The 144,179-nt window shown below is 34.0% G+C and overlaps 13 protein-coding genes and 3 long non-coding RNA genes across 16 annotated transcripts; 7 read left to right on the forward strand and 9 right to left on the reverse strand.

Moving 5' to 3' along the window:
- The first annotated feature begins 388 nt into the window (after positions 1-388).
- Positions 389-3,270, forward strand: LOC142539332 (deoxyhypusine hydroxylase-B). The gene is made up of 7 exons (XM_075644734.1): positions 389-649; positions 1,158-1,291; positions 1,385-1,599; positions 1,682-1,820; positions 2,121-2,247; positions 2,694-2,812; positions 2,903-3,270. Exons 1-7 carry the CDS (start codon positions 481-483, stop codon positions 2,945-2,947), a joined length of 948 nt encoding a protein of 315 aa, XP_075500849.1. The 5' UTR covers positions 389-480; the 3' UTR covers positions 2,948-3,270.
- LOC142539331 (poly [ADP-ribose] polymerase 1) lies at positions 2,121-16,815 on the forward strand. The gene is made up of 21 exons (XM_075644733.1): positions 2,121-2,247; positions 4,288-4,528; positions 4,969-5,018; positions 5,117-5,300; positions 5,920-6,103; positions 6,193-6,538; positions 6,843-7,038; positions 7,169-7,333; positions 7,442-7,502; positions 7,592-7,655; positions 7,753-8,004; positions 8,514-8,751; positions 8,866-8,975; positions 9,052-9,128; positions 9,237-9,397; positions 10,087-10,278; positions 10,427-10,535; positions 10,631-10,713; positions 10,806-10,943; positions 11,115-11,297; positions 16,417-16,815. The coding sequence occupies exons 2-21, from the start codon at positions 4,385-4,387 to the stop codon at positions 16,462-16,464; spliced, it is 2,985 nt and encodes a 994-aa protein (XP_075500848.1). The 5' UTR covers positions 2,121-2,247; positions 4,288-4,384; the 3' UTR covers positions 16,465-16,815.
- A 2,038-nt stretch (positions 16,816-18,853) lies between these two features.
- Positions 18,854-19,651, reverse strand: LOC142538293 (RING-H2 finger protein ATL16-like). Its single transcript, XM_075643644.1, has one exon. The coding sequence runs from the start codon at positions 19,649-19,651 to the stop codon at positions 18,854-18,856; it is 798 nt and encodes a 265-aa protein (XP_075499759.1).
- Positions 19,652-27,991: 8,340 nt separating this feature from the next.
- On the reverse strand, positions 27,992-32,259 carry LOC142539334 (geranylgeranyl transferase type-2 subunit alpha 1-like). Its single transcript, XM_075644735.1, has 8 exons — positions 32,082-32,259; positions 31,814-31,985; positions 31,460-31,620; positions 31,276-31,380; positions 29,655-30,449; positions 29,376-29,565; positions 28,923-29,109; positions 27,992-28,475 (listed from the first exon to the last, which is right to left on the reverse strand). The coding sequence occupies exons 1-8, from the start codon at positions 32,195-32,197 to the stop codon at positions 28,105-28,107; spliced, it is 2,097 nt and encodes a 698-aa protein (XP_075500850.1). The 5' UTR covers positions 32,198-32,259; the 3' UTR covers positions 27,992-28,104.
- Positions 32,260-34,016: 1,757 nt separating this feature from the next.
- LOC142538821 (uncharacterized) lies at positions 34,017-38,688 on the reverse strand. The gene is made up of 3 exons (XR_012818743.1): positions 38,558-38,688; positions 34,367-36,581; positions 34,017-34,291 (listed from the first exon to the last, which is right to left on the reverse strand). It is a non-coding gene; the product is annotated as an uncharacterized LOC142538821 (long non-coding RNA).
- An 889-nt stretch (positions 38,689-39,577) lies between these two features.
- Positions 39,578-42,139, forward strand: LOC142539335 (inorganic phosphate transporter 1-4). Its single transcript, XM_075644736.1, has 2 exons — positions 39,578-39,764; positions 40,335-42,139. Exon 2 carries the CDS (start codon positions 40,399-40,401, stop codon positions 41,986-41,988), a length of 1,590 nt encoding a protein of 529 aa, XP_075500851.1. The 5' UTR covers positions 39,578-39,764; positions 40,335-40,398; the 3' UTR covers positions 41,989-42,139.
- A 3,055-nt stretch (positions 42,140-45,194) lies between these two features.
- LOC142539336 (uncharacterized) lies at positions 45,195-47,836 on the forward strand. Its single transcript, XM_075644737.1, has 5 exons — positions 45,195-45,315; positions 45,788-45,919; positions 46,190-46,268; positions 46,359-46,442; positions 47,274-47,836. Exons 1-5 carry the CDS (start codon positions 45,280-45,282, stop codon positions 47,600-47,602), a joined length of 660 nt encoding a protein of 219 aa, XP_075500852.1. The 5' UTR covers positions 45,195-45,279; the 3' UTR covers positions 47,603-47,836.
- Positions 47,041-47,578, reverse strand: LOC142539337 (uncharacterized). The gene is made up of 2 exons (XR_012818874.1): positions 47,419-47,578; positions 47,041-47,388 (listed from the first exon to the last, which is right to left on the reverse strand). It is a non-coding gene; the product is annotated as an uncharacterized LOC142539337 (long non-coding RNA).
- A 2,338-nt stretch (positions 47,837-50,174) lies between the features above and the next one.
- Positions 50,175-52,182, reverse strand: LOC142538822 (protein CUP-SHAPED COTYLEDON 2-like). The gene is made up of 3 exons (XM_075644116.1): positions 51,913-52,182; positions 51,335-51,600; positions 50,175-50,733 (listed from the first exon to the last, which is right to left on the reverse strand). Exons 1-3 carry the CDS (start codon positions 52,091-52,093, stop codon positions 50,398-50,400), a joined length of 783 nt encoding a protein of 260 aa, XP_075500231.1. The 5' UTR covers positions 52,094-52,182; the 3' UTR covers positions 50,175-50,397.
- A 14,272-nt stretch (positions 52,183-66,454) lies between these two features.
- On the forward strand, positions 66,455-68,705 carry LOC142538823 (uncharacterized). The gene is made up of 3 exons (XR_012818744.1): positions 66,455-66,508; positions 67,501-67,628; positions 68,522-68,705. It is a non-coding gene; the product is annotated as an uncharacterized LOC142538823 (long non-coding RNA).
- A 9,164-nt stretch (positions 68,706-77,869) lies between these two features.
- On the forward strand, positions 77,870-78,822 carry LOC142539338 (auxin-induced protein 22B-like). Its single transcript, XM_075644739.1, has 2 exons — positions 77,870-78,142; positions 78,224-78,822. The coding sequence occupies exons 1-2, from the start codon at positions 77,955-77,957 to the stop codon at positions 78,594-78,596; spliced, it is 561 nt and encodes a 186-aa protein (XP_075500854.1). The 5' UTR covers positions 77,870-77,954; the 3' UTR covers positions 78,597-78,822.
- Positions 78,823-79,871: 1,049 nt separating this feature from the next.
- On the reverse strand, positions 79,872-82,731 carry LOC142539339 (protein OSB1, mitochondrial-like). The gene is made up of 5 exons (XM_075644740.1): positions 82,227-82,731; positions 80,801-80,939; positions 80,625-80,709; positions 80,416-80,522; positions 79,872-80,216 (listed from the first exon to the last, which is right to left on the reverse strand). Exons 1-5 carry the CDS (start codon positions 82,565-82,567, stop codon positions 80,028-80,030), a joined length of 861 nt encoding a protein of 286 aa, XP_075500855.1. The 5' UTR covers positions 82,568-82,731; the 3' UTR covers positions 79,872-80,027.
- Positions 82,732-84,235: 1,504 nt separating this feature from the next.
- LOC142539340 (transcription factor UNE12) lies at positions 84,236-87,187 on the reverse strand. Its single transcript, XM_075644741.1, has 6 exons — positions 86,551-87,187; positions 86,267-86,386; positions 85,838-85,903; positions 85,321-85,386; positions 85,036-85,113; positions 84,236-84,958 (listed from the first exon to the last, which is right to left on the reverse strand). Exons 1-6 carry the CDS (start codon positions 86,923-86,925, stop codon positions 84,728-84,730), a joined length of 936 nt encoding a protein of 311 aa, XP_075500856.1. The 5' UTR covers positions 86,926-87,187; the 3' UTR covers positions 84,236-84,727.
- A 9,560-nt stretch (positions 87,188-96,747) lies between these two features.
- On the reverse strand, positions 96,748-116,094 carry LOC142539341 (heme A synthase COX15). Its single transcript, XM_075644742.1, has 8 exons — positions 115,912-116,094; positions 115,773-115,835; positions 105,553-105,833; positions 99,324-99,549; positions 98,987-99,232; positions 98,782-98,892; positions 97,595-97,726; positions 96,748-97,163 (listed from the first exon to the last, which is right to left on the reverse strand). The coding sequence occupies exons 1-8, from the start codon at positions 116,020-116,022 to the stop codon at positions 96,984-96,986; spliced, it is 1,350 nt and encodes a 449-aa protein (XP_075500857.1). The 5' UTR covers positions 116,023-116,094; the 3' UTR covers positions 96,748-96,983.
- A 5,752-nt stretch (positions 116,095-121,846) lies between these two features.
- LOC142539342 (protein transport protein SEC24 A-like) lies at positions 121,847-131,032 on the forward strand. The gene is made up of 13 exons (XM_075644743.1): positions 121,847-122,006; positions 122,813-123,930; positions 124,066-124,204; positions 124,863-125,053; positions 126,747-126,854; positions 126,939-127,142; positions 127,306-127,537; positions 128,155-128,304; positions 128,422-128,578; positions 128,963-129,090; positions 129,232-129,554; positions 129,649-129,834; positions 130,430-131,032. The coding sequence occupies exons 2-13, from the start codon at positions 122,824-122,826 to the stop codon at positions 130,661-130,663; spliced, it is 3,159 nt and encodes a 1,052-aa protein (XP_075500858.1). The 5' UTR covers positions 121,847-122,006; positions 122,813-122,823; the 3' UTR covers positions 130,664-131,032.
- Positions 131,033-138,685: 7,653 nt separating this feature from the next.
- LOC142539343 (ETO1-like protein 1) lies at positions 138,686-144,137 on the reverse strand. Its single transcript, XM_075644744.1, has 5 exons — positions 143,326-144,137; positions 141,522-143,225; positions 140,843-141,134; positions 140,028-140,337; positions 138,686-139,147 (listed from the first exon to the last, which is right to left on the reverse strand). Exons 1-5 carry the CDS (start codon positions 143,448-143,450, stop codon positions 138,927-138,929), a joined length of 2,652 nt encoding a protein of 883 aa, XP_075500859.1. The 5' UTR covers positions 143,451-144,137; the 3' UTR covers positions 138,686-138,926.
- Between the last annotated feature and the right edge of the window lie 42 nt (positions 144,138-144,179).

Consider the following 144,179-nt stretch of genomic DNA (forward strand, 5'->3'; position numbering starts at 1 on the left):
ACATTAAAAAAAGGGAGGAGACTAGAGAGTATAACATCTTCAAAAAAAAAATAGAAGCATAGAGATTTTATCAGAGTGATTGAAGTTAGGTACATGAGAAAAAATAAGGAAGAAATACCCTAATTTGACGGGCTTAGGCATATGAGAAAAAATAAAGAAGAAATAGGAATTTTTATATAAAACTTAAAAATATAAAATTCTATCCTAATTTAGCGGTCCAGCCCGCAACCCAAACGGGCTCACCCGTTTGGGCCGCAATCTAAACGAGCTCAACCCATTTGATCCGTCTCCAAACGGACTTTTATTTTATCAACTCAACCCGTTCAATTTTTATGACGTGGTGGACCGATCCGACGGGCCTGACCCAATTTGACAAGCCTACTTAAGAATCGGCCTCTCTAAACCCTAGATTCCCGGAAGTTTGGCGGAGGTCGGAACTGCGATATAAGAGGCCTTCTTCGACTGCATACATTGTTTCCGATGGAAGCGTGTCCCGATTCCGATCGTTCATTCCGAGTTTCTGCCGAAACCGAGAGTTTTTTGTGCAAGCAATTATTGGACCAGAACCAGCCAATATCCGAGAGATTTAGAGCTCTATTTTCTCTCCGAAACCTCCGTGGCTCTGACGCTCGCAATGCCCTAATACAAGGTATGTTATAGGTAATGAGCTGTAAAAGAATTTCAATTCCATTTAATTCGGGTTGGACATTGTAATTGTAGTCAATTGGCTTGGGTGTTCAATGCTATTGGCTGCCGTCTATGTTTACAATTTGTGTACGGGGCTCTGTTCGGTTAAATTATTCGTTTTTTTAAATGTTTCACCTTTCTTTTGCGGTTGAACTTCCATGTTACCTATCTATCCATTTTTAGATTAGTTTGAATTATGCCAAAAAGCTGTAAATGCAAAATATAGAAATTGGAAAGCTTCATCAAGAATGATAATAAACTCTTTACATGCTTGATTGAAACCCAAACAAGAAAGATGCTGCAGAAATTTTAATTACTCTTTTTAAGTAGTCCTCTTAAGTTTGAAAGTAGGAATGAATTCTGATTGTTGTATTGTTGAAAAGACTTTCACTTTTTGTTGTGAAATTGTGTTTATTATTGTTATTATCCTATAAATTAGGGTACTAAAGTTGTGGCCTTTTCTACTTCAGCAACTAGGGATGCTTCAAATCTGCTTGCCCATGAGGCTGCATTTGCTTTGGGTCAGATGCAAGATATTCATTCCATTCCTGCTTTAGAAGTTGTTCTAAATGATCTTTCATTGCATCCCATTGTTCGCCATGAGGTAACTTGCTTTTGAATATTTTCTTCACTTAGTTCAGTCATTTGAAAATGTTCCCTTGGTTTTAGATAATCTCGTGAACTTATGCATCCACAGGCTGCGGAAGCTCTTGGTGCTATCGGTTCGGAGAGTGTTATTCCCCTTTTGAAGAATAGTTTGACTTTAGATCCTGCTCAGGAAGTTCGAGAAACATGTGAACTAGCACTGAGTCGAATAGAGGAGATGACGAATTCTGTGGCTGGAGAATCATCTCCTTTCTTGTCGGTTGATCCGGCTGCCCCTGCTTCATGTTCTTCTGTAAAAGAACTTAGGTAGCCATTCTAGATATAGGTAGATGACTATATGTATCCTGATTCTACCAGTTGCTTTTACTTTTCCCTTTCTACTTCTCAGAGAAATTCTATTGAATGAAAACAAGTGCATGTACGAGCGATATGCTGCTCTTTTTGCCCTCCGGAATCTTGGTGATAATGATGCTATATCTGCCATTATAGAATCCCTTGGTGCAAAAAGTGCTCTTCTACGACATGAGGTCTGTTGTTGTCTTCTTGCTTAATATATCCAATAGGATTGTAGTTGTCAGTTATTATCTTTATCCATTCAACACTGTTCACCTATTTGTATGACAATTACTTAGCAATAATGTTAAATTTATAGTTTGTATATGTAACTTTGTTGTGCAACCATATAAACCGGGCTTTTTCCCTAAATTGGTGGCTTTCCTCTAAATTGGTATGAGCCAACACTATTTCACCCTTAACCTATTAACCTTAACAATATAGCCTGTTCATTGTTTCTATTCGTTGACCTCCTTGTTTTTATTATTCCTCAGGTTGCCTATGTATTAGGGCAGCTGCAGAACAAAAAAGCTTCAGATGCACTATCCCAAGTCCTCAGAGACGTACATGAGCATCCGATGGTCAGACATGAAGCAGCTGAAGCTCTTGGTTCTATTGCAGGTTTGACCCTGCCATATATTTCTGTTCCTGGATGGGAATCACTTTTGAATTGCTTATATTTAATGAGCTTGTGAGGTGATTTTTTAAATAGAGTAAGAATTACACAAGCGTGACTAAAAAAATTAACGATGTGCGTGACATAACAAAGACCCAGTAGCCTGTTCTGCGGAGAAGAACATCCTGATCGAAATATGCGAAATAAAATTGTTTGAGTATTGTCTTGCATAGATGTCAAGGCTATATGAAAGAACCCAACGTCATCCATCCTTTATATTTTCTCGTGATTAGAGCTTATATAATATGCATGGTCTCATTATGCCTGCTGTTTTTCCAGATACTTTCGATTACAAACAGCCTTTTTCACCTTTACCTGTTTTACCTGATATGTGATATAAATTTCATGTTTATATATTTGTCATTTGACCCTTGTATGCTACAATAAAAAGATGAAGAATGCATAACCTTGCTCGAGGAATTCGCCAAGGACATTGAGCCTATTGTCTCACAGAGCTGTGAAGTAGCTCTCAGCATGCTCGACTTTGAGAGATCAGGAAAATCCTTTGAGGTAACTGAAGAACAACCAAATATGAGATTTTTATCGGTAAATATTTAATCGAGCGTCAGTTGCTAAGATCCGTTCTTGATTCTTGTGCAGTACCTCTTCATGCATGCGCCACAAGTCGAGCAAATCTCAGTCTAGGTTGGTTAGTTTTAGAATGATATATGTCTAAAATCATGTCACCGCTACGCCATTAACGTGCCGCTGGAAATTGGGTATCCAGTGATGCTGATTAAATCTAATCCTTCTCGTGGTTGAAGATCTGACCCAGGATGATTTATCAAACAGACAGCATAATTTACATTATTTTAATAAAAAAAGAGAGCTTTCTTGATGTTTCCATCTTCAGTTCGAAACATGTTTGCAAGTTTTTTTCCCTTCACAATTTTTGCGAGAAATAGATGAAAAAGAAGGATCGGACGATACTATTTTAAATTATATTTGATGCCCATGTATTTCTATTTCTTCTGTTTCTTAGTGCGAATTTGAATTCAAAGACGTTTTAGTGTAGCTATGATTTTAGGGTAGATAAAGGCATATTAGTGACAACTGAACAATTGTTTGTACCAAGCAGATCATTGCGGGAACATGTATCATGGAAAATTCAGGTTTATGTACGCATAGAATTGAGAAAAAGGAAAAAACTCATCATTGCGAAATCAAATTGAAGAACTCTTTCTGGCGAAGAAAACCATCTCTTTCCCTCTATGGAAAGCAAACACAAAAACTAAATAAACGGCTCCCTCATGCGCCACGGGAGTCATGCCATTTTAAGTTGTGCGAAAGTCTTTATCGTTTTCTTCCGTGTAGTTGATATCGACTTCATAGGACTCTCAGATAAAACTGCCGCCACCGAACTTTTTCAAATATGATCATATATATTGTTATATATTTTCAAAAAAAAATAAATTCAAAGATAAATAAATATTACTCATTTTGTATATAAAATAAAATGGTGGCCAAGATATGCTTTTGTTGGTTACTGTTTTAAAATAAAAACTTGGGTGAGATGATTTCACGAGTTATATTTTATGAGACGAATATCTTATTTGGGTCATTAATGAAAAAATATTATTTGTTATTCTAAGGATATTACTTTTTATTGTGGATATCGATAGGGTTGTTAGAGATAAAAATTCGTGAAATCATTTCACAAGAGACATACTCCAGTTTTAATTTGCAAGAGAGGAATGAAATTTGGAATCCGATCAATTGTATAATGAATATAATAATTAGATATGGAAAAAACATTAAAAAAAAATCATTAATTTTTCCATTTAATGTGTACAGAACCAAGTTAATTTTTTTTTTTTTTTTTTTTTTTTTTGCAATTTATAAGGCCAGATCCGATGGTATCAATATGTTTCACAGTTTTTGGATTTCGATTGTTGGTACAATGTATGTTAGTGGGCCTAAGGTCAAAGTGACTCCCTAGATCCCACTGCGGTAACAAGTTTTCTATTTTATCATTTCTTTCACAGTCGGTGTGCAGAATCTTGTAGTCACGTTATTTCTGTATCTACACCGAGCGCAAAAGGAAGGCAGAAAAGGGGGAAAAAAGATAGGAAAGTGGGGGAAATGGCGAACCCTCCAAAGCCGTGGAAAGTAGAGTATGCAAAGTCGTCAAGATCGTCGTGCAAGACTTGCAAGAATCACATTGAGAAAGAGAATCTCAGGCTCGGAAAGATGGTTCAAGCTTCCCAATTTGATGGTTTCATGCCTGTATTTTTCCCTTTCTTCCTTCGCTCATTCATATCTTCTTGTTGTTTCTTTTCATCATAAATTTTTAAAAATGAACTCAGTTTTAGTATTTTTTGTCCGTATATCTAAAAATGATTTTTTTTGGCTTTCTAAGTACAGTAATGTCATTTTTTTGTTTCCTGGTTCGTTTCTCCTTTAGTACCTGACATTTGTGCCATCGAGTCATTTCTGGGGTGCATTCTTGTCATTTGCATTATTTAAACAATTGTTTGCCCTTTGGTTTCTAGGTTCTTTGTGTTTCCTGTGTGGAAATTGTGTAACACGAGATATTTTTGATATCTTGGGTTTTTGGAACCAACCATTACGTTTTAGAACTCTCCTTCGCTTGATATTCAAATGGCTCTTAATTAAGCAACTAGCTTGTTTGATGCCACCTCACTTGTGTTTGTTTCTGGAGCCAGATGTGGAACCATGCTCATTGCATCATGAAGAAAAAAAAACAGATAAAATCGTAAGTGCTATCAGATGCAGAATTTTATTCGACCTTTGATGGACTAATGGTAAATATTCAGTTTCCTAATTCTTTTACATTTCTTATATTCTCATCAGGGTTGATGATGTTGAAGGCTTAGAATTGCTTCGGTGGGAAGATCAACAGACAATTAGGAAATACGTAGATGGTGTCGGTCAGACAGATTCAGTTGCTTCTCCTGCCCTCCAATGTGGCATAGAAGTTTCACCGACATCCCGAGCTACTTGTCGATACTGCAATCAAAAGATTACAAAGGGAGAGGTTAAGTATTTTGCGACTTTCCCTGTTAAACAATAACGAGATTGATGTTTTATTCAGCCATATGTGCATGTCCTCATCTTCCTTTTTACTTGCCTTCTTCCTAATTATAAGGTAAGATAGTTTTAAAACCTGTTACTCCGGCTGGACCATATGATGGTGCACAATTTCTTAATGAAACAGACGAGTTGGGGATGTCGAGTGGCCTTTCAGTTAGTTACATCTGTAGCACAAACTTGTTTAAAGGTTATTGTCAAAATCAATTGTCAAGAACCTAATCATGGCATCTCTGTTCATCACTATTCACTACACTATTTACAGATATATAGCTATTCGGAAATAATTCATTATTTTCATGTCTAATCATGTGTTGTTTTGTAAGCAATTATGACAATCATGGTTTTGCATGCTCTGATGTCTCACTGTAAAGTCCTTACCTGATGCTATTCTGATTTCCCCAATTTCCAATTGAACTGAAGAGGGGTTCTTCTCGAACTGTCGTTACCATTGTTTCTTTTCGCAAATTTAGATTTTGTAAATTTGCTTCATGACCATGTATACAGATGCCATCAGGTCTGTGGAAGCCTTGTTAAAGATCTGTTTTCCCCCCCTCTTTACTTAGGTTCGTATATCAACTAAACCTGAAGGTGAAAGTTCTAGAGCCTTGGCATGGCACCATGCAAAGTGTCACATGGAAATGTCACCGACTTCCCAGGTAGAAAAATTTTCTGGATGGGAAAGTCTTTCGGCCACTGATCGTGCGACAGTTATTTCTCTTGTTACAAATAATGCCTCTGCTTTAGAAGGTCCAACTTTCAAATTTTCAGGATAAATAATTAGATTTCTTGGGGATTTCTTTGGATACTGTCATGATGACCCATGATTTTTGTTTCAGGCACAAAAGTAGACGTTAAAGAGGAGAAAAATCTGTTGCAGGTTTCAACATCCAAAAGTGGTAACAAGAGGAAAAGAGCATTTGAAAGCGATCAGAAACCGAAAAATTCTAAAGATGGAGGTAACAGTTCTTCAATCAAGTTGCCTTCTGAAAATAATGTGAAAAATGTTGAAGGTGAACCCTCAAAAGAATCTGTCCTGGAAAGCCAACGTGAGGATCAGACTAAGGCTCTGTGGGCGCTTAAAGATGATCTCAAAAAGCATGTGACTTCTTCAGAGTTGAGAGAGATGCTTGAAGTCAATGATCAGGATTTGAAGGGATCAGAATTTGATTTGCGAGAACGTTGGTAAATTTTATTCTCTTTTGATCAATTTGACTGCAAAAATTTTGACCTAGTGAAATAATTTGAAATGCTTACTTTAGAAAATCCTAAAAAATCCCTTCCCACCCACCTCGGCCCCCAAATGTTATATATCTGGATTGATTTATTACTATTTTTTATCTCGCTGATTTTCGTTTCGTACATGTCCTGATTGGTTCTAATTTCATCTATTAACCTGATAATTATTGTGCCATTCAGTTTTTATCGTGTCAATGGTTTCTCTAATGTTGGACCCCTTTTATTGTTTCTCCTTTTTTGGTCCTTTTAGTGCTGATGGAATGCTTTTTGGAGCACTTTCAAAATGCCCTCTTTGCTCGGGATGGCTTCGTTATTCCTCAGGTATGTACAGATGCTGTGGATATTTATCAGAGTGGAGTAAGTGTTCGTATTCCACTGCTAAGCCTCAGCGTGTCAAAGGAAAGTGGAAAATCCCTGAAGAAACAAGTAACGACTTTCTCTTGAAGGTATGTTAGTTGATTAGTACCATGTAGTTTTTCTTATATTTTCTTTTGTTCTTTTATGACACCATAATGTGTTTCATACTTTGAATCGTTGACCTAAAAGTTAACATCACTACTCAATTGACATCCTCAGTGGTTTAAGTCACAAAAAGCAAAAAAAACAGAACGAGTTATCCTTCAATCTTCTCCTTGTGGATCATCAGGCAGTCAAGCTGTCAATTGGTTAAGCCCATCATCAAAGGTTGAAAAGATTGGAGATTTGAAAGTTGCTCTTGCTGGAATCCCGCATGAATCAATGGTATTTTTAAGACATCTTTTTCCCCTCCCCCATTATCTTGCTGATATGTTCTTTGAGCTATATAAAGGATTTGAAGGAGACTTTTTGTCTGACAAAGTACTTTCTCAGGAAGAGTGGAAGAGCAAAATAGAAGAAGCAGGTGGACAGGTTCATACCAAGATAAGAAAAGGTTTATAGCCACTCTTCTTCAATTGAAATTTTGGGTTTTTTGTCTCTCAGTTCTTGTAAATCAAAATTGATGTTCTTCTAATATCACAGAAACCAATTGCTTAGTTGTAAGTGGTGCGTTGGATGAAATTGGTGCAGAAATAAGAAAGGCGAGGTAATCCTGGGAAACTGCAAAGAATATCATACCACCCGTTGGTCCCTACCTCTCTTACCTCTTTTCTGTCCTTTACTCAATGATTTCTTCCTAACAGGAGAATGAAACTACCAGTGGTAAGGGAAGATTATTTGATTGATTGCATTAAAAGACAGAAAAAACTCCCTTTTGATTTGTACAAAGTAGAATCTGTTGAAAAGACACATAGTATGGCTACAGTCAAGGTGAAAGGGCAAAGTGCTGTACACGAGTCTTCTGGTTTACAAGATTCTGGGCACATTCTGGAGGTTGGGAAAAGTATCTATAATACAACTTTGAACATGTCCGACTTGTCAACTGGTGTTAATAGGTAAATGCTCTCATTCTTTCTGAAGTAATTTAATTAATGGTCATCTTAATAAGGCTTTCTTTCCGAATTTCTAACTTCTCGAATTTTATTTATACGTTATATTTTGAAAAATTGATTTTTTATGCGAATGTGGTGCCAACTTGACAGCATATCAAGTGCTTATACTGTTCTGAATTTTAATCGTGGCATATCAAGTGCTTCAACTGTTCTGAATTTTATTGTGGGTTCATATTTTTGGAGTAGGATGGAAAATTAAAATGTTGTGGGTGAATTATGCAGAGAATTATATTTTGTGATACGTTTCTTTGTATTCCTAAGGTCAGATACCACCAAACATAACATTTGAGTGCATATGTGTGTGTGATCTTGATGATCTGCCTTGAACATCTCAATGCTTTTTTTTTTTGGTAATATAAACTTCAAATTTCAATATGTTTGCTGTGATATGTGAGATACTTTATTTTCTAGTGATATTTCCTGAAATTGTATTTTTTGTCTGCCATGTGAAGCTACTATATTCTTCAAATCATTCAAGATGATAGCGGCACTGATTGTCATGTTTTCCGAAAATGGGGTCGAGTTGGAAATGAAAAAATAGGGGGAAACAAGTTAGAGCAGATGCCTAAATCTGACGCAATTCAAGAATTCAAGCGTTTATTTCTTGAGAAGACTGGGTACCCTTGGGAGGCATGGGAACAAAAGAAAGATTTCCGCAAACAACCTGGAAGATTCTATCCGTTGGACATTGTATCGCCAATATCTTTCTCCTCTGATTTTGAATTTTTCCTATTGGAGAATGAAAGCATGTTCTTAAAATCGTGAAATGTTATCGGTTTGATTGTTCTAGTTTCTGCTTTGCAGGATTATGGGGTTAAAAATTCACCTAGGAAGCAGCTTGACTTTGCAAACAGCCAACTTGCACCTCAGTTGGTGGAATTGATGAAAATACTTTTTAATGTGGAGACATACAGGTTACTGATTTGTACTACTTCTTGATGAAACATTATGCTTTTCGAACCACAGATAGGGAGGTTCAAATTTTTGCAGGGCTGCGATGATGGAATTTGAGATCAACCTATCTGAAATGCCGCTTGGAAAACTAAGCAAAAGTAACATTCAAAGAGGTATATCTATCGAGATAAGTTATTGTTAGAAAATTATATTTTATAATCTAGTTAATCAAATAACCGAGCATTGATCAATGTACATCTAATGTTTTGTCCTAATTGCAGGCTTCGAGGCATTGACACAGATACAGAATTTATTAAATGATACTGCTTATGCTCCTTCTGTTAGAGAGAGTTTGATTGTTGACGCAAGCAACAGATTTTTCACCGTTATCCCTTCCAGTCATCCACATGTGATTTGTGATGAGGATGACTTTAAGATGAAGGTACAGGGGCGGCGTTGCTACTACCAGTTTTTATCTATAAAAATGATGATGTCTCTTTGCATTTGTTGACTACTGGGTCTTCTTGTCACTCATGCATATGTATTTTTTTTCCTGAATTGGATTTGGAGGGGTGAAGGTATTGGGCTGTGAAACATTCTAATTGGCAAGATAGGTAGTATAATATTTTAACCTTTTTGTTTTTTTGTGAAATATTTTTTGTTGTATGGAGTGTGTTCGTCGTGAGTACTGCTGTACCGTGATTTATTAATGTTTTCATTAGATCTATGTAAAGTTTTATGTGACATATTTGGTTCGGTAATCAACATTTTGCAAGCTTGTTAGAACTTCTATATTTGATCTTGCGTTTTTTCTGAGGGTCTGTTTATATCGCCAAGTCATTGAAACAAGAATCTGTAGGAGATAACTAACAGTTTCTTGAGCCATTCTCTCTGTTCTCCGTGAATTTTTTTTTTTTTTTTTTGCAACAAGTAGATTTTGGCTTAGAAATATTCTTACCAGCTGAGGTCGGTGACTATGATGTGGTTGAAGAAGGCAATGGATATTAAAAGACATCAGCATATGCTCTCTCTCTCCCTTTTTTGAAATCATAGTTCTCACTGTAATCCATTATTCTTATGTGACTGACCTGTCTGCTGTGTGATGAATGATCTAATTATATTGTTCTTTAGGTGAAAATGCTGGAAGCTCTCCAGGATATTGAAATAGCATCCAGAGTCGTTGGTTTCGATACTGATAGCAATGATTCTGTTGATGATAAGTACAGGAAGTTGCACTGTAATATTTCCCCTCTTCCTCAGGATAGTGAAGATTTTCGACTGATTGAGAAGTATCTCCATACTACACATGCTCCCACTCATACAGTAATTTCCTTTCCACATGCCCTTCATTTTTATGCTTGAGTTCACTTTTCCTTGTTGCATTCAGCATGATGGCTTGGGCTAAAGAAATGTTCTTAGTGTGCAAGTGTTTGTGCCCAAATTTTGATTATGTACATTGCGATGTTCTCAGGAATGGGCTCTCAAATTGGAGGAAGTGTTTTCTCTGGAAAGGGAAGGGGAATTGGACAAATACGCTCCTTTTAGAGCAAAACTCAAGAACAAGATGCTTCTCTGGCACGGTGATACTCCTGCCATTTGCTTGGATAACAGAATTGCACACTCGAATTAAATCTCTGAGATGTAGCTTTTGGGTAAATAACTCTGTTACTTACAGGTTCGAGGTTGACCAACTTTGTTGGTATCCTTCGAGAAGGATTAAGAATTGCTCCTCCTGAAGCCCCGGCTACTGGATACATGGTATTGTTTTTTGCTCATCAGTCATAACTTCATTTAGGTGTTCATTGCTTCTTTGTGAAGAATCAAACTTATCATTAATTTTTTCGATACAGTTTGGGAAGGGAATTTACTTTGCTGATCTGGTTAGTAAAAGTGCTCAATATTGTTATACTGACCGGAAGAATCCAGTGGGATTGATGCTTCTCAGTGAAGTTGCCTTGGGTGATGTTTATGAGCTAACGAAGTCCCAGGTGACGTGAAACCTATGTTTTACCTCTTATCTTTGGTTATTCTTGAATTTTTTTTTTTATTTTGAGATCTAGACTGGCTCGATTGTAGTTCTTGACATCCTTCACATTTAGGTATGTGCATGTCTTTCACTTTCTGTGTAACAAATTAGTTTGTTTGGAACTTTAATTTAGTACATGGATAAGCCGCCTAAAGGGAAGCACTCCACAAAAGGCCTCGGCAAAAATGTGCCTCTACAATCTGAATATGTGGAGTGGAGGAATAATGTAGTTGTACCATGTGGAAAACCAACAGCATCAAATGTCAGGGCATCGGAGCTAATGTACAATGAGTATATTGTCTATAACACAGCTCAAGTAAGTAATTTTTTGAGTTAATCATATCTCATACAAGCGGCATATTGCATATACATTCATGAACATGGCTTACCGTTGCTGTGGAGTGTAATTTTCTATTGAAATTTCCTATGATTGAGTAAGACAAAGCGTACGAGTTATTAAAGACCTGATTCTTTCTTTGGACTAATTCAGCAAATAGTTGCTATTAGCATACTGATATATGCTATCTGTTTCACAGTCATCAATAATTGTTGTGCATGCAACACATTTCTTGGTATGAATCTTAATTATGGTTATTTGCTTTGTTAATTTTTACTCCGTGAAGAAGTTGCACGTACCTTAGTTTATGAGAACATTAGGACACAATCTTACTAGTAATGAGATTGGAATGCACCTAAACAGAAAATTAGATAATTATCTTGTCATGCCATCAGCTTTTAATACAATTTCAAACGCAATCATTTGATATGATGGGAATCTGATTTGTCATTGTTCTTGTACTTGGAAAACTGGAACTAGAATTTTCTTCCCAAAAAAACAAGCCAGACTTGAATTTATTATTGTCATTTAGTGCATGAAGCAAAACTTAGTTGGCCTATATAATGCTATATGTTGAAGATCCGATAAGATCAACTCCGATAAGCTGTTTTCATATTTAAACTTTTATACTTTATTTTGTAATTTTAATATTCAAATAGATTAGGTTGTTGACTTTCATTTGTTTAGTATATATGTAAGGCTGTATTTATTGAGTATTCATGGAATAAGGTTATCTTCTCGTTCCACGTATATATATTTCCCTCATAAAACTATATGGAATCAGAAGGGGCCGATCAATGACAAAATACGGCATGGCCTCCGCTTCCGACTCCATTTCTCAGGCGCCCACACCACAGTTTTTGGGCGACACATCTCCTATTTCAATCACATGCCATAAACTTAATGGCAAAAACTTTCTGCCTTGGTCACAGTTCGTGTTAATGTACATCTGCTGTCGAGGGAAGGAGGATTTTCCTACGGGTTCCGCGACATGCCCCGATTCCACCGATAAAAAATTCAAGACGTGGAAGACCGAAAACAACCAGTTCATGTCGTAGTTGATTAATTCAATGATCCCTACCTTCTTTATATTTCTGCCTTAGAAATTTGGGACGCTGCTCGTGAATCCTATTGCTGCAGTGACAATACGGTTGAGCTCTTTGCAACTGAATCGGCCATACACGATCTTCGACAAGATGATTCCAACGGGACTGGGTATTTCTCAGCCCTCACTTGCAACTGGCAAAAAATTGATTTGATTGAGATGCATGATTGGAAGTGCTCCAAAGACGAGAAGTTGTACAGATCCATTATCGAAAACAAATGGGTCTTGAAGTTCCTCATGGGCCTACATATTAATTTTGATGATGTCTGGGGCAGAGTTCTTAGCACGAAGTCTTTGCCTAGCCTTTGCGCGGCTTTCTCGGAGGTACGTAAGGAGGAAAGTCGAGGCAAGGTGATGCATGGCTCGTCCCAAGAATCATCTGATAGCTCTCGTCCTTCAAAAAACAAATTACTTCATCTCCTATTGATGGTCCTGCCCCTCGTGGAATGCGCTACAGACAATCTTCAAACAATAATAAAGGAAAAATGATTTCGGGACGTCTTTGGTGCGATTTTTGCAGAAACCCACTCATAATATCGATAGTTGCTGGAAGATACATGGTAACCAGTGAATTGAAAACTAGCAAGAGAACGCCGTACACACTGTTGTCTCTTATCAGTCTTCTTATGCATCAGTGCTTTTTACTCTGCAGTATTTTCAACAGATTTGTGTGTTTTTCAGGACCTAACATTGGGCGTCAAAGTCCTTATCTTCCAATGTCTCTGGTCATCATATTTATGCATTCTGGTTCTCTAGGGTAGTGATATCTTATTATGGCACTATCTCCCAGGGCATCCAAATTTTTTGCATCTCAAGAAAATATTTCCATTTTTGTTGAATAATAAAACTCTTTCATTTCCTTCATTGTGATGTCTGTCAATTGTCAAGGCATGCTCGTACATCGTTCAAACCACAAACATACACACCATCCAAGCCTTTTTCAATAATACATAACGATTTTTGGAGACCTCGTGTCAAAAACATAACGGGTACTCGATGGTTCTTATTATTTGTTCATGATCATACTCGTCCGTATTGAGTTTTTATCATGAAAGACAAGAGTGAGACGCCTACAATTTTTAAACCGTTCTCGGCTATGATACACACAATTCTCAACTGATATCCAAATTCCACGTACTGATCGGGCTCGGGATTTCATTAACATAGTCCTTGGGGATTACTTAACTACTCGGGGAATAATTCATCAAAGCTCCTGCGTTGACACACCTCAACAAGATGGTGTCGCAAAATGAAAAAATCGTCATCTCCTCGAGGTGGCTCGTTTTTATTGTTCATACATAATGTCTCATCATTTCTAGGGTGAGGCTGTCCTCAACCACTTGCCTCATAAATAAATCGAATGCCTTCTAGAGTCCTTAAGTTCCAAACACCTATCCAATCTCTCCTCAGCATCTACCCTAAATCACACTTACCACACGACATTCCTTTGCGTATTTTTGGTTGCTCATCGTTTGTGCATATTCATTCCCAACATAGAGGCAAGCATGATCCGCGTTCACTCAAATGTATTTTTCTTGGGTATCAGAATGGGTACAATTGTTATTCCTCGACCACAAAGAAATTCTACAATTCAATGGATGTCACTTTCAATGAGTCTGGACCTTTCTTTCAGTTCAGGGGAACATATGATCAATGAACCTCAGAATCCGGAACCTCTCCACATACCAAGTGACCAACCCAATCCCATCAGATAACTCCATTTTGACCATATAAATATTCATGTAGGAAGCCTCCTCAGGACCAAACACATAATTAGCAAACCAAGAGCACTCTTTCAACACCAGGTCCTCTGGAAAACAATCGAGGTTTGCCAAGCTCTAACTTACTTGATATTGATGATAGACCAATTGCATTGAGAAAAAAGATCAGATCATGCACCCTACACCCTATAAGTAATTTTTTCTATCTTGATCTATTATCTCCTGCATATTGAGCTTTTGTTGTGAATGTAGACTAGGTACAGGTCCCATCAAGCATCACCGAAGCTCTTCAACACCCACAGTGGAGGGCAGCGGCCTTTGATGAAATACATGCTCTTGAAAAGAACAACACTTGGCAGATCACTAAACTTTTGTTGGTTGCTAGTGGATTTTCACAATCAACATAAAGCCGATGAGAGCGTTGAACGATATAAATCACGATTAGTAGCAAAAAAGTTTATTCAGACATATGAGATTGATTATCAAGAAACCATTGCCCCTGTAGCCATGCTAAACACGGTTCGTGTGCTCCTATTTATTGCTGCAAATCTAGATTGACCTCTATATCAATTGATGTTAAGAATACATTCTTAGATGGAGATTTGGAAGAAGAGATCTACATGAATATTCCACATGGATTTGAATCCGAAACTACTACCAATAAACTCTGTAGATTAAAGAAATCACTTTATGGCTTGAATTAATTCCCAGAGATTGGTTCCACAAGTTCACCGAAGTCTTGAAAGAAAGTAGATACACAAAGTGCCAATCAGATCGCACAATGTTTGTCAAGCATTCCAACCAAGACAAGATTTCTGTTATCATTGTATATGTTGATGACATTATTATTACTGGAACCATGAAGAAGATATCACTCAGATTAGGTAACTACTCTCAAAAGAATTCGAGATGAAGGACCTAGGGCACATGAAATATTTCTTGGGAATGGAAGGGACTAGTGCAAAACATGATTATTTCTCAAGAAAATTTGTCGTAGACCTTTTGAAAGAGACATGGATGTTGGGATGCGAGCCTGTTGATATTCCTATGGATCCAAATATAAAATTTGGAAAGAATGAGGAAAGTCTAACAGTGGACAAAGGAAGATATCAGAGGTTAGTGGGCAAACTATCAATATCCATCTCTCACAAGACCTGACATTGGATTTGTTGCAAGTGTTGTAACATAAGAACATATGAATGTTTTTCGTGCGTTGAAGTACCTCAAAAGATCCCCTTGGAAGGGACCATGCTTCCACAAGACTGCCCTAAGAAACATACAGTTATACAGTGATGCTGACCACTGACAGACGATCCACATTTGGGTATTGCTCATTTGTATGGTGTAACCTTGTAACATAGCGAATCAAGAAACAATATGTGGTGGCAAGAAGCAGTGCAGAAGCTGAGTTTCGGTCCTTGGCCAATGGAACTTGCAAAGGTATATGAATACAAATGTTGTTGTCAGAACTGAAATTAGAGGGGCATCATGTAGTGGAACTAAAGTGTGACAATCAAGCTACGATAAGTATTGCCAAGAACCCAGTTCATCATGATCGAATTAAGCATGTTGAAGTTGTCGTCATTTCGTAAGTGAAAAACTCGAGAAAGGAACTTTGAAACTCTGTTACGTACTAGACACGCACAAGTTGCAGACATCCTAACTAAAGCCCTATTCTGAACGACGTTTAAAATTGGTATCCATGTTAAACATGATCAACATATACAACCCAACTTGAGGGGGACTGTTGACGATCCAATAAGATCAACTCGGATAAGCTGTTTTTCATATTTAAACTTTTATCCTTTATTTTGTGATTATCTTCGAATAGATTAGGTTGTTAGCTTTCATTTGTGTAGTATATATGTAGGGTTGTATTCATTGAGTATTCATGGAACAAGATTATCTTTTCTACGTACGCATATTTCCCTCATAAAACTACACTATACCTTTGTAGTAGCCTAGTAGTTTTGTCTCATTTAATGAAAGGTGTGTTACCTAATCGTGTGGAGGGTTGAGTTAGAAGGTTATAATATAAAGTTTCTCAAACCTCGCTAAAATAAATTTCTTGGCTTTATATTTTAAGAAATCATGTACTGAAACTGGCCACCAGTTCTTTCGTTTTTGTGTAGAATTCTGCTAAATAATGCCTATATCTACTGATTCATCTATAAGGAATTTAGTTTGGTGAATGTTTCAGCGCAGTCAATCTTTAGCACTCATGCATAAGTGCATTTGCACAAGGTTTGGTGACTTGAACATTATGATGTAGGTCAAGTTGCAGTTCTTGGTGAAGGTGCGGTTCCATCATAAGAGATGAAATATGAATGTGAAGTAAGACGTTAGTGGTGCACGGTGGTGTCAATTATCGTTTTTTTGGCTACTACTTGCTTGTGTAGTTTCTGGCTACTACTTGTTCATGTCGTTTTGGCAAATGGGATTCTCATATTTTGGCTAGATCTCATTTTGTGGTTTGTTGGAGATCTTTTCATCCAAGGTTGTAAATGGCATTCACAAGATCACGAACACCGTGAGACTTGTAACTGCCCCTGCCCTTGTGCTGAACTTTTCAATATCCAGGTATCCCTAGTTGTTATGAGCTGCTACTGCCTAGAATATAATGATTATAACACTAAGTCCATTCTAGTATGATAATGCAATACTGCTGACTGATCTTTTTTTTTTTAAATCATGAAAATGGGGGTGAAATGTTTTTGTTTTAACATGATTCGGACTCCCGTCTCTCCCCTATCGTGGTAAGTTTATGCCACAACAACACAAGGGTGTTGGCAATACTACTAACTACTATTCTCGTGTTATGCTACTGTGTTATTGCTATATAATGATACTCTTATCACCACCGCAGTATCATGTCTGTGCTTAGACTTCAATGCTACAATAATTCAACTATCCCTTAATTATTATGATACTAGTACTGTGTATACTAACATAAAAACACCATCATAAAAGTAATATAACTTTAATAATACCTTGAGTAGGTTTTTTGGATGTTTGTGAAATGGGTCAATCAGTTTACGTCTACATTGAAAAATAATACTCTTTGACATAAAAAATAAGGCCAGATTAGAGATCCAATATTCTTCTGTGATACGATCGGGTCGTGTCTGATTTGGACAAAATTGTAGGCTAATTTGATTGTAAATTGGCCAACTAACGAGACTCGTGACTCTGACATGAGCTTGAGAGATTTTAGACGAATTTTTTATTTAAGATCCTATAATTTGCGATTTTTCGCTTTTGGTAAGCTTTCGTTTCCTCGAGAAATCGGTTTAGGAAGGTTGAAATTCGATTTTGGTTTCATTTTATCGTATCTCAGGTATATTAACGGTTTTACCTTCGCAAAGAGTTTTTATTTAATATCATGTGTTATTTATTGTTAAAATCTTATGTAGCACTGTGGTAACCATATAAAACATATCTTGAGGCGAGTGATTTCTTGGAGTCAAACAAGAAGATACAGAATCTATCACTACTGACAGATACTTAACTTCTAACTGGCATCTTAATTAACAGTTTTTAGAAAATAAATGTCACTTTTATTGATGACGTACGTGGTCAAATTTATTAATTTTTAATGGATACAGTCTATTAGTTATTTGAAAATATTTACTATAAGGTTATGCTTTTAAATGTTATTATATATTATATTATATGATGTATATGATTTAATATTATTAAATAATTTTAACGTACATTAATTCAATTGTTTGAAATCAAATTTTAAAATTAGTCAACTTCAGAGGTCCGTAGTCCAAACGGAGATTCCGAGCCACGAGGGATATGTTGTGAAAGACTGACCAAATATTTTATAAATATATTTGTGATCGTTTTCTTGCTATGTGTATGTTTATGTTACGAGTAGGTCTCTTGTGAGATGGTCTTATGAATCTTTATCTGTGAGACGTGTCAATCCTACCGATATTCATAATAAAAAGTAATATTTTTAGTATAAAAAGTAATATTTTTTCATGGATGACCCAAATAAGAGATCCGTCTTACAAAATACTTGTGTGAGATCGTTTCACACAAGTTTTTGCCTTATGTTACATGTTAAGATTAAACTAGGATCTCATGTTTTGCTCATTTGTGAAAAATACAATTATTCTGGACTTCCCTCAAATGTTGGGTTTAAGTTATCACTTTTTTATGTTTTATATTCTCATAAAATCGTTCTTTTTTTTTAAAATGCAATTTTTTTTCTTGTTTTTGAGGGGCAAAAAGCCTGAAAAGGGAAATCTATGAGAGGGGGTTTTTATTTATTTATTTTTTTTCCAGCCCAAAAGGGGCGGGCAGTATCTCCAAACGAGCCGAATTTCAAAGTGTATTATGGTGAAAGGACATTTACGGGGAAATAAATTTGTACGCTGTGACAAAGGATGGTTAACATAATGATATTGTTTAGTAATGTAGTATGGATAACAGTAAATCATGGTCCGTGTTTTCACAATTTATGTCTATATCGCGTTTGGATCGATGAATTTGTTTTGGATAGATTTATTTGTTTGAAAGAAAGATTTGAAGCATAAATTCAAGGTGTATTTGAAATACATCGCAATAACTTGATCTTCTTCCCTGTCCGAAGGAAAATAACAGTCTACTACTATCACTACTGCTATTCAGTCTACTATCACTACTGCTACTAATTTCTTCGTTGCTTCGAACTTCACTGATGCGCTCTCTATGCGATGTTACCTCTCGAATTGTGAGTGAACACGGGCACCCGCGAGAGAATCCATGGATAAAGATCGTCTGATGGGCGGAACCGAAAATTCTCCATATTTCTTTCTTACATCTATGCCTTCATCTCCCGTCTCGTGATAGGTTCTTGATTTCTTGAATTTCTCCATCTGCTGTTCCAAGTTTCTTGAAGAATGGCTACTAGTTGAATCACTTATTTCTTGATCCCTGTCTGTTCCATCTGCTCCACTGGCTTCAATCACTACAAAATCTTCTTGACTTGAATAATTTGGAGCCAAAATTTTCTGGAACCTATATCCGTTCATGCAAGAAATGGTTGATCTGCATAAAGGGCAGTTGGAATTACTCTGTAACCATACATCGATGCAATCCAAATGAAATGCATGGCTGCATTTTGGAAGAATCCTTAGCATTTCATTATCTTGAAATTCATTCAAGCACACCGCACATTTCAAGAAACTGCTGCTTTCTTGGTCATTCTTGATGTACAGAAAAGCGGGAAGTTCTTGAGTCAGAAACTCATCGATCCCTCTCAAGTAGACCGGGACTTGATCTTCGTGTCCCCGTGCTCGATTGCCGGAGACATGGCTCGAAGGGTTGTGCCGCCGTTGACATCTAAGGTAGCATTTGGTGGCAAAAAAGTAGTAGGTGAGTGTCAAGAAAGCTGTGGCTGAGATGGCTAATACTGCAATAGCAAAAATTGCAAATCCATTGTCCGGATTACTTGAAGGAGATTGATGGGATAAAGGTCTTTGAGGATTGTAAGTAAAATTTTCAAATGTGGCCATAGGGAGGAAAGAACTTGGGTGAGGATTTTCGGAGTTATTTGATTTTAAGGAAATTAAAGAAAACAATACGTGGCGAATTATCGAGGAAATTCAAAGTCAAATCTTATTTAAAATTGACTTACATTAAAATTAAAGTTAAAAATAAAATTTAAATCAATTGGGGTGATTCTCGGTTGAGGAAGGCTTGTAAGTTGCACGATGTGGGTCTATGGAGAAAACTTTTCTTTTTCTTTCGTGTTTTAACAAAAGTAAAAACTTGTGTGAGACGGTCTCACAAGTTATATTTTGTGAGACGGATCTCTTATTTGGGTCATCCATGAAAAATTATTACTTTTTATGCTAAGAGTATTACTTTTGTTGTAAATATTGGTAGGGTTGATCCGTCTCACAGATAAAGATTCGTGAGACCGTCTCACAAGAGACCTACTCAAGGTTGGCAAAAACTTGTGTGAGACGGTATCACGGATCGTATTTTGTGAGACAAATATCTTATTTGTGTCATCAATGAAAAAATATTACTTTTTATGCTTAGAGTATAACATTTTATTAGGGTTGACCAGTCTAACAGCTAAAGATTCGTGAGACCATCTCACAATAGACCTACTTTAAAAAGTTCTACTGCTTATTTGTACATTGTTTTTTAAAAACAACAAAAAAAAAGTTAAAAGTCAAGAGTTTTATAAATTTACCCTTTCACCTTTGAAGACAAATTCTTATATATTTAACAAGTTTATTTTATTTATGTACCATAATAAACTCGTAATAGAGTAAAATTGATTAGGTCAAATCAAATTATCAATTTTTATATAGTATTATTTTTACTGAAATTTATCTCAACAAAATTAATAATAAGAATTGGGTGTGCGTGTCCATTGATGTTACCCTTATTGGAACAAAGAAAAATACCGACCAACTAAAGCTTAAATATAATAATAATAAGATAAAAACTTGTGTGAGACGGTCTCACGGATCGTATTTTGTGAGACGGATCTCTTACTTGGGTCATCCATGAAAAAATATTACTTTTTATGCTAAGAGTATTACTTTTTATTATAAATATAGATATGGTTGACTCGTCTCACAGATAAAGATTCGTGAGACCGTCTCACAAGAGACCTATTTTAATAATAATATCGTTCATCTAACGTTAAATGAAACTTGACTTCTTGTGGCTTATGTAGAGTTTGAAAGGTCGTAACCACAAAATTCAATTTTTTTTTAAAAAAATATTAACCAAGAGCCATTTTTTTTCTTCTTTCTTCCTATTCGTCTTCGTCTTCTTTCTTTCTTTTTTTATTATTATTAATTTTGAATAAAAAATTGAATTTTTTTAATATAAAAAATTTAGATAAGTCTAGTATAGTTTCCCTGCTTATATTCTCTTACGGATAGGTGTTTCGTATTATATATAATTAAGGTACTCTTCTCAAATACTTTAAAGAATCGGTCGCTCGATTAAATGACTTCTTTATTTCATTTAGTTATCATATAATCTTTTGAATATTCATTCATTAGTTAAAATAAGATATAAATTATATTATAATATTATATATTATATGATAATATTGTAAATATAAATGCGTGACTCATGACTCATTTGGTATACTGATCGAGGTCATTAGAATAACTATTTTGGTATGATCAATCACATAAAAAATCTTTTTAATTATATAGAGATGTTACTTTGCGATCGAACTCTCGAAAGGGTCGGAAACCTGCATTTTCCGGGATTGTTTTGCTCAATCACTTTCATTGATTTGTGCATTGGTTGTTTTTCTCAATCATGGATCTATATGAGATAGCTCGGTTGGCCGAGGAGATAAAGCATTCTACACCAAGACCAAACGAAACCCTAACCCTAGATGTGACAGATACACGAATTGGTAAATGCCCCGTATTTTCCAAGCAACTTGGAGGTTAACATTAAGACCATGGGTGTCGATATATTCAGAAGGGGACTGTTACGGATGGTCCCTGGAATTTCTTCCGTAATTTAGTGATCTTTAAGGAACGACATGGTTGGCAAAACCCTAGTTCCATGTATTCGAGGAGATTAATACCTAGGTCCAGTGTCACAATCTACAATTGGCTCTCATGCAAGAGGACCTTTTAACCAAAGTGGGACGATAGATAGGCTGTGTAGAGGAATTGGACGCGGGTGATAATGGTGCTTTCTTGGGACGATCTGCTAGAATCCTGGTATGCATAAGTGTTGCTCGATCTTTGACGAATTTATAATTTGAATCAATACCGTGGGTGATGAGGGAGATATTATTGTAATGCTTTTTTATGAGCTCTTACCGGATTTTTGCTATGCTTGAGGGAGTGGGCATACTATCCGAGACTGTGTTGATGAAAAGACCGATAAGGTTAAACTTGCATTTGGGGTTTGGCTACGGGCTTTAACACATCTCAGAGGCGGAAGGGAAAGCCACTCTAGCGAGCCAAAATCTGAGCCTCCTCAGAATGATGGACCTTCGACAGAAGGTGGTGAGAATCATGAAAATCCAGGCGTGGAAAATCTGAATTCTGCGAGCCAAGCGGCAATCGTTGATGATTATGTATAGCCCCACTTTAATTGGGTGGTCTGGATGCACAAAAACAAAGGCGCAGTCCAGTTTCTTCTCAGACACTCGCATGGATTGCCAGGTCTCACACATATTAGTTTTACTAAGTTACTCCAAGCCTAATCCATCAATGATTGTGGTTTCATCATAATCTCGATCGACAATCAGATATCACAGATATAACGATTTACGAAGCTTGTTCAAATTATGCAAAATAAAACTTTTTGAAAAACCACTTATTCGAAGTCTAGAGTCTAAAATCCAACTTTTCACTGACTCAATTTTGGGCGCATTCCAATTTTGAAACTCCAACACAATTCAAGCATCTGCACTCTACTCAAAAATTTAGCAGTCATGCTAACTCTTACAACTTCTAAATGTGGAATCCAAGAGATATAAATCAAGAGTTATAACCAAGAGAAAAGACCATCTAGACTAGCTCAAAATCCAGCAGCTCAAAGTCAAGCCACTCAAATCCAACCGAATGGCTCCGAAATTCCAGCCACTCGCAGCTCCGAAAGTCCCTCTGCTAGTCCCATATAAAAAAGAGGCCAAAAAGTCAAATATTATTATTTCAATGTCAGAAACAGTACATAACTTTTCCAAACGGTCATATTCTTGTATTTAACTTCTATATCATTTCTTGTGGCCATGACTATAATACTTTGAAGATCAAACAACAAACTTTGATGAGGATTCAAAGTATGGATGGCCTATATAAAAGAAAAACAAGTTAGAATGAGAACAAGCTTAAGAAAGAAAGTCTAAATAGATATATTATCTTAATGTGAGTTTTTTCCTTGTGTGTGAGGATGAATTTGAGAGAAATTATAATGAATTAATTGTTAGATAAATTGTTAAAAACAGTAGCGTAGAAACCAACTTGTAGAGATAAAGCAATAACCAAAAGAAGTGTGATGTTTACAGTATGACTATTATGTAAAAGAAAGCAAAACCAAAACAAAGCCTATAGTGTGTACAGTTTCCTTAAAACAGATTCGCCCCCTCCGGTATGTGTTTCGAGGTTTCAGCGGACGTCTGTTTCCTAGGATACAACGGAACAACCAGCAGTGACTTAGCACGAGACACTACTACGGCGAACTGAAAACGTACCTTTACTTTATCACCGAGATTTAACGGATGCCAAATGGAAAGACAACAATATGTAATGCAAAAGAGTGCTTGAAAGAGAGAAAATTTTCATGTGTATGAAATGAGGAAATGAACGCACTATTTATAAGCCCCAAAAAGCACACCAAGAATCATGCAAGATTAATTAACTCAATTAATCTTCCCATTAACTCAAGAACATGAAGAGCCAAAACTCTTCAATTAACTCAAGAATGTGGAGAGCCAAAAGACACTCCCACATTCATGAGACATATAATTTTTTATTCAACCTCTAAATTTTTTTAAAATTTCCAACATTAATTTCTTCACGCAAACAATCATTCACACAAAAGAGAGTTGAGCTTCAAGAATAGTTGAGTGATAGTTTTCACACAAAGACATTAAAGATTGTGTTTATAGTCTTGACAAAAGATAAGTCAACTTTCATATTTTTAAATGCTTTATGAAATGATTAATTGGGTTTTAGATAGATTATTTTGAGTTTCTTCCGCTTGATTTGAAAATCAAACTCGATTTAAGTTCTCGATGCTTGGTTCATTTTTTAACATTTAAAGAACAAATTATTGTAGCTCTTTTAATCGCAAAATATTTTAAAGTGTTTATTCACTCTCTCTAAACATATCTCCGATCCTAACAACATTACTATTAATCGAAGTTTTTTTTTCTATTATTATATTATTTAGTATTGTATTGAGAATAAAAAAATATATCATATACATATATATCTATTACTTTTACAAGTTTAGAGAATGAAAACTCATTTTATTAAATTTCTTTTAATCGTCTATTTTAATTGACAAAATTACTTCTTTAATTTTGATATTCGGGGAAAGATTTCGATTGAAAATATAAGATGATGCAAAATGAGTGTTTTGATTTCATTTGATGGTGGAAAATCCCAAAAACATAATTGAACGATGGAGTATGTCAAATTGACTATATTAAAAGGCGAAAGTTGAATATAGAAGAAATAATATTTCGAATTTGTGAAATCAAGATTGCTCTCGCTTGCCAATCAGAAAGCTACACATGTTTTTTTTATTCCCTAAATGGATTCTAAAATTATGATTATTAATTATATGGTTCTAATGTCATTATCATTACCAAAAAATATATGATTAATTTACTGAGTAGGTCTCTTGTGAGACAGTCTCACGAATCTTTATCCGTGAGACGGGTCAACCTTACCGATATTCAAAATAAAAAGTAATACTCTTAGCATAAAAATTAATATTTTTCATAGATGACCCAAATAAGATATATGTCTCACAAAATACGACCCGTGAGACCATCCTACACAAATTTTTACCTTACTTATAATTGAATTGTAAATTAGAATAAGGAAATTGTTGCTTTATAAACTATATTAAGTGTCAATTTTGATAAACTAGTCAAAAAAATACAATTGATTATAAATGTTAGTTATTAGTTATGGTAATTTTGGTAAAAATACTCAAAAATTTAATCACGTTAGATTAACTTACTAAGTAAAAAAGTTAACATATTTTAAATGATATCACCACCATTATACTATCGGCTTATTTAAAAGAGGAATCCCACCTGCTTTGGTTGAATATTATCGAAAGAAGAAACCTCGAAATTCAAAGAGAAATTAAAAATGAAACTGAAGACTGGGAATCAAAATAAAGTATTCGAAATAGAGAATTTCGAGGAAATTCCTGAAGTAAATAAAGAGAATTTTCTAGAATTTAATTACTCTCATCAAATATGAGAAACTATTTAAGTAATATTTAATTCAGATATATTATGAAAATATTACTAGTTCATGCAACCAACAATTTAAGTAAATTTTTATTTTTAGAATTTCGAAACTTTTTCTCGAGCCCATCAAAAAATGAAATCTACATCCAAATAAAACATTAAATACTTCATAAGATATATAGAAGACAAACTTAAATATCGTGACACATTAGTGATCTTTAAGTGTTATAGCAGACGAACTTCCAGAAGAAATATTGAAAAGTTTTGAGCCAAAAATAATCAGACCAGAGGAGTCTAAGATAGTGATTCTCACTTGGAATTTAAGGTCCGATTTCAGTAAGTGAGACTAGTCTATACGCAGATTTCGAGTTTACCCTGAGCCTGAAATCACGAAGAAGATCGTTAGAAGGGAGCCGGGAGAGTGTCCCGACGTAGCTCTTCCGACGCTCAAGTCAGAGACTGAGGATATAAGTGGAGAGCAGCTAAGGATGCTGCTGAAAAATAATATATTGAATATGAATGTTGGACACTCAAAACTGGTATTTATAGGATAATACATGGGCCTGTCATAAGCTTCTACCTTTGTTGGGGATGGGCCAGCCGGCCAGAGGTCCAAAATCTGATTTGGGTCTGATAGGCCTATCTATAAGGTATCATATAACATAGTTTTTTTTAAGGGGTATTAGATAGCATAGTTTTTTGACCAATTTTTTTTTTTTTAAAAAAATCTAGGAATTCATGGATAATTTACATGGATTAATTATTGGAGGATACAAGAAAAGATGGATTTGATTTTGTGGGTCAGGCACATTTGAAATGTGAATTAATTTAAGACTGGTGTTAAAATGTTGACTGGTTAGAGTTTATCCTTAAGATCAAATAAAGTTTTACATATTGATAAGAGTGAATATTTATTGATACAAGTGAAACTTTATTGCTAAAAATTAACACTTAAATGCAGTCTTGAGACAATTATACAAGTTCATCTCAGTAACCATAGTCATATGGTTGTTTATAGTTTTTATTTTGAGATAAATATTTTATTTGGAATAGTATTTGAGAAATGTAATTAAAATGATACTCATGTGAATCTATGACTTACTTTTGAAATGACTTAAAAGGGTGTACTTGGATAGATGAATTTGAAATAAGTGCATTTAAGTTATAGTTTTATCGTAAATAATGAAATGATATATCAAATATTAAATATATTTTTTATTTATTTACATAAAATATAATGTATTTCAAATGACATCATTATTAGATGAATTTGATCATGATTAACATGAAACACTATGTGTAATAATGGATTTGAAGTTCTAAGTATTGCTTCTATAAGATAACAAAAATATCTTTGAGATCGCGTTTGGATTGATGGATTTGAAATCTTCGATAATGACAAATAAATCATGGTAAAACCGCGGTCTCATAAGTCGTATTTTGTGAGATAGATCTCTTATTTCGATCATCCATGAAAAATATTACTTTTTATGCTAAGAATATTACTTTTTATTGTGAATATCGGTAAAGTTGACCTGTCTCACAGATAAAGATTCGTGAGACCGTCTCACAAAAATCTACTCGTTAATCATACAGCAAGATTGATGATTTTGGGCCGCCTCAGCGTCTTCCTTGGTGTGCGGAACGTTCTTTTGAGTTTTCCTTTACTTAATTTTGATTTATTTAGTCTAAAATTTCAACAATGATTATGAATAATGAGATAATAATAAATTTAAAAATAATGATATCATAACTAATTTATAAATTTAATTAATGATGCAGTGATATTAATTGAACTTGACTACTTATTGTAAAACTTGATTGTATCACTAATTTCATACGAGCATCTCAAAAAATAATTTTAGCAATTATTTTTTTTATAATTATATTATACGTTTTGATAATGTTAAAACTTATTGTTCATATTTATTTTATTACGGTGTATGTACTATTTTCGATATTTGTGAATATTATAATTATTTTTTAAATATGATATTATACTTTAACTTTGTTATTATTTTAAAACCACAATTTTGGTTATTGTCCTTATAATAAATATATTATTTAGTATTGTTAGTATCATTATTATTAAGTTTACTATATAATCATTCGTTTCCAATCCATATCATTGCTATTATCCTAAGGAAAAAATAACTTGGTCATTCAATTTTTTTAAAATTATTAATTTTAAATTTTAAATCATCTTGTATAATATATTTTAAAAATATATGTATTATATTGTTTCCATATTTCTAGATATAGAATCTATATATTTACGTTCATTTTTATTTCTAATATAATATAATATTACAAAATTTACATATTTTACGTTCATATAATTGAAGATATTACAAATATTAGCTATAAAAAAATAAAATAGAGTGTGAATGAATTTTTTAAATACAAATAACAATTCTCTTGTATTAATAATAACTTAAATAATAATATATTAGTTTAAACAATTCAAACAAAATTATTTGGTTCATATGTATTTAAAATAAAAAAAATAACATATATCCTTGCTTTACATGCATTTTGATTTTAAAAATAAATCTTAGCGTAAGAAATAAATTCTCCCAAAAATATACCCCATCACCATAACAACCCATAGTCCCCAATGTTTTTAAAAATAAAAATAAAAAAAAGTATTAGAAACACAAAAACTACTCGCACAAATTAAATTAAAAAAACATAATATATTTATTATAAGTACATATAATACGCAATTCCGAATCAATTTACAATTACAAAGTATTTCTAAATTTTTGTCAGAAAGGGAACCCAAATCCAATTTTCGATAGACGTCCATTCCTGCTCCTCAAAGGTTTTATCTTAAACAATAAAGTGCAACAAATGGATTTGAATCAAAATTCCCAAACACCATATTATAAATCAAAACAAACAACAGTTAGGATCAAAGTACAAACTTAATTTGCATTATCATCCAATTCAGCTCTAATAAATTATAATTGAAATGTGGAAGACATAAATATTCTACTTTATACTTGGATCGTATATGTATAATACATGAACCTAATTGCAATTCTCACCATTAAGCCACTTCAGTGACGGCATTAACTTAACTAAAAATGCCTTCAACTGATCATTAACCACTGCATTTCCCATAATCTCCAATTGTATCAAACTCAAGCCCTTGAAAATAAAGAACGCATCCCAGTGCTCGAAAGATTCAATGTCACCGGACCAGTCGCTTCCCAATGCATGATTTAGAGGCGAAGAAAACAGATACCTTCTCGTGTCAATGGAATGAGCACCAATCTCGTTGTATGAAATATTTAATACTTTCAACGACTTTAGCAATCGCAAGGTTTCTAGAGCTGTAAAACTGCAAATTTTGTTGTGACTCAGGTTCAAGCAGGAAAGCAGCTGCAGAGCTTCCAACCCTGTTCAAGAAATGGAGTACATGTCATGCAACAATCACAACATTCATCTTTCCTTGTCTATGATAATTAAATCTGCTTCGTTAATTAAACCGAGAGTGAAATGTATATCTTGGAATTTGATTCATTATGCAGCCACATCATCGCTCCCTTATCCTAGATGATGATCCATCTGAATACGTCAAGCTTATGATTGCATTGCCAAACTCATTTTGATCACTCCCAAGTATCTAAATAGACGAGATTTTTTCACCACCAGATGAATCGCAGAGTAAGGCTAAGCTGTAGTTCTTTTTTTGCTTCAATAAATGTTACCTCCATTGCACCATAAGTCCACTAAACATACACATCAACTTGAAAAAAATACAAAATCTCACTAAAGCTTGTCAAAACAATAAATCTATCTAAAATATATGCTCCAAAGATGTAAAATGGATACAAGGGAATTACCTTCAGTTGACTGAATTTTATTGTGACTGAGATCTAACATTTGAACCCACAATAATTGCTCCATACTCCCAATTCGTGATAATGAGAGACCATTCAGTCTTAAACAGGCATACAAAATGAGACTCGATGGTGTTGACTCCTGGTATCGGTGTATGTTTTTTAACAAAGACCCCATACTCGAGGTCATCTGCAGAACAATTACTAGATTATCTTAAGTTCCAAGAAGCAATACTTCATGTTGAGGCCAAATATTCGATACAAAATCATGGAGAACGCATAATGTAACGATTTGGAATCAACTATAAGATATCAAAGCACATCAGAGACAAAGAATCTTCCTCAATTGGAAAAAAGTAAATGATTCTAATCCAACTTCACAAGGTTGTCCGGTGTCTAAATTTTTGTTTTGGGGTCCAGATTGATGATGATTCTCATTGAAAAGGAGAGACTAACCTGTTTCAACAACACTAAACTACGTTCATTCTCATAGTAACAAATATGTGAAGGGTCAATCTTCATCAGGTCATCATAAAGTGAAAGAATTTCTTCATAATGAACATCAGTTCTATCATGTGAGTAACTGACTGACATCAATGAATTATTTGCCATCAGCAGTCTCGCAAGGCTAAGCTTCCCAATTTTACTACAAGGAAACAGAAGAAATAAGCAAAAAGTAAAACTACATATTTGTTAAAGAAATAATTGATTGACTCGTGCTTGGATACAGCTTACCACTCTGTTAATGACAACAATTCCCGGAAACGATCTATTTCATCCGCTATGACCTTCATACTCCATCCAAAATCATTAGGTTTCTGCCTAATCAGTTCTACTTTACAAAGTGAGTGAAGCAAGTCTGCGTCATGAGATTCTGCAGCATACACACAAAAATTCTTTTCTATCCATGAAATTCTGTCAGTTGTTTGCTCTTCAGCTTGATTTTGATCATGAGAAGGTATATGCACTGAAAAAAATAAATGAGAAGACTGACTACAGGAAGTACCACTCATGTTAATGATACCCTGAAAGTGTGCAACAGTAACCTTTACAGGACAAGCTTCTAAAGTATGCGCTGCATCAGAAAATTTTAGATAAGTCGACCAGGCTTGGGCAAAACCAGATCCATCGGCTGAAAGCGGAGTCCATGTAAGTTCACTACTAGTAAGGTAATCACATTCGATACCGACTGTAGAAGAGCTTACACCATCCACCGGCTCACTGAAACATAGTATGAAAGGGAACTCTCTAGTTTTTGAAAAAAAATGCGAGATTGGAGATGATCTCTGATCACTCGAGTAATCATTAGCTGATATGTATAGTTTAGAGCCATGTGAAGGCCAAGAAGAAAGCAGTAACGGCTCCAATATTGCTGTTTGTTCCAGAAGCCATAGATGATAAAACCATCCACTTTGGTCATCAGGGTCTGTAAAGAGAGCCTGAACTACGAACTCGTATTCCTCTCTTAATACACTCCCTTTCTCAGAATATCCGTTTCCTCCTTTTTCCAGTAGATTAGACAAAAGCAAGCTGAAAAAAGATGGATTATGAAACAAACACAAGATTAAATCATGCAACATAAAATAACTATCAGAATATAAAGAAATGAATTCTTGCTATACATTTGTGGTTAAATGAAGTTATTTTACACCAAAAATTTCTGGAGCAATATAAAGTTACCTTTTATGCGGAATCAGCATAACATAGCAATATTAACATCATCTTTAGAGCATTATAAGTTTGACAGAACGCCAAATATTTTAACCAAATTACCAAATGGCAATGTCTCAAAGAATCACTCTACACCCACTTTCTCTAGGCTGATTAGAACTTGTTACCGCTGCTTTGCACTTAGATGTAATACTCTAAAGTGGATAAAACGTCAAAAACAAATAAAAATTTTGCTTTCTCCTCAATTATCTCTCCTACAAGAAATGTTGTAAATTGCAGGAAAATTATAACCAGACATGATAGAGAAGGGCCAGTGACGGATGAATATGATGACTATATTTCCTTTTTGGGAAAGAACAAAGAAGCATACTCGAGGTTTAAAAAGAACCAGACTGCTGGTGAAATAATGCTAAAATATCGTTGAATTGGGAACTAAAAAAGTTTAGATACAGCATACACATTTGTTTTTGGTTGGCAGAATCTTCGAACAGAGAAAACTCAACAATGGTTACAAGTAAAATTCATTGAAGAGGTCTGCAAATTTTACTGTACCATTCAACAAATAAAACACCTGCTTGGCTCTGGAACGCACAGGAAAGATAACCAAAAGAATAAACTAGCTCCTAGATAAATAAATGGCTGAAGGATAGTGGACCCTGTGAATTAAAGAGGCAAGGTTGCACACCTCCGGTTATGCCATGCCGAATAGTTGCTAAAATTGTCGTTAATCATATTTGTTGTATACCGCAACTCCTCTTCAACCGGTATCTTCTTTAATGCTGTCACAAACCTACAAGATTATGCCCACAAGATCCGAAATCAATAAATGCAACAAATCATGATCCTGTGCAGACACCTGAGTACTTCACCTCCTGTAGTTCCATGCGTGAAAATTTCGGGAGTCAAGCTTCTGGAATTTTCCCAGAAGAAGCAATTCCCTATCCACTGATGAATGTCCCTTGCTTAGGACCCACTTCCTGTGATGCCACGCCCCGTACGATTTAAAGTTCGTCCTCAGCGCGGTCTCTACCTAAATCATAATTCACGCTCTAAGAAGAAGTTCCTCCATCAAAAGTATTCAATTCTACGACCCATAATATATGAACAAAACTTCACTGAAAACCAAATTGAGATTCAAACTAATATCGGATCGCATTGAAAAACTATATATCATGGTGTCTTACAACAAAACTACATCAATTTTAGTATAACACGCAACTTACGACTCTCAATTCTTCATCTAAAATCGACTGAACCGATTCAAATTCGGCAGCATTCTCCGATTGCTTATCGATGAAATGCTGTACAGCGAGCTTCCGATAATTCCAAGAAGTGTAGTGCTCAGGATTCACTTCTAGTAGCTTGGCACTGATTTCCAAACCTTCTTTAGTATATCTGAAACCCAAATCAAGCAAATTGAAACTTTTTAAAAAATAAATCCATCTAACACAACGAATCCTCGCAAACCATAAACAGCATAATATTACACACATCTTATTACGGTGAAAGTGAAGATTCTGAGATTGGAGATGACGAAGTTTATCGGATTTGAGAGCTGAAGCGTCTTGCTCCTCTTGAGTTGGGGGTTTTCGCGGTCTTCCGTGCATTTTCGTCTCCTCTGCCGCTCCGGGGCTCACTCTTCGGCAGGAATTGAGATGTTATTGGGCTCGCATCCATCATATTTGGCTACCTTTGGGCTTTCAATCAGATCCATTACTTTATATTTATTTAATTGTTTTATTTAGTGAAAATTCATTTCTTTTAAAACTATAAAAATATATACATCTTCTAAGTTAGGAGAAAATATATGCACATAATTTGATATTAAATTTGGTATATTAGTGGTATATTACAAGAACCACGAGATTTATTGGATCCAATTTGTATAGCGTGTGAGAAAGTTCAGCCAGGAAAACAAAATTGAACAGCCGACCGCAATCTAAAAATATGCATGTGAAACATAACTTTAAATTTTTGAGATACATATTTATTTTTTGACATTCGAATTCTCATATTTACTCAATGATAGTTTGATAATGTTTTTAAGCGTTTGAAGTTCTTAAACACAACTCTCATTGGATGCTCAGGAGGCTTCAAAGTTCAAAATAACATAGAAACAAAAGAATAATAAATCATTTCAATGGTCAGATAGATATAATATTCGATCTTCTTTCGTATATTTATTTATCATATTCATTTGATTTTAGACACATGATTTGAAAATCTAAAAATTTGTTATTTATTTACTATATATTAAATTAATGTATTAGAAGGGTCCAAACTCCAAATAGGTAAAATTTCACATGTATCGTGCCTAGTTTGGAGATTATATTAAAATTTAAAATCATATTATTTAATTTTTATATGCTTTCGTTTTTTGATAATAATTTTTAGATGAGGAGTGAAAGGATCGTTTGAACTTCAATAAGATTTAAAAAAGATTCACATAGTTCTGTGTATGTGACGGCGAATTTACGATAATAGAGTCTTTTTTTAAAATGTTAAATGGCAAATAACATAAATTATATATTGACATTAACTAAAAAGACACCAAAGTTAATTAATAACATCACTTAGATTTAATGGGCCCCGATGCTCTGCTGTGCATAGTACAACAACACTGTATACTGTGTTACGTTGTGTTATTATGTTTTTTTTTTGTCTTTTATAAATTTTTTAAGTTTTTTTTTCTTAGCGTGCAAACACAACCCAAATTATATCACTTTTAAAATTAAAAATTATAGGATATAATGTATATAATTTATTTCTCTTAAGTTAAATTAATTATTTTAAAATTAGATATTATTATATTAGTAATAATATTTTTACTTGTTTACAAATTTTCCATACTACGAAAAAAATTCCACTACGACCTTAAAAAAAATGTTTATTTGTTAAAAAAAATGTTTACTTGTTAACTTAAAATTTTACACACCCAAAAAATTCTAAATATCAAATTCAAGTAATAAATGTGTGATATTAGGAGTCGTTCTACTAATATTTTTAATAAGGAGCTGCATTTGGAAAAATACACTTTCACGAACCTCGTGAGATTATTTTAATAAGTATCAGGAAAATATTTTTATACAGTAGCATATAAAATTCTTAACCATAAATAACGACGTCATTTATTTTTTAAATGCATAAAACATATAAAAAGTACGAGGATCAACTGTTATTTTCTTAATAAGATCCCACTTAAGCAAAAAAAAATATTTAAGCTAGTTACACAATAATAGAAATAACGACAAAAACGGTGAAGCAAAGCAACTAGAGATTGACAAATGAAATAGTATTATGAATTTATGATAAAACAACTTTAGTTTATAGACAAAAAAATTATTTTATTCATGCATTTTGAGCATTAAATTCAAATAATGGTATTATACCTTCAAAAATAAAGACAACAATTCAAGAATATGTGTTAGATATATCTCCATTGAAATCCATGGCTTCAAGAGAATATTGGGGATGGTCAAGTGGTGCCTACATTAAACAATAATACATATCATGATAAATATTTTTCACCTTATAAGAATGAAATTTTTTTGCTTAAAATTTTGACACACCAAAAAATTTATATATATCATTCAAGTTCACACCGTCAATAATTTGGTGAAATTGAATTGTCTCCCAACTGCTTGAACATATGCACGAGGTACGGACGGTACTGAATAAGATATAGGCAATTCATCATGGTCCTACAATGATTGTAAAAAAAATAATTTAGGTAATTTTGGTTTCCATAAATGGTCAATAATAATAAATATATTTACCTTGATTTTCGGATTTGTTTTTCTTCGTTTTGATTGAAGTTCTACCCAACTCTTCAATCGTTTCGACTTTTTCGCACAAATTCTTTTTTTGAATCCTTTTGCTTGTACCATGGAAGGTTCTATTGATGATGTCCTGGCACAATCATTGTTGCCTTGGCTCACTTCTGTCTGACACATTTCCATATGCACCAGAGAAAAAGTTGACGAGTGGACGGATGCCTCGGTCGCCAGCCTTACGAGCATCATACAAAGTTTTCTATATCGTTCCGGTCTTTCTAGTTTAGGATCTTCTTTGACTTCGTTGCCCATATAATCGTGTACCACTCCAATCCTAGCTTTTCTCGTCCACCTATTCAAGATATAATGCTCTGGAAGTATTTTGACATCCATGACATCATATACTTTCACAGCGTTATAACACAATAATCCAGTCATCATAAATTTTCGGCAACTACATGAAATCATCTTGGTGTTAGGATTAAATGTCACTCTCCATTCTCCATCCATATCGATTAGCCCAACAACATATTCAAATAATGGTTGGGTTTCATTTTTATATTTTATGTATGCAGCTGCGAACAAAACAAACTCCATTTGAAATAGATTAAAGACCGTGGGGGTATAAATCTCATAAAGTTGATGCAACATAGGAGAACTCTCTAGCTTTAATCTCGGTAATTTTTGGCGTGCTCAAATTCACTCCTTAGCTCATTGTATCGTTTGTTCTTTAAGACCTGTTCGAATTGCTTAAAAAATTGCATTATGTCTAAGTCGGGCTTCATACAAATCTTGATATCAGAATTGATGCTTTCACTAAGTTGTGTGCTCCTCATACAAGCGTAAAAGCCTTTTTCGTGTAACAAGATGCACATTTATCCTTTTACTATAAGTGGATTGTAGCCATGTGTTTTCATGAATATTATATTGTGCTAGTAGGACAATCCATGCCTCCTCAAACTGGGTCTCATCATATATACCATACATGCACCTTTTAAAATCAGTTGAGAAATGAGAACCATCCTTCATCAAGTTTCCCAAGTGCTTGATGTCATTTTGCATTAAGTGCCATGTGCACAATCCATGGAATATCTCAGGCATCACCTCATTCAAAGCCTTTGCCATAGCTTGATCTTGGTCTGTGAAGATAGTAAGAGGTCTTTTTTGATGACTGAAACTTGAGAAGATAGCAAGTGGTCGGTGTGCACGGTTCGTACAATACGTGGTATCGAGTGGCACAACATCACCAAAGTACTCATAGTCAATTAGCATTCTTGCATCGGCCCAAAAAAACATTAGTTATCTGTTCTTCCACATCCATCTGGTTAGCATGATAAAATGATGGTTTTTTTAGATAATTGTTGTTGAAAATATCACATCAGACAACCTACTTCTCCATATACCATATTTTTTTGTCTTTTGGATCGAATATAGTTTTTAGCATCCAACATGGTATAACCAAGACCATCTCTTCATCCTGCATGTCCACTCATCAATTGAAAAGTTGAATCTGTTTAAGCCCAACATCGACTGCCAAATCAATCTCATAGGCCCGAACTTCTGTAACATTACATTGGGAATCCAACATGTGAACTACCTCTTGAAGATGAAGCGGGTGATTATGCTCTTTGATAAATTCAGTAACTTTATACTTATCATCGTCAAATGACACTCCCAATCTTACTTTACAATTTGTTCGAATCTCAACCCGAGGATTGAGTGTCAAAGAATCTAGTGTTCTTGTTCTAGTTAAATAATGCTTCCCAACTCCAAATCCAGTTTTTCCACCATATTCAACCCAATACTTCCAAGTCTCATCTAAGCTGTCAAATTTCATACCAATCTTAGTCTTGAATCAATATCTGAACCACAATCCATCAAAAAACTCTGCTGATCAATTAGATTTTTGTCTTTATACATGAACATATTACAAAACAAATCTTGGTTGAGTTGAGCGCTTCCACATATATGAACAAATCCAATTAACATATGCATGAAAATGGTGCGAAATAATTTTTAACATCTTATGCAAAACTGAGAAATTGAAAAATATAAAATTGATTTTGTTGCAAGTTAAATATTTGAACTTGAATCCACAACGTGAGCGTATAAGAACTATGCAAAAATGTAGTGTCATGTATTTATAATTTTTTAGCATAATGATTAAAATGCATAAAACCGCCAGGCTGCCACCTCACAGCAAGACACAAATCTCTACCTGCTCAAACATAAATAAAGTGAATTTAAAGATCATTCCACGTTTTTCAGTATTTATAAAAGGTTGCAAAATCAGTTTCAATTTACTAAGATAATATGTCTTTGAAGGTTCTATGCCCTTCACAGCTACTACTAAATAAATCTGAACACACACAAAATTTCATTTCTTGCTTTCAGATAAAGGTACATACTCGAAATAAACAAAATATTTTCTGATTTGAAGTTTAACACTACAACAAAAACGCTATACGACAACGGATTACAAGTGTTGTAATTGACAGTGTTGTTGAAAGTGCGTTCTACGACAACGGTTTTAAACCGTTGTTGTAGCTTCAATTAGCGATGGAAACCGTCTAAAATATTAGTGATGGATTATGAATAACCGTCGCTAATTGAATAAACCATTGCTATAATTACCGATGGTTTAAGTAATACCGTCGCTAAAATTAGCGACGGTTTATTACAAACAGTCGCTAATTAGCGACGGCTTTCACAAAAACGTCGACAATTAGCGTAGGTTTTAAACTAAATCGTCGGTAATTAGCGACGGTTTAGAATAATAATGTCACTAATTAGCGACAGTTTAGTCATAATCCGTCGCTAATATTTTAAGTAAAATAAATTTTTCTTACGCATATTTATGAACATCCACAGCCTTCAACAAATGAGGATTCTCTTTAACATGTTCAATAGCAATTTCTAGCAAATTGTCGTCGTTGTACCAAAAATTCATAATCTTAAATAAAAATTAAAAATTTACTAAGAATTGAAACGAAAAAACTTGCCTTAAATCGAAACTAAAATCGTACCAAAGATGGAAAATGTATTGTAGATGTGGGAGGAAATGGACCGAAAATGCGAGTATTTATAGACTATTTTGCGACGGCTTTTGGTATAATTGTCGCTATTAGCGACGATTTTTGGTATTAACGTCGCTATTAGCGACGGTTTTTATTTATTCGTCGCGAATAGCGACAGTTTTTTAACCGTCGCTAATTTGAAATCGGCGACGGTTTGGGAAAACTGTCGCAATTTTAATTTAGCGACGATTTATATTTAAAACCGTCGCTATTTTAACAACGGTTGACTAAAACCGTTGTGGTTTCTCCAAAAAAATTCGCTAATCCACAACGGTTCACTAAAACCGTTGTTGTTTCTAAAAACCGTTGTGGAATCCTAGAAAAAACACGCTCATAGACAACAGTTTTAAAAACCGTTGTTGTAGCAAAAAAAAAAACACACTCATAGACAACGTTTTTTTAAAAGCAGTTGTCGTATCCCAAAAAAAACACACTAATAGACAACGGTTTTTAAAAACCGTTGTTGTAGCCCAAAAAACACACTCATAGACAACGGTTTTTTTCGTAGACATATCTAAGACAATGATTTTTAAGAAATTGTTGTCTATGAGCGGGTTTTTTGAGCCTACAAGAAACCGTTGTTAAAAGACAAAGCACAAAATATCTGTAAATTTGAGATAAAAAGGGAAGAGGACAAAGAACCTCAAATTATTTCTTGGGCACCATAATAAAACCATAACTACACGAGAATAGCACCAATCAAAAGATTAACCAAGTCACGAGCGAACTAGAACACAACAACAAATTCTTCTTCTAAACTCTAGAGCTGTTAATTAGAAGAAATTTAGTACGGGTCAACCCATACTGCTTGCTTCCACTTTCTGTGGTTTTCTTTTCAAATGTTACATTACATTCGTGTAACTTTGACAAAGATTAAGCGCAACACAAATTTTCCCATTAACATAACATCCAAGATTATCCAAGTTTCAGGCACAATAATTCATTTCCTCAGTAAACTGATCCATAAAAAAGAACTACCAAAACAAATGCAACTGATGCAACACAAAATTAAAACTTAAAAAATTTAAAACCTATATTATCTACTTTGACCTAAAAAGCTGAGACAACATCCGGACAAAATTGAAAATTCAAACAAAAATAAAATTTGGAAACTAACCTTTGACGCAACCAGAACTTGCACTGGAAGCAAAAGAACCCTTAATTCTTACATTTTGAAGCTTGTCATTAGTGTCAAGTGAGAAATCTTACAAGATGTATCGAGAGAGTTGATGGCTATTTGTGGAGGGGACAAACGAAACAATGTGAAATGGATGGAAATGAAGTGAAATGGAGAGAAAAAGAGGGAAATATGGGCCCATATTTTTCCAAGCCCAATTGAAAAAAAAAATAGAATACTACGTCGTTTGATGACACCGTGTGCAGTGCTGTTGTCATAAATGCACCAATTAAGATAAATTAATGATTATTAAAAAGGAAAAGCTTTTATTTTTGGTCATGTATGTTTGACTTATTGCGGTTTTGATATTCTATGTTGTTAAATATAAATTTCAATATGTTATTCTTTTGTTTTTTTATAGTAATTTTATTTTTTTTTGCGATGTGATGCTGATATGACATCAATGTAGCACTGACTATATAATGTTACATCAATACTTTCGTTGAAAAATACTAAAATTACTAAAAATCAAAATATACCAAACTGAAACTGAATTTTGATAAAATTGATGATCAAAATTGCAAATAATCAAATGTACATGACCAAAAATGCAATTTTCACAAAAAACATAATAAATTAGAAATTCAAATATTAAATTTAAATAAAAATTAGTCTAATCCTAATATATATCATATAAAATTTTACTATATATAAATATAAACTCGATTTTAGATTTTAAAAAAAATTAATTTACATGATGTATGCGAATATCTAATAGTATGGTACGTAGAACGTATTAATTAAGTAAAAATAATCATGAAAATTTAGTCTCATATATACATACATATATATATAATAAGCAAATAAAAAATTATATATTATATATAATAAAAAACCAACTATGGAAATTGAATTTCGACTATATATTTATTCTTACAAGTATAATTTAGCATGGCAATAATAGAGGGGGTGAAGAGGAGCGAAAGAAGGGCCGGGCTGTTCGTGTTTCCGCATTTGACTGGTGCGGGAGGATGAATCGGGAAGCAGAAGGAATATGCCGGCGAAGATTCCAGTCTGTTGCGGTGTCCTGGCCACCTTATTTCTATATATATACGGATTCACTCACAGAAACCCTAAAATATCTCCAATACCACTCTCTGATCTGTCTATCTCTCCCTTCTCTCTTTCTAGCTTCCGAAAGAAGCAGGTCAGTTTTTCATAAAACAATCTTTTGATTTTTGATTGAATTGTATATATGGTTTGCGTAACATGTGATTTGGGACATTGTGATAGGCGATTAGGGCAGTGATGGATTAAAAAAAAGTTTCATAAATTTTTCAGGAAAGATCGTGTTTCATCATCGCATGATGTTTGTATTGGTTCGGGAATGTATTATTATGAACCCTAAGATATATAGACGTGCATCCATTTTCCGTATATATGCATGCATATATGGTGTGCGATGAGGCGGATCGAGTGAGTCACTCGATAAATTTCACGGTCCTTCCTGATCTGTTTTGTTTGTCTTGATTTTGGTTGTTTTTTATGTCTTCGAGGTTCATTTCTTGTTTGTCACATTCAAATTATTGAATCAGAATCTAGCAAAATGTTATCTTGTTTGGCATGAAATATGTCGATCGTCAAAATCAAGATTTCTGAAATCTTGAATCTGGAAAAATAAAGAAAATGTGATGATAGAACCACTATAAATTTAGAGTAGAATCTGATTTTAAGAAGTCGTAAGTCGGCTTAAGATGTTCTTCAACAATTGTTGCAGATAGAGACGACAGGCAGTGGAGAAAGAAATAATCTAAAAAGAGAGTATACATCCAAAGAGAAAAATGGCTGGAGATAATTTAAAAGTGTTAAACGCACTCGATGTGGCCAAAACGCAATGGTACCATTTCACAGCAATCATCATAGCGGGAATGGGATTTTTCACGGATGCCTACGACCTCTTCTGCATATCCCTTGTCACGAAAATGCTTGGCCGCATATACTACCATGTCGAGGGATCACCCAAGCCGGGAAGCCTGCCACCCAATGTCTCTGCGGCCGTAAACGGCGTTGCATTGTGCGGAACTCTGGCAGGGCAGCTCTTCTTCGGCTGGCTTGGTGACAAACTGGGCCGGAAGAAAGTGTATGGTGTCACCCTCATGCTCATGTGTCTTTGCTCCATTGCTTCGGGCCTTTCGTTCGGGAAGGAACCAAAGACGGTTATGGCCACCTTATGCTTCTTCCGGTTCTGGCTCGGTTTTGGTATTGGTGGAGACTACCCTCTGTCGGCCACCATCATGTCCGAGTATGCTAACAAGAAGACTCGCGGAGCGTTTATCGCTGCGGTGTTTGCTATGCAGGGGTTTGGAATTCTCGCCGGTGGAATTTTTGCTATGATTATATCTTCTGCTTTTGAAGCCAGGTTCAAGGCTCCGGCTTACGAGGTTGATCCGATCGGATCCACGATTCCACAGGCAGATTATGTTTGGAGGATTGTGTTGATGGTTGGTGCGATCCCAGCTATGCTGACCTTCTACTCTAGGATGAAGATGCCGGAAACGGCCCGTTACACTGCGCTAGTGGCCAAGAACGCGGAACAGGCGGCAGCAGACATGACCAAGGTCTTGCAAATGGATATTGAGGCTGAGCAGCACAAATTGGAAGCTATTCAACAGAACAAGAAGGCTTCCTACGGTTTGTTCTCGAAGGAATTCCTCAAACGACACGGATTACACTTGCTTGGAACCACAAGCACATGGTTCTTGCTAGACATCGCATTTTACAGCCAAAATCTGTTCCAAAAGGACATATTCAGCGCCATTGGATGGATCCCTCCCGCGAAAACCATGAATGCTATTCAAGAAGTTTTCACAATCGCAAGAGCACAGACTTTGATCGCCCTCTGCAGCACGGTCCCTGGATACTGGTTCACAGTGGCGCTAATCGATGTTATAGGCAGATTTGCCATCCAGATCATCGGGTTCTTCTTCATGACAGTGTTCATGTTTGCTTTAGCCTTCCCTTACCACCACTGGACTCATCCCGATAATCGTATTGGATTTGTTGCTATGTATTCGCTAACGTTCTTTTTCGCCAACTTTGGGCCAAATGCCACCACATTTGTCGTGCCTGCCGAGATTTTCCCCGCCAGGCTACGCTCAACTTGCCATGGGATATCGGCTGCATCAGGTAAGATGGGCGCCATAATTGGTGCATTTGGGTTCCTATACTTGGCACAGAACCAGGACCCGAAAAAGGCTGATCCAGGCTACCCGGCTGGGATCGGGGTCAAAAATTCGCTTATCGTGCTCGGTGTGGTCAATTTTTTGGGCTTGTTGTGCACTTTCTTGGTGCCTGAATCAAAGGGGAAATCTCTGGAGGAAATGTCGGGTGAAAATGAGGATATGAATGAAGTAGAAACTGGTAGAAGTTGAACACTTGCTTTGATTATTTTACTTGAGCTATTCTTTTTCTTTGTAAATTGTTAGAGTTTGAGGTACCGAATCTGCAGCTTGAAGGGTTAGATAGATTGTTTATTGCGACCAATTGGTATTAAATGGATTGTTCAGTTTAGTTATTTACTATCATGCATCAAGATTTGTTTAGAATGAAGGATAACAGAATTCACTACAGGAGAAAATGGCTGTTCACTCCAATCGCAAACTAAAAGATGAAAACACTTTTCTGCATAACTGTAACTATTCATCCTATTTATGTACACAAGAAAACGTATTGCTAAACACGCTTCTTATAATTTATAGATGTATCACATGGGTTATAAAATACATGAGTTGCATTATTGATGGACTTGGACCGTCCTATCCATTTGAGCTAATTTTTGGGATTGAGTTAGGTCCAAGTCTCAATCTTAATATTACATCAGATCTCAGTTTCTAATGTTATATGTTAAATTGTTTATAGTTGGGTCACACGTCTTGTAAATTTTATGTTCTAGATGTGCATTCCTGGGCACGAGGGAGGTGTGTTTGTTGTCACACATCGGTTGGATAAAATCTTCGGGAATTGCATAAATAGACTTGAACAATCATCCTCTCTTGAGTAGACTTGTCAAAAAAATGGGCTGGCGGGGCGAGCCAGCCCGCCGTTAGACGGGGCGGGCCTCTAAATGACCAACCCAGCCCAATCCACCTTGGGCCGCGGATTAGGCGAGCCGACCCGCTTATTTTTTTAAGAAAAAAATGGTACATAGTATCACAGTAAACATAGAAGAAAAATATATTTCAATCAAATAATTTCATAAAATACTTAAAAACATTGAAATAAGAAATTAAAAAAGCATACAACATAATCTATAAAAGGTAAAGTGCTTAAATCAAAGATGAAGAAATTAAACAAATACTATAAAGTCAATTCTCATTAAATTCCATTTAATCTTGATCTTCTACATTGGCACATAGATTCAGATTTTACCTGAGTGAGTGATGGAGACGAGGCGCGGGAGAAAAATAAGGAAGAAATAAGATAAGAGAGTGATGGAGGGGCGCATGAGATTTATTCCAATTTTTATATAAAACTTAAAAATATAAAATTCTACCCTAATTGCCCGCCTCGTTTAGGCTCGTCCCGTCTTGGCCCGCAACCCAAACGGGCTCAACCTGTTTGACCCGCCTCCAAACGGTTTGCTATTTTATCAACCCAACCCGCTCAATTTTTATAGCGGGGTGAGCCGGCCCGATGAACCTGACCCAATTTGACAAGTCTACTCTTGAGTTAACTTTTGTAATTGAGTTAGGTTCCAATCGAAGATTTTTTCACTGCCCTTATTGTGCAAGTAAATTGCACTGTATTTACAGTTAGCTATGTATCATTATCAAGAACTAGCAACCAAGAAATGTCGAATATCTCTTTTCTTTCAGCAATTTATAGGGCACAAAAAAACTCTTAGACATCGTCTTACGAATTAATTTTGAAAGATAGATTTTCGATCCGACATAAAAATGTATTATGTTTAATGATTTGATAAATATAATTTATACAAGTAATTAAGTATTAGTTTAAGTAAAAATAGAGAAAATTTGGTGGTTTTAAGCTTTAAAAACCCGAAATCTGGTATTATGCACTAATTTGGATTATATTTTTTAGATAAATTTTTTTAACAACTTAAAAATAGAATAAAAGAATCTGTAAATTGGCCAAGAACTTCATTTTGTAAGACTTCGATAATTTTAAAATTTTATAAACAAAAAAGAAAGTTTGGAAAATTTTAAAAATATATACGCATTTTGTCTATAAAATCGAAAAAAATTATATATTAAGTAAATGGATTTTGAACGTTTTAAAATTTTAAATATAATATTTTATTTACTATAAAAATTGTAACTTCCGTATATTATTTTAGGAAATTAAAAAAAAAACCTATATTCAATAAATACATGAGAGTTGCATTATTGATCGATTTGGACCATCATATCCATTTGAGCTATCTTTCGGGATTGAGTTAGGTTCAAGTCTCAATCTTAATATGATATCAGATCTCAGTTTCTGCTGTTATATGTTAAATTGTGTATAGTTGGGTCACACGTCTTGTAAATTTTACGCTCTAGATGTTCGTTCTTGGGCACGAGGGAGGTGTATTTGTTGTCATACATCGGTTTGATAAAATCTTCGGGAATTGCATATATAGATTTGAACAATCATCCCCTATTGAGTAGACATGTCAAAACGGGCTGGCGGGGCGGGCCAGCCCACCACCCGCCGCAACCCGCCATTAGACGGGGCGGGCTTTTAAATAGCCAACCCAGTCCAACCCACCTGGGGCCGCGGGTTAGGCGGGCCGACCCGCTTATTTTTTAAGAAAAACATGCTACACAATATCACAGTAAACATAGAAGAAAAATGTATTTCAATCAAATAGTTTCATAAAATACTAAAAAAACATTGAAATAAAAAATTAAGAAAGCATACAACATAATTCATAAAAGGTAAATTGTTTAAACCAAACATGAAGAAATTAAACAAATACTATAAAGTCAATTTTTATTAAATTTCATTCAGTTTGATCTTCTACACTAACACATTGATTCAGATTTTACCGGAAGAAATTAAACAAATACTATAAAGTCAATTCTCATTAAATTTGATTCAGTCTTGATCTTCTACATTGATACATTGATTCAGATTTTACCAGAGTGAGTGATGGAGGCGAGGCGCAGGAGAAAAATAAGGAAGAATTAATATAAGAGAGTGATGGAAGCACATGAGACTTATTTCAATTTTTATATAAAACTTAAAAATATAAAATTCTATCCTAATTTGGCAGGCCAGCTCGTCCCGTTTAGGCTCGTCCCGTCTTGGCCCGCAACCCAAAAGGGCTCAACCAGTTGGGCCCGCCTCCAAACGGTCTGCTATTTTATCAACCCAACCCGCTCAATTTTTATAGCGGGACAAGCCGGTCCGACGGGCCTGACCCAATTTGACAATTCTACTCTTGAGTTAACTTTTAGAGTTGAGCTATCTTCAGTTCAGCAAGTAAATTGCACCGTATTTACAGTAAGCTATGTATCATTATCAAGAACTAGCAACCAAGAAATGTCGAATATCCCTTTTCTTTCAACAATTTACAGGGCAAAAAAAACTCTTAAAGATCGTCTCAGGAATTAATGTATTTATTTATTATAAATAAAATACGAAACCGTTTAACCAATAATCCCTCTCGCTCGTTTATTTCAAAACCTACCTTCGCTGCTCAAGACAGCGGCGGTCGCATGTTCATAGCTGCACTCCGACAGTCCGATCCTCGAGTAATGCGATTTTTCCTTCTGTTCTTTTGTTATAATCTTTACTATTAAAAGGCTTAAACTTTCTGAATGCAAAAATACTATTCCTATCTGCAATTCTTCTGAGAACACAAGTCAGATACACTGTTTGTAAATTGCTTATAATCGTATGCTTGTCGTGTGTTGCTCTGTTTATTTGTGTTTTAAGTTAGAAAGATTTCATTTTTTCTTATATTGTGGCTATTCTTTTTCAATTGGGGATAAAGAGTTTCCTGTTTTGGTTGTATCCCTAGAAAATGGTTTTTTTTTTTAAGTGTCGGGTGCTTTACGTGTTGATATGAAGTTTATATTTGTGATCATGAACGCCTGTGTGCTGTTTTCCTATCAGCAATTTGTTGATATTTGGTGATGTTTTGAAGTGTTTTCTTTTATATTTTCTTGATTCTATTTGACAAACGTTCTATTTACAACCTCTGTTTTGCATTAATTTTTAGAGGCAATGGATGTGTCCGCTGAGAATGATTACCAGCCCCCGAAAGAGTTTGTGGAGGATAAGAAGGATCTGCTTGTTGATCTCAAAATAACGGACTCGACTGAACTCTGGCTTATTCAGTGGCCTATTAATCAAGTATGATTTCATGTATTCATGCATCCATATTTGAAATGGAGGGTATAGATTTGAAGCTTAGCAGGATTAAATTTTTTTCCTTCGTGTCTTGTCTTCTACTTTGCATCAAACACGAGAAAAGCTTTCCTTAATAATCTTCTTTGTTTGTGTCTTGGATTAAGAATCCAAATGAACTACAGGCTGAAGCTTTTTTGCAAAAATCTTGATTATCGATTGCTTCCATAGTGGTGTGACTCATATGTAATTTGATTAAATTTTTATTGATTTCAGTCTCCTGATTTTGATGGGAAAGAAGTGTCTTTGAAACTCAATGACGATGGTCATCTCGGGAGTTCCAAGTGCTCATCTGGTAATCTTGTTACAACTCTATTGTCCTTGGTTGTGTTCATTCTGTTGGATATGTCTATTAACTGCTTTACACATGGATTTATCGTGTCAGGAAAATTGTATGACGTAGTTAGTCTGAAATCCCAAGGTCCAGAACCTATAGTTTTCTTATCTTCAACAGAGGAGGCAAAAATAGGCAAGCATTTATATTTTTACTGTCATTGCAGTTGGTTTTATTTCTGCTGCTCAGTTGCTAATATTCATTAAGGCTTGGTTCTTATTATTGGACGTGAATTGCTAGTTCTGGTTTTGCCTTTCTCTGTACATGTAGAACATAGTGATAGTAGTTAAGTATTTGTTCAGGGACCGGAGCTCATCAAACTTTGAGCTAAAGGAAGGAATTGTGGCGAACTCTAATCTAAGAATATCTGATCTTTTCTCTGCAAAATTACACGATCCCATAATTTTATAGCATTTAAAGAGTAATCCAACACAAGTGTATAGCTTTTAGGTTAGTTTAACCGCCAAAGCACCTCTTAAGCATTGTTTCTTGAAAATGAAAGCGAAAGTAATTTATATTTGGGTCAACAGTGAAAATGTTTTTCTGGCCTTTGGCTTCTCCGTTGTCTAGTGTTTTGTTATTTTTCTCCTGAAGGATTTAATGATATACGTCATGTTTTTGAACTGATCTGCTTGTTTCAACTCTATTGAGCAACATCTCGTGGTAATGAGTCTAATGTCATGGTTAAGCATAATCATTGATCATGCTTTCCTCTAGTTGAAATTAGTCTCAGTTTGTATTTTAAGTTTTCAGAGAAATTTTGTCCGCATGGAACTATATACGGGCTCGGAGATATTCATGCAATGATATATCAAATTGTGTCATCTCGTGTACTTGCAATGCCATCTCGTGTACTTGTAATATTATTCTCAATTATATATTGTAATTTGTAAAGTGAGATCATAGTGAAATGTATATTGTTCCTTAGACAATTACTCCATGTGAATTGCTGCTTGTATGCAACAGCCGGGAAGGTTTCCAGATGGGTTTCTCTGATCCATTACCCAGAGCTTGGTGAGTTGAAAACACGAAATTCTCTCAAATCGAGCCAGTCTCAAAGGTCTTCCACGGCTACGTCAACCTTGTCGGGTCGCCCCTTGGCTACTCCAACTCGTAGTATTAAACCGAAAAATCCTCATACGATGAGTAGTCAAATTACCACCACTCCGAGCAGTAGAACCAAGAGTACTATCACTCAAGATTCAGTTAAGGGAAACAGGGTTGTTACATCGACAGGTTCCATAGAGCATTCGGAAGAAAGAAAATCAAAGAAGAAAAGGAAAACTGAAAGCTGAACCACGTATACCTTGTACACCATCACCGTCTGCAAATTTTGAATTTATGATTGATTTTGTTGAACATGGTGGATTTTAGTGAAGATCGATTTGAAAATTCACAATTTTCGTTTCTTGTATAGAAATGACCTCTACGAGTCGCTTGCTTCACACAAAAAAAAGGTGAAAACGAGAGGATACCAACATTTGATTAATTTCTAGAATAAAAAGTATGTGTTAGGCCACCTTTTTAATTTCATTGTTTGTTCGTTGAAAATTATTTAGGAAATCTAGTGAAGTTCCACCTATTGTACGCAGGTGTAGTGTTTAAAGAGTAATCTTAATCTAACAACAGTACATCAGAAAATGATATTGTATCCAATTTATTCATAACTGGACATATGTTAGAACGATTTTTCATAAAAAAAAATTAAAACATAATAGTTGGATCAGTTCGACCGGATAATCAGATCGAAAAACTAAGTTCAACCGGATAGTTGGATCAGTTCGACCGGATAATCAGATCGAAAAACTATGCAGCACACAGCGTGGTGCAACTGCATCAGCTGTGTACACTCACAATTATTTTGTTTTGTTTTGTTTTTGTTTTTCTTAATAAATAATTATGTTTTAATTTGTAGATGAAATTATGGTATTTCTAAACGGTTAAAATTTTGACAATTTGGAAATGGTTAATTTAGTCATTGTATAATTTTTAAAAAATAATAATTTACATAAATATCTTATTTTATATCACCTACAATTCACACTTCTCAATCTTCTACTCCAACCTTTATACCAAAAAAATCATTAGGGATTATTTTACCGATTTGTAGCCGTTACAAAGTAGCCGCTACAAACTAGACGTAAATTTTATTTTTGAATAAAAATATAAATGATTTTATTTAACAAAAAAAATAAGATATTATTGAAGTGAAACTCATAAATATTTGGTTCATGAGATATTTGACTGTGAAATATAAGATATTTAAACAACGAAATATTTAATTGATAATCCGAACCACCAGATCCACAAATATTTAAGAAAATCATCCCGATCATCGATGATATTCTAAAAGGGGGCCCAAAATTTTTATTTTAAATATTTGGTATGATAATTTCGTTCAAGTATAACTTTTGACAAATACAATATGAGCACAATAATTTCTTAAAACATTATATTACGGTCTGGTTATACAAATAAAGTTTATTATTTATTGTTTTCTTCAATTTAATCTCACTGTAATCAATAATTTAGTAATCGAATTCAGTATTACATTTTACTTCTAATTATTAATATTTGATATCGGGAATACCAGAGGAAATTTTTTTTGTTTGCAAATTTCATTATGTACGTATAATAGTTAAAATTATGCCCTAACAAAACTATTTTTTTTTTACATTTTCTTCTTACCTTTTGTTTTTTATTTTAAGAACTGTAAAACATTTTTTTAGTAAGTCTCTTGTGAGAAGGTATCACGAATATTTATCTGTGAGACGGGTCAACCCTACCGATATTCATAATAAAAAGTTATACTCTTAGCATAAAAAATAAGAGTAGGTCTCTGGTGAGACGGTTTCACGAATCTTTATTTGTGAGACGGGTCAACCCTACTGATATTCACAATAAAAAGTAATACTTTTAGTATAAAAAGTAATATTTTTTCATGGATGATCCAATTAAGAGATTTGTCTCACAAAATATGACATGTGAGACCGTCTCAAACAAGTTTTTTCCAAAAAATAATTATTTTTCATGGATAACTCAAATTGGATATCCGTCTCACAAAATACGACCCGTGTGACCGTCTCACACAAGTTTTTGTCTTTTTTTGGGTCGAAAACACGATTCACGAATTGGTTACTTCTTATCTTAGAGATTACTAGATTATTTGGTTGGCCACCAATTAATGTTGAGGGATTGCCTTGATAAACCTCGTGAGTTAAAAGCGTAATATATAAATAATCTTCTAATTCAGAAAGAGTAAAAGGATAAAGCAATAAATTACAAGAGTAATATAATTCCTTTGATAAAACAATGAGTCAATATCTTAATCAATCTCATGCCAAATAAAATGAAAAGTAAGTGAAAGCCGTGGAATCAAAGTTTGCTAAAATTTTGGCTTGAAGTGATATATTTTCTAAATTGAAAAAGATTGATTGCTTTTCATTTTGGATGAGCTTATAGCTAAAATTTAAAGGATGTGAAATTCGCAATTATATATTCTTTATACATAAAAACTTCTATGAGACTATCTTAAAAGTAAATATTGTGATATTGATTCTTACCCGACACGATGTATGAAAAAATATTATTTTTTATGTCAAAAATAATAATTTTTATTCTATGTATGGATCAGATAAATCTGTTTACGATTATAGATCCATGAGATCATCTCATAGAAGACTTATTGATCTATATTTTATTATTTAACCTAATTCGAAAAGTATAAAACATGTGTAGGGTGTACGTCAGTATGTGTCTATGTACAAAACGAGCTACGTGTGCTACATATATATGTGTATACATACGGGTGCATACACACACATATATAAAGATGGTAGATAAAAATAACAATATACATTTCCAAAGAGAACCATATATTATCGATAACCCTAACACCAAATTAAACCAACATTTATTAGGGTTTGTATCTCATTATTGAGACATTACATGAAACAATTGCTCACGCCTATTTATTACCTTACAATAATCACATACAACAGCATTCTGTCGTATATATTTTCACAATTTCAAACGTATTACATCAATAATTTTTTTAAAAATTTCAAAAAATAATAATAATTACAATATTTCACCCACTGAATATATAGTAGTCAAGATCCATGTCAAACAAGAATCCATAATCCTCATCACCAATTTTAGCTTCAAGAATTTTACCAGCACTGGTATATGGTACTTGATCTTCATTGATATTCATAGATAGCTTAAGGGGACCGGGTGATCCGAGCAGAGACGACGATTCGGGGAAAGTGGTTGGATTCTGGCCTGATGGTCTCTCGGATGAGCTTCTTGCGTTGATAACTTCATGCTTTTGTTCTTCGATGTTATAATTGAAAGCCGTACCATGAAAGATGTGGGAATTTTCACCTTTGGATTTGTGAAACACTCTGCATAACACCCAGTCTTCCTGCCAATAATATTCAGAAAGTATATATTAATCACCACTATTATTAGAAAAATTAGAGAGAAATTTGAAATTAATTAAACGCAAGTTGATATATCCATTATTGGCCTTTTAAGTTTGATTTCATAAACTAGTAAACTTATATATCCTTTTTTCATATGTATGTACACTTGCACATGGGCTTAAATAAGCAATTGAATACTTGTATAAGAGAAGGATACATAAGATCATTATGGATTAAATTAATCATTTTATTATAAGTACGTATATTAATCATCATCAACACTCCGATAAAAATGACTAAATCGTAAATTGACTTACATGCACGGCATACATGACAAAAAATGAAAAACTTGCAAGTTACAAGACTAGAAAAATAATTCTCCCTTCCCTAAAATACGATAACCAAAACATATATCAATATATCTGAATACGTGTAGAATAAAACTATATATATTATATATAAAAAAAGAGAGAGACCGCATTTAATATTTTTTTTTATCATGATCGCAAGTAATAAATTGAAATGGCATAAAATGGGAAAAATTTAGAGCTTACATAAAATAATATTTTAAAATTTTTATCTAGATTATGAGAGGCTTACCTTAGGAGGTAATTCAGGGTTTTCGAGACGAAATTCGTGCATGATCCATCCAGTTTTGATTCCGTTAGGAGCTCTATTCTTGTAAAAAACTAAAGTCTTCCTCATCCCTACCACGGCCAGAGTTTTGGGGTCGAATACCGGCCGATCTTTTCCGGTGGCTTTCCAGTAGCCTGAGGTGGTCGCCCGGTTGGCCCGAAAACCGGTGGCGTATTTGCAATCACGGAAGCTGAAGAAGTACCATTCTTTCCTGTTTAACTTTGCCTCATCTATATATGAAAACCAATAAGTTAATTAACATGCATACACCACAACTGTTAGCTAGCTAGGTCTTCTCAATACTTGGATTAAATATGTGTATGCATGTGATTATATATCTCTGTATGTAAATTAGATCTCATGTATTATAATGAGAAAATTAAAATTCCATAACAAAATTTTAGCCTTTTATGCTGTGGAGGAGGCAAAGGGACGAAATCTCGTGATCGAAATTATCGAAAAATATTTGAATAATTTTTAATATTGCTGATCTGATAGACTAAAAAATTATTCATGTCCTAAGAAGCTACGTACGTACATACCAGGAAGCTGCCATGGCTCACATGTATGGAGATTGACTTCAAGCAAAGTTGTATCTTCGGCATCTTCCCCTTCTTCACATTTACCAATCTTTTTGTAAAGATAATGGCAAACTAAGTCTTCGTCACTCGGATAAAACCTAAATCCTGGTGGAAGTGTGGCCTCAATGTCTCTTAAACCCATTTTTTTCGAAATTTAAATTCCGAGTCGAATATTGAATGATTCTTTATCTCATATCGAATTTTCTTGGGGGGAATAATGAGTTTTAGATGAGAGATGGGAAAATATGGGTTTTATTTATAGGGAGTCATGATCCATATTATGAGGATCGAGATAGCTATAGGTAGCTAGGTTGACAAGTGAATTAACCAACCTAATTTGGAGTTTCTACATTCAAGTTACAAAGTTTTTTCTCCCATCTAATAACAATCTTGGTCTCTTGGTGAGTTTTTATTAGAGTCTTCCTAAAATACCCATATATAAATAACCAATTTCAATAATATTTATATCACATATATATTATTATGAGAAAAAAACATAAGAAAAATTTTGATAAAGAAAAAATTATACCAACACAAAATACTTTATATAAAAATAAAATTATACTAATTTAGATTGAATTTATAAACCTGTACGCCTCTTGTGCAAGAATAGCAAGTTACAATTTTTTTTTGACAAAAACTTGTGTGAGATGGTCTCACGGGTCGTATTTTGTGAGACATATCTCTTATTTGGGTCATCCATGAAAAAATATTATTTACTTTTATAAATATCATAAGATCTCTTCTTACCTAGGGCTAGATTAAATGTAGAGTTTCTAACTTATTTAAAAAATTACATCGGGCTCTTTAATTGTTGTTTTAGAGTAGCCAAGATTAATGAGTTTTAAGATTTGAATCAATATTCTTAACAGCCACATTTTTTATTTCTAAATTTTCCTTTATAATTAGTTATTTATCTCATATTTACTATTTTTTATATAAAAAAAAACATGAAGTTGTGACCGTAATATTCAATTCGATGACTGCATTAATTAAACTGTCGGTGTACACCAAAACATATATGATAAAAGGAAGAAAGTAAAAAAAAAATTTGGAGATGAAGGAAGAATTGATTTAGATAATCATAAATTGTTGGGGAAAATAGGGATAATATTCAAAATAATGATTATGGATAAACTGGTGTTATAATTGTATATTGCGATATAAGTAATAATAAAATAAATTAGACTACATATAATATTTGAATTAATGCACATCAAGTCTGCATATATAAAGTTAAAAGAAAACGAAATCAAATCGAGACATGTAATATGTTACACTTTCCTTAAAAAATATATGTCCCCTCCTATTCCAAGGTTTACTATGGACGATTGTTTGACATGATACACCGGTGATACATGCAACAAAATAGCACAAAGTTTTACACAAACGAACTGAACAGTACATAAACTTTATCATGATTGGGAGAAATAGCAGTGACATAAGTCGAGAGAAGAAGAGAATTCAGAAAGAAAGTTTTTTCAAGTTATGCATTTGAAAATGAGGATGATATGTATATATATAGAAAAAATCTTGAAAATTCAGAATGTAGAAGGTTATTTCTATATTTGTCATTTCAGAAAAATTTTTATTTAATCTTTAAAAAAGTTACTTGACCTTTCATAAAACCAAAAGTTATTTAATTTTTAAAAAAATAAAAGTTATTTGACCTTTCAGAATACATTTCAGAAAAATTTTTATTTAACCTTCAAAAAAGTTACTTGATCTTTCAGAAAAACAAAAGTTATTTAATTTTTTAAAAAATAAAAGTTATCTGACCTTTCAGAATACCAAAGGTCATTTGACATTTCATAAAGTCAAATGTCATTGGAAATAAATTTTATATCTATATATAAAATTCAACATTTGAATCTTGCATATGATAGATAGATGTGACCTTGTGAACATTTCCTTGTGAAAGTACTTTTATTTACTAGATGATTGTAGAAGATATGTCCTTGAACTGTTTTGCCTTTTGTGTAAATTAAAAAATACTGCACAGAAGATGTTCTCTGATATAGCTCAGTTCTCATGATTATGTTTTTTATGATCATGAATACATGCATGATTCTGCGAGAGGGTCTAGGATTTAGCCTTGAAATTCTTTTGAAGTGGCCTCACTTCTCTCTCACATAGGCGATTCTAAATAAAGAACAATCATTATTGTTCATCTCAATTACTGATGCATAAGAATCATTAAAATATGTATGCTTATCTTTCAAATTCACTGTTTCTCCTTAGTAATGGACAAAAGATAAATCCCTCACAGTGATTTACCAAATCAGCGTAGTTACTTTGTCTCATTAAACCTAGTTATTGGGATCTCCAGTCAGCATAGGTTAGGTTTTCCTTCGTAGTAAATTATTCTATAAGCTTCAATCTCATTCCCCTAAAAGATTTCACAACCAACTCGATGTCTAGTCTTTTACAACTCATTAAGTACATTAGACTTCTAATTATCCGAGAGTATTCTAATTGAGTCACACTTTCACTTCGATTCTTTGATAGATGTTGACTCGTGTATATCGGAATTCTAGTCAATGCAGAATTATCCTTGTTGAATTTCTGAAGATTTTTGTCAAATATAATTATTATGTCTTAGAAGAAGCCTTATGAGGTTATGTGGATTTTAATTCCGATAATCACATCAACTAATTACATATATTTCATATCAAATCTTGAGTTCTACAACTCTTTTGTGGATTTAATCATCTTATCATTACTCTCAATGATAAGCATGTCATCTACGTAAAAAATGTAAAATAACAGTCGTTTTAAGTTCTTTAACCTATACACATTTGTCACACTATTGTCCTTAAATTCATTGTCTATAATGACTTTATCAAATTTTTCGTGACATTTTTTGTGTTTGTTTTAAGCCATACAAAGACTTCACAAGTTTACAAACCTTGTTTTCAGCACAGATACAGAAAATCTTTAAGGTTGTTTCATGTAAATTTTCTCTTCTAAATATACATTTAGAAAAACTGTTTTTATATTCATTTGGTGTACTTCAAGATTCCTCAATGCGACAATTGCAAGTATCACTCGAATTGATGTATTTCTCGTTACGAGAGAATAAGCGTAAAAATAGTCAAGCCCTTCGTGTTGACGGTAACCATTGATTATCAATCTGGCTTCATACTTATATATCGTTCCATCTGATTTCATTTTCTGTTTAAAAATCTATTTGTAACCTAGTGGTTGGCTTCCTGGAGGAATATCCACTAACTCTCATGTATGTTTTTGCAAAATGGATTCAATTTCATAATTAATTGTCTCTTTCTATTGAGGTTTCTCATATGAATTTACTGCCTCTTTGAAGTTTTAAGGTTCACTTTCCAACATGAAAGTAACAAAATCCGGACCAAAGGATTTTTCTACCCTAGCTCTCTTGTTATGTTTGGGTTCAACCTCATCATGAATCTCTTGTTTTTTTCCATTGTCTTATATGATTTTTTAGAAGAACTTGATTTTTCATTTGCTTTTATGGAAACGCATGTTCAAAAGTGAGGCATTTCTTGATTCCATTATCGTATTCTTGTGAATATCAGGTATTTGAGATTCATACAAAAGGAAACGATAAGAACTATTGTTTTGTGCATATCCATTGAAAATGCAATCAACAGCTTTTGGTTCTTTTTTTTACCTTCTTTTGAGCAGGTACTGCCACTTTGGCAAAACACCCCACCTTCACAAGTGTTGGTAAGAAGTTGTTCTTTTTTTTCATAACTCATATGAAATTTTATCTCGTTTCTTTCGAGACATCTTATTTAAAAAGAAATTAGCTATTAAAATAGTTTCGCCCCACATTTTTTTAGTAAACTAGAACTCAACAACAATGAAATCATCATTTATTTCAAAGAATTTTTTTTTTTTTTTTTTTGCAATACCATTTTGCTAAGGATAATGAGGTGCAGTTCTTTCGTGTATGATTTTATGTTGAACACAAAACTCAGCAAATTGTTATTTATATTCACCTCCGCGATCACTTCTTAGCATCTTAATTTGTTAGTTAATTTGATTTTCAACTTTACTTTTGTAAGATACAAACTTTTCTAGGACTTCATATTTACTTTTAAGAAGATACACATAACCAAATTTTGTGTTATATTCAATAGAAATAATAAAATATTTATTTTCACTACGTGTTTACACTCTTTTTAAATCATAAATCACTTAGTGAATTAAATCAAGGGGTTTTCCATTTCTTTCAATAGTTTGGAAAGACGATTTTGTTAATTTTATTTCAACGCAAGTTTTGCATTTGTGTTTTTTTTTATCAATATGAAATGTGAGTATGTTTTTCAAGTTAATTAATCAAGGAACTGTGTCAAAACTAACATGCCCTAGTTTATCATGCCACAAATTGGAAGACTCAAGCAAATAAGCAGAAGCAGTTACTTTATTTCATTTTTGACTTTATTTCATTTTGACTTAATTGTCAGCTTAAAAAAGTCATCAATAAAGTTTGACCAAAAAATCATCAATAAACTTTATTCCACATTTTGACCAAAAAATTCTGACTAAAAAAATACGAAACCTCATGCTTATTCAAAAGCAAACCGGACACCATATTGTTTTGAATTTATGTCACATACAACACATTTTTTAAAGTCAGTTCTTTTCCAAAAAATCATTTCAAGATCACTTTTCCTTGACCCTTGATATCAGATGTAGTAAAGTTTCCCATGTACACAATCCACCACTCTTGTGGGTTTGAACCCACAAATTCAATTCATAAATAATAGCACATAGATTCATATTAGAGAACTTCTGAGACATGGCCTCCACCATATTTATATCTTTATTTTTCTTTGGTTTATTGCATTCAAAAGTCCTGGGACCCGGACCACCACAGTTGAAGCATTTTCTTGGAAAGTTTTCTTGAAATCAATTTTATTGGGCCCCAACTTTACCCTGATACCATATGACCCGGTCAATTTCTTGACTTTCGAGTTATTTCCATGCTCAAGATGTTGGTTATATCCATAGAAGGATTGAAAAACCTCATATCAGATACCTTGTTTTTTCTTCAATGCGAAGCCTACAACCAGTTTTTCCACATTCATCTCTTTTTGTTTATGTTAAGATAATTCTTAAACTCTTTCCAATCCGGATGCAGTTTTTCAATAATGGCTGCCACTTGAAAAGTTCAACTTAACATCATGTCCTGAACATGAATATCATGCAAGATTACTTGGAGTTCTTGAACCTGACTGATAACAGTTTTGGACTCCAATAATTGGCCAATGATAAATTTCTTTACCCCAGCATCTTCAGTTTTTTTTCGATCCAGAGATTCCTACAAATATCGAGTCATTTTCTTTTCGCGAAACACATTGTATACTTAATCAACAATACCATTTTACATAATTTCTACACAAGAAATTTGAATGGTGCCATGCATCATCAGCAATCACATTTTGCATATCTCTTTTGCTCTCAGCAGGGTTTGGAGCATCATCAATCAGAAAACCTTGCCAGGTTCAAGGTAGTAAGATAGCATAACATCTTCTGATGTCAACTCTTGAAATTCGACCCATCGAATTTCACTGATTCACTACAAGAAAAATGATTTTTCGCAGCACGTCATCAACAGTGTGCATTAAAAGCACGCTGCAGATACTACTTTTCATGGCGTGCACCCATATGTGCGCCGTTAATAATGTTGCACTTGATACTATTAACGGCGTGCATTAAAAAAACGCTGCGGATATTACTATTGACGGCGTGCATTAAAAGCACGCTGCGGATAGTAACTTGATACTATTAACGGCGTGCATTATAAGCACGCTGCGGATATTACTATTGACGACGTGCATTATAAGCACACTGCGGATAGTAATATCTGCAGATTATCCCCAGCGCACAATAAATGCACGATGTTAATAATACTATTAACGGCGTGCATGTTTATGTGTGCTATTAAAAGTAAATAATTTTTTTTAAAAAAAAATTATGTTCAGACATTAACGGCGTACATTAATAGCACGCCGTCAATGGTATTATTCACGGCATGCATATTATTAGCACGCTGCGGAAAATGAGTTAGAATGTTTAAATTATCGACGGTTTCGTAAAACCGTCGCTAATATATGTACATCGGCGACGGTTTAATAAACAACCGTCGCTAAAAATCGCAAATTCTCTATTTATATCCAATTTTCGTTTCATTTTATTTCACAGCACTTAAAATTTTTCTCTACTTATACGCTTTTATTTTCGATTTAAATACGTATTTTTTTTTTCAATTTATAGTTAATTTTTTAATTGTTAATTAAGAGAATGAGTTTTAATATTATAGTTGTATTGTTAGTTTTTATAAAAATTTATTAAATTATAAAAGTAAATTTTTTTTATTTTTACGCAAAATTTAGCGACGGTTTTGGAACTGTCGCGAAATTTTAAAACTGTCGCTAAATTTAAAGACCGTCGCTGAATTAGCGACGGGTTTGAGGTTTTTTTCCGTCGCCGATTTGCGACAGTTTTGCAAAAACCGTCGCAAATATTTTATTTTTATTTAACTATTAACGGCGTACATTGCACGCTGCGGAAAGGTGTATTAACAGCGTCAATATGCACGCCGTTGATAATAGCATTAACAGCGTGCACATCCACGCCGCAGATAATCTTGAGCTTTTAACCGCTTGCAACTTTGTAGCGTGCAATGCACGCTGCGGAAAGCCTATATGCGCGCTGCGAAAAGCCATTTTTGTTGTAGTGATTTATCAGCATGGTTCACTGGCATCGCAGCAGTAGAAGCAGCGACCTTAGAATTAAAGGGAATGACCTTTGGCCCATTCAAGTCATTCGAACCGCTAACCATATCTGAACACAAATCACGTTATGAATATTGTGAAAATCAAATATGTTAAGATTGTTGGGGGAAATGGGGATAATATTCAAAAAATTGATTATGGATGAACTTGTATTGCCATTATAAATTGCAATACAATTAATAAAACTTCGTATAATATTTGAATTAATGCATATCGATCCTGTAGAGATAAAGTTAGAAGAAAATGAAACAAAACTGAGGCTTGTAATATGTTACAGTTTTCTTAAAACATATTTGTTCTCTCCTACGGAGCTCCAAGGTTCACCATGGAGGATTGATTCCCATGATATAATTATGATATCTGTAACAACTTAGCAAAAATTCTGGCACAGAAGAACTGAACATAACCTGAATTTTATCACGATTTAGAAGAAATAGCAGTGACAAAATTCAAGAGGAGAATAAAGTTCAGGGAGAGTTTTTTCAAGTTATTCATTGAAAATGAGTAAGATATGTATATAAGAAAATTTTGACCCATCAGAATGTCAAATGTTATTTGACTTTTTAGAAAATTAAATATTATTTAACCTTCCAAAAAAAGTTACTCGATCTTACAGAAAATCAAAAGTTATTTAACATTTCAAAAAAGTAAAATTTATTTGACCATTTAGAATATCAAATATAATTTGACTTTTCAAAAAGCTAAAAGTCATTTGAAACTCAATTTTAAAAAAGAAAGAAGGAGAGACTTGTATGTAGGGTGATTACATGGATTTTGGGATATTAATTAATTAACTTATAATTTTCGAAAAAATAAAATATTTATTAAAATGTCTTGATTTTGTCTTGATTAATGACTTTCATCAATTTTTCATTATACTTGTAATAAACAAAGTAAAAAAATTCATTTAATGATGGAGTATCGTGCATGCATAATCATGGGGACTTAGGTGTATGTTATTGTTACAGCAATTTCATGAAAATAAATTGGAGAATATGAAAAGGAAAGATAATAATTTGTCTCCATTCTATATATATCATAATAATGACAATAATTAGGTATCCCTAATGGTGTGTCTTAAAATGAATGGGGACATTGGTAGGCTCCGAAAATATAAAAAGATGCCCAAGTCACGTTACACACATATGGTTACTACAATTTGGCTGTTGTTTGACGATATTATTCTATTTCATATTTAGCAATAGCGACAACATATCTCTCTCAGTGTTTTTTTTTTAATTAATCCATATATATTAACATTAAGTGCATATTTTGAATAAAGAAACAAATGGGTTTATTTTTTTTTAATAAAATTGTAATTTTATATTTTGTATATTTGATTTTTTTGCGATTTTGATCATCTATACTATATATTAACATTGAATGCATAACATGGCGCTGATCTAACGGTGGCATGCGCACTCCGATATCATATCAATAATCTTGAGGAAAAAAACTAAAATTATCAAAAACTGAAAGATATATGAACTTTGACAACATAAATAACTAAAATCACAAAATAATGATTTCTCATATATAATTTCATTTTTGACAAAACCCGCATGGTTTTAAGTCATATATATTATTAACCAGTTAAATAGATTAAAAGTTGAGAAGTATCCAAGACCGATAAAAACAAATTATTATAGAATAGTGTAGAAAATGATGTTTATTTCCATCTACAAAGTTGAAAAAAAAGGGGTAAAATTAAAGTTAAAAACCTATTTAAGTGAATCTAATGTTTGACAAAGTACCAAAGGAATCAAATTTAAACTTCAAGAAATCTTAAATTTAACAAATACCATAGAAATAGATAGATGGATTAAAAGTCCTTTGATTACAACTTTTCGGTCTTTTTTTCACCAATACGTACATGTACCTTTCTTATATATGTGAAACACTAGGTTTTATATTTACATTGAATTGACAAAATAATTGAAAGAAATTGATTTTAAGGATCAAGTAAGAGACGTAGCCCCTAAACATGAAATGTTTAAAGAATGTATTTACCTGAATTGGAGAAGAATATCAAGAGTCCAAGACATGCCAGAATTGGCATTTATCTTTCAAGTTAAATGCCCTTTAAGTTATATCTTCCATGGGTTTTTGACCCTAGCTAGAAAGCTACGCTAGAAAAAATGGTTCATGATTTAGAAAAATAATGAATATAGAAACGTTTGAATAAATTAAAGACGCTCACAATAGTAGGTCTCTTGTGAGATAGTCTCACGGATCTTTATCCATGAGACATGTCGACTCTCCTTATATTTACAATAACAAGTAATACTTTTGACATAAAAAGTAATATTTTTTTACAGATGACTGTCTCACAAAATTTACTAGTGGGACCATCTCACAAAAGATTTGTGATAAACTAATTATCATGTTTTAAATTTATACTATTTGTTTATTTTGGATTTTTTTCTCTTTTCTTTCCAAGTATTTGAAATCTTGGATCGATTTTTTTTTTCGGAATATTTTGATGTCAATAACTAAATTTTTATTTGTTTCATGGATGAAAAACTCGATCTAACAAGTTATGAACTCATTGCGAGTGATTTTGCATCTTTTTGTGTTCAAGAGATCGCTAGTTCTCCTTACAAGTTGAGTTTGTTTTCCTTCAGTCAATGTATGAAAACTGATAATAAGCATCTATATATGTAATCCAATACCATGTAGAAATAGACCTAGTTAGTAGTGAGAGCAAATAACTGAGGAGGTACATGCCCTAAAATTGGAAAACAATATATTCACATATAATATAGGGAAAATTAATGTATATTTATCTCTTTGCGATTATGATCATTTATGTTGTCAGATTTCAATTTTAATCCGCTCTTATTTTTAATTCTGTAATTTTTTTTTAAAACAGGGTGGTAACCTGACATTGACATGCATGATACTCATTTGTATATTCTCACGTCATCATTCTCAATGAAAAAAGATTAAACTTGCCAAAAGTTTAATGTTATCAAGCTAAAACCCAATTTTAACAATTTAGGAGATCAAATTTGCAAAGAATCAAACATATAAGACGAGAAATGGAATATTGTTGCATATATTATACATAGTTTTTAAAAAAATGACTAATTTTTGCCACCTTTTTTTAACATATACTTGTTACAAAAGAATGAGAGTAGGTCTCTTGTGAGACGGTCTCACGAATATTTATCTGTGAGACGGGTCAACCCTACCGATATTCACAATAAAAAATAATATTTTTAGTATAAAAGTAATACTTTTTCATGGATGATCCAAATAAGATATCCGTCTTACAAAATACGATCCGTGAGACCGTCTCACACAAATTTTTGTCAAAGAATGAATATATTGGTGAAATTATAGGATTAGGGTTTTTTTTTTCGTTGTTAGGTGTTTGTATGTGTGATATTGGTGAATGTAAGAGTGACGCTTAATATTCTTATAGTTTGGATTGGAAACAATCATAGTCATGCCCTCAAATGGAGTGTTAACACGTGACATTCTTCACCTCTATAATTCAATCATATGAATAATAATAAACTTAGAAGAAATAAATTTAATAATTGTTTTTTTAATAATATTTAATCTTATATTTCACTAAAAAAATGAGAATACCTTCTCAAAAAAAAAAGGTGAGAATAATTTAGCAAGAAAAGATTAATTTTTGAAATAATTAAATTAATGATTTTTATGGTATACATGAAATTTAAATCAAGAAAAGTTTATTGAGTAGGTCTCTTGTGAGACGGACAATCAAATCTTTATCTGTGGGACGAATCAATCATACTGATATTCACAATAAAAAGTAATACTCTTAGCATAAAAAGTAATATTTTTTCATGAATGACCCAAATAAGATACCCGTCATACAAAATACAACCCGTAAGACCGTCTCACATAAGTTTTTGGCAAGTTTATTTTGGGGATAATAGCATACATGACAAGGTAAAAACCCAAAAAGGCACAAATTCTCTATATTTAATTAATAGTATTTTTCAACCTTGTGTTTTTTAAAACAATGTATAAAGCCCCTAGCAAATATTTTTTTATATTTTGGGGAGTGTAAAGCATGTGTAATACAACTGAATATGTCAAAGGTTTTAAGTCTAATTTTTGTTTTAGAAAAAAGGGTGTAAAAGACATTAATTTGATATAGTTTTTTTTTTATGTATGATAATATATTAAATGGACTACATGGTTTGGGTTCATTTTTGTTTCAGTCTCTCAATACATTCATGTTTCGATTTAATCCCTAAATTTTTTAAAGTCGGCACGAAATAGTTCTCAACATTAATATGATATTCAACAATTAACAATTCGAACACGTGAATCTCGCATAGTTTATTCTACACCAAAATTAAAATCATATGAACACTTATTTTCATTTATTATTCGATTTTGTCCTAATTTTTCCGCAAACGAATGTAGTGGCCAGAAACATTGTGCTAAAATCAGTGCTTGGTCGTCAAAAATCCTTTGTAATTTAGACAATAAATCGGCAGCATTATGTGAAAATAGGATTCCTAGGGTTTTAATTTTGGAGGGAATAAAACATTTGAAATTCACATGTTTGAACCATTAATTACGTATGTTCTAGCAAATCTTAGGGACTACTTTGGGCCAACTTTAAAAACTTTTAAGGACTAAAACGACATAAAACTATGTTGAGGAAGCTAAAGGGAACTATGTTGTCAAAATCAGACATGACTCACAAACCCGATATGGTTCAACCCAAAAAAAATCAGATTTGGATTTGAGATTTTTGGGTTCGGGTCAGATCGGGTTGGATCTGATAGCTGACCCGAAAAAATGATTGGGTTAGTTTGGTTGACCCGAAAGTTTTAATTTTTTTAAAAAATAATTAATAAATATTTCTTATATTTTTATATATTATATGTCTGAAAAAATATTTATTATATATTTGTATCATAAATTTTCATAATTTAATATTTATTTTGAACATTTTTTTATTTTTTAAACAATTGTTTATTTGATTTAGTAAATATATTTGATTTTTCTACTATTAGACTTTCAAATTTAAATCTTATATATAAAGGAGATTTTGTTGTTATGTGTTTAAATTAAAATATATTTTTTTGAATTTTATTTAATTTTTTTTAAAAAAAAATTCAAAATCGGGTCGATCGGATTGATACGGGTTCGGGTTGGCTCGAGTTCGAGTTGGGTTTGGGTTCAACAATTTTTGAATAGTATTATTGTTCAACCCGACCCAACACACCCGAATTGACACCCTGAAAGAGAACCATTTAATGTATTATTCGTGTTGTATACTTGTTTTGGGATTTCAAGGGTGATATATACCCTGACATCATTTTTTTGTGGGTAAAAATTTTAAAAAAAAATGACTTTTTTTTTTTCAATTAAAGGATTCCATTATATATTACTATTCATAAGCAACGTGTAATTTTTTAAATTTTCTATTATAGCATATATAATATCACACAACAAAAACCCAAAAGCCGGAAAACTCTTTGTATTTAATTAATTAGAAAATCATTTTTTGTTATGTAATTTTAATTTTTTTTTCTATTTTTAGTGCTGTTAATGCTGAATTTTTAATTTTAATAATGTGAATTGCATGTTTGTTTTCATTAATGAATATGCTACGGTGATTTTCCATTTTTATTTATGTAACTTGTATATTATTTTCATTTTTTATCCTTGAATTTTTATGTTTCCTTTTTTATTTTTGGTTTTTTTTTACCGACAAACACGATGTACTCAGGTCAAGATAGAACCAAAAGTGAAAAGATACGGATTACATGACTAAAAATAAAAGTTCAGTAACATGATCAAAAATGAAAAAAAACGCAAGTTATATGATTAAAAATATAAATTCATTATTGACATCATCGAAAGTGAAAAATTCAAATTGCAGGACAAAAAAATTAACTTTAATTGTAAGTGGTTTTTAATAACAATGCATAAAACCCCTGACATATTCAATTGTATTACATGCAAATATTTATTTGTATTTTTGGGGAGTTTGAAACATGAAATTATATTATTATAAAAGCAACATATAAATCTTTTTTAATATATTATATTATACACATGCAATATTAAATAGGATTATACACTTGTTTGATTTAAAACTTTAATTAATTTTGAATTATGCATAATTTGTCGACGCACAAGTGGCAAGTGTGTTCCATGGGGAGGCCATGTGAAAACCATGTGGATGCACATTGACTGTGTGAAACGCAAATGATGAAGGCGAATTTCCCTCCTCTTGTCAACCAACCTGCCCAAGCTGTCGAACACAATGAAATGCAAATGATGAAGGAGCATTTCCATCGTATCAATAAATGGCTTTCGAACCAAATTCAAATAAACCCAAACAAGAATTACTTTAAAACCAAAATGGGATCATATTTTGAGTGATAACAAGGAAATTCTTGGAAACTTCTAGCTACTAATGTGACCATAGATGTGCACAATAATGTAATTCCATGGTGGGTTTTCATGATTTGTGCATGGTTACTACTTTGGTAAGATATGGACCCAAGTTTGATTGCAGAGAATATCCATGTTGGTGGCCAAGTATGTCGGCATGTTTGGCATCTTGCCAATTGATTTTTCCCCAACTTTGTACAAGCATGGACCAGCCATGGGTCCGTGTTGCCTTTGGGAGATTGGAATATATCGCCTTTGTGTCCTTCATTTGTAACCATCAATGTACTAGTCAAGTTTTGGTAAGAAAGAGTAACATAGGAGAGTTAATAATATGTAATGGAATTTAGTGGTTGATTAACTGCGATTACGAATTATGTAAAATTCATGTTTGAGATTATATATACTCAAAATTTTTTGACATTATCATACTATTTGATTGATGAATCGATGACAGGTTATGAATTTTCCTAATAACGTAAATCATATTAAAACTCTATTTTTCCCATTAGCTTCATTGTATAAAAACTTGATGTATTGCTTGATCATGATTAGTCTCATGGAATACAATATGCCATTATCAATTGTATCTCATCTTAAACTTATTTTAATGAGACAAATGTATTACAATCTTTTAGAGGTAACTCTTACACGTTCAAAGTACGACTTTCATGATCCATAAAAATGCATGGTACTTATTTCTCGATTTTCCTACTGATGACCAGCTCAAATAATCTTCTGTCACGCTCCAGACCCATGTATCATTATATATCAATTACTTCATATTCATCATTTTTTTACGAAAATGATTAATTCAAGTTGTTGTAAAAGTCAATTATGTATCATTATAAACTCATTTTAAATCTTCGATTTTTCGTATATTGGAGAAAAATATTACAATTGCTCGTGTATTTTTTGATTTCTCCTTCAATCACACTTTGAAACATGGACCGGATATTCCAAGTTTTTTTTATGTTACAGGCTCAGGTCTTGACTCTAGATAGGCTATTTTCCAGAGTTAAATTGCATGTTTTTCTTTGCATAAACAATTTGTTACCTTGTGATACTCTTATTCGAGTGACTGACGATTGGCCACTTCTGATTCTGTACTTTCGTCTGCATATGCTTAACATGTTGTGTAATTCTCGTATTTTAGTCACATATGTGTACAATATTATAATTTTCCAAAATGCTACTTTTTGAATTAAATCAAAGAAAATGTGACAACATTTCTGTATTGAATGCAGCACAGAATTAAATGGGCCCAATCAAGCCCCAGAAACTTTGTACTTGGATTGGTGGGATGCGCCAGGCCCATGCTATAGTGAAGGTTTCATCGTTTGCAAGTGGCTGCGTGTCTCTTCGGCACTGTGCATCAGGTGCTGCCTTTAATTACTGATTTTCAACTTTGGTGGGATTTTCTTGTAGTCTAACGGAATTCAGTCTTGCGTTCTGATTAGGGCTATGGAATGAGTTTGGGCTAATTTTTATTACAAATTGATATCTGGGATGTAGTTTTCATTGGAGGATTTAAATTGCGGTTATTGCACTGTTGGATGAACTTTGTACTTATATGGTGATGAATTATCCATCAATAAGTTGGCATAACTGTAGTGGAGAATAACAGCAGAGTGCTAGTTTCTTCTGAGGTAGATTACTGGGAAAAAAGGCAAGAAAAAAATAACACTTCATAGTTCTATCCAGTGTATTTTTGCATGTGGTTAAACTTGCAAGCAACTGTTAAGATTGGAATTTGGACCTAACTCAACCCCAAACGCCTAGCAAATGAATATCTGGAGCGTGAAATTTACAAATGACTCAATTATGGACAGAACGGGTGACCCAACTATGGGCAGTCCAACACGGTTAATGAGACCCTACCTATGTGGGCACTGCCTTCACTTCATTTCAACGGTTAATATCTTGCCACACATACAATTTCAAAAAAAAAGTGGATCCTATATATGCATTGGCAAATCTTGGTCATCCATCCTATCATGGGGGCAATGCCCACATGGATAGAATGAAATAAACCGTCCAACACATAACGGTGGAACCTGAGCTCTGATACCATGTTAAGATTGGAATTTGAACCTAACTCAACCCCAAAAGCTAGTTCAAGAGGGGAGGATTATCCAAGACCATATATACAACTTCCAGGTATTTTATGCAACCGATGTGGGACAACTAACAGCAACCATGTGAAATCATCTTAATGCATGGGTGGTGCGCGGAGCAGCAGCAGACCTCTTGCTCAAATAAATAAAAAAAACTGGAAGAGTTGTGTATGGTAGTCTTATTCAGTTATTCTACATACAATTTTCGTGTTAAACCAATGAATTTTTTTTTTTTTTTTTGGTGGTGAATGTAGATGAACTGCTGCTGAAAAAGGCCTGGTTTCCCAATTGCAATCAGGTTCGGTTGTCTCCTGTGGCGAGAGACTTGAGGCCTTTAGTGGTTCAGACTGGAATTTTAACTTGGAAGAAAAATCATCTGCAGGTTTTTTTTTCAGTTTCTATATGCCATTCAAATTATAAATCAAATATACAGTGACACTTATTTTTGTGTTAAATTAGAAACGATAGATTTTAAAAAAAATTGCATTTCTTGAAGCCCTTTACAGTTGTTTTTGTTAAAAAATTGATTTTACCAGGTTTGACGTAATCATCTGAAGATAGTTCCAGTCACAGACTCAGCGTATGCCATGAATTCTATTATTTATTTATCGGTGCCATGAAGCCACGACAGCCATGAAGCCATGACATTCAACTCATTATCTATAGTTATCCTTTTAAGTTTAGACCCTTCTTTTCTTCCTTTCTTCCTTTCTTCCATTTACTTGGAATTTGTTCATTTCCATCAGATGCGAGGATAGCATATACAAAATCTTTGCAGAACGTCTTGTTCCGACCACAGCAACTGAATCAAATCCCAATTTTAAGTGAGTAGTGAGTGGGAGATGCTTGCTATAGAAATGTAATTTTACTACCTCAAACAGGTTGATATTTTGTTGCATTTGTATGTTTTATTTTACTACCTCAAACAAGTTGATATCTTGTTGCATTTGTATGTTGGCAAGACATTGATTCAATGTCAGAGAGCATCTGATGATGGAATCTTCCCACTTTTTTTCTTCTTTTGAACTGAGGCAATCCCTCTTGTCTGGGAAAGAGCTCACAATTGCACTTCACACAATTCAATGAACGAAGAAAAACAGTATCAGTAAATACCGATTGCATGCATATTTTTACATGTCAATGTAGAGTAATCTTTTTTCTTAAGTAAGCCCAATCGCCTGATCTTGAAAGTTCTCTAAAAAGAAATGACCAATCACCTGATCTAAAAAGTTATTCTTGTTTTGAACAAAAGGAATAATAATCTTTAACTTGCAGACATTATATTGGTCTGTGTGGCCCACCTGGTGCAGGAAAGAGTACTCTTGCATCTGAGGTAGTTCTCCACGTCAATGAGTTGTGGCCCAAAAAATCTTCATACTTTGATTCTCAAGTTGAGTCTCAAGAAGTTGCTATTATACTTCCCACGGATGGATTTCACCTTTGCCGTCATCAACTCAATGCGATGGCAGGTTAAATAGTGATTTTCCACATTTCTGCCACTTCTTCTTACATCTGCCTGTTTTATTCATTCTCTTGAATAGTCTTTTCCTAGTAGTATGAGTAATACTTCGTTATATAATATAACTTGTGCGATGCTTACTGTTAAAAACAAGTTGTTTATGTGTTATGAGAACGGAACGGTCATCGCGCATCATTCGTGAATAATTAAGGACATTAAGATTGCGTAGAAATGCCATGAAAACATAAAATTTTGCAAGTTTGTGAATCTTTTTCCAGGTTCATTGATGATGACATCGAAAAAGCAATGGAACGTGTCTTAAAAAAGACATATTGAGCATTTGTCATGGCAAGAATTTGGATCTTCTGCTGCGTTTTTTTTTTTTACATCTTGTTACGTCTGACAATTTTTTCAAATTTATCTGACTCTGTGTGAGGTCCATCAGATGATCATCGTGTAAAAATTGTACAACACCATATCCCGTGTTTTCAGCAACGCCAAAAGATTCACATACATCATGGTACTCCCCTAGACAAGTTTGCTCACTCTTATCTTTAAACATTTAAAAATAAATAATTAAGAAAAATTTATATGCATGCGATAATTTGGGTGCGAGGTTTTGTACATGTGACACGACCATTCAAAGAAAGTGAATATCCACTCAGAAAACATATAAATTTTTTAAGGAAAAAAATAAAGTGAGAGAAAAATTATAAGACAGTCTACAACTCATTGTATCATATATATTTTGAACTGCATGTATTATGCGCTACATTAGTTTTGTATAAAAATTATCTGTAACTCTCATTTCACTGTATTTTTACAATAAAATATGATATTCTCATAATTTTATATAGCACTATATTTCTTTAAATTAAATATTTATTTGAAATTAAAATTTTAAAAAAATTAATATAAAATAATTCAATTAAACTTAATCGTTTAAGAAATTTAAATAAAAAATGTTTAAATTACAGAGGAGCAATATTGCATTGAATTTGGTGCTGGATTGGAGCAACAACTATGGCACTGCAATGAGATGAATAATAAGTAATAATGATTACAGGTGTGTCACACTAATTTATTATTCGAATCTTTTATTTATCTCCTTTACACCGAATGTTTTAATGTCTTGTTATTAATTTAGTTACCAGCAACTCACGCACGCGAATTATTTAAATGTGATTAATTATTTTAAAAAATAAACTAAATTATTGATTATGATTAAAAAAATTAATTGTTTTTAAAATTTTCTAAAATAGCTTATTATAACAGATTTCATTGGAAGAAAAAATAGTATTTTTATGTATCCAATATTTTCATGCAAATTATTAGGGGTGGACAAAAACCATACCAAAAAAAAAAAAAAAAAAAACAATTTTGATTGATTTTTAATCGATCATGATTGGATTGATTTTACTTTTCGATTATTTTATTCAAGTTGAATGACCATATAAAATAAATATTTCTCTTTTTTTAAGTATGATAAAATATTATGTTAAAAGTTTTTTCCGAAGTGGGTATGAGACAGAGATATGATTTACAATCTCAGCCCTCCAATTATATAATAATAACGAGGACGTGGATGGTGATGATAGAGTCATTTTGGAAGACGTACTCGCCCATTATCATCTTTAATTATATTTGTTTGGTTCCAATTCTTGTCATGAATCAAAAAACCAATCAGGTTATATCGATAATTTAAAGATGGAGATTTGATGGTAGGAGGGGAGAAATATTTCAAATATAATATAAAAATTTTGAAAAATGGAGATGATACTTTTGTGATATCCATGAAAAAGTATTAATGTTAAGAGTATTATTTTTTATTGTGAATATCGGTATGGTTGACCCGTCTGACAAATAAAAATTTGTGAGGCCGTCTCACAAGAGACCTCCTCTTACTTTTTATTGTGAATATCGGTAGGGTTGACCCGTCTCAAAGATTAAGATTCGTGAGACCTTCTCACAAGAGATGTACTCTTATGTATGGTGGGAAATGAAATGTGCACGTTTCGTGTTTTGGTCTAATAAATTATTACCATTAATGATTTTTGGTATGGTTTGCATGTTTGTATATTGTTTTTGTTTTGTTTTTGTTTTTGTTTTTGTAATTAAATTGATTTATATTTTAATGAGGGTCAATTCATAATTATGAAAAATAGTTAGGGACTAAATGTAATTTAAAATAATGAATTTAAATGAAAAGAAAAAACAAATAAAATAAAAGAGTAAAATAAAAATAGACTGTGCAACCAAGTTTTTTGGTTCTATTAAGAGAAAACTTGTAATAAGAGATTATTATCATAATCTTTATTTCAGAATTTTTTTTTTAAAAAAAAAAAGTGTGGAGTATGATAGACCACGTCCGAGGTGTGGCCCAAACCCAACAATCATTGGCGGACAGGGAAACCAGAAGGTAAGTAGGTGGGCCTTATTTTTGTCGCATTATGCGTAATTGGACCCAAAAGTTCGAGCCCAATCCTAAACCCACGTGTGATAGAGGCCCACATCTTGCCATCACCATTTAATGCCTCACCCGTGTGTACTCTTACCAATTTTTAGATCAAAATCCTCACATTTCTTAAACAAAGGATCTCCTTCGTCGTTCAACAACTAAATTCTAATGTTTGTAAGAGTTTATTTTAAATATTTTTGAACTTATGCATATAATTCAAAATATTTCATTAGCTAGATGCTTGAAAACATTTAAAATAAAAATTTTAATTTTGAATCGAATTATATCATTATATAAAAAAAAAAAAACCAAAATTGGTCATTTAAGATGATCGATCTATAGGTTTTAGATTTTTATTTTTCAAAATTTGATCTTAGTACAATAAATTGATTCGTTTTCATATTCAGTACATTTCTATCGGACTTCTCGATTTTAGATTAAAATGTCAGCAATATCCAATGTCATATTGGTAATGTTCAACATTATTCCACCAATGTTTGACGCCGATACGTCGAACTCCGATAAAATTGGATGGATGTTTTAAAAAAAATTAATGTATGACGACTCTACAACCACAATTTTGATGAACTACAAACTCAAAAATGCGCATTTAGATTGTTTTTACTAACCATAATTGGGTTTGTTCAATTCCATAAAATGAAGAGTCGACACGTACCAAAATTTGACACATATCACTAGTTAGCACATGTTTGGTGCATGGTTTTTAATTTTCCCAAAACCCAAAAAAAATAATTTCCGGCCACTTTTTTTAAAAAAAAATAAGATTTATTAGCTATTTCAAAAACTTGTAAACTCGATCAAATAGATTTTAGTAATTTTAATAATTGTGTTGTTAATAATTATAAAGTGAAGCTTATACAATACCCATTTTGACACTACTAATATATCCTATATTTATATATATTTTTGTGAAGAGTTGAATGCCTAAAATTTTGATAAAGGATGGGATTAAATATTGAAAAATCAGAATATTGTCGTTCATTTATTGGAAAAAATTTGTAAAATAACATCGGTCAACTATTTAATTAACAAAATGACTATGGTTATTTTACAAATTTTCTCCAATAACTGAATGACGATATATTATGTTTTTCAATATTTGAAATACAAATGAGATGTTATTTTTTAATTAAATAGTTGATCGAGATTTAGAAAACAAAATACCCTTTCGGTATTGCCAACTACTGCTTAGAAGAACGGAAGGTGGAAAACAGTCATAATTATAGATGCATGCTTCAAATCATGTGGATGAGAGATCACCATGGTAAATATTTACATTTTTGGAAAAAAATTGTGAGAGACGGTCTCACGGGTCGTATTTTGTGAGACAGAACTCTTATTTGGGTCATCCATGAAAAATTATTACTTTTTATGCTAAGAGTATTACTTTTTTATTGCGAATATCGGTATAGTTGACTCATCTCACAGATAAAGATTCGTGAGATCGTCTCACAAGATACCTACTCTATATTTTTTTGGCCTTTTCTCTAAATTGGTATGAACCACCTTGTCTCTTATATTTATTATAAATTCACTGCAAATTCAATGATTATCATTGATCTATATATATATATATATATATATATATATATATATATATATATTTATGGTTAATCCACATAAAAATACTTTTTGAAATAATAGTGGTCATTGGATATATATATATATATATATCCCGAGAATAATATCGTCAACATAGGTTGAATGAAACTCGCGTGCAAAACCATCACTAATACTCAATTAATATTTATGACAAATAATCAAATATGTTCTCAGTGATTCTATAATTCATGAATTAATGAAAAGTAAGAAGAGAAGGGTCTCGTTGATGCATGAAATTATTAAAATAATTTTTTGAAATTACTATAAATTTGTAGAAAATAGTGAATATAAGTATCATATAATCACTAATTCAAGGGAGATATACATGGCAACGTGCATGTACCCGCCCCGATTAGCATAAACAAACTAACCCGATAAAATTAGGGTCCATCAGTTAATAACAACACGTGGAATATTAATCCTATTGACAGACAATATATGGGGACCAGAGCCAGATGGGTTGTAGCCGTAGTTGTCAACCAAAGCATATTTTAGCCAACTCCTCAAGCCACTTGAGGAAGCTTTAGTTGATATATATATGATGGTGATATATCACTAATACGATGACGTTGATGTGATGTTGATATGTGTATTTCTGTATTAGTATTTCGGATAAAAAAAAAGACGAAAATTATTAAAAAAATTGAAAGATAAGAAATAAAGTTGAAAATAATGATATTAAGGATTACAAGCACAAAAATACAAATTATACACGATTAAAGTAATTTTTTTCCCTAAATAATAAAAGATTTTAAAAAGAAAATGTAGGGTATTTTGGGAAGATAAGAAAAGATTCCAATTTGGTACTTGGTATTTTAGTAATATGGACAAAATTCTCTTTGGCTGAACTTTATATGAAATCTACGTTACTCGTTTTTCTTAAAAAATAATAGAAATTTTTTTCTTTATAATTCATTTGACCAAAACTGTAAACATTTAAAATATAAATATTTTGCACTATTTAAAAATAAACCAACCAATCTAATATTTAAAAATTCAAAAGAAAATAATTCAAAGCATAAAATCGTAAACGTCAACCAACCTAAGTAACATTATTTCAAAAATAAATTTAACTCTGACATCCTCTCAAAAGTCTCTCAAAAGCATCATAAGTCGTAAAAATCTTTAAGTAATCATAAATCATAAACGTAATTTTATTTGTGAAAAACTAGCGAAGGTCCTCGGGTTGTGTGCAAGTTCAGTCCATTTAGTTCAACCATCAAGACCTCCATTAACATCAATCTCATGCTCACCTGTATCGATCACACCTAGTGAATCTATTGACTCAACAAACCTTAACCATGATAGCAAATAATACATATGCATTCACAAGGAACAGTAAAAATACTTTTAATAAAATATCTTTTCATGAACATGACTTTAACATTTTCCTTTCAACATATCGTATCATATTTCTTTTCATCATATACGTATATGTTTTCCTTTTTATTGAATTCTGATATTCAATTGTGAATTTCATATTAGTTGTAGGTCGATGGATCCATCTACATATTACCACGGTACCATATGGTGGGGACATCAGCGACACTCTCACCCGTCAACTGAGCCTTGGCCTTACATATCATTGTATCATCGTATTAATCACAATCAATTCACCTCCTTTAACCTTTCATATTTTCATCACTTATAAAAAAATCATGTACATATAAATCATTTTTCTTTTAAGCCAATCATGCAACAAATCTTTTAGCATTAATGTTTCATCATAAAATTCCATAACCATTTGACATAAAAAAAAATTAACATTATTTACAGCATTCAGGGTAGTGTCAGAACGTCTAACATTTTCAGACGTAAAATGACTGTTTTGCCCCTCAAACCCTAACTTTCTCAATTTAACTTTAGACCATAAAATGACGACCCAAATCATTCCAAACTTAACATAACATCTTAAAATAACCCCATAAATATTTCTTAGACGTAAACTTAAGCTTCTCGACTAATTTTTCAATTCGTTTTTTCCAATTCGTTTTTAAAGTTATACGTACATCTCGGTTTTTACTCGTATGGACTCGAAACTTAACCAAATTTGAACCAAAGCTTAGTAACACCTAACTAAACTATATACAACCCAATTCAAGCCCATTAAACATTGGACCAGCCTAGGACACCCACTGATCCCTTGCTCATATTTTCGAAAACCCTAGCCATCCTAACCATGCAACCCTCGGCCCTAACCACTAACCAGCTTATCCATCCCTTAGCTAACCTTCCTAGGACCATGATCAAACCCTAGGGACCCTACTGGACCGAGCCTAAAGGAACTAGAATCTCCAACCCCTCAAACCCGATCACTCATGCCATGTGCGGCCCTCTACTCCCACTCGATCACACCAGCCTTCGAGCCAAGCCTCGTGCGACCACCATAGGACCATCCTATCATCCCCTTAGGTCTCTTGGTCATGCCCTAACAGTAGCCAAGGCCGTGCCCTTGTAGAAACACAAGTCATGCCCTAGCATTCCCTTAAACCCTAGGTTTTCGTTCAGCCCTTCCCTAACTCTTGTCCAGCTCTTATCCTTGTCTCTTGTGACCCTTAAACCTACTGGCAATCGTCCCTTATGATGCCCCTACCATGTCAACTCCTTTGTGCAATGTTAACATAAGTTTTGGATCACAAAAACTTTAGTTCTTGGCATATTATGGCATAAAAACGAAAATAATACAAGGGTTCATATTTTTTCATGCAAACATGCATAAAAAACTTATAGTATGGTGTGATGGATGAGAAAAAGAAGATTAAGGCGTACTTTTGCGTTTATTACGCACGAAAATAACTCGACGATGTGAGGAACGTTGGCGGAGAGGAGGCCCTTGCTGAATTTTATCCCCCAAAACTCACGTTTTCACCCTTGGACGTGCTGGCGTGTGTGTGTCATTGCTGATGAGGAGTCCTAGCAGGTTTCTATGGGTGTGAGCGTGTGATATGTATGCTTAAGTTAGGGTCTTAGGGCCTTATTTAATGAATAAGTTACATGGTGCAAGCTTATGCTCATTAACATAGGTGTAATAGGCTCATTAAGCCCAATATTATTTAATATTTAAATTATTTTTGTTAAGGAAAGTTTGTGATAAATATTAGCCGAGTTCTCAAAAAGTCTCTATTTTTATCGAAAATCGATTATCGTTTTAAAATACGACTCGGCGTATAAAATCACCTCAAAACACGTTATTTTCTTCCATTTAAAATACATCATACATTAGACAATTAAAATAATTATTTAATAAAATATTTTCCTTCATATGGTCCCCGGTCTCCGTTCCTCGATCGCGTCTCGAATAACATTTAAAAACAACGTTTTATGCATTTTAATATAAAAATACATTTTAAACATGTAAACATGCCTACCATAATCAATTTATGCCATTAAAACAATTTAATTAGAATACATAAGAAATTTGATAACTTGCACACATGTGGTTCGCTTGAACCTTTAAATTTTCGGGACGTTACATTATATCTTGTTTGAATGAAAGCAAAATACTAGTTTAAAATGTTTATTTCCTAAAACAAAAAAGTTAAGGGCAGAATAGACACGACAAACTTTGTTCCAAGATGAAGTTAAATTGTTAGTATAACATAAGAAAAAACATTTTTTGATTAGAAAATTACGCAATACAGTTAACTTGAATTTGAAATCACTACTTTTGGCTGCCATGAATGCAAAAAGTCGACTTTCAACATCAACAATCCTTCACATTTCAAACTTCCGAAACCCATCCCTCCGACAATATCCCTTCTTTTTATTGCAAAAAGTAAAAAAAGAAAAACGAACCAACAATACATTGTTGGGATTGTATACTTTATACGCTATAGATTGCCAAGTTATTCAATCCACACATATCTCAAATCGAATATATGTGTCTTTTGTACCTGGATTTTTAAGACTTTTTGCGGGGAAAAAGCCTATACATAAAATATTGTTGAGATCACTTATGATGTTCCGCTGCGATGTTACCTCGTTTATTTCCCTGATATTTAAAATCAAATACAATTCCTCCACCTTCATATCTGATTAAAAAAAAACCAGAAAAAATTAAGGAAAAGGCCACACCATCCAACCAAATGGTCGGTCTAGCTACCCCTTCCCCCTTAATATATAATATAGATATTTTTTTATGATATCTTTGGTATGTTGAATTAAACTTTCGGACTATCATAATAGTCTGCAACCTATATTAACCAAGTAATTAAATTGTATTGAGCAATTTTTATGTGACTGGTTCGTCCTAATTATAAGAAGAATCAAACTTATGACAATAAATCAAGTACTAATATAATCCACCCATTCGGATAAGTAGGAGGATATTATGGTCCATGGAAACTATTTTTGGAACATGGGTAGTATATTTAATATTTTTATCCTTAATATTCCACTGAGTCAGTTTTCAGAATGTAAATGTAATGTTTGCTATTATAGCAAGAGTCGTTCAGACCGATGCATAGAACACAGCCTTTTGTAGTTGTCCCACCCGTGTTCCCTTGTTGTCTCAAAGTAGGCCTAGACTTTGTCCCTTATCTCACCAACACCTCTATCTTTACATATAAATTCTTGTCCCCACAAGTGAACGTGGGCATGCATCCCAATAATTATTTCATACAGCTATTATTTATCATCAATTATCTCATAATAAAAAATTTAATATATACTTTTTACACGACAGTTGATTAATCAGTGATGTAAGATAAATGTGTGAAAATTTTCATATATATATATATACACGGTAGCAGAGCCACTTGTGTAAATACTCGGGCTAGCCCAATTTTTTTTAAAAAAATTATATCTAAATTTTGTATAATTTTGGATTAACATGATATTAGCCCGGGAAGATCAATTTAAAATATTAAAAGATTTTAGAGTTTAAAATTCTAGCTCGGGTAGAGTCATATTCCTGGCTCCAACTGTATAAGTATATACATATGTGTATATATGTTCTTGAAATTTGGCATCATAAGTGGTTGTCACCCGCGGGCATGAGAGCATGGTCGCATGGGGACCATGAATTATGGAGTCTATCAGTTTCATGCACACGTACAATCCCCTCCCTATAAAACTCTTTCCTCACAAAACAAATTTCTCCCCACTAATTAAGCAGCAATACAGAAAATTTACAGAGAGCCAATATTTAATTTATTTTATCAAAGGAAATGGAAGCGAATACGGTTTTCGGGAACGATCTAAATCTGAAAGCGACTGAGCTCAGATTAGGGTTACCAGGAACAGAAGAATCCGAGCAGCTTCAATCTGTCAAGAACAACAAGAGATCTTCATCTGAAATTGATCTTTCAACCCAAAAGGGTACTGGAAACCAAGAATGCGACGCCCCAGCTCCGAAGTAAGTTTGTGAATACACAATATATATATTTATGTAGAATGAATAATCGTGTGCTGATCTCGAATCTTGTGGATGACATAGGGCACAAGTTATCGGTTGGCCACCGGTTCGATCTTACCGGAAGAATGTTTTGACGAAGAGGCTGGAATCTGATGCGTCTGGGATCTTTGTGAAAGTGAGCATGGATGGAGCTCCTTATCTAAGGAAGATTGACCTTAATGTATACCAGAACTATTTGGATCTACTCAAGGCATTGGAGAACATGTTCAAGTGCACCATAGGTGTTTACTCGGAGAGGGAAGGGTACAATGGATCTGAATTTGCACCAACTTATGAAGACAAGGATGGGGATTGGATGCTAGTTGGAGATGTTCCATGGGATATGTTCATTGTTTCTTGCAAAAGGCTGAGGATTATGAAGGGATCTGAGGCTAAGGGATTGGGATGCTTGTAGATTCGCACAAAAAAGGGGATTTCACAAGGTTCTCAATTTCATACAAGAGAAACCAACCCTTTTGGCAAAAGGGCTCCTTAATAATCAAGAAATTCACTGATTTGTTACTTGGAAGAGGGTGAAATTTCAAGGGTTAATTTTGGGCCTCTGTAATTTTTAGTTTTGTCGCCTGCAACAGAGACTGCAGATACATGGATATATAAAAGGGTTTTCCTTTTACCAATTATGTACAGATGCTAAGAGAAGTTTGATGCTCTACTTCAATTTTTTGGTCCCTTTTGTTTTATTACTATTGTAGCATATTCTGTATTTAGAAAAGAGAAATGGCCGATGTGAGATCAAGAATTCAATTCGGTCTTGTTTTCGTGTTCCCATATGAAATTGAAGATTATTCTGCTCAAACCAGGGCTAAATTCCTCTCATATCCATATTCAATCTTCTTGGACAATAACTGTAATGGTATTATCAAAGTCATAGTGAATACAGGGTAAGCAGGGCACTTATTACCCATCAATAAATTTCAAATTTGTATGTACTATTCCTGAGAGTACAAATCTCCAAAAAATTAACACTGATCAATCGGACACTTATAAGATTTGTGGGTTGCGATCAACTACAAAGATCCAACCACCCGGAGACGAACTCGACAGGAAAATGACCAAAAGGAAAAATGATGCCTAAAGGTACTTGCTCTGGCTGATATTAACATACACTTGGCTTATTTACCGAAATCGTCCAGAGTAACACCTTCCATTCTTGTAAACAATGTTAAAGAACTTGTGGAGAGGATTCGTGTTTAAGTTCTTCGATGTTTGCATCTATCATACCCGAATGTCAAATCATTTTGATATTTTGACCAAGGAATGTACATCAAACTGACTGTCGTATTTTCTCGTAAGCATGCCGAGAATAGTTGTATCTAATTTCTTTTTATCTATAAGTTTAATTTATCGATAAAAATAAATATTAAAGAGCCTGATTTCAAATTTAGAATGATTCTATAAGATATATTCAAAACCTCCTCCGAGTATCAAACGGTGTTTCAAATGCCAAATGATAGACAATAAAACAACCATCGGGCATTGAACTTTTGAAGAGAATCCACAAAGCTTATTTTACGGGAGTTCAATTTTACACTATTATTCGATCACCGAGGTATTAAACTAATGTATGAGGATTCAAGTCAATCAGTCTGATGATCAGATACTCCAAAGTTCTAAGAAAGAAGGCGACAGCAAAACTATAGAACTTCAAAGTGTTGAGAAAGAAGGCGACTCCAAGAATACCAGCAGATAATAGCAGCAACAGAAACGGAACAAACTTTCACAGGGTACTGAAAAAAATTGAAGCTTTAAAACAGTAGAATCGAAGGGTTTCCGAATAGTTTAAGAACTATACATTGATAAATCCCGAAATCATAACGATGAGTGGCTAAAAGGGCCCAAGACTATCGACAGTCATAAAATTTACATTCTTACTGGAATTTTGCTCGTGGAATGACTCCATTCTTGAATCGAGTACAGCAAGTTGTGATTTTACCCATGATGGATTATGCCTGCCTTCAACCCATAATGCTTCCCCAGTGTCTTTGTGCTTGAAGTCTGGATAGTTTGGGCTTCGCTGTATAGATAAAATTAGCACTTAGGAACCCCAGTGGTAGACAAGGGACAGGATAATTAGTGGTATTTCAGATATAAGGTTTGCCAAAGAAATGAAAGTTAAAACCTTTGCATTGAATAATGGGAATAAGAAAATGGACCACGTCAATTTCAAGAAAGAAGGCATCAGTAACGTGATAGGTAAAAGCGAGAAAGACTACCTTGTTCTTCCTATTATCCCACCATTCCATGGGATTGGCGAAAAAGGCTTGCCACAGTTCTTCCGGTGAACCAGTAGAGTTCGCAGCATAATTGTTTTGTTTCCTGCCTGTAAATTAATTAAAACCATTTTTAGAGTTGCATATATCGAAATGAAGCAAGACAACATAAACTGTTTGCCTAGTAAAGTGGGGAAGAAGCGGTCAAATACCTGGTGTAGGGGAATTAGAATCTCCCGTGTACAATGAGACAGCTGAGAGGCTCTTCTCTATGAAATTTAGTTGCTGAACAACCACCTGTCCAATTTGATAGAAAATACATACAAAAATATATTAGCAAGAAACAGTCTGCATCTAGAAGTGATGTAAAAATAACAGAGCCAGAAACCTTATAGTAGGTCTGCTGCTTCTGATCTTCACTTTCAACGATGTCTGAGACTAAGCGACCTGAGACATATATTTGGTGACCTTTCTCTACATGCTCAGAAGCAACGTGAGCCAATTCATCCCAGAAAGTCAAATTAATCCTGCAAATATCAACAAAATATGAGGTAATGCTAGCTGAAAGGCTGTCATAATTTAGCAAGGAACATACCCATTAAGACATAAATGCTATCAAATGTATGACCAAGGTCGTGGAATCATATTAAACCAAGTATCAACTTTAACCCATAAAGCCTTTCCAAGCAAGTATCGAATAATCATATTAAACCAAGTATCAACACTAATGGCTCCACATCATAATCCTGTGCAGTTCATAGAATCTTCCACATGAAACAGAGAAATCTTCCTGTTAAATGCCGTATCGAATAACTGAGAGAGTTAATCCTATTAACTGATCTTAGCCAAAACATCCCTTTACGTCTGGTATCCCATGAAGAATCAAAGTCAATACACATACTCACAACGGCCACGCAAAAATGACTGGGAGAAGTATGTTTGCCCGACTGCCGGCCTTCTCAACCATTTCCACAGCAGAGGTCTGACTATATATAAAATCACTAAGCCTTGTGAAATGTGATGGATACTTGAAAATTATAACTTTAATATCAATCAGAGATAGTCTATATATATGTATGCTAGCACAAATACGGGTGGCAGATTTATTGCAAGGAAAAAAAGAGATTCCTCATTCAAGGTCCTTAATTTGGTAATGGAATGAATCCCGTATATTCCATAAGTACATTACCATGATCAAGCCATCTTTCTGTTTCCAGTCAGTTCAAATTTCTAATCCACCGCTTTATCCAAATAAATGAAATGTTTCAGAAGTACCATTACTAAAATCTGATCCTTAAGAGGTTACATTACAGACATGCTAGCCAACCTAATATAAGACTAAGCCAAATGAAGTGACAAACAACTATCGAAGTACCGCTATCCACAAAAATTATATTACAAAAAAAGTAGCATTTCTGATGGAAACATGATTTACAGGATTGTGGTCCTGTACTGAAAAAAATTAATATTATACAACTTTTTCTAAAAAAATTAAATTTAATGTGAATAATTTCAGGTAACAAGATTAGGACAACGACATAGGCTAACTCAAAATATCAGCCAATTAGATAGAGATTCAAACAACTTAAATACACCCCAAAATTGCTTGCCAATTAGGAAGGAAGCACTGGGCAATGGCTCACGACATCGAACAGAACAGTAGTTGGTCGTTTACTCATCCAATGATATTGAACAAACGCATCGATTCAACCAAAAATATTAACAATTAACTCCAAATGCGAGCACCAGTTAAGCTGAGTCGAGTCGGGCTGGAACTGGAAGATCTCAGATTCAACAACAAAAATAAGGATTACCAAATGGTTTCACTTTGCGATTTCTTGACCGCGAGGCGAGACCATGCAACGACTTTACCAGATGGAAGGTGTTTGATTTGGACGGGACTGCCAACAATGCCAATCAGCTGCACCGAATTGCAGAGCTCCTTCTTCCAAGGAATCTCCGCCGGTCTCGGATATTGTGGAACCGAACCCGCAAACCGCTCGTACTCGTAAAGCCCAGAATTACTATCGAAAGAGCATTTCAATCGGATTTTTTTGGCTGATTTGTTGAAGTGAAGTGGAAATGAGGGAATTTGGACGGGGTTTTGAGGCAGCAGAAGGGTTTTCGTTAATGCTACTGTTTCCTGTAACGCCATTAGAGAAGAAATGCTGTGCAACGTTATCACCTCAGCCCGATGCTCGCCGAAATTGTGCTTTAGGGTTTAGCCATGTCGATTTTAATTGGGATTCTTCAGCAGCTCGGGAAAGGGCGAATGGCAAACCACGGCTTAACTGAACCAGCCTCCCGAAACTGGCCGTTGTCGACGGTTTTTTTTTATTTTTTATTTTTATGTAATATCATGTTTAAGAAATTAAGATGATAACATAAATTCATGTTAAATTCGTTTTTATTTAAATTAAAATTAAAATAATAATTTTTTTCATGCTTATTGTTGATATGAGTTTTATTTAAATATTCTATATTTTTTATTTTCCGCTTCAATTCCCGGTTAATAAATTATGTTTCATACAGTCCCATAATTAGTTTTTTTTTAAATATTTATTGTATGATTTAAAATATTAGAGTTGTACCTTTATTACTGATTATAATTTTTGATAAAACTTATATGAAAGACTTAGCTTTTAGAAAAAAATCTAAAATTAGTATAGAGTCAGTGTTAAATATTTGATTTTCATGGGTTGCAAGAAACTATTGTCACTAATTATAACATTTAGTGAAACGATAAATGTTTGATCACGTATATTTTATGATTGTACTGATGGACTTTTTCCTTAAGAGTAATTGTTCCAAATTATTCAAATATAAAATATTTACTAATATTTCTTTCAACAACTTAATTTTAAAACTAATAATGTTCTACCTATCTCAACCATTTCTTTTAGCCTCACACGGTACAAGAATTTGCTTGTTTTTCATTTGGATAAATTGTATCATATAATTTTCTCATCGATTGAGCTTATTTCAAGGGTATTTAAAAATCATATGACTATTTCAAACTCAAGGACATGATAGATTATGTTAAAATATAAAGTAATGATAGAATAATCTATAATATTCTATTAAGTTTGAGACAGTTAGAGTAACTAACTTTGATGTCATGATCTGTTTTAATAATTATATATATTAATAAAATGTTAAAATTTTAATATAAGTAATATGTAGTTCAGCGGATAGAGTCATTGTTTTTTAGAAATTAAGTTATAGGTTCAATTTTTATTGAGGTCATTTTTTTATTCTTTTATTTTTCTATTTATGTTTTAATTTATATATTTACAGTGTATTTTCTCATTATTTCTTATAATTATATTTTGATCCTCATTTAAATATAAACCAAATGAATTATAAAAAATTATATTCACTGGTATCCAAAATGGCTATAATATTACTTTAATAAAATATAATAGAATAGTGAAATTATTTCCCAAGTTGATGAAAATCTAAACATAAAGTTATATATAGAGAGAAATTTGAAATATGAAAACATTCATTTACCTGTATTTAAAAATAAAAAACAAAAGAGACATATCTCGAACATAAACTACTAGCAAACTACTTCCTTTAAAATTTTATATGCAACAAAGTATTTCTTTTTTTAGAAAAAATAATGAGACCTGTTACGGAATTTAGGACGACCCTCCCAGGTAGGGTGGAACTAACAAGTAACTGACTATGACACGCATTTCCACTATAATTCAGCAACTCGGCTGGCTTTGTAGACCAATCCACTGACCCCAAAGTCCACAATTGAATGTTTTTGGACAGCAAAATCTAACTTTCCGCACAAAAAAGACAACCATCAATCTATTTCTAACTTTTGATTCCCATTTCCACTGAAATATTACACTTACAATATATGCATTCATTCATGATATGCCTTCAAAGGGTCCCCAATTCCACTACAAAAGGGCTTTCATCATTCACCACAACTGATAGAAAAAAGCATAACATATCAAGAGAAGTTTGACATTTCCTTCTCTGTTCGAGTCTAGAGAGGACTTACGGCGTACTTCTCCATTATTTTCAATATATTGGTTGAATATAGGATCGCCTTTACAAAAAGCAAGAAAAAAACGTCTGACTTAGATTTCAACTAAAAGATAGTGCGAAATGAGGTGTTGCATGATCTCAGTAACAGAGGCTGAGGTGGGGTGAGGTGGGGGGTGATAAAACTCGAAAAGTTTGGGATGGAGGGCGAAATCTTTTAGAGGAAGTGAACGACTGTTCCCTGCTAGTGCTTATCTGGCTTTTGCAGCTGTATTTAACCTTTGGACGTGCACAGGTCTGGTTTTGGAGGTTATGAAGGGGGGTTTGATTCGGGCTTGATGAATGTGGCTGTGTCTGGAGGTTGCGTGTGGTAGATAGCCGAAGCTAGCGAGATGGGCATGATGCAGAGTGCCTTGGATTGAAGAAATTGCATTGCAGCACCGACGTTTTCTTCCATGAGCTTAGCAACTTGTCGTTCTGTACCATCAACTGACCACTTCTCCCATGCTGGCTGAGCTCGTCCACTGTTAATGCCTTCTTCCTGCAAAAGTACGCAGAAAGACGAATAAAATCATGTTGAGGGCTAAGGAGGGAGATATTTGTTTTCTTCTAATATACCTCTACCGATGTAATTGGAATGTCAGTCACAAGTGGTGCCACCGCACCAGCTCCTCCCAATCTACTCATGCTCAACACCTGGAAAATTTACGATTGAAATTAGGAGAACGGCTAGAATATCAAGTGATGCTAGAATTTTTAACAAGCCGATTTTAAGTTACCATGTTCTGCAAAAGAAAACCACCCAAACAATACCCACCATATTCAATTAGATGAATCTAAATAAACCTGAAATGAAATCTTTGAACCTTAACAGAATGAAACGTAAGGATTTTATATATCTACCTTTACTTGGAGCCTCAAAAACTTCACATAATCCACAATTTCATCAAGCATTGCTGCTCTATCAGTCTGCGCGAAAAAATTTAAATTTGAGCTAGCAGCAAGAATGTGGGAGAATAAACAGCAGTCCATAAAAGACCAAATTCCATTTTCACGAATATTCAGCAGAATCAAAAATCGCTCAACGGAATAAAAAAAAATATTCCATAGAATAAATAGGATAGAGCAAATCCTAAAGAAGCATCAAAGGTTGCTTGTGATTTTTTCTTTTTGGAACATTCAAATATCTCAAATTTTTGCGCTTCTTTCTGAGAAAGAAACCAGGAATGAGAGTCGCATGATATCTCATGATTGGAAACTTCAAAACCATTTATAGTCCTTCCTCCCTCATCAAATAAAGAGTACTTTCACAGACTAAAGTTCATGATTGGCCAAAACACGAATGCAAGTTCGAGATTTGATTTCAAAAGCAGAGATCTAACGTAAAATTGACAAGCATCATCTGTAAGAGAAAACAAACCTTGTTGACACTTGGAACCAACTCTTGCAGCGCTCTTATCTTTTCAGCTATTCTTTCTCGGCGCAACTGTAAAATACAAAAAGAAAGCATCTATGTTTGCGGCATTACATGAATAATAGTTCCTCATTTGCATCTTCGTCAAAACATTCCATTCAGTGACAAGTGCAAATTTCATTCAACATGTTCGTCTCTCGAAAGCTATTTTTGAAAAATTATGATTGTTAAAAGACTCATATCCGGGACATATAGGTAGTGTTTGCAAACACTATCATAGTAGATCATTGTTTACAAAATTATTTTCTCCCATCAGAAAACAGCCTTGAGTCATCCTTACAAAAAGAGCATGTCCAAGACTTGAATGTCTCAAAGCCAACTATTAGAGCACTAAAATCATAAGAAATATGTTTTCTGTGGAACAAGAAACGATACCCTTTCAGCAATGCTGTGTGGATCTGTAGCTTGGCCTCGTCTAGCCCGAACTCGTGGCCGAACTGCGGTTGGCTGCGGCCCGGGTGGACCTGTATTGGGTATTTGCTGTCCATGAAAACCCTGTAGATAAACATCAAAATTGTAGCAAATAATCAAAACCCATCATCGAGTAAGAGTGAATCAGCTTCAATACCACTGTCCCGTCCAAATTAACTCAATAAGAAACTAAAAATAATAATCTGAAAAAAGACCCCAAACTTCATCCAAAATTAAACGACACTTGCCGATTTAACAGAAGACGAAGCGCCGGAATTTAAAATGTCGTCTCGGAATCTTTTCCCACTCCCCGACGCATCGTCCATTTTCATAAACCCTTCCTTGCCATGATCCAAGCTCAACCCCAAGGGAAACCCAACGCCACCAGCTTGACCAAGCCCTCCGTAAGGTCCTCCAATGCCAACTCCCATCCCCACTCCACCTAGGTGCGCAGAGACATCTCCGGAGCCTAGATGTAACATCATCGTAGCTGAGGAAGCAGCCACCATGTTGCCAGCATCGTTTCCCGCCAAGTTGGATTCGGCTCCGGCACCGTAGCTTGGAAATCCAAGGATTTGATCAAGGAAGTCGTCCGATGGCGTTTCTCCTGAATGGTTGGCCATGGCGAGTACTTGTACAAACGGGCTCAAGATTTCCGGATGATCTGGAAAGCAGAAATACACAATTGCAGGCCCCACTGTTCACGATTTTGGAGGGGCGAACACCACTAAATTTGCGTATGGCCGTGCATATACATATATGTATGCGTATATCTCAGAGAGAGGAAGGCAGACACAGCAGTTTCTTACTTTCCACGCAGTGATGGAGAGCCAAGAGGAAATAAGAGAGAGCTCGATTAAGCTCAGGGACGATGAATGGGTCCTCAAATATGTTTCCGGTTCCAGCCTTTATATATGTTAATAATCATAATTAAAATTATTTAAAATAATAATAATTAATATTATTTCTATAATATTATATATATATATATATATTATATATGAGTAAGACGATCTCGCGAATCTTTATCTATGATACGGATCAACCCTACCGATATTCATAATAAAAATTAATACTCTTAGCATAAAAAGTAATATTTTTACATTGATAACTCAAATAAGATATTCGTCTTACAAAATACGACTCGTGAGATTATCTCACACAAATTTTGCCATTATATATTTCATTGACGATCATATCCGTTAGACTTGATAAATCACACTGTACAAATTTTGTGTCATATTTGAATAATAAGAATTATTTATATTTAAAGATAATATATTAAAGTTGTTTTATAATTATTTTAACCCACATAGAATATGAATTTGGAATTTTCTCATCATCTTTTTTCTTTACGCAATGATAACATCATAATTTTGAGATAATGGAAAATTTGGCTCATAAAAATAATTTAAATTGATATAGAATTTTGGAGAAATTTGTAATCCCTCTCTTTTCTCAAATTTAACTTTCTCATCACTTCCTACTCATCTAAATCTTTATTTTAATTCCCCAAATTTTTAAAATTTCCAAAAATATCCTTAATCTTCATGAGTTTGGTACGTGACATTGTTATACCTATCGAGTCTGTTATTAAAGACATATAGCCCCAAAATTACAACTACGCAAGGTTTTCGACCTATATATCATGCTCAAACGATTGATTTTTATATATATATATATATAAATGAATCATCATGCTTCCATATAAATTGAACAGTTTACCTCTTTGACCAGAGTGCCGTTGGGTTATATCCACCGAGTTTTACAGACTGCTCCTCACAGCCCAACCACACAATCGTAACCGATGGTTTCTGACGCAGATTCCTTCAACAACACTTAGCACAACCATGTTTCGTTTCCTACATCAGGATGTATAATAAAGTAGTTCAGTTTGAAACTAATACATGAGATAAGCAAAAGTCTTGGTCTTTTTATTCAAACATACAAACTATTATTACATAGTAACCTCCTGCAGAGGAGAAAGAACTTATTTAGCTACTTATAATAGCCGAAGTTAAAACACATATAAACTAGAAAGAGAAAATATTACAATGTTTTGAAAGAAAATGAAGAGGTTGAATGATGTCTTCATCTTCCTTCTGCCTTGTGAATTTATAGAAGTCCTTTGCGGATTTGAACTCCGGACTTCAAAACTTTCTTTAGCTTTTCTTTAATGTCTTCCAGCTGTTGTTGAAACTATCTCTTGAGTGGGTAGTCCCTCCATCTTTTCTTGAATTGTCTTTTTCTAGATTATTAAAGAGACATATTGTTCTTCCACCTTTATCTCCGGGTATAACCAGTAGATATGTGTTTGGATCATATCAGCTGAAATCTCATTTCATGTTTTTTTTAATAGTAAATAATTAATATCGAACTTGGGTTCGGATTCATGTTATTTGAGTAAATTCTCCTCCTCAAATATTTAATTACATAATAATAATAAATTTGTATGTTTAAAATAATTTTACGTCGTCTCTGATACCATTTATGGTCTCATTAAAATCAATCATTAGAAATCACACATATAAGGGTATTTTTGTCATTTTTATCTTTTTAGGGAGTTTGGGCAAAAAATTTTAGGTGTAGAGAGTTAAGATGAATTTAAGTTTGGGTCTGGGGATTTATCAACAATTTACCCCAGAACTTTTACTGGTTTTTATATATTGTTGTGTTTTTTTTTTTTTTTTCATTTTTAATGAAAAAATGAAACGAACGGATGAGATCAATGCCAATAGATAGTCAACAAAGGAGTTGTGCTTGTTAGCGTGTAAATAGGTAGCTATGATTAGAGGAATTAAAATCTAGTTAGGATACAGATACCATATTTCCGGAAATCAAGCTATTATTTGGAGGCAAAAACTCACACGAGATAAATTTTCAAATTAATATAGTATATGAAAAACACAAGTTCATTTTGAGAAACAGATGTTCAACTTGATACAGTACATGAAAAAATATTATTTTTTATGTTAAAAATAATATATATTTTTTGTAAATATGAATCCAATAAACTCATCTAACATATATATTATATTTTTAGACTGATACTTATAAAATAATTTTTTAACACATCACGAGGATTTAACGAATCAACTCGATCATATTTATCTATTTCATGAACCAAGTCTAGTAAAATGTTAATTATATGACAAATCTTCTAATTGCATATACATATCGTTATATCAATCGACAATACATAATAATCTCCAACGGTTGTTCCTTTCTTTAGATATCATAAAGCTTAGTGGGATATTTCACGCTCTTCCGAACTTGTTATAAGTAAGAAAACAGTATACATTCGGTGGAACATAGAACAATTCCAATTTAGTAAGAGCAAGTCTCATTTAAGATGGTCTCACTGGTTTTTATCCTTGAGACCATCGATTTGATCCATATTTTGTTGGATCTCGGTTTTTTCGTGCCTAAAATGCAGCGAAAGTTTCAAAATTTTTTAGATCTTGACATTCAAGATATTTTTGTTTGAGCACTCGTATGGTTTTTAATAAATAAACATCATAGAGAGTATGTAATTTTACCTTTAGTGAAATTTCACTTGGCACAAACTAATCCGGTGTTAGCGGACGTAGCTCTTGTTGTAAATCCCTACAAACTTTCTTCAAGAACTCCTTGCTTCAATCTTCGAATCAGGTCCACGACTAGAAGATTTGTTCCTCTTCCAAATAGCACTAGAATATTTGGAAGAGATTTTACGTTGGAGATCAAAATTTGAGAGATGGCTCAAACTCCTTTTCAAAAAAGAGAGGGCCGAAATTTTGGAGAGAAAAGGGAGGCTCCTTTTCGAAAATTAGTGTTGTGGTGGCTAGGGTTATGGCCTTTCAACTCCCTTTTATAATCAAGCCATGACCTAGTTATCATAATTAACATTAATGAGCTTGATTAATTAATTGGACTAGTCAAACTAGTTTTATTAATTAATCAAAGTCCATTAAGAACTTTAATTATTTAGTATGTTAGACTTGTAGTCCTACAAGCCCATTAAACATACTTCCCACAATATTTAATTTAATATTTAGTAAACTCAACTTTTGAGTTTAATAAATTAAATCTATTATAAATTCAACATTTGAATTTAATATTTAAATTATAACTTCAACTCCTTAAATTTATCACCTCCAAAATTTAATATTTAATAAACTAAACTTTTGAGTTTAATAAATTAAATTCTCAAATTTTATAAATTCAACTCCTTGAATTTATTTTCTCAAAATTTAATTATCATAAATTCATCTCCTTGAATTTACTATATCATAATATAAATTCAGCACATTGAATGTATTCTCTGAACGAGAACAAATGATCCAGTGTTTGTGTGACCCTAAATAGTTCAGGGATACAGCTAGCCGTGAGTTCACAATTCTTTGTGATTCAGGACAAAATCCTTTATTTGGGCTTACCCTAATTTGTCTCATTCCATGCACCAACATTTGATCTTGAGAATGTCAGAAACTATTTTTTGATTAAACCTATCGAATCATGGTAAGAGCGTCTATTAGCATCGCCCCATGACTCCCTAGGTATCACTGATAGTGCATGCAAGAACCAGTCGGTTATGATTAACGTACAGTACGGTCCCTTCATCTCATATATCCCGATCGAATCTGCAATCATTGGTTCATCGAGAGTTGCATAATAATTCAATAACCATGTGACACATCTTTGAGAATAAATAGTGACAACGCATGTACAATTGGAGAACTCTTTCTCTAACATACATCTCATACTCTGGCCAGAGATTCCATGCACTATTATTTCATCAGATCACATAGGATATCCACACCCGTAGGTGAGCGGTGAATTCCCGACTACAATGCACTGGCTCCTATATGTGTTGCAATTGTACCCAATCTCGCCACCTGATGACTCTCCTGGAGTCGGTAAACGAGTCAAAGCACAGCCCTAGTATATAGAGTATCAGTGTTGTCCCGGGTCGTGTGGACTAATGATGTACAATCATAACTACGGACTTATCCTCTCGATGAATGATAACCACTTGGAAAGTCTGAGGGAGGGTAGTTCGGTATAATCATCATATGACTATCTATCTGCATGTTTGGACATCTCTATGCCCTTACCAAGAAACGCAGTACACAACATCACAGATGATAGTCTCGAGCTCAAGCGACCTTTATCCATGTTTTAGGCGGCTGAATCGACTAGGAACGAATTTATATTATACAGTGTTTACAAATGAGTTTCAACATCGAATTACGATTCATTTGTATTAAAGTATAATCAGAGTCTTTATCTATATTGTTCACATGTGTATACAGATAAAGAAATAACAAACCATGAAATAATGAATTATATTAAAATAAAGATTATTTATTACAACTGAGCCAATAAAATCATTAGCCAACAGTTGGCTTACAGGACATCTACTCTAACATATTTAAAGTGCAAAGTAATATTTTGACATAAAAGATAATAGTTTTTCGTAGATTGAGTCGGATATGATATATCTATCGTAAAATTGATATGTAAGACAATCTCACAGAAGTTTTTGTGACGTGGTAATGAGCTAAATCATGACCCATTGAGCATATCTAGCGTCACATGGAGGGAAGGAAGTTTTTAAAAAACATCATTTATTTTAAAAGTAAACATCTAAACATAAACTATCAAGCTAGCATCTAAACATTAGACCCGAATTCGTGATGAAAACAAATGACGTTGAACCCTTTTGATACGAAGGAATGTGCAATTTATTAATAAATTAATTCAAAATAATTATCTTGCCTCAATTGGTTCGCATGTTATATTGTAAAACACCAAAAATCGCAAGATCAATTTTATTAGATGAATATCAGAATCGACCAAATTCTAAATAATATTATCTTTTACATTAAGAATATTATTTTTCATGATAAACATAGATCAAGTTAACTTGTTTTATGAATATATAATTGAGATCGTCTCAAAAAACAAGTTTTGACTTTATCCAACCAAATTCGTACCCTACAAGGCATCTTAATCTTAATCGAGGCATTGAAAAAAGGGGGGAGGAAGTTGGAAATATTTGCACGACAGAGACTAATTTTATTGTCATGGGGACCAGATCGTTTTCAAAATGGAAGAAATTAGTCAACTTTGTGGACCGTGATTTCTTGAAAATAGTCATAGTAAAAGCGAATGAATCATTACACCACATTACATATTGCAAACTGAAAAACAATGAGAACCTCATTAAATTTGACTTTATAGTTTTTTTTAAAATTAGAAAAACATTTAAAAAAAAGGATCCCCGACGAATTCCTTCTTTTTTCCCCCAATGACATCGAGTAACTATATATAATTATTCTAAAATTTATTACCCTAATTATCGATGTGAACAAGAGTTTCAAATTGAAATATAGATGGGTAGAGGCCAACGGAAGAAAACAATGATACTAAACTTGAACCCATTAAGCGTAATAACATTATGCCATGGGTCGTTGGCCGGTGGCACTAGCATCTCGATAAAACGACGAGATTTCGAGTTCAAAAATACAAGTTTTATGTCAACTAACAATGTTCATGATGGTATCCGGGTGAATCGGGTGAGTTGAGTCGGAGAAATCCACCAGATTATGATGAGATTTGTTTAGGAAAAAATGAGCAAGAAAACATATATGTTGATGCAAATATATATCAATGATATGGCTTCAACAACCGTGACCTGCAGACAAGAAAATGAACTCGTGAATGGGCGTCGGAGGGGTGTCCGGCGCGACAACATTGATGCTTAAGTCAGCCGGTTGAAGGTGGAGGATAATGACAATGTATGTGAGTGGTTGAAGATGCAAAATTCCAGAATCCTTTAAATGAGATGTATACATGTTATTTATAGGAGGAAATCTCATGATTACTTTGTTTTCAGTGCTCACCTGCTAAGTATGGTAAGATGGCTGCCCATACCTTGTTTCTGATGACTTCTTTGACAAGTCACAAACCCCTGTAGTTCTGACAGTAGTGATTGTCAAGCATAAGATAGCTCATTCTGAAGCATTCGAGTGAGGTGCGCTTCTTGAGATAGCCTGAGTATAAAGTTCTCAGGAGCTTGTATGAGAGCTCGGGCTATGGTAGCCCGGGGAGAAGACGTCTCGGCCATTCACCTGCCCAGCTGCTGATGAAATCATCCTGCACACTGACTCTGATTTGAGCTATTCATTTAATATCACAGGTCATCCATGGCCCGGACTCTTATGGGATATTATCAGTTCATTTTTATATCCACCAATAAGTGAGTTTACAAACTTAGTTTCAAGTCACACAAAACCATTATCAAATCCGTTTATTCTTGAAAGATGGTGTACGTTTTTTTTAAAAAAAAAAAAAAACAGAACCATGTATAATTTCCATCCTTGAACGAAATGAAAAAATAATTGTAGCTAAAAAGATGTGTAAAAGACTGCAACAAGAATCGGAATAGACAAGTCCGAAGATAAAAGAAATCTTATAATAGTCGATATTGAACATGTTCGAACAATATTTTAAATCGGAATGCAAAATTAACACTAGTAAAAGCCGAATCTTGAAATTTTGAAACTTGACTTTTCATATTGATAATGCAATCAAAAAATTATAATATCATAAATTATCACGCATATTTAAAATCGTTTTCTGAGCAAATAATGTAATATTATACAAGAGTTAATGGACAACAATTTACAAGTCTCAAAATATCATGGAAGTAAAGAAAACAATTGGATTTCATATCTCAACATACAATCTTCAAATAATATTCAATTATCAAGAAACAAACATATATAATAATCATAATTGTAGAAGCATACCTGAATCCATGATTTTGTTGTCAATTTTCGGTGATGATCTTCAATATGCAGATTTCTTTTAAAATAGAGAGTTTTGTTGATGAAATACATAATTTGAAACGTTATTATGCAGATTGTGATCATAACCCTTGTTTTATAATTAAACAAGTTTTATTATTTCTAATTTGGCCTCTCAACAAACCAGAAATATTATACATGATATCCACACGATAATATCATGACATTTAAGTCCTCAAGTCAATTCTTATTCTAAATTAGACCACGTAAGTATATGACTTATTTAATTGATGACATACAATTTTATTATTACATTTATGGCCCCATAAATTTCAACAGGAGTGTACCCTGCTACTTATGGCTGATTTTGTATCAACATCACAAACTCGTAAAATTCTCGAGAAAGATTGAGCAATCCTATGGGACTGTGTCATGATCCAAATGATACTTGGATGATCATGCATTGCCTGCTGGAAAAGAAAGAGTATCAATACTCAACAGCATATTAGTTGTTTGTATGTAGTTGGTTTCAGTCATTTGTGAATTTATTTTATATTGCGATGTGTTCAGACGAGACTTTATTATATATTATTTTTAGTATTATAATCATAGTTGTCATACTTTGAGCTCATTGTAAAGAAATTTTTTACTCGTTATCTGATGTAATTAATTAACTCTAATCAAATTACATTGTAATAACGATTAGGACTTAAAGGACCCTACAATACCAACTGCTGGCTTGAAAGCTAAATTGGCATTACCTTTGTTGTGATTGTGGTTAGCCAACTTATGCACTCTCCATTCAGCAAACACTTGGAAGCAGTACAAAGAATTCTAAGGTATCTCATAGGCACTCTTGGAAAAAGTCATTACTTTGGGAAAAAAATGAACCAAAATTAATAGAAGTTTACACAAAAACTGATCGGGCATTATCAACGATTGATAAAAGATCCACCACCGGTTATTGTACATATCTGTGGCACAATCTTGTGACACGAAGAAGCAAGAAATAATTGGTAGTGTCTCCAAGTAGTGGAGAAACTGATATAGTAGTATAATGCTATCAATAAATATAATAGCAAAAATTTATACATTTAATCATAAATTCATCATGTTTATATATTGTTTCACCGATTTTTTTTGCTTAATATTATTAAAATTTTATTCAAAAAATTAATAATATTTTTTACTCAAAATTGGACTAATTACACTCAAGTTTGTTATACTTATTGTTTGTTCTTTACTTTTCGCCACGCTCCACATTTTGTTTTTAATATTAAAAGTGTCTAACCAGATCCTGAACAGGACCGGTCACGGACAGCCTAGATTTTCCGGACCTAAACCTAGACACAGACCCTGACCCGGACCCGGACTGCAACTGGTCCATGGCCATGTCTAGTTGAAATAAATCTCTACTTTCCAAATTAATGAGGGATAATCAATCCAAATACGATTGAGTCATCATATTTATTGGGTTAGGGGCGACCTCTGGTCATGGTAGGTGAGAAATGGTGATTCACTATTTATATAAAAAAAATCTTCTTAATGACGGAGAATTGGCAAAAACTTATGTGAGACGGTTTCAGGGATCGTATTTTGTGAGACGGATATCTTATTTGGATCATCCATGAAAAGGTATTACTTTTTATTGTGAATATCGGTAGGGTTGACCCGTCTCGCAGAGAAAGATTCGTGAGATCGTCTCACAAGAGACCTACTCCAAAGAATTTGGTTTGGTATGCATGCTCCCTCAACAAGTTGTTCCACCTTTGACACCTTGGTTCTCTAAAAGAGTCGTCAGGTGAACATAAGATTTATTAGCACATAAAAAAAAACCCATCACGGTGTTTCTACCACAGGAGATGCCCTTAGTTTTTTCATGCCCATAGATCTTGAATGCTTTGGGCTACGGAAATGTGGAAACCTTTTATGCTACCAAAAATCATGTTGTTATGTTTTGTCTAGGAGCTCAAGATCACTTGCCTACATTGGATTGCTTGCGTTTGTTCCGGACAAGAGTTGTGTTGTTTATGACACGTGTTGAGACTCTTCAAGTTATTTGCTCTTCAGCTATCCTTTTAACAATTGAATTCGTTATGAAGTTATAGATGATGGTAACAATATAACTTAAATTTTTCAAACAAAATATCAGCTCAAATGTCATGGTTCGTTCGCTCTATCCACCAAAAACAATTATTACACCTCTCTTCAAGTGATTCGAGAAGGTTTATCATGCTACATCATAGCTCGCAAATGCTCGTACTTTAGTGCTTACATATAGAGTTTCTCACCCAGACCACTTGGAATATGAAGCTTTATGATTATGTCAATTGGATATATAGGCATCTTCTAAAAGTTTGATTATATTTCTTTCGTTGCAAGTATAATTTTACCTCCTTTCAATGGATGTAGTTTGAATACTTGACATAGTTTTCAAACTACATTTCGTTTACGAATATTAGCTTGTTAACAGTTTTCTTTCGAAGCACATTTCGTTCTATGTGTTTTCGGTCATTATGGTCGAAACGATACATGTTACCCGAAATTCCACGTCTCACATAGGTTGTACACTCACCGGTGACGATATTCTATATTACATGGAGTAAAATAGAATCCGGCGAACTAACTCACGCCGGTTTTAATATAAACTAAGAACCAAAGCATTTTATTTCGGATTCAAATGTAATATTTATGATCTAGTGGCAATTATCGGTTTAAGTGTATTTCACACCATGTGACAAAATTGTCAGTGTCATTTTATATCCGCAGAAAAATGGAATCAAGACTTCATCTACTGTATTCCATAATGCAGGAACTAAGAAAAAGGATATATTTGAATGCTGCTGCGGTTAAATAAATAAAGAGTGCTGTTATCCCAAATAAGAACACTAACTATAAGAGGCCGCTTTTGCCACGGAAGGCATTGTTTTGAGAAGCGCTGATGAAGGTCGTCGAACAGCATGATTTAGTAGAATCATCAGAGTTAAAAGAGTTAGCGCTCCAGCTTGATGAGCACTTCCTAGAGAAACTGGTACGTACAACAGGAGAGTCGATATCCCCAAGGTAACCTGCAGGGAAGCAAAGAGGAGAAAAAATTAAGTGTTCAGCTCACATTTGAACAGAAAGAACAAAAATGATTTATCATAGGGGTCAAAATCCAGATCAAGTGGGAAAAGTGGCTTCAAATGTTGTATGTTCTATTTATGCTCGAAACATAGGATTATAGTACTAATATAACACGAATATGTATGTGGCATTATATATTTAGGATCAGGTATCAACATCCTTGGTGCTTCAAATCCAAAGCTTAAAATAAAAAAATTTAAGTTCTCTCAAAACCGTGGACTTCGCTTTTATCTTTGTTCAGTATGAACCCATCACCACTGAAGCTCACATCAAAGAGCAGCATTCAATACTGGATCACACATTGTGTTACGAGAGTTATGCAACACTCGGAAAAATATTTTCACGGCCAATACAAAAAAGATGATCTGAGTACCTGAAGAGCAGCCATGCTCATAGTTGTTCTTAGTAAATTCCGTATGGCAGGATGTATGTTAAGTTTTCTTGTTGACCACCACAATCCACCAATGGAAAATAATGTTGCAGTTGCGAGTATTCGATGGTCGAGCTGGTTTACAGTATGTTATGACATCAGAAAATAATGCATTGAATACGTTAGAATATGCTATTTAACACGCAGCCACAAGTTGAAAAGTTTATGAAGAATTCTTTCATCTACGACGCCACCAAATTTCATACAAGTTGACAAACTGGTACTATCAAGCGGCGCCAAGAAACACCACGGATAGTTATTATAATTACACAGTTTGATGAGAAGCAACTAGATAACTGATGTTCAAAAGAATGAAAAATGATTGTTTACTACATACTCCATCTTCAACCTTCGATCTCCAAAAACCCCTATGCTGATAGAATTTCTACCACAACTATGATCCCTCTCATCCTAAAACCTCAACCCACTAACATCAACTCCTTTATGGTGCCCACAAATAAAATTAACCTCCTTCAACCACACAATCACAGGCCACAATCACCATCATTCTACAAAACCCATATGAACCAGTCGCTACAAACACAAGAGTTCGGAATGATTCCAAACGGGAAAACATGAGTAAAGAAATCTTTTCAAATAATTAAATAAATGGTTTATACAGCACAATTCAAAATCTTTAGAATTATAATAGACAGTAATATTAAGACATGATTTGAAAAAAAAAATGATAAGTATAAATTTTTTTCAAGAACACGTTTCTAGGAAAATCTTCAGAACATTGATTTTTCAAATTTAAATTATATTAGGAATTGTTAAACTAAAACAGTTCTCAAGAAGAGGTCACAATTTCATGTCATCATAAGAATAGAGTGGGTCGGAAGTAACTTATAACGATATTTTTCATATTTATTTTATCTTGGACCTCTTTGTTAACAGTGATTTAGATATATTGTTTATGAAGGAAGATTGCAATACCATGTCAAAATGCTGAAACTAAAGCGGATAAAAAATCTGATTAGTTAAAGAAAATTTATTTTATCATCGGATCCCTAAAATTTGTAAAAGTAATTCATATAAAAGATAATAATTATCAATCAGCTAACTGTCATCATTTATATTTGTAGATTGAGACGCTTTCCACAACTAGTGATGTTAAACTGGAAATTTACCTGCACGGTTGATGTGTTCTCAAAGAAATTGCGAATTATCGGCTTCAGACTAAGTATATCCTCTGGAATCCATGTATCCCCCATCTTAGGAAAAGTATTGAAGGCCCGACCCTGAAAAATTGGACATGGCCATATAAGATCACCTCATAGAGTCCATTTTTAAAAGCTGGAAATAAAATGTGAAAACAAAAAGGGTACCACATACAGCATCGTTCCCAGCAACGAAAGCTCCAGACACAGCAGTGATTCCTACAAGGATGCTCACAGGAAGAGCCAGACGCTTGACCTTAGCAGCCCCTTGAACCCAGGCTACTGATTCACTGGGAGGTTCAGGCATAACAACAGAAAGAGCCGTCCAAAGTAGCCCAGAGTAAATAACAAAAGCCGAAGTCAAATGAGCTGCAAGGCGGTAAGGACTTACTCTGGGTTCAGCATACTCAGATTTTGGTTCCTAAAAAGAATAGAAAGTATAACTGAAGAGTTCTGCATCTAAATTAAGTAGTCAGAATATAGGGAGGGAGTGAACGTGTACAAGTTTTTACCTCTAAACCACTCTTAACCATCCACCAGCCAATCAGACCCTGCCCAGCACCAAGAGCAAACAACCCAGAAAGCCTGAGCCCGAGCTGAAGCGTAAAATATCCTTTCTGAAGAAAGTATGAAAATGGTAGTGCATACATTATACCCAATGCCCTTCCCCACATTCGATGGGCATACTCCATCCAGTATATGAACTTAAAATCAGCAAGACTCATCCCTTTATTTACACTGGAAGAGCCAAGAAATGGTTGAATTCACGAATGCCCAATGAACTACCCTTAACACAATATTAAAGTGCAAAGACAGAAATATAATTATCCAGCACCAATATCATATCGTCATTATAGAACATTCAATGACCAGAAAAGTTTTCGAGGAAGAATTTTCACATTCAACAAGATGTAAACAACCTCAAAGATTTCTAATTATATAATCCTAAATATTCTGGGAACTTTTAAAAAACATATTGATTCATTTGGGAGCTAAAATACAGGTTTTTTAATTGGAACATTTGCATAGTGTCGTGAATTAATCGGCGAAACTTTGTCTCCAGTCCACACGAATTGACCAAGAAAATGCTTGTCACACAGTTTGAATTCCCGAATCAGAAAACAAGAAATAATAGCACAGCAAAAAAAGTAAAAGCCATAGTTATTTGGAAACAAGGAGCGCAAAAGCGCTAGGGAGCTTTGGAACCAGAGGAGCAAGTCGAAGCGCACGCTTTATAGAAGTAAAGCGCATTTGACACAAATCTATTTAAATTAATATTTTTCACAAAGATAACAAACAATATAAATAAAAATTCATTAATAAATAATGTAGCATAAATCATAACAAGGAACAAAATCCAATAATCTAAAATTCATTAGTAACACATAAGGTTATCTTAGCATATTAAGAAAAAAACTTCAAAAATCTAAATCACCAAATTTATCTCCATCCTCCTCAACCATATCATAATCATCATCATCTCCAGAAGCCGTACTCCAGAGACTGGAACGTTCAGCAGAGAGAAAGACGCAGATTGCAGACGCAGAAAAAATTTGAGGCAGAGACGCGCAGAGCCGCAGACGCAGAAAAAGCTTGATTCTTCAATCTCCTTGCCTTGCATTCATCCACTTAACTTCCTTGAACCAAATAAAAATATCTGAGACAATACACAACAATTCTCCACCTTGTCTCAGAATTTATTCTTGAGTACTGCTTGTCATTATCTCCCCTTCTTCAGGGGCTGGGCTGGCTAGATACTTGAATTAAATTCAAGCAATGCTTGAACTTGTTTCCAGAAACCACCTTGGTAATCATATCTGCAGCATTTTCATCAGTTAAGATCTTCTGGACCACTACATCTACTTAGGCAATGACTTCTCTCACGAAGGGTTATTTCCACATGTTTGTTTTTCGTGAAACACTTGGTTTTTAGTCAATGTGTTGCACTTTGACTATTACACCCCAACATGAATGGTCTTGTCTTGCAGACCAAGTTCAGCTGCCAGTCCCTTGAGCCATATGGCCTCCTTCATGGCATCGGTGATGGCAATATATTCTGCCTCAGTAGTTGATAGTGACGCCACAGGCTGCAAGCATGCTCTCCAACTTATGGTTGTGCCAAACGCTGTGAATACGTAACCCGTACGAGACATTTGAGTGTCAATACATCCTGCATAATCAGAGTCAACGTAGCCATTCAAGACTTGATGTCCTTTGGCAGCTCCACCATAAACCAATGCCAAGTTCAAGGTGCCTTTCAAATACCTCAATATCCATTTTTGTGCTTGTCAATGAACCTTCCCAGGATTTGACGTGAACCTACTCACCATACTCGCAGCATAAGCCAAGTCACGTCTTGTCCATATCATCGCATACGTGATAGACCCTACAACATTTGCATATGGCACTACATTCATATACCTTTTGTTCTCATCTGTTTATGTAGCGCCCTGACCTGATCCACTACTAAACAGACTAACAAGAATGCATAATACTTGATAACAACAATTAAACAGCGAAACCAAATAACTTAATCATCTTACAATCCAAACAAAAACATAACAATAATCTCAATCTTAATCGTCAATACGACCAAATCAAAATCATAATCATGCACGAGAATACGATAAAACCAAAAAAACACTATTGGATCACCAACGAAAAACCCAACTGCTCTTCTAACCACTGCCCTGGTCGTCCGAACTGTCCAACCTAGTACCTGTCCCGTAATTGGGTGTCTAAGATGAAAACAAAGACTTGAGCGACAATCACCCTAAAGGAGAATGTACGAGTATACAAACTAATATGATGCATGTGAAATGCAATATGCTCAGATATCAAGGATTAAGTCAAGAATCTCATACTCTGTCTAAAGACACCTTAGTGTGTAGTATCTGATCTACCCTAGACATGTTTTGGCTCCCACGCTCATCATCAAGACGTGGACCTACAATGTCCAGGGTCATCAAAGCCCGCGGGTCCCATTGGACACTATAGCTCTCATACCCAACCGTCCACAATACAGAACAGGGCTGAGAGACCCCAAGAAACGAGGTATATTTCAGAAGATATCAACGTGATACTGATATGTAATGCATAATATGTCAAAGCAATTAAACATGTATCATGTAACAGATGAATAAGCAGCATATAAATGTGTATACTATGATTGGATATCTCACTCAATGCATCACGTAGCTCACTAAAACAATCTGACAGAAAGTTTACACGTATGAACCTACACAATACCAACATCTTGCGATCACTGTCATGTCAGATCTAGAATTATTAAACATGTTTCAAAGATCTTCTTAATGATCTTTAAATCACTATTTAAGGCTTTAGGATTATACATGCGTCTGTCGTCAGCCAGCTGATGACGTCTCGATCTGCGTGTCCCAGTTCAACGACTCCTCCTCGAGTCGACACTAGCTTTGAATCTTCCCGACACTAAATTGCCCTAGAAACTGACTAGAAAACCTAAGGTATATATCTAGAACTTGAGACACAAACTGAGGGAAAACGGTGTAGGACACAAATGAAATCAGCTTCCATTTATGGACTACATCCAGACTAGTTCAGAAGACCTTAACTCAATCTTATATGCCACGTGTCATAATCTCATTCGGCTAGTTGGATTTCTCGGGATAACGTAGTCTAAAATTGCCAACTTTTTCACCTTTGGGCCAGAAGACTGAGCTTATCTGTTTTGGGCATACACAATTCATATAAAATGCTCGTTACTCGAATATTTTCTATTCTTTTCTTATGACGGAAGTGAAATTCTAGAGAACAACAATCTTGGATTACACTTGAGATGAGAATTGTCTGAAGTGCAGATAATCTAATCTCGCAACTTGAGAGCATCAGCTGTGAGATTCGTTGATGTTGGATGGTACTTGATTTCGCAAATCCTTTAACAAATCCATCCACTTTGGCGCATATTTAACTTTTCTCTAGTGAAGATATTCTTCAAGCTCTTGTGATCCGTAAAAAACTCAAATCTCACTCGACAGAGATAATGTTGCCAAATCTTCAAAGCAAACACAATTGCATTCAATTCCAAATCATGAACTGGACAATTCTTTCCATGCTTCTTCAACTGTCTGGATGCATATGCAATTACATGACTATTCTGGGTTAAAACACATCCAGTTCTTGAAATGATGCATCAGTGCACACAATGTACCCTTCTAATCCAGATGACAGAGCTAAAACTGGTGCAGTTGTGAAACGTTGGCACAGTTCATTGAAACTATTTTCACAATCTCGTGTCAATTCGAACTGCACATTCTTACATGTCAGTTGTGTTAATGGTTTGGCAATCTGAAAAAATCTCGAGATGAATATCCGGTAATAACCTGTCAAACCTAGAAAATCTCTCGAGCTGATTTCGGTCATGCCCAACTCAACGCGGCTTCGATCTTGCTAGGATCCACTGATATCCTATTTTTGGATATAACATGTCCCAAGAAGACAACTTTGTCGAGCCAAAACTCGCACTTGCTCAACTTAGCATGCAGTTGGTGATTCCTTAATGTTAGCAACACAATCCTAAAATGATATGCATGCTTTTTAAGGCTACGAGAGTATACCAGTATGTCATCAATGAAAACAATGATGAACTTGTCAAGATACTCCTGAAATACTCGGTTCATTAAATCCACAAACACTACTGGAACATTCGTCAAACAAAACGGCATCACCGGAAACTCGTAATGCCCATACGTTGTTCGAAATGTAGTCTTAGGGACATCACGTTAATGAACTCGAAGATGATGATATCCAGATCGTAAATCGATCTTCGAGTACACTGAAGTCCCTTGCAATTGATCAAACAAGTCATCGATATGTGGTAACGGATATTTATTCTTTATTGTAACTCGGTTCAATTGCCGATATTCTATGCAAAGCCGCATAGAACCATCCTTCTTCTTAACGAACAACACGGGTGCTCCCCAAAGAGACACATTGGATCTAATGTACCTCTTGTCAAGAAGATCTTGTAATTGTTGCTTCAACTCTTTCATCTTCGATGATGCCAATCTATAAGGCGCTCTAGAAATAGGTGTGGTTCTTGGTACCAATACTTCCCTATGAGGAAATCCAGGAATTTCATTGAGAAAAACATCAGGAAATCTATCGACAACTGGAATGCTCTTCACGTCGATTACATCCTTCGATACGTCTACAGCATAGATGAGGTATCTTTTTCCTCCTTTCGCTAAAGCCCAATGTGCCTTTACAGCAGACACTACTGGCATTGGAGGTCGAGCTCCCTTACCGTAGAAGAACCAATTCTTGTCTCCTTCTGGACAAAATTGAAAGAGACATTGATAACAATTTACAGTCGCTCTATACTTAGTTAATAGGCTGATTTTCATAATACGGTCGAAATCTTCCATAACCAATATAATCGAATTGGCAGGAAAGTATTTTCCTTCAAACCGACAGTCACTACTAGTCGCGTAGCTAAAACCTCTTGTTCCATAGGTGTAGACACCGACATTAAAACAACTAATGACACGTAGGGTAGTTTATAATTCTTAACAAACATTGATGCTATGAAAGAATGCGATACCCCAGTGTCAATTAATATATATGCAGGAATACAACATAAAAGGAGATTACATGTAATGACTCTCTCGTTTTCCTTCTCAGCTTGCTCTTGGTTTAGGGCAAACACTTGCCCCTGGACTCGTGGGCATTACTGACCCACTTCCAAGCACCTTGCAGGCTATAATTCCCCAGCAAAGCGAATACAACCAAACAAGTTTAGACTCTCAAGATCACTCAAGTTTACAGAGATTTTCTCGCCTTTTATGCACATCAACGTGATTAAAGAAATAACCAGAGAAAGCAACAAACTGACAATACAGATTCCTTTCCAGTATTTATACATCACTGGACTTTACAACCGCCAGTGAGTGATGGTATTGTCCCCTGACTGTCATGCAGAGAACTAATTACCATTCTTTACACTTAAGTCTTCAATCTCCTTGTGTTGCATTCATCCACTTTACCTCCTTGACCGAATAAAAAATATCTGAGACAATACACAACACATAGCAAGAAGGTGCCATGCATAGGAGATGGATTAAAAAAGGAAATAGAGTAACTGACAGTGGAGAAAATGAGTTTCCATAAGAGGTTTACAAGTTGCGGCATAAACGATACAACAGAAATATGAACAGTGCAGATATTTTACTGCACAGAAACCTAGAAGACGAAAAATTAATGGCCACAAGAATAGACAAGAAGATAAATTTAGTTAAATTAGTTGTTTGGAAAGGGACTGTAAGGTGCCCCGGTTGTACAGATGACCAGCTGAGTAGACTTATGTTTCGAGCAATTGAGTAACCAAGTTGTGATGGAAAAATTGTACTATAACTAAGTACACCTGAGTTTTTCAGGACTCTCAGCAAATGTATGACGACAAGTTTCTGAAATATATTGGATCATTGGATGGATATTATCCTATGATAAATTAAATAAAATATGGTAAATACAAATACTAAATGTAAGCTTAAAGATAACAGGACAAAGACCAAAATTAAGTTGTAAAATCATGGTTGCTGCAACTACAAGAATCCTAATATTTTAATTTTCAATAGAAAAATAAGGATAAATAAAAATCTATGTAACAAAGTAACAAACCCCAACTTGTTTGGATCTAAATAATATATAAATGTGGCAATAATTGTACACAAAGGAAGCCTAAACATAAACACATGAACTAACCGCTGGTATTCAGGGGATTGTTTATACTTCTCAAATTCAACTACCCATGCTTCATCCGAGAGTGGAGGAAGGCTACCAGTGAATTTCCAGTCAGTCATGGAAAGGCCAGATCTAGTTAATCGTGTTACACCACCAAGTACTACCATACTAAAAACCCAGGCAGCGGATGTAAAAAGCCAAATACCAACTGCTCTCTGAGCATGGCGCCCAGAAGTTACAAGGAGCTTCAATCCTGGAGCATCTTTGGCTGATGAAAATGAAGCAGTGGACAAATTCCTGAACTATTGGTAAAAATTTTGTAAACAAATTCAAAATCATATTGTAATGTTGTTAAAAAGAATAACAAGGGAACGAATCAAACAAAATTGAGGGAAGCATGCAAATACTGAAGCCTACTATCGGGGAAAGAAAGTAAATACAAAAAAGAAAAGTCACTCTAAGAGAGAAACCTTGCATGAGCTGTATCATGAGTATTTGTGATTTGACAAATACTTTTATCGTAAACTTATTTGGAGCATTCAAATTTTTTTTTATCATATGCATATAGTGACGTTAGACCAATTAAACTTTTATCCATGTATGTTTAAGACACCGACTTTTAAATGACGAGAAAACTAACAAAACATACACATGAAGAATCCGCTGGAAATTACCTCACACATATTCTCAGTGATTCCACAGCTAGGGTTAATTGATTTGGTATGGAACCCAATAGAACACAACAATGATACAGCAGCAGAACCAGACCAACAAATAATAAAAAAATAATAAAATCAAAAAGTAAACAAATAAAATCTTAAAAATAAATAGTAAATGTGGTGTAAATCCATGAAATAAGCCTCGTAACTGTTTTCAGGAAAGGATCTTAACCATAGTTGATATAATTTGAGTTTCTGGTAGCAAAGAAAACTTGGAATGAAGAATAAATCTTGAAATGGATACATTAGAATGTAAATTCTTGATTCCTTTGGTGGTGGAAATTTATTTTGTGACAGGAACACTATTGAATAAGAAGACTTGATTTATGTGTGGTTGTATTTGTTCGAAAAGATATTTTTTACTTTGAACGTTTTTTCGTGCCAGAATATATTGAATTATTTAGCTCCTTTAAAAGTGTACACATACTTCATCGGCGATTTCTATGTTTTTCACGTGGATGTTCAACATCTTTGACCATGTTTTTGCATCTCCTTACTAAATCTTATAAGCTGTCTTCCATCACTAGTTCAGGTGCTTAAAATATTTCCTAGCTCCTTTTTCTTCATCAGCAGTTCGGACTCCTTTCCATTGTAAATGAACTAATCGCAATTTTAGATGTTTCACTATTTTTTTCCAACAATTACAAATCCTCACGATGAAAATTTGAATTCTACCAACCAAAAAATTTGAATTCTACCAACCAAAAATGTTTGATTGAGATACTTTTTATATAATATACTTTATTGTGGGAAAATCACTTTCAAAATTAGAAAGTACTATATGCATAATTGTAATTACTTAGGCAAAATATATCACAGATTTTGTGGAATTTAGATTAGATTAAATATTCTCTAGAACTAGATCATCCTAATTTGGCTCTAAGTTGGGGAATATATATCATTGTAAACATCATTATTCAGTACACAAGAAATATGACTTTGTTTCCTATATATTTAACATGGTACCAAATCCTTAAGTTAAAAATCTGGGAATTACATTTTGGAAAATTCTTTACATCTCCTCCACCTTTATATCAGCAATCTCTCAATCCTCTTCAATCTTGTAACCATTTTGCACACAAAAATGTCAGAAATGTCCGACAATAGCAGTGCTAAAGTCCTTATCCTCAGGGAGAGATCTCGTCCATGGAAGATGTGGAAGAGGATTTTTTTCCTCCTTGAACACACTCCTCCAGCCTCATCTATGGCCCTTATACCTGCCCAACAAAAACACCTTATCTACTCATCCCAAGTCTCCTACAGCACAAGTTCAAGGTTCTACACGACCATTGCCGGTTTATAAAAGAAAGAAGAAACCAATCAACAAATCGGTGCAGGTCAAATCATCCAAATCAGTCCCTGCTCTTGGACTTAATGAGGTAATCAATGAACCTGATCCTAACACTAATGGTATTTCAAATGTCCTAGATAAAAATGATTATGATATTCTCATTGCTATTAGAGAAGGAACCTGCACATGCACTAAACACCCTCTAAACCTATTAATGTCTTACAAAAATCTTTCCACTGATCATGAAGCCTTTCTCACCAATCTAAAAGCAATTCAAATTCCCAAAATAGTATCCAAGGAATTAAATAATGAGAATTCGAAAATGCCATGAAGGTTCAAATGTAAGTACTTGAAAATAATAAAACATGGGACTTGATGAAATTATCAAAAGACAAACAAATAGTGGGGTGTAGATGGGTATTCACAGTCAAATACGATTAATATATTTCACTAGAAATATACAAAGCAAGACTAATTGACAAAGGCTACAGTTTACACTCAAACGTATGGAATAGATTATTATCTCGAGACATTTGCTCATGTAGAAAAATTGAACACCATGAGAGTAGTGTTGTCTTTAGCTATTAATCGAGAATGGGAATTACAACAGTTTGACTTGAAAAATACATTTTTACATAGGCAACTTAAAGAGGAAGTTTGCATGGACATTGCACCTGGGTTTGGTTCAAATACGGGAAAGTAAGCAAATTAAGGAAAAGCTTTATATAGGCTGAATCAGTCCCCAAGGGCTTGATTTGGGAGATTCATTTAAGCAATTCTCAATATAAGATACAAACAGAGCCAAGGTGATCACACATTATTTGTGAAACATTCAAGTTCAGGCGGAGTGATTATATTATTAGCTTATGTCGATGATAGTGACAGGTGATAACTGGAAAGGAATAAAGAGTTTGAAGAAAGGTTTGATGAAAGAATTTGAAACAAAGGACCTTGAAAGGCTGAAATATTCTCTGCGCATCGAGGTTGCATTCTAGAAAAGAAGAATCTTCATTTCCAAGCAAAAATACATAACAGATTTGTTCATGGAGATCAAGAAATTAGGTGTCAAACCAACACCAGCAAAGACACATATAGAGTTCACCAGAAGCTTGGTAAAAATTTGGAAGATCCAACAGTGGACGAGTTCTTATTGAAGACTGGTGGGAAGACTACCATATCTATCTCACACAAGGCCTGACACAGCCTATGTAGTGAGCAATTGCCAATTCCACAATCACAAAGAACCAAATCTTAGTGCTACATATTGAATCCTTCAATACAAGGTTACACGGGGAAAAAGAATTTCGTTCAAAAAAGAGAGGAGTTGACTCTTGAAATATACACCGATGCAAACTATGCAGGATCAATAATTCACAGAAGATCTACTCCGGGTTATTGTACCTTCCTAGGAGGCAATCTTGCGACTCGGAGAAGCAAAAAACAAAATGTTGTGGCAAGATCAAGTGCAGAAGTCGAGTTTAGAGCTATGGCTCTTGGGATTTGTAACTATTTTCGCTGAAATTTTTTCAGAATACTTCAAGGTTAAAGGGAAGCTCCGAGAAACATTGATGGTAACAACAAATCAGCTATTAATATAGATCATAGTTGTCAAGGGCGCACCGAGGTGCACAAGGGCTCTGGAGCATGAGGCGCAAGGTGAGGCGCGCGCCTTGCTTAACGAAGCAAGGCACAAATTTTTAATTTTAAAAAAAAATTATCTTCGAATAAATATATTAAAATATGAAATAATTAAGTCACAATGTCACACGAAACAAAAAATAATTAATAAATTCATAGTATTAAGTAACATGATTAAAATTCTTCAATCATCCAAATCAAGTTCTTATTCTTTTATCGAATCATCAAAGCCCCTAGAACTTTCGAACTTATATTCTTCTTGGTCTTCATCACTTTCTTAATCAACATCAATTTCTTCTTCCTTTTCATCCAAAAGATGCAAAATCGGTCTTTTCTGGTGGTTTTGGATGTAGATGCCCTCACCTCGTTTAAAGAAGATGAAGCACGAGATCTAAAACCATAAATCGGTTCACCAACCCCCGGCGCACTATCTACATCACCCCATGTCAAATCATCATCCCAAAGACTGGATTATTTCTTCGTCCAATCGTCCCATCAATCATTCATTGTTATCATCTATATCATCCAATGAAATAGGATCAAATTTGTCGCGCAAATCATATCGACGTTTTAATGCCCTGTTATTTTTAATGAAGACTAGATCATTCAAACGCTTCTGCGCCAACCTATTTCTTCTTTCCGGATAAAGCTGGGAAAATTTTAAAATATATTCATTTTTCATGAATTGTTCATAATAATAATTATAATTAATATGTCAAGACTCGAGTATCTATTCAATGTTAAAATTTAAATATTTACATGCTGAAACATACTTCAATTCCGCTCACAACCGCACTGCACGTAAGGCTGAGAATTCTCACAGCAAAATCTTGCAATTGTGGGGTCGTAGAACCATAAGCCAACCACCATTCAGCTGTCAAATAAGATATGCTAAATTTCAAAATTCAAATACTTAAGTTTTCAACAATATGTTATGATCTTGAAATAAAAAACAAGAATTAATTGCTTGGTGATAATTTATTTTTATATCTAATGGCCATAGAACCTCCAAAAATCCCATCAGTGTTTTTATATTTTGACAGTCGATATTTGATTTTATCTTGAAGGTCAACATATTCACACATCTTTTCAACACATTCGAACAACCCCTTCATAACTTCATTAAAATTTTCTATATCAGGATTCGTGTAAAAGAATTCTCAATTCCGGGTTCAAAAAGGAATCTGTTGCATGCATGCAAAGGCTTATGAAGCTGATCCGTCCACCTTTTATCAATGATTTCAAAAAAAAAAATTGGTATTTCTCTTTATTGTTGTTGAAAGCCAAAGCAATAGCCTCCTTAGCTCGATCCATAGCCACGTATATATACCCAATGGCAGGTCTTTTTTCACCATCAACTAATCGAAAAACTTTAACAATTGGGCCACCAACTTTAATGGCACAAACAACATGATTCCAAAATGAAGGCATCAATATAATCTCTGTTGCACGTTACCTTCCACGTCCTTCGCAAATCGACTCGTGTTCCACTTTTCTGAAGTGAACATTTTTCTCAAATTCATCTTCTGTTTTAGAAACGTCTTCAATGTCAAAAAAACAGTGGCAAAACGAGTTTTCCCAGCCCCAACCATTTCTCTTTGACATGTGAATTCTTTCATCATGTTCAAGACTTGTGGCCTATTATATATATATAGCCATTCACCATCATGCCTCTCTCATAAACCTTCTTCAGTACAGAAATTTTGAACAAATCTTCAAGCATTAAATCCAAACAATTGGCAACACATGGAGTCCAGAATATGTGTGAAAATCTTAACGTCAAATGCTTCCCTACATATTAAAGATTTATGTTTTTACTTATAAATAAAAAATCTAATACTTATAAGAAAGTAACCACTTGAATTCACATTTCATACCTGCTGAAACATTTGCATAGACATTATCTGTAACCAGTTGAACAATATTCTTTGGACCAATTTGCTCCACATACTTTTCAAGTAACTCAAACAACTTGAGACCTGTATGAGAAAAGCCGGAGGCATCCAGAAATTCCAAAAATAATATCTCTCTTGGACCGTTCACCAAAAAATTAATCAAAATTCTATTTTTTCCATCAGTCTATCCGTCAGCTATTCAGGAGCATCCATATTTTTTATAGTCTGCCTCGTACTCTTTCAAACGAATTTTTGGACTTTGTATTTCTTTATTTAAATAAGTTACCCTAACTTCATGGTAACTTGGGGGCTTCCAATCATAAGTATAGTAAGATGCAACTCTACAAAATTCTTTAAAACTATCAATCTTTACGGCGTTGAACGAAATACCTGCATCGTACATTCATTTGACAAAATACTGCACCACAGAGTGTTTCACTTTTTTCTGACTTTCATCATGTTTATTTGGATCTTTTGCTCTTTTTTGCTTTCATTGATTCACAACTTGATCGATATTGTTGACAAAGAAATAATCAAGATGACCAACAGTCTTTGTCTTTTGACTTAAGAAAACAAGGGAGATGGCGGCGGAACTCACTGTTGAACTTAACATTGGTTGTTTCCCTTTTCGAGGGATTGGAATCACATCATCATCTTCCAAAATTTCCGACTAGTTGTCAAAGGCGAGAGGCGCCACCAGGCGTGAACGTTGCGCCTGGGTCCGTACAAGGCGTGAACGTTGCGCCTGGGTCCGTAAAAGGCGTGAATGTTGCGCTAAGGAGAGCCCACTCGTGCGCGCCTTAGGCATGTCTGAGATAGCTTTATTTAAATTAGTAATACAAAAAGCCAAGCCCCAAACCCAAACCCAAAGTCCTAACAGCCCAAGTCAACGTAAAAAACAGAAGGGAGCGGCAGGAGCAGAAGTGCGCAACAGCAACGTTAATAAGAGAAGGGCAGAAGGCTGCAGTGAAGAGTGAAGCGCAGCAGCAACGTAAATGTGTAGAACGTACCATTTCTGAAGACAAAATCCTCCAGGTTTGATTTCTACTTAATCTTGAACAGCTACAGCCTACAACAGATTTTAGTTCTCTTCTCACGCGACTTTTCCCATGCGATATTATGAATATCTTTTTGAATGGATATACTTCACCAAATTAAGAGCAACAATATTGGAACACTTTAATCTTTATTTTTTAGTCAATAAAAATAGTGTTGTGTAAGTCAAAATGTGATTTCCTATTGGCAATAAATTTTACTGCCTGACAAAAAATTTTGTTTGGTTTAGCATTATTTATTAATTTATGTTATTGTATATACCCAGTTATTGATATAATATGTTGCAATTTTTTCTCCAGATTAATGTCGAATTCAGAAAATTTGGAGAATCGAAAAGATCCTGGCTGGAATTATGGGAAATTAATCAATCCAAAAAAGACATTAATTCCTTGCAATGTGTTTTTTGTGGCAAAATTCTAAAAAAATGAATTTTTCGTCTCAAGCAACATCTTGCTGGAGGCCATCGAAATGTCAAAGCATGTCCAAAATGTCCTGAGCATGTTAGAACTGAAATTCAAGTTTACATGTCAAAAAAAATCAAACAGTAAATGGACATGAATCCAAATTTTGATCAATTTGATGAGCAATTGGAAACTTTGGAAGATGATGATGTGCTTTCTATCCCTCGAAAAGGGAAACATCCAATGTTAAGTTCGACAGCGAGTTCCGACGCCATCCCCCTCTGTTTTCTCAAGACAAAAGACAAAGACTGTTGGTCCTCTTGATTATTTCTTTGTCAACAATATGGATCAAGATGTGAATCAAGGAATGCAAAAAAGAGCAAAAGATTCAAAGAAATATGATGAAAGTCAGAAAAAAATGAGAGACTCTGTGATGCAGTATTTTGTCAAATGGATGTACGATACAAGTATTCCGTTCAACGTCGTAAAGTATGATAGCTTTAAAGAATTTTGTAGAGTTGCATCTTACTATATTAATGATTGGAAGCCCCCAAGTTACCATGAAGTTAGGGTAACTTATTTAAATAAAGAAATACAAAGTCCAAAAATTCTTTTGAAAGAGTACAAGGCAGACTATAAAAAATATGAATGCTCCTGAATAGCTGACGGATAGACTGATGGAAAAAATATAATTTTGATTAATTTTTTGGTGAACGGTCCAAGAGAGATATTATTTTTGGAATTTCTGGATGCCTCCAGCTTTTCTCATACAGGTCTCAAGTTGTTTGAGTTACTTGAAAAGTATGTGGAGCAAATTGGTCCAAAGAATATTGTTCAACTGGTTACAGATAATGTCTATGCAAATGTTTCAGCAGGTATGAAATGTGAATTCAAGTGGTTACTTTCTTATAAGTATTAGATTTTTTATTTATAAGTAATAACATAAATCTTTAATATGTAGGGAAGCATTTGACGTTAAGATTTCCACACATATTCTGGACTCCATGTGTTGTCAATTGTTTGGATTTAATGCTTGAAGATTTGTTCAAAATTTCTGTACTGAATAAGGTTTATGAGAGAGGCATGATGTGAATGGCTATATATATATAATAGGCCACGAGTCTTGAACATGATAAAAGAATTCACATGTCAAAGAGAAATGGTTAGGGCTGGGAAAACTCGTTTTGCCACTGTTTTTTTGACATTGAAGACGTTTCTAAAACAGAAGGTGAATTTGAGAAAGATGTTCACTTCAGAAAAGTGGAACACGAGTCGATTTGCGAAGGACGTGGAAGGTAACGTGCAACAGAGATTATATCGATGCCTTCATTTTGGAATCATGTTGTTTGTGCCATTAAAGTTGGTGGCTCAATTGTTAAAGTTTTTCGATTAGTTGATGGTGAAAAAAGACCTGTCATTGGGTATATATACGTGGCTATGGATCGAGCTAAGGAGGCTATTGCTTTGGCTTTCAACAACAATGAAGAGAAATACCAATTTTTTTTTTGAAATCATTGATAAAAGGTGGACGGATCAGCTTCATAAGCCTTTGCATGCATGCAACAGATTCCTTTCTGAACCCGGAATTGAGAATTCTTTTACACGAATCCTGATATAGAAAATTATATTGAAGTTATGTAGGGGTTGTACGAATGTGTTGAAAAGATGTGTGAATATGTTGACCTTCAAGATAAAATCAAATATCGACTGTCAAAATATAAAAACACTGATGGGATTTTTGGAGGTTCTATGGCCATTAGACATAAAAATAAATTATCACCAAGCAATTAATTCTAGTTTTTTATTTCAAGATCATAACATATTGTTGAAAACTTGAAGTATTTGAATTTTGAAATTTAGCATATCTTATTTGACAGCTGAATGGTGGTTGGCTTATGGTTCTACGACCCCACAATTGCAAGATTTTGCTGTGAGAATTCTCAGCCTTATGTGCAGTGCTTCTGGTTGTGTAGGTAGTGCGTTTGGGGTTGTGAACCGATTTTATGGTTTTAGATCTCGTGCTTCATCTTCTTCAAACGAGGTAAGAGCATCTACATCCAAAACAACCAAAAAAAAACCGATTTCACATCTTTTGGATGAAAAGGAAGAAGAAATTGATGTTGATCAAGAAAGTGATAAAAACCTCACCTTGTGCCTCAGGCTTCAGAGCCATTGTGCGCCTTGCGCCCTTGACAATCCCCAACTTGTAGGGAAGTGTGGGAAAATCACTTTCAAAATAAAAACAAGATTATGTGCATATTGACAGATTTGGTGGCATTCAGATTAGAGTAAATACTTAGATTTTCCTAATTTAGCTCTTAGTTATTGTGTATATATTTCATTGTAAACGTATTCAACATATAGGAAATATGATTTTCTTTCTACACGTTTAACATTTATACTACTGAGTCAAAGACTAACTTTATTTTTCCATGGGAATTTCAATGAATATAGAGCATGAGCACTTAAATACTTGTCAACTTACTCAAGATATAGAGCATGAACACTTAATACCTATCAACTTACTCGAGATCAAACGTTTCATTCTTTCCAACATAAAGGCTCCAAAGCATATATTTCCTAGAAGATATGGTAAACCTATAATTTAGAAAAAATAAAAGATATTCTCGAACCCAGACTCTCGAACCACAACCTCATATGACTAGGCTGGACTCACTATTTTCATTATTTTCTTAAAGATCTTTTTTTCAGCATTTTTTTAAAATGACCAATCACAGCAAGTTCATCTTTCTTCAACCATTTATATTTTCTGTTGGAACTAGGGTTAAATTCCATCCTTGCTCTTGTATTTCATCTACAAGTTGGAGACTATCTCGATTCTTAGACAGGTGCCCAGGAACCTAATTTGCCCTGTCAAGGGAATCAACTGCAGTGATTTCATTCATCATGGATTACTTTATTTATATTTTAAAAATTATGGCATGTAAACGTTAATGACAGCATCATTCTCTCTCTTGCTCTACTGGATCTGCACCTTAAATTACATTTACATAATACCACAAAATCTGAAAGTGAAACTATTGGGAAAGGGCATAACTTCGAACAAAAATTGGAAAAAAAATTGTAGTCAATTCTACAGATTTTTAATCATTTACGCCAACAATATTCTCCACCAGTTACACAAGAACTAAAAATCAACAACACAAAAAAATAAAAATAAAAAACTAAGTACTCAAAGAACCAATGGTAAATGCAGAACTAAAAATCAAATCTTTTATACCTGGCGAAAATTCTCCTTCTCTGCCATATATTTCATCTTTTCCGTCAACTCCTTCTCCATTTTCTTAAATAAACGAAGCTTTTTGAATATCGAGATTAAAAAAACACATAAATTTTTTAAAAATAAAATAAAAATAAACCTCAACAAAGAAACGGCCTCCGGCACCAGTGAAGTAGCGAAGCCCCAACGTGGATGATCGTCCTATCAAACCACCCAGCCTACTGCGTGTAATCAGAGATCTCATCGCCATTCGTACCAACCCCAGAGCCCTCTGGAAAATTTAGAAAAATAGGCCTCCTCCCAATACCATTTAAGAAAATAGTCCTTATATATCAAATTCTCGATAAAACCATTGTTTAAATAATAGAAAATATTCATAGAAAATACTGAGGGATGTATTTGTTGCTGATTTCTTTTTAAACAATATATTTTTTTTTGGAGTGAACTTATATCTATTGATTTTTGTAGAATTTTACATATTAAAGATTTTCGTATAATCTTGTAGATTTATTTTGCAGGACTTGTGTTGACATTTGTAAATTATTTCATAGAACCCTAGAATTTTGTAATTTATGATTTTGATTTTTTTTCAATTTCTTTGAACTAACAGTTGAACGTGAAAAAATTTTATTTATTTAAAATATTGTTATCTCTCAATATAATTTTTATTTTGAATCGATTCTTGAAATATTGAATATCGATTAATTAAATTGATTTTGGTTTTCAAACTAAGCAGAAAAACACTCAAAAAAATCTTCCGTATAAACCGATTAAAATTTTTGTAAAGTATTTAATAGATATGCAAGTTCAATGAGTAACAACATTTTGGTTGAAGCATTTTAGCAAACACTTAGTAGCAATATTTTGGTAGTTGAAATACACATAAAATATTTCAACAATAAAAACAGTAGCAAGTAAATAATTGCATTAAATAAATATGCATGAATTTGTTTATGAATATTCGGTGATCAACAACTCCTAAGTCACCTTTTTTTCCCCTTGAGAATGATGCACTAGAAGATTTTGATTTATACAACTCCTTACACAAACTCATTTCAACTTAGAACTTATCTCTTGCCTAATTGAAACTCTTATCACACTTATCGATTGTAGGCGACACAATTTCACAATCCGTATAATCTTTAATGTCTCTTATGTCAAAACTATACATACAATCTTTAATGTCTTTGTCTAAAAACTTACCTAACCAAACTTTGAAACTCAACTCTCATGTATATATGTGAGTGACTGTGTGTGATGATTTAATCTTTTACAGTGTATTTATCTCTCAAATGTATCCTCACATATTGGGTTTGCTCTCATTCTAGCTAATTTCTTTATGTAGGCTGATCATGCTTTGAATCTCATTCCAAATCTTGTATTTGATCTTCAAGATGTCATATTTATAAGCTCCAAGAATGATATACACATTAGACACATGAATATGACTGTTTGAATAGTTTAAGTGTTGTTTCTGATGTTGAAATGATCATTCCAACCCTGGTGGCTACTTTTCCTGAGCCTGATTGATTTTGACATTTTTGTTCAATTAGGCTCTTTAGCTAGACTGGTCATTCAGTTTGGCTCATCTGCTAAACTTTCCCTTCGGTTTTGTTCGTCTGCTGTACTGCACATTCAGTTTGGCTCATCTGCTAGACTGGTCACTCAGTTTGGTTCTTCTGCTACACTGGTCATTTTGTTTTGTTCGTCTGCTAAACTGGTCATTCAGTTTTGCTTTTCTGCTAAACTGATCATTTGATTTTGCTCTTCTACTAAACTGGGTCAAACCGATGAAGACTGTTGCTGATTTCAGCCTGCGCCGAAATCGTATTTTCATCATCATTTATCAGCATCTTACACTCTGATTCAGACTTTGACTTGTGAATATGATTTGTGGATCATCATCTTAGCTTTGTAACACATATCGAATCATTGCAGTTGGATAATCAAACTGATCAGGCTTCCCAAAATACCACAATTGATCATGTCCAACTGATTGTTATTTTCATAGAATTATTTTGGTCTTGCAACCATCTGTTTGACTAGATAATATCCGATTTAGCCCAACTAACTTGAAATATAACTTGTCCCCAATGAAGTTTTTTGTTTTATAGTTTTGACGATTTGTCATTTTCATTATGGAGCTATGAGATATTATCAAAACACTGGAGCTCACTAGATTTTCTTTGACTAAATTCGAGTTTTAGCTTCCAACTCGAGCTGGCAACTACACAATTGATTAAATATATTAGAAACACAGTAACAATTTTTGTTATCATCAAAATCAATATTGCTTTTCTCAATCCAACATTTTTACTTATTGATTTAATTTACGAAAAATAATAAATAAGTCAATACTAAATTTACTACAATTTAATTTTACTATTCAAGTCAATTCAACATGTTTATTTATTTAATTAATATTTTAAAAAATACATAACAATAATTTTCAGTATTAATAAATAATCAAACTTAAAATAATTTCATTTATTTTAAATAAAATTTTGTTAAAAATATATACCGACTAAAAGTGCACCAACTAAAAGATGTTGATCATAACTGAAAAAGCAATTACAAGTTTGAAATCCGGATTTCAAATACACCAAAACTTCTATATACACCAATATAGAAAGAAGACGAAGTTGTCATTCAACCTCTTCATTTTTATTTCAAAAAAAAAAATCTGTAATATTTTTTCAGTTTATGTGTGTTAATTATAGCTATGATAAGTAGCTAAACAAGTTTATCCACTTCTGCAGGATTCTACTATATAATAATATATTGTACGTTTGAATAAAAGAATCAATGTTTAATGTCCATCTCATGTATTATTTTCAAAATTAAACTCCTTTGTTATATACCCTGAGGTTGAAAACGATACAAGATTATGCTAAGTGCTGTTGAAAAGATATACATCAGAAATCATCTATTACGATTGTGTGGTTAGGCTATGAGGAGAAGATTGTAAAACTCGGTTGATACATATATACAACCTCATATTTATGATATATAGGTTGAAAACTTGTGTAGTCCTATGCCTTTGAGCATGCCCAACATATATAAGAACGTCACGTACCGAATAAATGGCTAAAGTATGATTTTGAATTATTTTTAAATAAATTACAGAGCTTAAATTAAATTTTGATACGTAAGATAACAAAGTCTAAATGAAACTAGGGTTTGAATATTTATTTGAAGCCCTTATGTTAATCTACATGATATCACAACTCATATTATTTTTTAAGTATGTGGATAAACACATCTTATTATTTTTTAATAAAAAATATTAAAATTTAAATATGATAAATTGCTTAAGGAGTGATTGCAATATATAATTAATATGAAATAAAATTACTTTTCATATTTAAAAATCAGTTTTTGTGTTTTTTAACACTAAATTATGTGTCAATCTAATTCAAATCTTAAATTTAGTGTCATGTTGATTTCATTTCTTCAAAGTGATTTTGATATTTTTGGCAAACAATATTTTTTTTACATTATTACCCCAATATTTTTGTCTAATTCAAAATTATCATTTCATTAATTAAAGTTCATAATAGTTTTTGGATATTCTTATCCCAAATTTTGTATCCAATTTAAAATTACCTTTTCCATTCATTTACCGTTCATAATAAAGATTGATACTGTTGGGTAATTACACCGAAAATTGCGGAATAAAATAATCAAATAAGAACACAAAAATTTATGTGGTTCACCCAAGATAGGCTATATCCATGGAGCTACTGCAAATCTTTTATAACATGAGAAATATTACAACAAGTGTATACAATAATACACTAAATATCTCACACTCTCAACTCGAGTATAACCGAGAAACTATTTTCTCTAACTCACAAGAAATCTTCATATTCAAGAAAAAACACTCTTGTTTTTCTTTGCACAATGCTGAAAAGCTTGTTAGGATGGATCTAAATGAAGTTGGAAGCTACCTATTTACAGATGCAAAACATGGTGTGAACTCAACAACATTTTCCATTAAATACGGCAGCCTAGTCAATAATGATTTGCTGCATGTTTTGTTTGAAATTTTATTCACCAATCATCCACCTAACAGATGAGTCTGAATATTACATAGATTTTAGGGATTTTATTTTATAATATTCATGCTTATCTGATATTTTTATTCCATATTTTATGCTTATATGTATCAATTTTATATTATTTGTAAATTTGATCAAAAGATGAAAAAATTTGATTGGAGATAAAATCAAAGAATTCAATGTCAAGTGAGAAAGACCCCAATAAAAAAAAACTATAAATAAGGAGATAAAAGTTTTTTTGTTTTTTGTTTTATTTATCCTACTCTTGTCAAACGCCATGGAAGCAATGATAAGAGACGAGGAATTTTGCAAAATCTAGATATGTATGTGGAATCCCACTTTATGAGATAAGGAAATTTTGAATTTTTTTTTTGAAAAGGATTGTTTATTTATTTTCCTTGTCATTAACGTGAGACGATAAATGAAGGAAAATAAAACTTTTGGAATTTCAGAATTCTTTCACATAAGAAGGAATTTGGGAAAAGAAAATAAGAGAAGAGTTTTCTGGGTTTTTGAAACTCGGGCCTTGCAGATTAACGTAAAAAGAAGAAAACTTTATGTATAATAACAGAAAGGAGAAAAAACAGAAGGATTTAATATAACAATCACGTACATCAGCAAGACGAATAGAGGAAATTGGAGGAACAAAGAAGCTAGAGTTTGAGAAAGAGGAAGAAGACAGCTTCAAAGGAGGATCACGTCAACCACACCTATATTTTCTTATTCCATCCTAGAATTTATTTTATGAATTCAAACATGATGTTTTTACTTTGTTTTGATTTTATGAAATATATTTAGACTAAAATCATGATATAGTCAAATAATACTTTGTTTGATTTTTTATTTATTTAAATATATTATTTTTGTTGATTTTAGTTATTAATTGTCGTTGGTTTAATATTTTTTGTTACTAGTTTGATCATCTATTTACATGTTTAATGATTATTCACGAATCAGAAGTGGATTGGTTAAATATAACAACAAAGACGTTAATCAATACATGGTTAAACTGACTAGAAATAGTATTCGGTTTCAACTTGTGGTTTTAGGTGAAAACTGATATTTCACAAAGATTCAATGCATTTAAATCTAATTCAATTATGAATAATTAGATTTTTAGATTTAAATAGGTTTATTAACTGGATGAACGTTAAATAAATAATCAGGGATTTCCCGATGATTGCGCAAAAAATTAATAATTAATTGGATTTTTATACATGTCAACATAGTAGAGTTTGATAACGTTGTGTGTCGTAGTAATTGATTTGAAGTTGAATTCTCGCTTGATCATTGAATTCTTAATATTAAATTGCAATTGTCTTAGTATATTAATTTAGTTTAGCTCATTTTTTTATATAGTTCAAGTTAAGTGATAAAAATTCTAGTAATTAAATATTAGTTTATATAATATCGATACTTGGACTCATTATTCATTTACTATAACTTTACATATTTCTCTGACTAGATTTATCTAAACCGAAATCATTGGTCAATGCCTATTTTTTTGACTCAAAAACTACTATGATACTGTCTCACAAATTAATTTTGTGAGATCGATATCATATCTGATTTATCTATGAAAAATAATATTTTTATATAAAAAATATTAATTTTTACTCAAGATATATATCAATTCGACATGTGTCATAATATTAATCGAATCGACTAAAAAATATTAATTTTTACTCAAGATATATATCAATTCGACATGTCTCATAATATTAATCGAATCGACTCATCTCACAAGTATAAATTCACAAAACTATCTCACAAAAAACTTACTCTAATTTCAAACACCATCTACTTTTATTTTTTCACACCTTTTCATAATCTATAAAATTTTCTCGAGCATAATCTTTTGCAAACAAAATTCATTATTTTCGTCTTTTATTATTGGGCTTGGCCTAAAACGGCCATACCTGGGCCTATTAATTACATCACCAAACTTATTTAATTAGTAATGGGGACGCGATTCTGGGCTAAAAATATTCATTTTATATAGTTTTATTTAAATTAAATTATGACGTACATACTTTATACCACAGGTGGGAGTCGGCCTTGTTCGAACGAGCAAGGACTCAGAGAGCTCAAATTCGTCTTTCATCTGTTCGATCGCCTGCACTGGAATTTTCCCGATCTCTCTCTTTCTCTCTCTGGAGAGATCTCTGATCAGGTAGGCTCTACATTGAAATTGAATTATTTGATTGGTGATTAAATTATTGCGACAGGTTGAAGTTGGCGAATCATTGTTTTTTAAATTTTTTTGGAAAGTTTTCGTGTATTTTGTCTTTTTTCCGAGATTTGTTGTCCGTAGATTCAGTGTGAAGTGCTCCCGATGTTCTAGTGTAAATATTTTGTGATATGATAGCAGATTGAGTTTAATTATAATTCCTTCCTTTACAGAGTTTGGTTGCCAATTAGTGTATGCACGGTAGGAAAAATCGAGAACTTGTATTGGCTGGTTTTGTTTTATTTATAACCACTTATTATGCAGTAAAGTGGTAGAAATTTGGTATAATCGCTCATGCATTGATTTGGTTTAATTCTGATTTGTTTAATATCGCGGACACAGAAAAGAAAGCAAAATGGACAAATCAATCAAATTGCGTTTGCTTGTGTTGCTAAAATTTATATCTACTGCCCAAGATTAGTTAAATGTGAATAGCATCATAGTGAAAGCTAAGATAACTAACAATTATCAAATATTGATAGTAAAGATACTACTGACACGCACAGTTCATTTGTAGTTTCCTCTAAACCAGGAGAAGTTTTTTTCCCTATGTAGTATGTAGTTAATTGAAAAGAAAAATTCTAAAGGGCCTAAATATCCATACTTCTTTCTTCTACTCTATTGCAGTTAAAATGATAGAATTAAGGGTATCAGATTTAAGAGTGTTCACCCTGATATGTGTTGCATTAACAGATGGCTTTATGCCATGTATCTATCTTTTTAATAAATCGCGCATGCTGTAATTACAGAAGCTAAGGCAATGGGGACCGAAAATCCCAATCGTCCAAATTACCCATTAAGGCCAGCTAGCACTCCTTTTTCTGCCCCACAGAGTACAATACCTTTTTTATCGTCTGGTCCTGTGCTTGGTTCTGAAGCATCTGCCTTCAGACCTGCACCTCCTTCTTCCTCTCAATTTCCAACCCTTCCTTTTTCTGCTGGACCTTTGGTTGGATCTGAATCTCTTGGCTTTGGACCTCCACCATCTGTCAGGCCTAATGAATTGATTAGGCCACCTCCATCATTACAATCATCATATGGACCACCAACTACAGGATTCCAACGTTTTCCAGCCCCGCCATTACCCTCAACAGATCGTACGCAACACCCACGAGCCTCGCTTTCAGGTCCTCCAGTTGTACCTCCACCAACCAGACTACAAGGAGGTTCAGTTTCATCCGAAGCTTCTTTTTTTTCACAGCCTCAACCACCTTCTATATCAATGGGATCTCCTCCTCAAAACACTAAAACTGGACAATTCTACTCAACTATCCCTCCCTCTACAGATCAACCATTCTCTCCATCCAGGCAAAATGTCCTGCCAATTTCACCAACGATGGGGCCGTCTCAGGCCACTGCTAGAGGCACCTTTCAGTCAGCATTTCCAGGTTATGCTAGTGCACAACCTTATTCTAGTGCTCAAGTTCCTCCGGTGCGGCCTCCATTTCCATCACAAGCAGGAGGCTATGCTCCACCCCCTCATCCAGCTCCTTTTGTTGCTCAACCAAGAGGTTATATGCCAGGTCCTCCAGTTACAACCTCATCAGTCCCCTATTCAAGGGACCAAGTGCAGCTTCATGGCATGGCACCGCCTATTTCTTCACAAGGATTGGTTGAAGATTTTAGTTCACTCTCTCTTGGGTCTGTGCCAGGATCATTGGACTCTGGACTTGATGTTAAAGCATTACCAAGGCCATTGGATGGTGATGTGGCATCAAAGTCTTTAGCTGAGATGTATCCCCTGAACTGTGACTCTAGAGTTTTGCGACTGACAACGGGTGGCATACCAAATTCTCAGTCTCTAGCTTCAAGGTGGCATTTGGGACTTGGGGCAGTTGTTTGTCCTTTGGCAGAATCTCCTATTGGGGTTAGTCTCAACTGCGTTTTAGATGTTATGTTTATTAGCCCAATGTATACATCAACCAAAAATGTCCGTCGTCTTGTATTCGTTGATTCAAAATATCTCTATTCTGCTCTAATTGTAACTTAATTTTTCATTCAGGATGAGGTTCCCATTGTCAATTTTGGCACCGCAGGAATAATTCGTTGTCGAAGGTGCCGCACGTATGTGAATCCATATGTTACTTTCACAGATCATGGAAGAAAGTGGAGGTGCAATATATGTTCACTGCTGAATGATGGTAATTAAGAAGCTATAATATATCTTTTCATTTTTGGGTATTTGGGATCATGCCTTATATCTGCTGTTGAGAGTCTTGCATTTTTCCATATTTATTTAGGCTTTTGTTTTCTGTTCAAGGAGCATGTTAAATGGTTTGGCCAATTTATGTGTACCAAATAGAACTAAACAAATGCAGAGAGAGAAAAATGCTCGTCGACTCTGTGTCTAAATATTGTGTGGACTGGCAATTTTTCATCCGCGATTTTATTTTTCTTTTTCTAAGAGGAGATATATTGGAATCTGTCCATCCCAGTTCGGTCTTAATCTTTGTTTTTCTCGTACATTTGGTAGTTGCCTGCAAATTCTTGTCTTTTTACTGTTCCATGGAGCAGCAGCTACCAGAAAGCATGAAGTTTGTCATGCAAGGTGCTAACATAATTGCCTTAAATATGCCTTTATAAAATAGGCCATTTTTGGTGTAATGAAACTTCTTAATTTAATGACAGCTAATGCATGTCTACGCACAGCCCTGGAGTTTAGACTCGTTTCAATTCTCGCTTCCTGTTTCCTATATGTCTACTGCCAAAATTTTTAAGCCAGTGGCTTATCCTTGTTAATTTTTTGTTTCATTACCGTCAATATATGTGAATTGATTTATCTTAGCTCCTCATGTTCAGTTCCTGGTGAATACTTTGCTCATGTGGATGCTAATGGCAGAAGAGTTGATCTGGATCAACGACCTGAGCTGACAAAGGGTAGTGTTGAGTTTATTGCTCCAGTTGAATACATGGTCCGCCCTCCGATGCCGCCACTGTATTTTTTTCTTATTGACGTGTCGATATCTGCAGTTCAAAGTGGAATGCTTGAGGTAACATTTCCATTTATAATCATATAATTTTATAGCTTCGTGATTTGCGGTTTGTTATTCTGATTTGTCCACCCAAATAATAATTCACATTGGAAATCTAGTTTTATGTCAGCATGATGCTACATCTTTCCATATTTGTCACCGTTTTATACAGATTTATGTAACGGATATGGCATGACGGAGGAAAAAAAAGTGTTATGTGATGCAAGAATGTAAAGTGTCATAATTTTCTTTTAGCCTAAAGAGAGAAGTCTTCCACATTGTTGTGAATATGAACACAAACCATACACCAAGAAAGATGTTTGTGATCTTATATTTTTTTAGATTCCTTGTCAAAACTAATGCTTTAATGTAAAGAGAAATCAAAACTTTTGGTCAGATAACATTCTATGCCAAACGAACATAATTGTTTTTAATGCATGAAGTGGAAAATGGAATTTGGATCTTGAGGACTTTTGGTATAGCTGTTAAAAATCTTTTCATAATGTGTTGGATTAAAAAGTAGTTTGGATTCTGAGAATGTATTAAATTACAGTTAAGTTTTATTTCCGTTCGTATTTATTATCAGGGTATTGTCAATGTATGAAATATGGATTTCCTACTTCAGGTGTAGAGTCTTCTCCAACAGTAGACGGGAGTTTTTAAAATTGATGCCTTGATCTTCTTCTACAAAGAGTGATATTGAATTTCTATTTAGATTAAAAATCATGGATTTTCCGAGCGAAAATATCTTAAGAATTAGTTGGAATGCAGTGGTAAATCGGTTAGACTGAATAAGAATACAGATATGGGCTTTAACCTGGCAGTGATGAACAGGCCAACTGGTGAGAATGTATCATTTTGTGTTAAACGATCAATGCTGATGTACAGCACTCAGTTGAAGATTAAGCTCTATGGCCTCCATATGGACAGGTTTTGGACAAGTTTGGTTGAACTGAATTTATCGACAGATGAATTTCTTAAAAAACTCTATTATCATCAGTAAAAGTTTATTAAATTCCATTTTTATAGCCATTGCATAAAATATTTACTTTATTTTTATGCTAAAATAAACTTTGCTTGCGTTTAATGATAAGTTTGTTTAAATCAGAGGTTCGTTAGAAATTGGTACATTTATGGATCACATATAATTGATATCAAATTATTGTGAGTGGCTAATGGATTATGGTGTCAAAAATTGGTATGATCAATTCTCTATTCACTTTCCTGTACATAGAACTTTATCAATTTGTCTTTCTTATTTATTTTTCCAAATGAGTTTGTGGTTTCGAACTTGATCGAAAACTTATCATGAATTGATATTTTTTACAAAAATCATAATATAATCTGCAAAGGTTTTTGTCTACCCTAGTCCATTTATTACATTTGTGCCATTTTACCATGACATACTTCCTTTTCTTGGGAATACCGTTGCAAGAAATATTTTTATATTGAGTTGATTGATACTAGTGTTTTATGTGGTATTCCTGTCAACTTCTTATATAATTTTTTTGATAGTTTCATTTTGTATTTTGTCATTGATCTGACGGTCTGTAATCTAAATTTTCCTGCTTACGATCTGATTGTGAGGGATGGTCCAACTTGGTATTTGTCTAGAATGACCAGTCCTTTTAATAGTTGCGATCTTTGTTTCAGCTTGTTTCCTTACATTTGCCAAATCATCATCAATAATGAAGCACATGATATCTTGCAGGTTGTGGCCCAAACAATTAAGTCTTGTCTGGACAACTTGCCTGGATCTACTCGAACACAGATTGGATTTCTAACTTATGATAGCACAATCCATTTCTATAATATGAAGGCAAGTAATACCATTTAGGATCAATTTTGTAGCATTTCTAGTTCTCCCAGCTTTAGGAATGACGAGAAACTTTCTTTGTATCAGTCATCTTTGGTGCAGCCTCAGATGATGGTTGTCTCAGATTTGGATGACATATTTGTTCCCCTGCCGGATGATCTTCTGGTCAACTTATCGGAATCTAGAATTGCTGTGGAAGCATTCCTTGAGAGTTTACCCTCCATGTTCCAGGAGAACATGAATGTAGAATCAGCATTTGGTCCAGCTCTCAAAGCTGCTTTCATGGTCATGGTGTGTTTGACTTTTTATTTGCTCCAAATTCAACTTTGACTTGTAATTATTACATTAGAATTACATGCACGGATATTATTATTATTATTATTATTATTTTATTTTTAAATTCATCGTTCTCTATTATTTGGTTGTATTTAATTTGCGTTTTTCCTTCTGTCAGAGCCAACTTGGTGGTAAATTGATAATTTTCCAAAATACCCTGCCATCACTAGGTGTTGGTCGCCTGAGGCTGCGTGGAGATGATATTCGTTTATATGGAACTGATAAGGAGCATACTCTACGTGTGCCAGAAGATCCATTTTATAAACAGATGGCTGCTGATTTTACCAAGTATCAAATTGCAGCAAATGTATATGCATTCAGTGGAAAGTACACAGACATAGCATCCTTAGGTACATAACTTAAATGTGTAGTGCATCTAGCCTTTAAGCTGAAAAGATGAGAGACCAGTATCCAGAAAATTGTAATAGAGTTAATATACAAAGAGATTAGAAAAAGGAGAACAGAAAGCTGCACGCTTCTAAGGAGAACAGAAAGCTGCACGCACGCACGAAATAGCAACCTCAATGTCACCAGAAATTTGAGTTTGGAGTGAATAGGTGCTAAATGACTCCTAATTCTTCTCTCTTAGATCTAGTCTTGATACCTAGAATAGCTCGATGAAGTTGCACTCTGGGGTAAAAAAAATAATGATTTGTTTGTTTCTTGTGAGTGGTGCTTTGAAACATGATAAGATGTACTACGCAGGAAAGTTCTTGAGCTCATTGCGTCAGTACAATATTCTGACTTTTAGAATGCTGCCTTTTGAGTTATCGGCTGTAAGCTAGTTAGAAAAGAATGGAGAGAAATAATACCATTGTGCTATCGCTTGATAACTCTGCTATTCTGTTGAATTTTCCGACGCTTCTGAGTTTCTGAAATTCTAAATAACAAATTTATTGAGTTCACACCTCACTTGTGATGCGGCAGTTAATTATAAGCTTAAACTGCCATCTTGAATGCCTTGTAGGAACCCTGGCAAAATATACCGGTGGTCAGGTGTATTATTATCCAAGTTTCCTGTCAGTCATCCACAAAGATAAGTTAAGACATGAGTTAACCAGAGATCTCACTAGAGAGACTGCATGGGAATCCGTCATGCGCATAAGATGTGGGAAAGGTAAATCCACACTTCTGTAGTTGTTGAGCCTGAACTTTCAGTTTTCAGATTCTGTAGTAAATTGTTTTGTTTGCTAAGTTCTGATATTCAAGGATTATGTCCTTTTCCTCTCTTTAGGTGTTCGTTTCACATCTTTTCATGGGAATTTCATGCTAAGATCCACTGACCTGCTAGCACTTCCTGCTGTTGATTGTGATAAGGCTTATGCGGCACAGTTATCTCTTGAAGAGACACTTCTAACAACCCAGACTGTGTACTTCCAAGTTGCTTTGTTGTATCCTTATCAGTGAAGAATTTAGTGTGATGGTTTCTTCCAAAAAGATTAATGATTTATAATTCGAGTTATTTTTAACTTAGAGACTTCATGGTCATGGCTCTATGAGGTCTTACCATTGTTTTATGCAATTGAAAAATGACATCTAGGTTCGGCCTATCTTGCATGTCAAGCAGGTATGGTGTTTCACTTATGTCTGTAAGGTTTTAGGTATGTTTGAGGCTCTCCCCTTTTATGCTTCTCAGGTCATATATTTCATTTATTCCATCTTCTGCATCTTTTTAAATTAGCTATTTACCATGTTCTTTGTCTCTCTTGAATTTTTTTTGAACCTTGGGAACTTTCTTGGAGGGAGAAGTTTGAAATCCCTTAACTATTGTGAAGATATACATCATCTTCTGGAGAAAGGCGAATCAGGGTACACACGTCAGCAGCTCCAGTTGTTGCAGACTTGGGAGAAATGTATCGCCTGACCGACACGGGGGCGGTTGTTTCTTTGCTTTCCAGGCTAGGTAATTGGCAGTCTTTTCTTCTTCAATCCTTCCCAGAGCATCCATTCCTGATGGGAAATGGGAAAACAAAACGAAACTTGGGGGGGTGGGGGGTGTTCAGGGCTAAGGTACAGACTAATGTGGGTTCAATATGATCTTCAGCAATCGAAAAAACTTTGTCCAACAAGTTGGAAGATGCTCGGAACTTTATCCAGTTGAAGGTTGTAAAAGCCTTTAGAGAATATCGAAATCTATATGCTGTACAACATCGCTTGGTTGGAAGGATGATTTACCCAGAGTCGCTGAAGTTCTTACCCCTGTACGCATTAGCTTTAACTAGATCCACACCCCTCCGTGGTGGATATGCTGATGCTCAACTTGATGAACGCTGTGAAGCTGGTTATACTATGATGGCTTTACCTGTTAAAAAATTGCTAAAACTTCTCTATCCTTCCCTGCTGCGTATAGATGACTGTCTTGTGAACGTAAGTTACTTGCACTTTCATTTTTTTTAAAAAAAAAATTTTGATTGGTGAATAATATGTTTTGATATTCTGAAATTGATTTTTTGATTCCCAGTCATCTGTCCGGGCTGATGATTTTGACATATCAAAGAGGCTACCACTTACATCGGAGAGCTTAGACACCAGAGGGGTATATATTTTTGATGATGGTTTTCGTTTGGTCATATGGTTTGGCAGATCAGCTTCACCTGACATAGCTAGGGGTTTGCTTGGGGAAGATCTTGGTGCAGACTTCTCAAAGGTGGGTTAGTTCTAGAACAAAGTATTTTGCCAGACATTAATCCCATAGTTTGTGATTTATAGACCTGCATGGCAATGCGTCCTATATATGAAACATACATTAAAAAAGGTTGTTTGATGTAAGCATCTGGACACCGTCATATATATGAAACATACATTAAAAAAGGTTGTTTGATGTAGGCATCTGAACACCCAATCACATGATGCTCACTCAGTCTTATTTCCCGAGTCAAAATTTATATTAAGCCATCACCTGGATTTTCTGATCTAATTTTGGGCTGTGTTTACTGGGTTCTACATTTTAGTTCTGCTCCAAAAGTTACGCAGAGACCTTTAACTTGGTGGAATTGATATCAGATCCCCAGCAGCAATAGGGTTGTCATTAATTAGTAATTGTTGTGACTCTCTTTTTCAATAATTCTCCCTTGCAAATTATGGGAACTATCACAATACATGAATGGAATGGTGTTGGGGCCAGTTTTTGTTCTGTGATTGCTTTTTGCATCATTTATCGTTCCACATTTCTTCTACTTCCTGCTGCAAGTTTTCTACTATGTGCATTTATTAATATTTATCTCTGTATTTTATGGATCCAGATTAGCCTTTCTCAGCGTGACAATGAAATGTCAAGAAAACTGATGAAGATATTTCAGAAATGTAGGGAGAGCGATCCATCATATTATCAGCTTTGTCATCTAGTGAGGCAAGGTGAGCAGCCTAGAGAAGGTTACTTCCTTCTTTCCAACTTAGTAGAGGACCAGACCGGAGGTGCGAGTGGTTATGCCGACTGGTTCACGCAACTACACCGTCAAGTTCAACAAAATGCATAATATTTAGGTAATGATTAACTTTGCCTCGTTTGCACTGCTTCAGCTTTATGAGGGACAAAAGGTGTTTCATCTTTCAGGAGTTATTTTTCCCCCGGTTTCGTGATCTCAGTTGTCCTACGTACAGGCGCAACTGTTGTCTTAAATTAGTGTGTGAAACTTTGTGGACGAGAAGAAGAGGTATATTTGGGATGAAACTGCTGGATTCTCAATGCGTTTTTTGATTGCAATCGCCAAATAATGCGTGTTTCTTCGGTAATATATTCCGATCAGTGGTTTTTACTGGATTCCTGGTGGAAGGGGGATATGAGGAAGGGTTGCTTTTGGGACTATCTGCATCATAGCTTAAAATGGTATATTTATTTTTTGGTATTTATTTGTGTCTTTTTTTCTTGACGACAGATTTTTGTGCTACTTTTTAGTTGTAGAAACATAGGCTCCGTTTGGACAAGTTTTTCTAAAACGTTTTTGTAAAAGTGTTTTACAATTTTTTTATAAAATGTTTTTAAAAATTGTTTTAAAATAAATAAGTGTTTGGATAACTATTTTATAAAAACGTTTTTATTGTTAAAAAATATTTGGATTGTTGTGAAAAAGTAAAAATTTATGGTAAAAAGTAAATATCTCAAACTCTCAAAATTTACCAAACTACACACTTTATAATATTTTTCTCTCTACTCAATTATGATTTTCTTCACAAATGAGAGATCTATTTATAGAAAATCTTTACAAATAATCCAAAAATAAAATACATCATTACTTACATCATCACACACTAATTTTCAATATTTACAACTCTTATTTTCAACATTCAAATATTCAATACACACATTTTAAATATTATTTTCCAATACTCCCCCTTGTGATGATGATCATGATACGATGATGTCTTCATTACGTGTTTTTGTACTGCCTCGTTAAAAACCTTACTTGGAAAAACCCATTGGGATAAAAACCATAGTAAGGGAAAAAGAGTGCAGTCACGTAAACTCTCCCTGATGTTGACATGAACAATTCTTCACAAATTTCGTAGATTGCGCATCCCAATATTATATATGTGCTTTCTGAATATTGACGTAGGAAGTGCCTTTGTGAAGAGATCTGATGAGTTTTCACTTGATTGAATGTGACGAACATCAATACATCTATTCTTCTCAAGCTCCTTGGTGAATGCGAAGAACTTAGGAGGAATGTGTTTAGTTCCGTCGCTTTTTATGTATCCTTCTTTCATTTGAGCAACACATGCAGCATTATCTTCATATAGTATCACAGGCTTCTTATCAGATGATAATCCGCATGAAATTTGGATATGTTGGGTCATTGATTTTAACCACACACATTCACGACTTGCTTCATGTAGTGCAATAATCTCGGCATGATTTGATGAAGTTGTTACGAGCGTTTGTTTCTGAGAACGCCAAGATATTGCAGTGCCTCCACGAGTAAATACATATCCAGTTTGGGAACGTGCCTTGTGTGGATCAGATAAGTATCCAGCATCAGCATAACCAATTATACTTGGATTAGCATCTTTTGAATACAAAAGTCCCAAGTCTGTCGTTCCTCGTAGATAACAGAATATATGTTTAATTCCGTTCCAGTGTCTCTTTGTTGGATATGTGCTAAATCTTGCCAACAGATTCACGGCAAAAGATATATCAGGCCTTGTACAATTTGTAAGGTACATAAGGGCACCGATGGCACTTAGATATGGTACTTCTGGACCAAGAATATCTTCATCATCTTCACATGGACGGAATGGATTCTTTTCTATGTTTAATGATCTAACAACCATTGGAGTACTTAAAGGATTTGCTTTATCCATATTAAAACGTTTAAGGATCTTTTCTGTATAATTTGTCTGGTGAACAAACATTCCACATTCTTTTTGTTCAATTTGTAAACCCAGACAATACTTGGTTTTTCCAAGATCCTTCATTTCAAATTCTTCCTTCAAGTATGACACAACTTCTTGAATTTCTTTATTCGTTCCAATGATGTTTAAATCATCAACATATACAGCAATAATTATGCATCCGGATGCTGTTTTCTTAATGAAAACACAAGGGCATATTGAATTATTTACATATCCCTTTTTCATCAAGTGATCACTTAGTCGATTATACCACATTCGACCTGATTGCTTTAACCCATATAATGATCTTTGTAATTTCACAGAATAACATTCCCTGGGTTTTGAACTTTGTGCTTCAGGCATCTTAAATCCTTCAAGGATTTTCATATATATATTACTATCAAGTGATCCATATAAGTAAGCTGTAACAACATCCATAAGACACATTTCTAAATTTTCAGATACCGCCAAGCTAATCAAATACCGAAACGTAATTGCATCCATCACAGGAGAATACGTTTCTTCATAATCAATTCCAGGCCTTTGAGAAAAACCTTGTGCAACAAGTCGAGCTTTATATCTTACTATTTCATTTTTCTCATTTCGCTTTCGAATAAAAACCCATTTGTATCCAACAGGTTTTACACCTTCAGGTGTAAGGACTATAGGTCCAAAAACATTACGTTTATTTAGCGAATTTAATTCAACCTGGATGACATCTTTCCATTTTATCCAATCCTGCCGATTTTTACATTCACCAAAAGATTTTGGTTCATGATCTTCGTTATCATTTATGATGTCGATTGCCACATTATAAGAAAATATATCATCAATTTCATCTATATCTTTTCGGTTCCATATTTTTCCAGTATTAATATAATTGATAGAGATTTCATGATTCTCGTCAGTTTGTGGTTCTGACAGAACATTTTCATCATCATGTGTTTCTTCAGGAACACCATTCTCTATTTTGTGATCATCATGTGTTTCTTCAGAAACGTCATTCATTATTTTGTGATCATCGTGTTTCTCTATGAATTTTCTTTTTCGAGGATTTTTATCCTTTGAACCGACTGGCCTTCCACGCTTCAGGCGTTTAATGACATCATGAGTATCTTCCATTTGTTTCTTTGGAATTTCAATTCGAGCAGGGGCATTTGCAGCATGTATATATGATTTAGTTACCCCTTTTGTGTCTGCAAATGCATCTGGTATTTGATTTGCTATTCTTTGCAAGTGTACAATTTGTTGTACATCTTTTTCACATTGTTTTGTTCTTGGATCCAGATGTAACAATGATGATACATACCATGTAATTTCTTTTTCGGTATGTTTCTGTTCTCCCCCTAACATTGGGAAGATTTCCTCATTAAAATGACAATCAGCAAAACGTGCTGTGAACACGTTGACTGTCTGAGGTTCAAGATATCGAATGATTGATGGATTATCATAACCGATATAAATTCCAACCTTTCTTTGAGGTCCCATTTTCTTTCGTTGCGGTGGTGCAATAGGCACATACACCATACATCCAAAAATTCTCAGATGAGAAATGTCTGGTTCTTTACCAAATGCAAGCTGCAATGAGGAATATTTATGATATGCACTTGGTCTGATGCGAATTAATGAAGCAGCGTGTAAAATTGCATGTCCCCATATAGAAATAGGGAGCTTTGTTTTCATAATCATTGGTCTAGCAATCATTTGCAGACGTTTAATCAATGATTCAGCCAATCCATTCTGTGTATGTACATGAGCAACATGATGCTCAACAATGATTCCCATAGACATACAATAATCATTGAAAGTTTGGGAAGTAAATTCACCAGCATTATCAAGTCTAATTTTCTTGATTGTATAATCGGGAAATTGATTCCTCAATTTTATTATTTGAGCAAGTAATCTTGCAAATGCAACATTTCGAGTTGATAATAAACATACATGTGACCATCTGCTGGAGGCATCAATCAATACCATAAAGTATCTGAATGGTCCACATGGTGGATGGATTGGTCCACAAATATCACCCTGAATACGTTCAAGAAACATTGGTGATTCAGTTTGGATTTTGACTGGTGATAGTCTTATAATAAGTTTTCCAAGAGAACATGATTTACATTGAAACTTATTATTCTGAAAGATCTTCTGGTCTTTCAGTGGATGACCATGTGTATTTTCTATGATTCTTCGCATCATTGTTGAACCAGGATGTCTCAATCGGTCATGCCAATTGGTTAATATTGAAGAATTATCAACTACCATGTTTGATTCAATGAGACTTATGTGTGTATAATGCAATTCAGTAGGGAGCATTGGTAGTTTTTTAATCACATATTTCTTTCCTGATTTATATGTGATAAGACACATATATTTCTCATTCCCTTCATTCATTGTTTGATTATCATACCCATGTGAATATATATCATTAAAACTCAACAAATTTCTTTTCGATTGTGGTGAATAGAAAGCATCATTGATAAAAGATTTTGTACCATTAGGTAACAAAAATTGTGCTTTACCACATTCTTTAATCAAGTCTACAGGACCTGATATTGTATTCACCCTTGTTTTTGTTGGTTTTAGTTCCAAGAAATATCTTTTATCTCGGAGGATAGTGTGCGTTTTACCACTATCGGGTATGCAAACTTCAGCTTTGCTCATAGTATTTTTCATATTTCAACTTCAAAAAATATATGCAATGAAATAAAATTACTGACAATAAAATGCAAAAATATAGCACACAATAAAACATTATCATATGGGTACATAAAATATTTTACATATTTATTCCACCAGCAAATTGATCATTGTCTGAGAAATCAATCAGAAAATCTCCAGCATCAAAATGAGTTGAATCACTCAAAGGTTCACTTTGTTCAGTGAATTTGGTCTCCTTTTCTTTCTCCTTTAATGATTCTTTATAAAGTTTACAAAGATGCTCAGGGGCTCGACAAATACGGGACCAATGTCCTGGAGTACCACATCTGAAACAAGAACTTTCATATCTTTTTGAGTGATTCTCATTAACACTCATTTTTTCATGATGCCTTTTCTGTGGATGGTTTGGGACGTTCTTTTGAGATGAGTTATAAAAGTAACTATCTCGATTATTTTCAAAACCACGGCCGCGTCCACGACCACGACCACGACCACTTCCACGTCCACATCCACGACCACGATCTCGATTTCGTCCTCGACCAAAATCTTGTTTATAACTTTGATTTTGGTTTCTAGATTTAAATTCATTTTTGCTTACGACATTTACTTCAGGAAATGTCGTTGAACCAGTGGGTCGTGCCTGATGATTTCTCACTAAATTCATTTGTTCGAATCTTTCTTTTAATCCCTTCCACAAAGCCATGGGATGCCAACGCAAAAATATCATGGCTTTTGCCTTTTCTTGGGATGTCGATATGCCATTTTCTTTTATGGTCTCATTTAGACCCAATGACTCAAGATGCATTTATACATCGAGAGTCCATGGCATATAATTTTTTTCCGTGATATCAAGAGCAATGAATTCGAGTTTTGCCAAGTTTGACATGGTGGTACTAAAAAAATTACGATGCATTTTATTAGTTAATGAATATTGCAATACAAAGTAATGGATAAAAAACAAGTACAAGTATTTGTAAAAATAAAGAAAACACACGAGGAGGATATTCTCCGATAAATAAAAGATTCGTGAGTATGATAACCAAAATAATTAAAAATAACTTTGAGAAAGTCATCTTCTTTTTTCTTCGAAAAATTTGATGAAAAATAATTTTTAGAGAAGAAGAGAAAGTTGGTGTGATTGAATGTGTTTGTGAGATGATATCTATAGGGCAAAAACTAGCCGTTTTGTTACCGTTTATGACCGTTGGTGTACAAAAAATAAATGTATGTATTTGTATAATTTTATGGTAATAATATGGTGAATATAATATTAATCATGTTTAAATAATTATGTATATCATATCACATTATTATAATGAGGTGTCGTAAGTTATTTTGTTTAAAAACCTTATAGGCTTTTATACTTGTCGTATCCCTTACCGGGAGTGTGGGATGTCGTCTTAACATCCTCCCAGGATTTATAACAAGTTTTTGAAAAATTTATTTTTATTATTTCTAATAATAACATTATATTATATATTAAATATATACACAATAAATAAATAACAGTAAAATAAATATTATTACTTTTGTTACATTTTTCTTCTGTTTGGAGCTTAGAAAAAATATGGAGGACTTTTAGAGCTTCGTGCTGATAACGTGTTGTGAAAAAGTAAAAATTTATGGTAAAAAGTAAACATCTCAAACTCTCAAAATTTACCAAACTACACACTTTATAATATTTTTCTCTCTACTCAATTGTGATTTTCTTCACAAATGAGAGATCTATTTATAGGAAATCTTTACAAATAATCCAAAAATAAAATACATCATTACCTACATCATCACACACTAATTTTCAATATTTACAACTTTTATTTTCAACATTCAAATATTCAACATTCAAATATTCAATAGACACATTTTAAATATTATTTTTCAATATGATAACTATTTTTAAGAAAACAATTTTGAAGTTAAAAATAATTAAGAAGGTGTTTGGACAACTATTTTACTCAAACTTTTAAATTGTAATTTTTCTCATTTTTTTTTACCTTTTCACATTAATACACAATTAAATATATAAAATTTAACACAAACTATCTTATTTAAAATGTTGAAAATAAAAGGACATAATTTATAACAATAATATATAAATATATAAAATTTAAAGCATATAAATTTTCGTGTTGAAAGCAAAGATGTAATTTATGATAATAAAATTTAAAACACACATTCACATTTTAGATGTTTGAAGCAAAATGACAATTTATAGTAAGAAAATTTAAAACAAGCAACTTCTCATTTCAAATATTAAAAGCAAAAAAAGAACATAGTTTATAACAATAAAAAATTTAACTACTTGATCTTGATGCATTTTACATTTGAGTTGTTGTATTAATTCGACGATTTTTTCATTGGAAGATGACACAATATGATGTATCAATTTCTTTTAATTTATTTGATTTTCATCATTGTCTTTATTTTCTTCTTGTTGCTGATTGTAAATTTTCATTTGCAAATTCATGAATAATATTATCTTGAAGTTGAACTTCTTTAATAAAATTATGCAACACACAAGTAATTACAAAGTATGTTTGGTTCCTAAACGAGTGACGTCATATCTTAACAGGTGATATTGTATTTGCTGAGTCGACGGCAGGAAAAAAGGTAAGACTAATCTCTAAAAGATATGAGACAACATCAATAAATAGACACGCACCTCCCGGACTCATTAACCTAACAACCCGATCTATTAACACCAAAGTTGATGTATTTTGCGCAAGTATAAAAAAAAAATAAAGTTGATCTTTGACTAAACATCTATAGTGTTTCTCCATTCATCAACTTTTGATCCTAACAAAGTACCAATGTTGATTTTGTTCTAACAGACGAAAGAAATGTTAAGAAAATAAAAGCATATATAACCTTAATATTTTTTTTAGGGCACAATAACCTTAATATTTTTAAAGTACTTCAATGTGGTTTTTTTTTCCCTGGAATCATTACCATTCTTGATCACTAATGTATTCGCTTGATATAATAAAATGGTAAAATAAGAAGGCAAAAATTTGTGTGAAACGATCTCACGGATCATATTTTGTGAGACATATCTCTCATTTAGGTCATCCATGAAAAAAATATTACTTTTTATGCTAAGAGTAATATTTTTTATTGTGAATATCGGTAGGATTGACCCGTCTCACAGACAAAGATTCGTGAGACCGTCTCACAAGAGACCTAATCAAATAAGAATTTAAACGTAAAATTGAGACGGGTGTACGATTCGAGAATCATAACAAGAGGTAGGGATTTTTACATTTACTTCTATTTATTATCCCTTGTGAAGTGCAAAAATGACAACAAGATAAATATGTAAATGTCAAATTCTTTAAATATAGCGAGGGTGAATATAAAAAACCCATCAAAAGAGCATTTGCCTACAAAAACTTGATTATTTAAGTAATCAAGTGGAAAATAGAAAACATTTTAATAAATCTTTTTAAAAAGGTAAATTCCTTCTGCAATACTTAAATATTGACATTTACCATACCTTAAGAACCATTTAAGTGATCAGACAGGACCACCAACACCTTTTGACAATAGTGAGTTATACTGACAAAAAAATTCACAGTATACAAAATCCAGGGAAAAAAGAAAGGAAGATGATAGTATGATACAAGATAGATATGTTACAAGCTAAAGTTTTTTATAATTTCCTCTTTTCTTTTTCATAACAAAAATAATAAATCATTTACCAACCTTATTTGGTAATTCTTCCCCAACTCATAGCTCTTTTAGCAGGATTTGACTTCAAGGTTCTTGAGAATTCACACGGCTACGAAGCTCCAACATCTCTTGATGATTAGGGTCGACTGAAAGAGCAGCTCGACAGTCTCGTAATGCACCTATAACATCACCAATGTGCTCGTGGAATGCAGCACGAAGATGAAAAAGGTGAAGGTCTGCTTTAAATGCAATAGCCTTTGAGAGTTCTGCAATGGCTTCTTTTTCTTCCTGGTTGTCCATCAAAACTGAGGAAAAAAACACACGGATTTTCTTAAAGTCACAATCGAAACCTGAGCAAAAAACAGAAAAACAACAAAAATAAGAACTTCGGTGGAATCATGGCATTATCCTTCCATGTTCCCCTCCCTCAGAACATAACACAAATTTTTCTTGGAGACGTTATGGAATGACAATAATATCAAGACCTAGTATTGTTATGGAAGCTGTAATAATGGATCTGAATCATATGTAAATTCCACCAGAATACCCCAAAATCCATAAAGAGTGCAGCACAGACCCAACTTCATGTACTAGTTCATGAAACACTCATAAACCATTTTGCCTTTCCACGTTTTAGTTTTTTTTATCAAATACTAGCAGCTACATTAGTAGGCATAAGCCTTAATTGTAAAACTTGAATCAAAATGTGGGATGATGCAAAGATGTTGAATCTCCTCATTCGCACCAAACAGTGCCTTATAATATTCTGAATACTTGGTCTCCAGCACCATTCGCTGAATCTTGATCTTATTGCACACCCTTTAAAGCTCCACGTTAGGTAAGAACTTTCTTCACTTGCATTACTACAAATTATTTTTCCCCTGCTTTGCCTTTTTACTATTTTGGGCTATGGAGTGGTTGTTAAACCCATACACAAACCCACCAATAATCATTAATCTACAGCTATTTAGTAAAAGATTTGAGGTGAAATTCCACAATCTGCTAATAGCTGGGATGCGCTTCTCATATGGTACTTGAGGGCCGAGGTTTAAAAATCTTCAAAATTATCAGGAGATAAACTTAAGGGCTTACTTTGTCTGAATTTCCATGCTACATGAAATTCGGCAAGGTAAGACGGTGGGAAATTAGACCATGATAGTGATTCAATTGAAGGAGCAATCTAACCTGCAGCTCGATATCTGTATGGGTACGCCCGCAAAGGGTCTAAGCGAGTGACCATTTCAAGATCAGCCTTTGTGAGTTCACGATCGCAATACTCAGACCGCTTTTCATAAGCTGATGCATTATTTCTCGCCTTCTCGACCAGTTTTGTCATCTCGGTATATGCGGCATTTTTGTCATTTCTCAGGAAATGAACACGGGCTAGGCCTTGGTGAGCTCGGGTATGACGTATTTTAAGGGCATTAATGTAGCAATCAGCTGCTGCATCCAAGTTACCACAATCAACATGGACACTGCCTAGATTGTTGAGTGCCTAGCCAGAAAAAGAAAATGGTCAACTTCCACCCGAAGAAAAAACAAGAAAAAAGAAAAAGATAAATTGGAATAATCTATTATTAGATTAATACTATAAATCATTATGACAAAAAAATCCAAACACTAACTGCCGAGTTCATCATGTATATACACAAAATCCACCGGTCTCATCTTCTATGTTACAAAAAAAAAACAATAACTACAGCACTTCAAAAAACTACATTGTCAAAATAATATCACACGATTGATGCCTCTTGTAGACTCTAATGCAATACTGTATTTATATATATATATATATATATATATATTAGACAGTAGTATTTTATATTTTCCCCCAATGAACCTTGGATCTTATCTCCTCCCACTGATGCTAACACCGAAAATCAAATATGAAAAAAATCAACTAATCCTTTGAAAAATAAATTTACATAGGATGGGGTTTTGAATTATTGATGATGGTTATTTCACAGAGAATTTAAAAGTTGGTAGAAAAAAAATCATACCTGACCTTTTCGAAGTCTATCTGATGGGCATTTCAACGCTTCCTCGAGAAGAGATATAACAGTGGACGAACAAGAAGGATCCTGACTAGAGTCAGCTAAAGCATAGGCTTTTAGGAAAAAAGCTTCAAAGGATCTCTGAAGTTTTATGGATTCCTCAGCTTTCTTTAGCCCTTCTTCACAATGACCAGTATCATATAGGATCCATCCCTCGTAAACTAACCGTTCAGGTTCGTTGGAAGCATGCTGACGTGCTAGCTGCAAACTTCGCATGGCTGCTTCAGGACAATTCAGTCTAAGAACAAATTAAGTAACATCAGAATTCAATTTACTTGAGTTTTCCATATGGTCGATGCAAGGGTAAAACCGATACACAAATGTACCAGTTAAAAAGAGAGGAGCACCAATGCCTTGTCACATGTGGTAACTGATCATTTATGTAACCCCCAGCAAAAACTAAAAATAGTATCCATCAATGGACCAGAAGGCAGGAGAGGATAGAAGGGCTTTACAAGGCAATTGACCGTTGAGACTATAATGCAGTCACATATGATAAAAAGATGATATTGGCATGTTAAATGCTGCTACCACAGAAAACAAAACATGTGATGCATATACTACATTATTTCCTAATAGAAATGCCAGGTAAACTTGTCGAGAGAGTAATGGCGGCAAATGTTACCTTAAGAGAAGCAAAGACTGCCTGAAGTACAGGACTCCTTTAGAAGCATCAGACTCGAGCATCTGGTATATCACTGAGAGTGATCCAATATCATCAACTAATGACCATCTATCATATAGTTGCAGCCAACAATCAGCTGTTGTCCAGTTTTCAACATGCTCTCTCACAAGAATCCGAAGTTGGGAAGCTGCAACTCGTCCATCAAACATCCGATAATCTGGACATAGAGTAAGAATTGCCTGTACATCACATATAGCTGATTTGTAATCCTCAAGGGCGAGATAGAAACAGAAGCGCAGCTCTAAGCACTCTAGTGCAAGTTTAAACCCAAGAACCCTATTGATTTCTGCAAGGGCCGCTTGGACATCTGGTTTCCTCATCAAAGATGCAGCTCGATACATGTAGGGATAAGTCAAGGTCGGGTCCAACTCTGTAGCTTTCTCAAGGTCTCCCAACCTTTTCTCGCCCTCGCAATATAAAGATCTCTCTTGATACATCCATCCAAGAGGAGTATATGAGGATATGACAGAGTTCATCTTTTCGTATGACAAATGTTTATGACCATCAATATGACACAATCGGGCTAAGCCAACAACAGAATAAACATGGCCTTCACGCAAAGCAGACTCGAAAAGCTTCTCTGCTTCATCATATTCTTTTCTGACGAATCTAACACATCCCAACTTATGAAGAGCTAACATTTTCTGTCGGCTGCTTCCAGCACAGTCTACTGACTGCTTCGAGAAAAGAACTGATATGTCTGACCCAGGATCAGAATTCATAGAGACTTCGGTTAACAGAGAATAAAGGAAAAATGAAGCAGGCCCCACCATTATAGACCTTTGCTGCAGACTGAGACCGCTTAACAATTCAACTACCTGTGGGTCATTTAATGAGTTAGGTAGTTCGTGAAGGAAAACCTGCAGACAAGTCGCGGCCAGGACAGGGGAGTTTTCTTCAAGAGCATATTCAAAGAGTTCCACCGCATCTTGTGTCGAGATTACAAAAGAAGCAAGTTTCCTATCACAAGCATCCTTGAGGCTTTCACAACAAAATCTATTTGCAAATACCAATATCTCTAACAAAAGATCTGCAGGGACTTCATTTAAGCTTCCTGTAGTGCTAAATTTATTAATGACCATCATTCCTGAAGGGGAAATATTGTTTTCCGATAGATTAATGTCATCACACAAGGCTTCAGTAAATGACCCATTAAGCATGGCATGAAATGGAGCTGACAGTTCTGCAATCTTAAGCCTATCACAGGCAATATTCTTGTCTCCAATTCGAAAAGAAACAATCTGAGGACAACCAGTGTCGTCCAAAGTACATGGAAAACTTGGAACTTTGCTGACAGGAAATTCAGAGGCAATGTCTATAGCTCCAAATTCCTGACATTTACCACAAGATGACAGTAAGTCAGAGATAATATCTTCACCTTGCTTCCCATATTTCAGCCATGCCCCAAAGACAATTTTCTCATAAACAGTGGTTGCTTTGAGCCAGGCGGAGCGAAGGCTCCTTCTCATCAATTTGGCTTCACCAAGACCCTTAAAGACCTGGTACTGCAACAAGTAAAGATTCGATCTCTCCTCTGGGGGACATGACTCGAGTTCTTCATGTAGTTGAGCTAAATCTTCTACATAATCTACAGGCTTGTAATGTGGAAGAATTGGAGGTTCAGGGACCTTGATAAGAGATTCTCTACAAACAACATAAATTTTAGGTTTTAAGACTTAATCACAACGAATGGAAGGTCTTAACATTCAATTATAGTAAAAGAGAGAGAGGGTCCATTGTTTACATTGAAGATGGAGACTGTGCTGCAAATTTCGAAAGCTTTCCTCTTTCAACTTGGAGCCATGACTGTGGATTGATGGAATTTAGCTGTGTTTCTTTACAAGATTCAGAAGCAAAAAGTGTCCTCATTGGACACAGAAGATGAAACAGCTCCCAGATCTCCACAACAGCAAGACGGGATATTTACCTCAAAATTTTAAGAGAGAAAATAAAACCAAAAAATGGTTAAAATAAAAATGGATCCCCTTAATCCAAAATCATCATCTGTAGGATGAACATCATTCCCAGGCAACCGGGTTTCCCAAAACACTGATAAATTTTACAACAAAGCAGTGTTCTTTACAGCTCACAAGTCACAATAACAGTAAGAAAAATAGCTAAAATTTGAACTTTTCCAACTTAATATCCGGGGAAGAAAAATAAACAGCGGGGACAGCTTAAATAGAATCGCAAAATTTTTAAAAACAAATTGCCAAAACCCACTTAAATTAACTAAGATCTCTACCAAAACCGTAACCTAAACCACACATAAGCCGTCAAAATCTCTGAACACAACAAAATAAACGAACCCACCAAAATGAGAACTAAACCAAATCAAGAACCAAACCCACTAATCTTTTGGGCTCGATTCCACAGTTCAAAGATTGGAAGACAGAATATTTGAAACTGAGGTGCAGGGCGTGGATCAAAGAAATGGAATGGAATCCAAAAGAATAGCTTCAGTCTGCCACTTTCTCTCTTTTTTGTTCGGTAAAAGGAAACGTTTTTCTTCTCTCTCTTTTTTCTCTCTCCTCTGCATTTTCCATTTTTCTAAATAAAAAATTATAATTTTCTTCCAATAAAGAATTTCCCTTTTTA

The sequence above is a fragment of the Primulina tabacum genome, chromosome 3 (genome assembly GCF_025594145.1).
Source record: "Primulina tabacum isolate GXHZ01 chromosome 3, ASM2559414v2, whole genome shotgun sequence".
NCBI lineage: Eukaryota > Viridiplantae > Streptophyta > Magnoliopsida > Lamiales > Gesneriaceae > Primulina > Primulina tabacum.

Coding starts and splice junctions, on each gene's coding strand:
- LOC142539332 (XM_075644734.1), top strand. CDS start 481: ATGGAAGCGTGTCCCGATTCCGATCGTTCATTCCGAGTTTCTGCCGAA. Junction 650..1,157: donor TCGCAATGCCCTAATACAAG/GTATGTTATAGG, acceptor TTTCTACTTCAG/CAACTAGGGATGCTTCAAAT. Junction 1,292..1,384: donor ATCCCATTGTTCGCCATGAG/GTAACTTGCTTT, acceptor ATGCATCCACAG/GCTGCGGAAGCTCTTGGTGC.
- LOC142539331 (XM_075644733.1), top strand. CDS start 4,385: ATGGCGAACCCTCCAAAGCCGTGGAAAGTAGAGTATGCAAAGTCGTCA. Junction 6,104..6,192: donor TAATGCCTCTGCTTTAGAAG/GTCCAACTTTCA, acceptor TTTTTGTTTCAG/GCACAAAAGTAGACGTTAAA. Junction 10,279..10,426: donor CACATGCTCCCACTCATACA/GTAATTTCCTTT, acceptor CGATGTTCTCAG/GAATGGGCTCTCAAATTGGA.
- LOC142538293 (XM_075643644.1), bottom strand. CDS start 19,651: ATGGCCACATTTGAAAATTTTACTTACAATCCTCAAAGACCTTTATCC.
- LOC142539334 (XM_075644735.1), bottom strand. CDS start 32,197: ATGCACGGAAGACCGCGAAAACCCCCAACTCAAGAGGAGCAAGACGCT. Junction 31,381..31,459: donor CACGCATGGAACTACAGGAG/GTGAAGTACTCA, acceptor ATAATCTTGTAG/GTTTGTGACAGCATTAAAGA. Junction 28,476..28,922: donor TAAAATTCAGTCAACTGAAG/GTAATTCCCTTG, acceptor TTTCTTGAACAG/GGTTGGAAGCTCTGCAGCTG.
- LOC142539335 (XM_075644736.1), top strand. CDS start 40,399: ATGGCTGGAGATAATTTAAAAGTGTTAAACGCACTCGATGTGGCCAAA.
- LOC142539336 (XM_075644737.1), top strand. CDS start 45,280: ATGTTCATAGCTGCACTCCGACAGTCCGATCCTCGA. Junction 45,316..45,787: donor TCCGACAGTCCGATCCTCGA/GTAATGCGATTT, acceptor TAATTTTTAGAG/GCAATGGATGTGTCCGCTGA. Junction 46,443..47,273: donor AACAGAGGAGGCAAAAATAG/GCAAGCATTTAT, acceptor TGTATGCAACAG/CCGGGAAGGTTTCCAGATGG.
- LOC142538822 (XM_075644116.1), bottom strand. CDS start 52,093: ATGGGTTTAAGAGACATTGAGGCCACACTTCCACCAGGATTTAGGTTT. Junction 51,601..51,912: donor TGAGCCATGGCAGCTTCCTG/GTATGTACGTAC, acceptor TTTCATATATAG/ATGAGGCAAAGTTAAACAGG. Junction 50,734..51,334: donor ACCCTGAATTACCTCCTAAG/GTAAGCCTCTCA, acceptor TATTATTGGCAG/GAAGACTGGGTGTTATGCAG.
- LOC142539338 (XM_075644739.1), top strand. CDS start 77,955: ATGGAAGCGAATACGGTTTTCGGGAACGATCTAAATCTGAAAGCGACT. Junction 78,143..78,223: donor TGCGACGCCCCAGCTCCGAA/GTAAGTTTGTGA, acceptor TGGATGACATAG/GGCACAAGTTATCGGTTGGC.
- LOC142539339 (XM_075644740.1), bottom strand. CDS start 82,567: ATGGCGTTACAGGAAACAGTAGCATTAACGAAAACCCTTCTGCTGCCT. Junction 80,940..82,226: donor TCGCAAAGTGAAACCATTTG/GTAATCCTTATT, acceptor TGATATTTGCAG/GATTAATTTGACTTTCTGGG. Junction 80,710..80,800: donor AGCAGCAGACCTACTATAAG/GTTTCTGGCTCT, acceptor CAAATTGGACAG/GTGGTTGTTCAGCAACTAAA.
- LOC142539340 (XM_075644741.1), bottom strand. CDS start 86,925: ATGGCCAACCATTCAGGAGAAACGCCATCGGACGACTTCCTTGATCAA. Junction 86,387..86,550: donor CTTCGTCTTCTGTTAAATCG/GCAAGTGTCGTT, acceptor GTTTATCTACAG/GGTTTTCATGGACAGCAAAT. Junction 85,114..85,320: donor TTTTGAGGCTCCAAGTAAAG/GTAGATATATAA, acceptor TAAATTTTCCAG/GTGTTGAGCATGAGTAGATT.
- LOC142539341 (XM_075644742.1), bottom strand. CDS start 116,022: ATGGCGATGAGATCTCTGATTACACGCAGTAGGCTGGGTGGTTTGATA. Junction 98,893..98,986: donor TCGTTGCTGGGAACGATGCT/GTATGTGGTACC, acceptor CCAATTTTTCAG/GGTCGGGCCTTCAATACTTT. Junction 97,164..97,594: donor TGAGCATGGCTGCTCTTCAG/GTACTCAGATCA, acceptor GCTTCCCTGCAG/GTTACCTTGGGGATATCGAC.
- LOC142539342 (XM_075644743.1), top strand. CDS start 122,824: ATGGGGACCGAAAATCCCAATCGTCCAAATTACCCATTAAGGCCAGCT. Junction 123,931..124,065: donor TGGCAGAATCTCCTATTGGG/GTTAGTCTCAAC, acceptor TTTTTCATTCAG/GATGAGGTTCCCATTGTCAA. Junction 127,143..127,305: donor AAGCTGCTTTCATGGTCATG/GTGTGTTTGACT, acceptor TCCTTCTGTCAG/AGCCAACTTGGTGGTAAATT.
- LOC142539343 (XM_075644744.1), bottom strand. CDS start 143,450: ATGAGGACACTTTTTGCTTCTGAATCTTGTAAAGAAACACAGCTAAAT. Junction 143,226..143,325: donor GCACAGTCTCCATCTTCAAT/GTAAACAATGGA, acceptor TGTTGTTTGTAG/AGAATCTCTTATCAAGGTCC. Junction 140,338..140,842: donor ATAGACTTCGAAAAGGTCAG/GTATGATTTTTT, acceptor TTTTCTGGCTAG/GCACTCAACAATCTAGGCAG.